The following is a 144,179-nucleotide window of genomic DNA, read 5'->3' as shown; positions in this document are numbered from 1 at the left end:
CAGCCCATCGGAGTACCAGAGTACCTGTCACCAGCCCATCGGAGTACCAGAGTACCTGTCACCAGCCCATCGGAGTACCCAAGTACCTGTCACCAGCCCATCGGAGTAACCGAGTACCTATTTGCAGCCCATGCCTCATAGAATACAAGTTGGGGTGTTTGCTTTCCAAAATGGGGTCATTTTGTGGGTAATTCCATTGTCCTGGTGCTCCAGGACCTTCAAAAGTGTGATAGGTAGTAATGAAATGAGATGTGTAATTTATGCTCCTAGAACGCCTGAAGGTACTACTTCAATGTTGGGCCTCTGTATATGGCAAGGCTGTGTAAAAGTCTCACACATGTGGTATCGCCATACTCCGGAGGAGTAGCAGAATGTGTTTTGGGTGTAATTTTTGCTATATACATGCTATGTGTTAGAAATATCTTATAAATTGACAACATTGTGTAAAAAAAAAAGATTTTCATGTTCTTTCCACATTTTATGAAGACTTGTGTAAAAAAATGAACCGTTCAAAAGACTCATAATGCTTCATAGAATATACTTTGGGGTGTTTGTTTTCCAAAATGGGGTCATTTTGTGGGTAATTCCATTGTCCTGGTGCTCCAGGGCCTTCAAAAGTGTGATAGGTCGTTAGGAAATTAGAGGTGTAATTTATGCTCCTAGAACGCCTGACGGTGCTCCCTGCATGTTGGGCCTTTGTATGTGGCCAGGCTGTGTAAAAGTCACACATGTGGTATCGCCATACTCAGGATGAGTAGCAGAATGTATTTTGGGGTGTCATTTTTGCTATGTACATGCTTTGAGTTAGAAATATCTTATAAACTGACCACTTTGTGTAAAAAAAAAAAAAAAAAACGTTTTCATTTTCTTTCCACGTTTTCCGAAGACTTGTGGAAAAAAATTAACTGTTCAAAAGACTCATTATGCCTCATAGAATAGGCATTGGGGTGTTTGCTTTCCAAAATGGGGTCATTTTGTGGGTAATTCCACTGTCCTGGTGCTCTAGGGCCTTCACAAATGTAATAGGTCGTTAGGAAATTAGAGGTGTAATTTATGCTCCTAGAACCCCTGACGGTGCTCCCTGCATGTTGGACCTCTCTGTGTGGCCAGGCTGTGTAAAAGTCCAACACATGTGGTATTGCCATACTCGGGAGGAGTAGCAGAATGTATTTTGGGGTGTAATTGGAAGTATGCATATGCTGTGTGTGAGAAATAACTTGTTATTATGACAATTTTGTGAAAAAAAAAAATTCTTAATTTTCCCAAGAATTGTGGGAAAAAATTACAACTTCAAAAAACTCACCATGCCTCTTACTAAATACCGTGGACTGTTTACTTTTCAAAAAGGGGTCGTTTGGGGGGCATTCGTACTTTCCTGACATTTCAGAGCCTCAAGAAATGAGATAGGCCATCAGTGCATCAGGTGTGATGAGATGTGATCAGTTTTCAATGATTTGCACCATAGCTTGCAGACTCTATAACTTTCAAAGAGACTAAATAATATCCACTAATTTGGGTTATTTTTACCAAAGAGATGTAGCAGTATAAATTTTGGCCCAAATTTATGAACAAAAATGACTTATTTGCTAAATTTTATCATAGAAACTAAAAAAAAAGTGTTTTTTTTTTTTACAAAATTTTCGCTAATTTTTTCACTTATGTCGCAAAAAATAAAAAACCCAGTGGTGATTAAATGCCACCAAAAGAAAGCATCTTAGTGAGACTAAAGGAGTAGAGAATTAAAATAAATCATACACATCATACAAATGTATATTTCAAAACAATTTTTTTTTTGCAGTAACAAATTGTAGATGGAGTTTAAGTTGACTGATAATAGCTTTCCGTTTGTTCACACTGTAAAGAGATCTGGAGGAGGTTCTGCCAATCACTGGCTGTGTTGCGTCATGCCTCCCAACCTATGTCTATTGTTTGTATGTGCTGGGACTAACAGGCAGGTGAAGGCTCCACCAATCACCATCTTATATCTCGCCCACATAGTAATTATGAGAATTATGAGACAATATGAGAACATGGAGGAGGAGGAGGGCGGGAGAAGGAGTGTCTTTTTTAAAATAACAAACATGTTATACTTACCGCCACTGTGCAGCTCGTTTTGCACAGAGTGGCCCGGAACCTGGTCTTCTGGGGTCCCTCGGCGGCTGTCTCGGCTCCCCCCCGCAAGGACTCAACACCTTCATGCGAGCTCCCTCACATGGTGTTGAGTGCTTGCGGGCACGCTCCCATGATACAGCCAGCGGCCATAGCCACTCACTGTATCACTCGGCCCCGCCCCCAGCGCACCGCATCATTAGATGTGATTGACAGCAGCGCGAGCCAATGGCTGCGCTGCTTTCAATCCATCCACTGTAACCAATCAACGGCCAGGCGAAGAGGATGTCGGGGGCGAGCGCGGGACTTTTGAGGGGTCAGGTAAGTAAAACGGGGGGGGGGCTGGGGGGCCGGTATTGTCGGATGTTTTTTTCACCTTAATGCACAGAATGCATTAAGGTGAAAAAACTTTTACCTTTACAACCCCTTTAACTCAATTGTCACATGGGCTGCACAGATAAGAAATAGAAGCAAATGAACAACTTAGAAGGGAACTGAAACTGGAGTATGCTCAGTAGATGTCAACAGCTAATCTAAACAATCTCAGGATGCGATGGGGACACAGACAAGGAGGGAGAAACAGTGAACAGCAGGATCAGCCAGGATTTTTGCAGTCTACAAAAAACAAATGCTCTAGTGGATGAGTATTAACACAATGTAGTATGGCATGTTTTGAAAGTTTTTAAAGATTTTGATTTAATGACACTTTGAGGACAAGGCTTCCAAAGAGCTTTTCAAAAGATACATTTTGTATTGATAGGGAGGATTTGACCCAGTAATGTGTCACGCATTAGGATGTTGTGATACTTTTTTATAATATTCTGTATATCTGTGAATTGTTGTTAAGAAAAATACTAATGTCACTATTGCTATTCTCCATACCCTTCTTTATCCTTTTATTATTCATCCTTCCTTGCCACAGTTCTTCCCTGTCAATTGTACACACTTTCTATGAAATTTCAAGATATACCTTTTCTTTAACCACTTAAGCCCCGGACCATTTGGCTGCCCAAAGACCAGAGAACTTTTTGCGATTCGGCACTGCGTCGCTTTAACTGACAATTGCGCGGTAGTGCGACGTGGCTCCCAAACAAAATTTATGTCCTTTTTTTCCCACAAATAGAGCTTTCTTTTGGTGGTATTTGATCACCTCTTCGGTTTTTATGTTTTGCGCTATAAACAAAAAAATAGCGACAGTTTTGAAAAAAAACACATTATTTTTTACTTTTTGCTCTAATAAATATCCCCAAAAAATATATAAAAAAAATTTTTTTCCTCAGTTTAGGCCAATACGTATTCTACATATTTTTAGTACAAAAAAAAAAAAAAAAAAAAAATTCGCAATAATCGTTTATCGATTGGTTTGCGCAAAAGTTATAGCGTCCACAAAATAGGGGATATTTTTATGGCATTTTTATTAATTTTTTTTTTTAACTAGTAATGACGGCGATCAGCGATTTTTATCGTGACTGCGGACACATCAGACACTTTTGGCGTGATTTTGGGACCATTCACAATTATACAGAGATCAATGCAATTAAAAATGCATTGATTACTGTGTAAATGTGACTGGCAGTGAAGGGGTTAACCACTAGGGTGCAGTGAAGGGGTTAAGTGTGTCCTAGGGAGTGATTCTAACTGTGGGGGGGCGTGGCTATGGGTGACACGACTTTGATCACAGCTCCCGATTACAGGGAGCTGTGATCAGTGTCGTGTCACTAGGCAGAACGGGGAAATGCTTGTTTACATAAGCATTTCCCCGTTCTTCCTCTCCGTGAGACGATCGCGGGTACCCCCGCGGACATCGGCTCACAGAGGTCGCGGCGGGCGCGCGCAAACCGCTTCTTAAAGGGCAACGTACAGGTACGTTAATCTGCCTGCACGTGCCCTTCTGCCAACGTATATCGGCATGAGTTTTTCGCTTTCACCTTGTAGTCACTCGCCTTGCTTAATTCCTTTTTAAATGCCTATTCTGGTTCTTAGGTCCTTTTTATACTTATGGTTGGGGGTGGTAAAAACACGTGGATGAGCTGCAATTTTACTGCCCCCAGCCTGTCCCACTTAAGCTGCGAGGCAGTGGACGGGGGTATTCATATTTCTAGGCAAAGGAAAATGTATCCCTGCTTTCACACTTCAACTGAAAGTGGCTGTGTTGCAACCGTGTGCAATGCACACAGTTGTGGTGTGGATAATTAGGAGTTAAAACAGAAGGTGAAGAGGTAACCTAAAGCCTCCTCAATGCCTGTTAAATGCCCCCTGAAGAATGATGCAAAAGTGGATTGCTTTTCAGAGGGTAACATACGTGTAAATGAGCCCTCCCTTAGGAACACTGAATAGCCATCTCTTCATGTGGTACCTATCTGAGAGGATGAATCTGTCAATGTCTACTGGTTTTTGATATGCCTTTGTTAGAATGTTTTTGACTTCAAATGAAGATTGTAAGATCCAAGAAAAGCATTGAGATTTTACTGCTGGCGACTACAAATGAATATGATGTCACCAATGAACCTTTTCCAGAGAATGAGGTCTGCACCAAGTTGGCCTTCGGTCTAGATGAATTTGGACTCCCAATGGGCTATGAATAAATTGGCAGCAGAGGGAAGACACACTAAGGAGAGTGCTGCTCACCCCATTATAGACAGAAGCTCATAGCTGTTCTAACATTTTGTAAATAGAATATTTCCTCTTCTATTAAACTGTCACTAAACCCACAACAGTAAAATCTGTTTGTATATGCAGTTAATCATGCTTGTTATACTCACTGTGGAACCTAAGGGTTTAATCCTCTGCATTGTGTATAAAGGCTGTGTGATCCTGTCTTCTATGATCCTCCTCTTTAATGGACTCCAACCGTCTCCTGATAGAACAGAGCATTAGGAGTCAGGCTGCACATGCTCAGTTTGGCGTGTATTGCTAGAGTTTTTTTTTTCTTTATAAAGTGTATGTGATCAGCACAGGGGCAATTAGCACTGTCCAGACAGGATCGGGGGAGCACAGCACTGCAAATCACATGCGAGGTCTGTGCAATGGGAACTCAGCCATGCAGATTGTATGGCTGAATTTGCATGGCATTCGGACCAAATTCGCACAGGACCCTTTTTTGGTCTGCACCAGAATCGGATTCATGTACGAATTGACAGTTCGCACTGCGATATAAGAACTGATTTGGGGGGGGGGGGGTCATTAACTTTCTATTGACACTCCCAGCAGTTCGTATATGGCAGTGTGAACTGCCTGGGAGTCGGGTGCGATGCGGGAGCCAGCAGTGGATTCACATGGTTTTTGCATTGCACCAATGTGAACTGAGCCTTATTAGGAATTCCAGTTCCCACTCTCTGAAGTTAACAATCAGTTATACTGCAAATTTGTCTGTTGGATAATGTTTTTAGTTTCTGTGTCGCTCAACAGTCTTAGTACCTCCTGTTTGTAATCCAAGCTTTCAAGTGGCTCGATGCCTCCACCTTCATCGGTTGAGCATTATCAAATTATCATTCATAGACAATCACCTTTTAGCTCTATTTAAATTGTGTTTTCTAATTTTATTTGTGTCTTATCCCTGAGGTCTCGAAGGCTTAATTCCTGAAATGTTGTCATAGTATCTCCCATTTCTCCCACAGAGAAAAGGAGGAATTTTGGGTTTAAATTGGTTGTAAAGCCTCATACACACAATCGGATTTTCCGACGGGAAATGTGTGATCTACAAAATGAGAGGCCTATATTACCATAAGGATTTCAATAAGTACCAGTACCATCATCCCAAAATATCAAGATCCTTAGGTGGACAGCAACACCTACCGATACGCTTTTGTTTTTAGAGCCTCTATATGATTTCCCTTTATTGTGTTTACCTGTTTGTAATTTCCATACCCCCTGTAACCACAACATAATCTAGGGGTTGTCTGTCACAGTTAGTCACAACATGGACGTTTTAGGCACGGATTGGATGGGCTTTATGTCCAACCTTAAAACCGCATGCTTGAATGAATACAAACCTGAAGATGACATCCAAATGTTCTTTGCCCGAATGTCGAAACTTCTTAAACGTAAGTCCCACTTACATTGGCATATTGAATACTTCAAACTTTATGTCAGTGAGAAAATCTGCCCCCTTGGTTTAAGGGGCCTGATATTTCCCACTCTAAAAGATCCTTCAGTTGACTTCAAGAAAGCATGGGAAGACATACTGACGAAGAATAGCCTTAACCTAATAGGACTTCTTATTACTCAGTATACTCACGATATGACCCTCCTTGATAGCGACATTGAGCGACTCAATACAGAGTACTCTCATTTGACGGACAATACGACTTTTAAAAATAAGTGGAAAGAGCTCAAAGAACGCTTGGAAAGTATGAATAAGGACATTATTGTTAAGAAACAAATCAAGTTTGGGAAGAACAAATCAGCCTTCGCTGAGGGCCTTGCCTACCATTGGCCCGGTAGGAGGCCTAATAATAACAGAAATTTCACTACGGACATTGAATCGGACTCTTCTCTCTCTTCTACCATATCTTCCTTAAGCACCATTCAACCGAATGCTTCATCTGCACTTAATTCTTCACGTAAGAGACTTCGTTTTGGAGGTAACACTCCACCAACGAACTCCAAAAAAGATAAGAAATGCCTGAAAGGCCCTAGATCCACACATGCACCCCCAACACAAACCCCACATGATACCAACGCCCCCCTAGAAGGGGCAGTTGGTCACTCTACATTACATGGCACGATTCCCAAAATCTTAAACTCAGCTTTAATGACAAATAAATATACTAAAATTAATGAGGATGCTATTTTTTTAGATCTTAAGAAGCAACAGAGCAATCTAGACGCTTACGTCTTGAAACCCTCACTACCCCAACAGAACCCTCCCCCTCACGCCACACCAACCTCAATGTCATAAACCTCACCCCTTATACACTCAATAACGAGGAAATCTCGTTATTGCAACTAGGACTTGGTTTTTGTCCTCTTGATGCGCTTAAGGTTACTGAGACAATTAAGGACTTATACTTGTTTGCACGCAACTTAACTTTCAGATATATCTATGATAAGGATCGCGTTAACCTCGGCCTGGAGCGTGAGTTCGCGGAGCGGACCAAAGGCTTCTCTATGGAGGAGTTTAGGGCGCTCCACGACCTCATGCTCCTGTTCGATGAGGGTGATACCGGGGACCCTGTGCTGTCGCAAGACCATGGACCACCTGGTGATATCCCCTTATTGGAGCCCTTAACAGGGATGCTCCCCGCTGCACCTTCCTTACCCAATACGTCTGGCCCAATCGTGGCTCCCAAACAAACAGCATTGCCCAAGTCTTTCCCTTTACGATCACGTAGGTTTCCTGATCTTAATACCTGCCCGGAGATATGGGCCTTCCTCTGAGCAACAATCAGTGACCTTAAGAAACAGAAATGGCCTGATTTCCCTTCGAATCTCGATCCAAGCCAAACTAGAGCTCTCCGATCTTTACAGCGACGCTCAGATGTCGTTATAAAACAATCAGACAAGGGTGGGAATATTGTCCTCATGACAAACCACCAATATCAACTAATGTGCCTCGCCATCCTCAACAGGAATTGGTATAAACCCATTACTCAAGCCCATGTATCCTCCTTTGCACAGGAACTCCAGGCTCTTTGCACTGAGGCCTATATTACAGGCCTCATTGACAAAGACACCTTGGAGTTCCTGGTCCCCAAATTTCCCTGCATCCCCACCTTTTATTCTTTACCCAAGACCCACAAGAATATGCAAACCCCTCCAGGAAGACCTATAGTTTCGGGGATAGGTTCGCTAACTGATAATGCCAGTAAATTTGTTGACGCATTTTTGATGCCTCATGTTCGCAGTCTCCCGTCCTACATTAGAGACACCACGGACCTATTGCAACGCCTTGAGGGAATCCAGATCCCTCCGGACGCCCTGCTTGTGGCTGTTGATATTGAGGCCCTGTACTCCAGTATCCCCCACGAGCAGGGCGTACGGACGGCTGGTTCCTTCTTGTTTGAACAGGACACAACTACATGGCCCTTAAACCAGTTTGTACTTGCATTGTTGTATTTCATACTAACGAAAAATTACTTTACATTTAATAAATCAATTGTTTTTGCAAATACAGGGAATTGCAATGGGGATGTCGTGTGCCCCGCTTTTGCAAACCTATACCTAGGCGGCTGGGAGAGACACATTCATGCTCATGACCGATACTCAGAATTTTTAAACGATATCCTTTTATGGTATCGTTTTATTGATGACCTATTACTGGTGTGGATGGGTCCCAGAGATAAATTACTACAATTCCTCCGTTGAACTTGACATTAACGATTTAAACTTAAAATTTACGTTTAAGATCGATGCAGAGCAGATCTCCTTTTTAGATTTGAAGATTATTAAGCAACCGGATGGAACATTGGGTACCGACCTCTACAGAAAGCCAACTGTTGGCAACACTCTTCTGTTTGCTACTAGCGCACACCCGAGCTCTTTGGTGCGGAGCATACCATATGCTCAGTACCTGCGTTTACGTAGAAATTGTACACGAGACAGCGACTTTAAACTTTAGGCCAGGGCACTACGTGAACGCCTATTACTACGTGGTTATTCCCCTACAAACTTACGCAAAGCATACAATAAGGCCATGTCATGCTCTCGGACCTCCTTACTCTTTAAATGTAGGGAACCTTCCCCTTTAAAAGATACCGTAAGATTCATCACGACCTACTCTGCACATCATAGCTTACTCCGTAACATCCTAACCAAAAATTGGCACCTTTTGGCTGAGCATCACACGCTGGCCAAATATATTCGACCCACCCCGGAAGTTGTCTTTTGTAGGGCTCGGTCGTTACGGGATCAATTGACTTCTAGTCATTACACTCCTACTAAACCTTCAAGGACTGGACCCAACGGCACATTCAAATGCAGGGATTGTCCCCGGTGCCCTTGGGTCCACGAAGCTAGATACTTCGTCCTACCCAATGGGGAGACCCTGGTCCCACGTACCTTTGCCAATTGCGGCACAAAAGGGGTGATTTACCTAATGAATTGCATATGTAAAGCATTTTATGTAGGCAAAACGATCCGGGAATTTAGACAAAGAATCGGTGACCATCTGTATGATTCGGAAAATGGGAAATTAACCACTATCGGCCAACACATTGGCCTGTACCACAGATTTGACAACTCCGTCGTCACGTTTCTGGTACTGGAGGTAGTTCAACCCAACCCTAGGGGTGGCGATTGGGATCGCTCGATACTCCAAAGGGAATCCCTTTGGATCGAGCGACTCAACGCCACTATCCCCCCTCGCCTCAATGAGTCAGTTTCATATAAGGCATTTCTGTGAGGTTTCTGCGCCTCTTTCCCCTGGTTCCTTCCCCTTCTCCCTTGCTCTTTCTCTCCTTGTTCCCCCCCCTGTTCCCCCTCCCCTCCCTTACTTTCCTCCACCTTCCCTTTTCCCTTTTGTTTCCCCCCCTCCCCCTTTCCACCCCCCCTCTCCTTCCCCCCCCTTGTTTTCCCCTTTCTTATGGTTGTGTTACTGATTTGATTTTATTTTAGGATGCTTTAATACGTAACATGTTTATCTACTCGTGACCACCCTTGATGCGGTTAGGCTTAGTGACATGGGTAATTATTATGTATTGCAATTATATGCTTTTGTTTTTTGTGTGTTATTAGTTGTCATCATGATTGTTTAAAAATATTGCTGTAAAAGGACAATCTCTCCCTGTCCAATCAGGATCTGTTGGCAATTGTCGGGTCTCAGTTCTCCTCCTTGCGGCGGACGCATGTTTGCCCTGGCAGCCCTTGTGCTGCTTGTGTCTCTGTGTCCGGGAACTTGCTTCCCTTTTACAGGAGCGCGCGCTTGCGCAGCAGCACATGTCTGTGCACCTGCGCAGTGCGGGCGAACAGACCCGGTGACGTCAGGGACCGCCCACTTTGCCGTCCCTGACTTCCGGGTTGGAGAGATCTTATAGCGGCCAGCAATGGCTGCTGTACGAGCCTGATAGCCTCTTGACGCTGAGCCAGCCCTGGATCGCTCCACACAAAGTCAGTTTCCTCTCTCCCTCTGTCTGCTAGCTGGCTGTTTGCCACTTTGTGTCCCTCGGTTCTGTATGATTGTGGCGCTGCCTGGCGCCCACTGCACAACCTTGCATACTCAGAGTTTGTTAGAAACTCTACTTATTCCTACATCTATGGCTATGTAACCTTTAATCTCTGATGGAAGCGCCTTCCCAGCTCTGAGAGGGTTTCACTACACTTAGTTAATGTAATTCATTATTTCTTTCCTCATCTATTTCAGTACCTTTTGTTTACATGAGATTGATCTCTATAGCATCTATCCGTTCCACTACTGACATCTGTAGAACAACTCTATCCATTGCAATGTGTATGGTAATCCTTATTTACTAATTTTCCCCTCAGCCATAGTGACCTCTTTGTGACGTACTTACGGCCCCAGTTATAGGGGTGCCTGAAATTATAACGTCCCTCATGGCTTCTTATGATTCCGTTGACCCACGGTCTCTTTAATGGGAATTTCTACATCCAACTCCAGCTCATGCGTCACACAATACTCCAATTTTTAGGTGGTGAGTGCCAGCCCTACTACTGTCAGTGTGCAGTTTTTCCATAATCTTTATAACCCTCTGCATGGATGGGATTTACTGGGTCTTCTCTTCCCCTTTCCCATAGCTCCCCCCTTTTTCCAACCCTTCCCCCCCCCCCCACCCTCCCTTCCCTCCTCTCCCCCCTCCCCCCTTTCCTCTCCCCCCTTTCCCATCCCTTTTCCCTGATAGGGTTAGGGATTTGATTCAGAGTTCTTACTTAAATCTAATGCCTACATGTAAAATCTGTTATGAAATATAGTCTGTTATGAAATGCCTACGTTGCTTTCTCTTATGAAATTAACCTTTGTCTGCTGACACATTATTCTCGATGAAACTGCTTTTATTGTAACCTTTGGCTGCTGATACGACATTATTTGTCAAAACTGCTTTTATTATCTGATATCTATGTTGCACTTTGATTCTTGTCATTGTATAACCAAATATATAAAGACCCAATAAAACAAGACAGTTAACTCACTGCGGGGCACTCACGGCTCGTGGAATGAGACACAGACACTCCTGGCTCCGTGTCTATTTCTTTAAAGGCTAAGATTTGACAAAGCAATATAAACTTAAAAGCAACTTAATTTAAGAGTTGAATCTAACATTTTGGCGCCCGAATAGCAGGGACCCACCAAGTTGCTACAAGAGGTGGCTGAGCTACGCTGACGGAACAAAAGGACAGGCATTCCGGGAACCACAGATCAAAAACCTGGCCAGGTAAGAAAAAGCTTTATTTTTCTTATATTCTGTGCTCCCCTGATTTGTGCCTATCCGTTCTGTCAGTTACGGTTCTCCTGGTTTTAGAACACCAGCCTCTGTAGTGGTGAGTCTAGAATTACTGCATATTGTGGTTTATATTGCTGGAATTATTTGTTGTTTGTTGTCTGTCTGTCTGTTGAGAAAGTGAATGAGCCTTGCCTAGGTTGGTATGAATTGAAAGAATATCATCCCAATGAGCAGTGGAATGCGCCCTTACCTCGCAAGAGGACTTTGGGGGTCTGCCGCTTAAGTTTGATATTCGATTTAATTCATAAACCATAGGCGGGTTGCGAGTATAAGCCCTGTCTGCTCCAAAAAGCAGGAATAAGAGTGTCTGAAGAGGGATCCCAGATACAGGGGGGGGGGAATGAGGTCTCCATAAAGTCCGGAGATCTAGTCGGATACCTGGTCACTTCAAGGAATGCTTGTATATGTTGTAGTCGTCAGTCTGGTCATAATATTTGTCAGTTGACTAGCATATAAAGTAATTCGGTTTCAAGAATCTCATTTAGGAGAGATTTTTAGTATTCTGGCATCCTAGGAGGAAAAGGCAACGAGGAACTAGTGTAACTTGGTTAAGTGTTTTATATTGTACACTAAGTGTCCCACACGCTACCTAGGCAGGACTGTCAGAATGGGCCAGAGGAACACAAAACCCCGTCAGGGAATTGTGGCACATTACACAGTGCCACAGATAATTAAAAACATCTGTGGGGAAGATGAAGCGCGGGACTTAAAGGCTGTCCTTCGTAATTTTAAGGTGAAAGGAGCAGCGGGTTTAGACCCGGATGTATGGAGTGAAATAAAAAGGGATAGACAAAGGGAGGTGTTAGAGAAGCAATGGATGCGTCAGGTTCAATGCTTAATTAAGGTTTCAAATAGAGCAAAAGAAGAGGGGTGGAAATATAATCCAGATTGTGATGGTTGGGATATGAAAGATAGAAGAACAAAAAATGTTGAAACCTTAAATAATATTACTTCAACCATCCCACCCCCATACACTGATATAGAGAAAAATTCACATAAATCAGGGTTATATCCTGTACTTGAGGGTAGAGGATGGGTTTGCCAGATTTGTGGATCACAAAATCCCGAGTGGGCACAAGAATGCGTACATTGTGGAGCACAAAAACCTCACCCGGAACCAGTAGCCCCAGTGCACATTAGTACACGCATCGTAACAATACCCAATCCTGAACACGGGCATCCAGACCATCCAAATGCACCGACCACGGTTACTCGTAACATGGCCATACATACCTGGAAACCATGGTCGGCGGACACACTTATGGCTCTAATTCAGAACGCCCCAGATCCAGTAGCCAAGCCGGCTGCTTTTAGTAGATTTGTGACCCAGTTAATGAATACACATAGAGCGGCTTGGCAGGACGGGGAAGATTTGTGTTGACATAAAATGACTTTGACTATGTTCAATCAGTTTATGACAGAGATAGGTCCGCATAGACCTGTAGAAGTAGCCGATGAACACGGCAATCTGACAGACGGACATGTTAGGCATATAGGCTCAAGGGCCCCCTTTCTTGCTTTGTTAAACGCTTTTTGTCAGGCAAAACAGCAAGAGAGAGGATCCACGTCACCCATGAAACAACTGCCAGGGCAGACGGTATCAGACTTTTACTTATCAATGGAAAGTATGATGGCAGACGAGGGAATGGATTTAGCACTGCCACTTACGATCCGAACCTTCAACAGACAGTTTATGGAAGGATTAATTCCACAGATAAGTGAAAGACTGAAAGCCTGCACACCAGAGTGGAGGGCAATTAGAGATAGAGGGTCGTTGTTACAGAAGGCACAAGGTATAGAAGCAGACTTAGCAGAAAACAGAAGTCGAAAACATCCGGCAATCAATACGGTTGTAGATCCCCAAGTACCAAGCAGAGGTTCCTATCGCAAACCCCTTACTTGTTATTACTGTAACAAGACTGGCCACATCAGATGCCACTGCAGAAAGAGAATAAGAGATGAGGGAAAGGAGGGCGTTGATTACCCAGTTAATCAGAGGAGGAACTGGTCTAGGGACAACAATAATGGTGATGTTAGGCGGCAGGGAGATGGTCCACGAGCATGACTCGCCCCAGTTTTGGAAAGATCTAAAACTAAGATGCTTAAGACTACTATAACGGTTGGTAATAAGAAAATCTCTTGTCTAGTTGATACAGGCGCTTCACGCTCGTTACTTTCTGATTCTGAACTACTCCCTGAACAAGAATCACCTGACACTTTATTAATAACTGGATATGATGGCATTTTAGCAGACGCCCCGCTCACAAAACCCTTAAAAGTTAAAGTAGGGAACCATATGTTCCTTTCACGTTTTCTGGTATCTAGAGGAGCCCCCACTAATTTGCTAGGAGCTGACATTTTACAGAAAATAGGAGCTAACATTACCTATCACCCCGATGGCACTGTCACCTTAGCTATAAGGGATGATCAAGAACACATGGAGATGTGTAACCTGATACAATACCTGGAGGAGGAATCTGAACTGTTCGGTCCATCTCCTCCAGATTTGGATCAGATTTTGTCATCCCTTCTGGAAGAACTATGGGAAAAGCATCCAGCTGATGTTGGACTTTTGCCTATACCTCCGGTTACCCTACAGCTGATTCCAGGAGCAGTGCTACCCCAACAAAAACAGTATCCACTCAGTGCACCCCAAGAGGCGACCATTGAAATGCAGGTCCAATCCTTCTTAAAAAGTGGAGTTTTAAAAGAAGTAAAATCGCCGGCAAATACTCCTTTGTACCCGGTTAAAAAGAAAACGATAGCCGGTAGTCCGGTTAAGTATAGGATGGTCCAAGACCTCAGGGCAATCAACAAAATACTAGCCCCGATGACACCTTTAGTACCCAATCCACATACGTTACTGTCACAAATACCCTCAACTAGTATGTACTTTACGGTTATAGATTTAGCGAATGCTTTCTTCTCTGTCGCACTTGCTGAAGAATGTCAACTATGGTTCGCATTTTCAATAAAAAATCGACAACTAACCTGGACACGCCTACCGCAGGGTATGGCGCATTCACCTACCTTATATTCGCAAGCATTGCAAACGGTGTTGGGAGAATGGGTACCACCAGATTCCTGTGTATTGCTACAATATGTGGATGATTTATTGTTATGCTGCCCTGACAAAGAAACTTGTTTGGCCACCACCCTTAATTTGTTGCGATTTTTAGCAGAAAAGGGTTGCAAGGTTAATAGGAACAAATTACAAATGTGTCAGGACAAAGTTATCTTTCAGGGTACAAGACATCTCACTGAGGAGAGGGTTCAAGTGATAAAGGGAATGTTACCCCCACGGAATTTCAAACAATTGCGTATGTTTTTAGGTATTGTGTCATATTGTAGACAATGGATACCACATGCTAGCGCTTTGATGCAGCCATTATACGATTGTTTGAAAATTGTACCGTATGTGCTTACAGAAGTAGCTTATGAGTCGTTTATCACTTTGAAAAAGCTATTGATTTCTGCCCCGGCCATTGGTATTCCTGATTACACTAAGAAATTCAATCTATACGTTGCTGAGATCGCTGGACACGCCACAGGTGTTCTGACACAGGCACATGTAAAACAAAGACCAGTCGCTTACTTTTCAGCAGCACTAGATCCAGTGTCCAGAGGTTCACCGTCCTGTGTACGGGCGGTAGCTGCAGTGTCAATTATCATAGATAAGTCATCAGAGATTGTTCTAGACAATCCAGTTGTAGTGCATACCACACATGACATACATGCAATCTTGTCTCAGGTACAGCCCAAACACATTTCCATGGCTAGGCAATTAAGGTTACAGTGTACTTTGCTCTTACCTCCAAATGTCACTTTTCAGCGCTGTACAACTTTAAATTTGGCCACCTTTTTGCCTCTTCAGTCACCAGATTTGGCAAGGGGGAATGATAGTACTAATAGTACTAGTGAGAGAGGAAATGAGGTACCTGACACTCTTTTGTTTAAAGAAGTAGATGAACACAATTGTTTTCAGCTCATGGAACAGGAGACAATGGGATTCCCACATGTTACAGATACACCGATTTTAAACGCTGAGCACACTTTGTACATAGATGGCAGCAGGTTTGCTGATAAGGGTAAATATCACACAGGGTATGCCGTAGTGACTGATACACAGGTGATTGACGCACAGCCCTTACCAGCCCATATGTCAGCACAAGAAGCAGAATTAAAAGCTTTAGAACAAGCCCTAGAATACTTAAAAGGACGAGAAGGGAATATTTACACTGACTCCGCCTACGCTTATGGTGTAGCGCATGATTATGGCCACATATGGAAGGCTAGAGGTTATCTGACAGCAGCAGGTACACCTGTAAAACATGGAGAAGGGATTAAGAGAGTCCTGAACAATCTTCAAAAGGTTAAACGAGTGGCCATCATGAAGATAGCGGCACACACGAGCGCAAAAACAATTGAGGCAAAAGGAAATGCATTTGCAGATTTGACTGCAAAACAGGCAGCTCTAGGGGGAGGAAGCCCTGAGACCTTAGCAGCGGTAGAGGTGAGTATCCCAGAACCAACATGGCAGCAGCTGAGTAAATTACAGGAGCAAGCAGGGGAGAGCGAGAAAGATAAGTGGGTCAGGATGGGAGCAGCACCAGACCATGACAATGTATGGAGGGAAGGAGGCAAAATATGCCTGCCTGCCTCTCTGTACCCAGCAATGGCAGCAGCAGTTCACCAACCCACACATGTTAGTTCGAATTCCATGTATAGGATTGTGAACCAAGGATGGCTTGCCCCTGGATTCAGTAGTACTGCGAGAAACTACTGTGCAGCCTGCCAAATCTGTCTCTTGAATAACCCAGGACAGAGAGTAAAAACCCCAAGAAAACACCAGGTCCGGGCCCAATACCCCTTCCAGAGACTGCAAATTGACTACATACAAATGCCCAAGAGCGGCCCCTTTGAGTTTGTCCTCGTGTGTATCGATTTATTCTCAGGTTGGCCTGAAAGTTATCCAGTAAAATCAGCTACAGCAAAAGCCACAGCTAAGAAACTGATCACTGAGTTAATACCTAGGTTTGGTCTTCCTGAAACCATAGAATCAGATAGGGGAACACACTTTACAGGAGAAATCATGCAGAATGTAATGACCATGTTAGGGGTTCAACAAAGTTTTCACACCCCTTACCACCCACAGAGTTCGGGATCAGTGGAGAGAGTAAATGGGACAATAAAGTTAAAAATACAAAAAGCCATGCAAGAGTTAAACAAGCCATGGCCTGAATGTCTGCCTTTGGCTTTATTCTCTATAAGGTACACTCCAACAGGAAAAACAGGATTGTCCCCATATGAGATACTTTTTGGTAGTGCACCTAGATTAGGTCTATACTTTCCACAGAGTATGCAATTGCAATGTGATAGTTTGACTGCATATGTAATACAATTACAACAACGTCTAACTAAGATCCACAAAAGTGTGTATTCTTCTCTTCCAGACCCTAATTCAATAGCAGGTACACATACTCTGCTACCAGGAGATTATGTATATGTAAAGAAACACACCAGAAAGACTTTGGAGCCAAGGTTTGAAGGTCCTTATCAAGTGCTTCTGACCACGGCCACTTCAGTAAAGCTGGAAGGAAAACCTACCTGGATACACGCATCACACTGCAAGAAACAACCCGAGAAAACAACATGATGAAATATTTACTCACATATTTTCTGTTGAAGATTGTTGTTTTACAAATACATGCATGGACTCCTGGTATTAATGTAATAGAGGTAGAGGAAACAGCAAATTTTAAATGGGTTATAGATGATCCTAAAGTAGCAAATGATTCAGGATATGAGATGAATAAGTATTATGATGTAGGTAATTACACTGTTAAAGGACACAGGCGACCATTTCATATAGATGTAGGTATTGCATGGATACAGGCAGACCCACTCTCAGAAGTAACTATAACCTTCCAGTGGAATGAAAATATGCGCTTTCCTTTCAATAACAGTAAAAATCATAGGTGCCATAAAATATCCCTTTCACAGACATGGAAACAAGCACGGGAACGGGTGGTAGGACAAATGTACCAAATATTAGTCCATAAAGCAGGGGGAGAAAATATATCAGAAGGGATGTTTAATCTAGCAGATATTACCGTTAATCAATCAAGTACTTTCCTCTGTGCCTCTTGGTGGAGGGAAGAGAGAAATGATGGGTGGTATTGGAATGCAGAGGCCTATGGATTTCACATACAAATGGAGGAAGAAGTAACGCCAATAATTGAATCTTCCATATTAACACCCATACCAAACACTTGCATAAATGTATCAACATCACAACAGAAAACAAAAATAAAATTCAATATCACCTTTCCCTCTATACCGGAGTGTAGGTATAAGCGGGAATGGTATGATACTCTATTAGGATTAACAGGTACAGGAATGGGAGTTTTAAACTCGGTCGAAATAGAAGAAATGAACAACAGATGGAAGCATGCAGGGGGACACATAGCTGACAGCTTGACTATCACAAGCAAATGGTTACCCACCGCTTTTGAAACCCAACTGCAAGAAATACCCATATTACAATTTTTGGGAGGGTTAATAAATCACACTATAGGAGCAGAGCTCCAGCTGTGGAATCAAAGTCAACAGTTTGTAAATTTCACACAGTGCTCTTTTAACCTCTTATCCTATCATATACAAATAAATAGGGCCAGGACTGAACTACAGTTGGGAAATTATCATACCTGGATGAAATATTTTAAAGGTCTAACTGACGATGGTGTATGGTTCCAAGTAAAAGGGGATAAGGTAGAATGTGAGGATAAATGGTGTGTAGGAAGGTTTGAAGCTTACCGGGTAGCAGATGTAATGGAGATGTGTAAAATAGTGGTCATGCCACTAGTAATTAAAGACGAGTTTTGGTATCCAGAAATATATGGGAAATATGTAGATAAAGGAAACAGAACCCATGATTTAAATCTATGTGAAGGAACTAATAAGGGAATGGTATGTGGCAGAAGCTCCCCAGTATATGAACCTTGCTTGTTAAAATACCAAACTAGCATATGCAAAATGCAAAGAACACCAATAAATGTGAACAATAGATTCATAGAAATAGGACCCCAGCATATCTGTATCATTACTAATGACAACCGCACCATGTTAGCGTTAAATAAATCGGCGCCGTTTGTGGGATGTATAAAAAAGATTAAAATATTACAATGGGGTAACGACACCTATCTTTTTGAACCAGACGCCGATAAGGTATTCTCTTCAGTTTATGAGGTACATAATCTCACTGACACTACACCCTTTATAATTTCTTTAGACCCACTAAAACAGGTTTTGGAACAATCAGAGTTGTTAAGACGACACATAGAAACACTAGAACATAACCTACAGAATAACCTCGTATCTGCAATAATTGACAAAGGTAGACTAGTGCATCTTTCCTCACAGATACAACAGGATACTGCACCACATTGGTGGGATATATTTAGTGGAATGTCTTCTACAGCAACCAATACCTTTCACTGGTTGTTAAGTCCAATGGTTATTATTATTTTAATATTAATTTCACTTACAATCACAAATATATGTGTATACAGGAAAATAAATAGGAAAATTAGGAGAATACACAGGGCATACTGATAAATGTGTATTGACATCACCCTACTCCTACAAAACTCCTCTTCTTGAATTTAAGATGTTGGTAATACCTAGGGGGATTGGTTTTACCCCTCTGACAACTCGCGGTCAGGGAAAGGACTCTGGGGAAAAACTGACTAGAACTTATTCATGAGGACCCAGGGGGAAGGAGAGGATGATGTCAAAGGGGGAAATTGATAGGGTTAGGGATTTGATTCAGAGTTCTTACTTAAATCTAATGCCTACATGTAAAATCTGTTATGAAATATAGTCTGTTATGAAATGCCTACGTTGCTTTCTCTTATGAAATTAACCTTTGTCTGCTGACACATTATTCTCGATGAAACTGCTTTTATTGTAACCTTTGGCTGCTGATACGACATTATTTGTCAAAACTGCTTTTATTATCTGATATCTATGTTGCACTTTGATTCTTGTGATTGTATAACCAAATATATAAAGACCCAATAAAACAAGACAGTTAACTTACTGCGGGGCACTCACGGCTCGTGGAATGAGACACACACTCCTGGCTCCGTGTCTATTTCTTTAAAGGCTAAGATTTGACAAAGCAATATAAACTTAAAAGCAACTTAATTTAAGAGTTGAATCTAACATCCCTTTCCCCCTCCCTCCTCCCCCCTCCCCCCCTTCCGTTCCTCCCTTCTTTTCCCCTTCCGTCACTCCCTTTCTCTACTGCCTTATCCCTCTTCCCTATTCTCTGGTTCACTTTTTCCTTGACTCTGGTCCCCCTTCCCAACCCTCCATTCCCTTCCCCCTGTTTCTTCACCCCTTCACTTCCCCACGGAATTCCACATAATTTCCCTCCCTGCACCATTACCTTGGGTTATTTCAATTACTTGGCATTGGCACACCCCCCTTTGATATCACAGTATGGTGATATTTATAATCGATTAATCAAATATTTATTTATCAGAGGCTGTCTGTCATCCCCTGTGTCCGCCACAGGGGGATTTATATGGGGTCCTGCATGCCCACAGAAATCTCCTGAATGGGTGAGCTTGTCCTTATTATTTTTTATGTTTTGTATGGAGTGTTTTGATATTTTGTTAACAATCCTGCTGCAATAATCCTATATGCACATATTTATATGCTTGTATATGTTAAAACTACTTTATGTCATATTGTAGATATGGTTCTCCTGAAGAAGCGGTGCTAACCGCGAAACCGGTCGAGAAATAAAGTTGTACACATATTTGCCATCTAAAACTGTGCGGAATCCACTGGCTCAGACTATGTGGTATCTCCCTTTTTTATGGTTATACGTAGTGTTGTTGTTTATAATCGCAATTGTATGCGGTATTGCATTTTTATGAAAGTTTTTTCTATTAAAAGTGAACTTTTATTAAAATATTTTATATTTCTTTCTGTTCCATACCCTCATTGTATACCTACACTGAGTACCGTAATAGTCCCCCCTTGTCCTCCTATGGGGGGTGGAGACGCTGGCTGACAGTAGCAGCAACTGCGGCTACCGCCCTACCCTCCTTTTTTTTTTTTTTTGATGACCTGTGTGATGACAGGCTGTTGGCGGAAATTCCGCTTGTACGCTCCATCCGACAATTGTTGTCGGATTTTCCACGGGCAAATGTTTGCAGGTTTTAAAATTTTCTGCAGACAAATGTCTGTTGTCGGATTTTCCGAGCATGTGTACACAAGTCCGTCGGACAAAAGTCCACAGTACAAACATGCATGCTCGGAAGCAAGGACAAGCCAGAAGCGGTCGGTCTTGTAAACTAGCGTTTGCAATGCAGAATTAACATTCGTGACATGGCAAATTATGAAATCTCGAAATGCAGCACACAATTCTCTTCTTTTTAATGGGATAATAATGAAGCTGCTTTGCTGGGGGTAATACTGATGTACTGATGGAGTTATTGCAAAAAAATTTTCCAAGGCTTGAAACCTCAACACCATTATCCCATAGTTTTTAAGATCAAAGATACAACTATGTTGGTGTCCCTTGTCAATTTTACATTGTATTTTTTTAAATGTAACTGCCTACTCCCAAACTGTCATTTGAAGTAAAATACATAGCCAAGTATTATTCTCCACAATTTTTTTTATTGTGCATTAAAAAAAGAAAACAAATACATTTAGGCCCCTTTCACACTGGGGCGGTGGGGGCGTCGGCGGTACAACAGCGCTATTTTTAGCGCTGCTGTACCGTCGTTCTTGCAGCGGTATTCGGCCGCTAGCGGTGCTGCTTTAACCCCCGCTGGCGGGCGAAAAAGGGTTAAAATCCCTCGTACAGCGCGGCTATAGCCGCGGTATTGCCGCGCTGTCCCATTGATTTCAATGGGCAGGAGCGGTGAAGGAGCGGTGAATACACCGCTCCTTCACCGCTCCAAAAAAAGCGGTTTGCAGGACTTTTTTCACTGCCCTGCCTGCGCACCGCTTCAGTGTGAAAGCCTTCGGGCTTTCACACTGAACAAACAGCGGAGGCTGTTTAGGGGCGGTTTGCAGGCGGTATTTTTAGCGCAATACCGCCTGCAAACCGCCCCAGTGTGAAAGGGGTCTTAGACATGCTATCTGCCAATAGAATGCACTTTTTGGTTAAGTTCTATGTGTAGCACTAACTCACTGTGGAGCTGCTGGTTTAAGCGAGTCTGTTACCTTCACTCTGCTTCCCTCTGTTTCACCAGCACCGGGTCTAGGGTTCCGTTGAGTTTACTCCTGGACAACACACGCACCAACACTGGAGTACATTTTCAATGCTTTATTAAAACAAACGACTTAGGAAGCAGCAGGAAAGAGGTAGAAAGGAAACTTGCAGAAGAAACTTAAATATTCTCTGGTAGGGTTCTCTTGACAAAAATGTCCTGGTAGAATTCAAATACTATTTGAAATGCACTCCCCTCGTGGGACACACTCCTTGCTCGTCTGGATAGGACTCTCTCACCGGTCTAGCAGCCAGCACGAATCAAAGTCTCTGCCACAGACTTGTTTGGGAACAAAATCCTTACAATCCTCTGTCACAGGATGTATAGGTTTTTCTGTAGTGAAAGTCAGTCACAGTGCTTGAAACTTTAAGCCGAGCCGGCAACACTATGCTGTATGGTTACTTTTGGATACGTCCTCCAACCGAGTCACCAGGCCCCTCTATAGACCAGCATGCTGCGTGATCTCTCCAAGACGGGTCCTCCCCTGGGATCTCCTCGGTTGTCCAGCTTCGTCACACAGGACCGACAGCTCAGGACCATTCCTCGGCCGCGGTGGTAGGCTCCAGACAAGCCTCTGGACCCACCCCTGCGCCGCTGTATCGTGGGTCTCCCGAACGGAGGACCGCGAGGTAGCTCCTTAACGCATACCTGTCGGCCAGGAGGGCCAGCAGGTGGCTGTAAAACGAACCCCAAAATATGGCGTCTGTCCCATGAATACCCTCGCCCAGAATGCAACTCGGAGGACCACCTCCACCGAGCGTGCCTCCGGGACACAGGAGCATCCATACGCTTCAACCCGTTGCCTTTCCAACCCTGGCCAGTTGCGACAGCGACACCCACCGGTCAGCATGGAAACACACACAACGTCAGCCAAGCTGGAACAGAGGCAAACTTTAACCTTCCTAATGCACAATTTACTAAATTTACCTAACATGCGGTAGATTGCAAATCTACCAGCGCTACATATGCATCCAAAAATATAGAAAATATAACAAATCAAATCATTAATATTCAACCAAGAAATAAAATAAAAGCCTCATCATGTGTCCTGCTTCTTAATATAGGGGTCAATAATGCCAAGAGTTGGTGAAAGCAGGGGTCCGTCATCCGGAGATAATTCAGAAAATCATCTGGATTATTCTCCTGGAGCTCCCGCAGCAAAGGCATATAACATAATTGGTCACAATTAATGAAGCAACCAATTTTTGGTCCAAGACCTCCTCCTCCTGTTCCTGGACTTGGGTCAAAAACAATAATTCCACGGCCGCCAATAATAAATAACACGTTATCTCCTCCTATCCTGCAACATGTCTGGTTGACGAACGGCTGTTCAGAAACTGAAAAGCACGAACTGAAAAGCTCAAAATGAAAAGCGCGAATCAACACTCACCAAACTTCTACCAACACAAAATTAGCAGAAGGAGCCCAAAGGGTGGCGCTAAAGAGCTGAAAAACCACGTAATACGTCCGTGTTTGTTGGCCGACAATTCCTTGCCATTTGTATGCAAGACAAGTTTGGGACCAACGCCCATCGGACAAAAGTCTGAGGTTTTGTCTGCGGAAAATCCGATCAGGTGTACGAGGCTAAATTGGTTGTAAAGATATTCACACAGCGACACAGAAACTAAAAAAAATATCCAACAGATGAATTTGCAGTAGAACTGAATATGTTAACTTCAGAGAGTGGGAACTGGAATTCCTAATGAGGCTCAGTTCACATTGGTGCGATGCAAGAACTCTGCGAATCCACTGTGGGTTCCCGCATCGCACCCGACTCGCAGGCAGAGTGCGAACTGCTGGGAGTGTCAATATAAAGTTAATGACACCCCCAAATCAGTTCACATATTGCAGTGCTGCGAACTGTCAATTCAGACAGCAATCGGATCGCATGGGTGTGAACACCCATGCGATCCGATTCTGGTGCAGACCAAAAAAAGGGTCCTGTGTGAGTTTGGTCCAAATGCGATGCAAATTCAGCCAAACTGTATGGCCGAGTTCGCATCGCACAGACATCGCATGCAATTTGCACTGCAGTGTGGTGCGAATCACATCTGATGTCGAACAGCGCACCAATGTGTGGAAGTGGTAGTGTGGCGCTAAAAGAAATAGAACTAATGTGTACTCCAATCAAGGAATAGCTATGGCCTACCAATATACAATTGTATGCTGGGGCAGTTGAAGACCTCCTAGTGTCGAAACGCGTTGGACCAGCATTACCTTTACCCCCACATTGCTTTTACCTTTTAGTTTATTTGTTCTGTGATCACTTTTAATGTACTGCGATTTGCATCTGTGATGTCACCGCCTGCATCATGTGCTCTGAAGGTCTGGCATACCGTGGCGGACCCTCAGAGCACCATGCTGGAACTGAGGCCAACGTCATTGTGGCTCCGGCCACTCACACAGCCGGGGCCAATGAAACAGGAAGAAAGAGTGGGGGAGATGGAAGCCCTATCAGCGGTGACTGCGCGCCGCTGGAGGGCTTCGATCTAAAGATTTCATAATTTGCTACTATGTGATGCATACTAGCATATTATGCAATTGTCTTACAGGGGAAAGGTTTTTTTTTGTTTGTTTTTTACTGCAGCAGTTTACAACCACTTATAATATATCAATTTAAGTTAGTATGTTTGTCATTATCATTGGTGGTGTTTAATTTGGTTTCTACATAAAGATAGATCTTTCTTATGAATTGTTTGATTTGTACAAATGTCTAAAATTTGTCCAGTTTATACAAAAGTGCACATTTTATACCCTTGTTTAGTAGTTTTATTTCAGCAACATTCAAATTATGAGTACTTAAATTAAAGTGTCATTAAACCCACATCATTAAACGCTATCAATAAATGGTGTATTACATGCTGTTCATACTCACTCATGGGATACATTTTCTTCATTCTGCCAAAAAGAAAAACCAGTTGATCCAGATGTTCTGTCCCTCCCTCCTGTCCTTGTCCCCACTGCAGCTGCAGTTTTCAGTGAGTTTCTATGCTGAGCATTTACTCCCTGATCACATCGGTGCAGTCCATGTGACTATAGAGTCACACATATGGATGTAAATGATAGACCACTCTCTCCCTCCTCCTCCATGCTCACTAATCAGCTAAATATAATGGGGGGGGGGGGGTAGTATATTACATCTTGGAGGCGTCACCCCCATTAATCTATGCACATACATACAGTAGTTACATAGTCAGGTTGAAAAAAGACACACATCCATCTAGTTAAATAAATAAAAAAAAAAATACAATCCTTCACCCACAGTTGATCCAGAGAAAGGCGAAAAACCCCACCAAAGCATGCTCCAATTTGCTACAGCAGGGGAAAAAAATCCTTCCTGATCCCCAGAGAGGAAATCGGCTTTTCCCTGGATCAACTTTACCTATAAAGGTTAGTACCCGGTTATATTATGTACATTTAGGAAAGAATCCATGCCTTTTTTTTTAAATATTTAAAACAAAAGTTTTAATTACACAAATTATACATACCACAACAGACTGGCGTGTTATGTGTACAATACATCCAGTACATGAGGAACAACATATGAAGTACGGATAAAATATGAGTTTGAAGCTGCACTATAGTAGTAAACATTCTTTCAGGGTATAGGTATTAAGCTCTTCTTAATGGAGGATACATAACATAATCATACTTCATAGGGTACTTTTCTGGAGAATCAGACTATTATCATGTGCAGGTTTCTGAGTCGTGTAGCCAATGGTCCCAAATTTTATTGTACTTCGTTGGGCATCCTCTGTTACTATATAAGAATTTTTAATAGGGTAGGGTAGTGTTTACGTCTCCCTTCCAATCAGTAAAGCTGGGAGGTAGAGGTCTCATCCATTGGCTAGCGATGGTCTTCCTGGCCGAGAATAGTGTTTCATGTAGGAATATCTTTGTGCATTTGTCAACGGAATTGGGAAATCCCAAGCAGGCACCTTTCGGGTCCAGGGAAAGAGGTGATCCCATAGTGTCATGTAGAAAGCCACAATCTGTGTCCATAGGCCCTTTATTTTGGGGCAGGCCCAATTAGATGGAAGAACGTACCCATCTCCTGGTTGCACATCAGGCAAGAAGTAGGTTGTCCACGCTTATATCTAGTTACTCTCAGGGGGGTGAGATATGCTCGTGTAATATATAGATTTGCGATAGTCTGTCTGAGAGCTTAGAGGATACAGCTTTGCAGGAATCCAATCCCTTGCTCCATTCCTCATCCTCCATTGGTCCCACCTCCCTCTCCCAGCGGGGTTTGAGATCATAGTTTGGTGGAAAAAGGGGTAGAAAGCATACTATAGAAGGCCGATATCCGTGCCTTTAACTACTGCCATAATGGCATTAGGGTTGGGTTGTGGAAGGTATTGTGGAAACTGTGAGTGGATAGCATGTCGGACCTGTAGGAATCTAAAAAAACAAGTGATTTGGGAGCATGAATTAGTTGCGAAGAGCGTCAAATGTCTTTTGATTTCCAGCTGAGAACAGGTAGTGTAAATAGTATATCCCCTGGTTACCCCAGGTCTCTATATTAAGTATTTGAAGGAATTCAGAAAAGAGTTTGTTATGCCACAATGGGGTGTAGTCATTATGCAGTGGTATCTCCAATTTGTTAGTAGCGAGGTCCCATATAGGTCTATAGTGGTATAGTAAGGTATTTTTGTCTCCCTCTGAGTCTGAACTCCCGGAACCTACTGCTATTGCGCAAAGTGGATCATGGGTCCGCTGTGCCCAAAGTCTCTGTCAGTTTTATCTATGTGGTATAGCTGGGATAACTGAGATGCTATGTAGCAGAGGTTAAAATCAGGTAGGGCTGTGCCACCTAGGTCAGTGGGGTTCTTGAGGGTTTGCCAGGCTAGTTTTTGTCTGCCAGTCCCTCAGACAAAAGTCTTGAGCAGAGCTTCCAGAGATTTGAAGTATTTCAGAGGTAGGTAGACCGGGGTATGTCAGAGTATATAATATTTTAGGCAACAGGACCATTTTTATTAGGTTAAGAATCCAGGCCTTTTTTAAAGCAACTACTACTACTGAGCTGGCCAGAACCACCTCTGGAGGGAGTCTATTCCACATTTTCACAGCTCTTACTGTGAAGAAACCTTTCCGTATTTGAAGATGAAATCTTTTTTCCTATAGACGTAAAGAGTGCACCCTTGCCCTCTGTGATGACCTTAAAGCAAAGTTCCATCTAAAAAATAAAATTAAAAGTCAGCAGCTACAAATACTGCAGCTACTGACTTTTAAAATAAAGACACTTACCTGTCCAGGGTGCCCCGAGATCTCCTCATCTAAAGCCGACCTGTCCCTCAGCTCTGGGTGGAGGTGCCGGCATTGCTAGTAAGGGAATCAGGAAGTGAAGTCTTGCAGCTTCACAGCCTGGTTCCCTTTCACGCTGCGTGTTCTGAGTGGTCCCTGCTGTCTTCTTGGACCTGCGTGTCTCCCAGAAGACAGCGGGAGGGACGGAGGAGGGGCCAGATGTGGCGTATATCGCCACGGATACTGCGGCAATCTTTTAGCCGGAAGTAGGAAAAAATACCTGTATTAGACAGGTATCTGCTCCCCCCTGAAAGGTACCAAATGTGACACCGGAGGGGGGAGGAATCCGGACAGCGGCAGTTCCATTTTTGGGTGGAACTCGCTTTAAAGTGAATAACTCAGCACCAAGTTCACTATATGGGCCATTTATGTATTTGTACATGTTGATCATACCCCCTTTAATTCTCAAGAGGGAATAGATTCAGTTCCTCTAATCTTTCCTCATAGCTGAGCTCCTCCATGCCTCTTATTAGTTTGGTTGCCCTTCTCTGCACTTTCTCCAGTTCCTCGATATCCTTTTTGAGAACTGGTGCCCAAAACTGAACTGCACATTCCAGATGAGGTCTTACTAATGATTTGTACAGAGGCAAAATGATATCTCTCTGGAGTCCATACCTCTCTTAATACAAGAAAGGACTTTGCTCGCTTTGGAAACCGCAGCTTGGCAATGCATGCTATTATTAAGCTTATGGTCTACCAAAACCCCCAGATCCTTCTCCACTATGGATTCCCCCAGTTGTAATCCCCCTAGTATGTATGATGCATGCATATTCTTAGCCTCCAATTGCATAACTTTACATTTATCAACATCAAACCTGATTTGCCTTTTAGTTGCCTAATTAGATTGTAAATTGGAGACATCCTGTAAGGACGTTATTCCACTGCATAGCTTAGTGTCATCTGCAAAGACAGAAATTTTACTTTTAATATCAGACCCTATATTATTTATAAAGTTATTAAGAAGTAAGGGTCCCAACATTGAACCTTGGGGTACACCACTGATAACCTTGGGCCATTCAGAGTAGGAATCATTAACCACTACTCTCTGAATTCTGTCTTTTCTATCCATTTACAAATTGATCTTTCCAAGCCTGTAGACATTACCTTACACATGAGCCATGTGTGGGGAACTGTGTCAAAACGCTTTTACAAAATCCAGGTATAACACGTCCAAGACTTTATTTACCTCCTCATAAAAAGAAATCAGGTTTGTTTGACAACTTCTGTCTTTTATGAAACACACAATAGAAACAGGCTGGAGGGGTGTATCCATCCATACCATGTTATTGCCCAAAATAATAAAGATTTGCTTTCAAATGTACAGATTTACTTGTAAGAGGATTCAAAACAGTTTATTGATGTTATTTCATTTTGCTCTGTATGCCAAAGGCTGATTTTTTTTTTCTTTTAACATGTGAAAAGCAGAGGACTAGAAGCTACTTAGATATTTTTTAATTAAAATAATTACAGTGTCATCATTTATATACAGAAGGAGAAGGGATAATGCAAATTAAACAGTGTGTGTTTAGTGTCAATTTAAATACTACTGTGAGCACTATTGACCTGGTTTTTTACTAAGTTTTAAACAATCTTCTTGGCCTTTTTTGTTTAGTGTGGTTATGGGTATTGTATTTAGTATTTTTTTTTCTTCCCCACAAAGTAGTGGTAAATGCCACTTTTTGTGGTATTATTGACTAAATTAGTGCTGGGTGTATTTCCTGCACTAGGTGGGTTGTTATAGCTGTCGTTGTCTATAGTGTTAGTTACCTTCCTCAATTTGGATGGATCATTTCACCTTCATCCTTAAGTTTACAATTTTTTTTTTTTCCCCATTGTGGACATCTAGGTCTTTTGAACTATGATTTCCTATTGAATCTATGATTCATGACTCTAGTTTATTCAGTCTATACTGTATACTCCTCTCTATATTCTGGTACTCCTCCTTGTAAGGTTCTAGGTTGTGGATTAGAGCTTTTATCAAAGCAAGAAAGACACTTTTAATGGACACTGTGGAAAATATAAATTTAGTTACTTGTTTTGAAAAATCATGTAACATACCATCCAATTTATCCTCAAGTTCTTCACATGCCAGAACATAAGAGAGTGTTTTGTTAATAGTAAACTCTTTGGGAATAATGTTGCACTTTTAGAATTTTTGCAGATTATCTCTAAATTCCTTGAGGGGGGGAGTTATCAAAACTTGGACTGCAGTGTATGGCAACCAATAAGCATCATTTTCAAAATTTAACTGAAAAGCTGAAGATAGAAGCTAATTGGTTACCATGCACAGCAGTTCCAGATTTTGTCTGCCAGTACAGGAGGACTGGCTGTACTGCCTTATCAGTGGCCCTGCCAACACCTATAACAGCCGTCACTAAATGGCGAATCATGGTCCGAACACAGACCGAGCAACGCTCCTGTCCGGACCGTCAGGCCGCCAGTGAACAGCGGCACATCCCACTCCTCCGCTCAGCAGTCATTAGCTGCTGGGACCGCTAGCGTCCCTGCAACCAATGACATCACATGTGCGCTACGCCCCCTGCTGCTTACTATCTTGCGGCTTTCGGCCGGGCCACAAGATACGCCGTGATGTCATGCCCCCACCCCATGCTGTTTGTCATCTCGCAGCTCCTACTCGGCCTACTAGGTCTTACTGAAGAAGCCTATCATGTGGTTTCCTACTGAAGAAAAATATCACGTGGTGACACTCTTTTAGAGGAGTAGAGCTTTGCAACGTTTTACCGGAGTCGCAACTAGCGAAGTGGTTGTCTGGATGTGTTATCACATATGTGTTTTTTATATTTATCTCTTGTAAGTGTAATTTAAGCGGGGTTTAATAAATATTGCATGCGGAAGTACACTGTGTCTGTCCTTTCTACTTTAATCTATACATAATCCGAGGAGACCTGTGAGAATGGGATCCCATAAACCATTGAGGAAGAGAGGAGGAGTGAAGCCATTTACCTGGGTTGTGAGGAGACCAAGCTGATTTTTATATACATGGCGGTGAACAGGCACTTTGCTTGGTGAAGGATTATCACAGTGTTTTAAGATCAAGCACAGGGTATATGCAAGGAGAACATTACTGATTCACGGAGGACTTTTTACATTTATTTATATTCATTTTGTGTATCAAACATTCACATTGTATTATTTGCATGTGATCACATAATAATTTTGCTGCGCTACACTGAATTTTATTTCCATTTATCATTTGAGGTGTTGTGAAATCACTTACACAATGGTTGGCGGGTCAGCATTATATTTTATAACATTTATTCTTATTTTTGTGCTAATTGTTGCACTCTATTTCAGGGGTAGGCAACCTGGGGCCCTTCAGCTGTGTGAAACTACATTTCCCATGAGGCATTTCAAGCCTGGCAGTTACAATTACTCCCAGAGGCATGATGGAACTTGTAGTTCTTCAACAGCTGGAGGGCCCCAGGTTGCCTACCCCTGCTCTATTTTATAGTTCTAATCATATGTTTTGCTCAATATTTCCAAAAATTATGGATTTTATGTGGCTTCTTCTGTACTCATAGCTACTGCACCTGGTAAATTACACTTCCCTCCCTCCTTCTCTATGTCCTCCTATTGCTAAACATTAAGGGGGCGGGATATAGCATGCTGATTACATTCACTAAGAAACTCACAAAAAAAATCTTAATTTTCATATAAATTAGTATAAAATATATCAAATGTAGTTGCTAATACCTGCAAAGTTAAAAAAAAATAAAGTAAAAGCTAGTGTCAATAATCTGACTCTGCCTACATCATAATAATACACAAAAATACACAATTAATATTCAATAAAGATTTACTGGGTGCTATAAAAAAGTTTTTTGATATTTATAATTTAATCTGAAATGCCCTTCTGAAACTGGGTGTTTAAAATCATGTGACTGGCACAGCACCAATCAGGGCTGTGCAGACAGACTCATACTGTCGTAGCAGAAGCCCCTCCGAAGGATCGTTCCCTGTAAATACTAGAGCTGCACAATTAATCCTTAAAAAAAATTGTGATCTCGATTCAACCCCCCTCACGATCTCTATTGCAGAGTTTCCCAATTCTTTCATGTAACAAGTGTAGAGACTTCTCTGCTCACTCAGCTGTCAAAAGAAAAAAAAAAAAACAGGCAGTCTGTCAAGTTTTTAACAACATTTGTGCTAGTAGATAAATAGAAACATTGCAACTCTTCCTTCTTAGATCAAAGGGATAAACTTGCAAAATGCAGAAAGTTTAACCACTAAACCTTTTTTCTGAAACTTGTTTCTTACAAAGTTAAAATCAGTATTTTTTGCTAGAAAATTACTTGGAACCCCCAAACATTTATATATTTATTTTAGCAGAGACCCTAGGGAGTAAAATGGCGATTGTTGCAATATTTTATGCCACACTGTATTTGCACAGTGGTCTTTCAAACGCAATTTTTGGGAAAAAAATACACTTCAATGATTTAAAAAAAAAAAAAATGAAACGGTAAAGTTAGCCCAATTTTTTTGTTTAATGTGAAAGATGATGTTACGCCGTGAAAATTGTGAGAGAATCGTGATCTATCTTCTAAGCAAAAAAAATCATGATTCTCATTTTAGCCAGAATCGTGCAGCTCTAGTAAATACTCAAGAAAAGGGAAAGATCGTGTGACCACACAACAGCACTGCAGGAATATGGTGTTCACTTTGCAGGTGTGTCTGCCAAACGGGTACGCTGCAGTCAATCATACTTGCAAAGGAGATTTATTCACTTTGGCCTCATGCACCCTTGTTGTTTCTACTAAACGGCTTTTCTCCTGGCAGGAGAAAATCTGCGTTAAAAACACACCTGAAGTAGCGCTTTTGTGAACACATTTAGGTGCATTAAGTGCTTGGGCTTTTATTCATTTATTTGGCCAGAATATTAATTTATTCTGACCATTGAAATGAATGAACGCTCAAGTGCCAAAACGCACCTTGCATGTTTGAGCTTTTTTTAATGCTCAAAAGCTCCTTTGCTAAACGTGACTTTGATGGGTTTTTTTCTGCCTCTAAACTCTTGTAAACCCCTGTGTGTGTGCATGGACCCATAGGCTAAAATGGAGGGGTGGTTAGAGGCAGAAGTAAAAAAAAAAAAAAAAAGCCAAAGCTCCTGTCATCAGGTGTTTTTGAGCTGCACTGTGCATGAGCCCCAAAGATCCAGCAGTGCTATATCTTGGTAAAGTGTAAATCCAGGGTTGGGATCAGGGGGGCACCCAGGTGTTGAATACAGTACATAGGACACTTGCTTCCATGTGGCTAGTGGCACAATGTGCAGGAACATACAGCACATACAAGTGTGTTTTGTTAACTGTCAGTTTTCTCTTACATCGACCAGTTTCGGGACTCCCCAAGATGTGGCTCATCTTTCATGCACACTTATGGATTCCAATGTAAACCCTTTCAGCACCATGGTATAGAGATGTGAAGTGGACTCAAGATCTATAAAAGATGACGTTTTGCTTTATTCATTTCATAAAACCCCTACTTGCATTAAAAAAAAACTAAAAAAAAAAAAAACCATGTTAAGAACCTTTAAAGGAATGCTTAACGTACAGTGGAGACGGAAAGTATTCAGACCCCCTTAAATTTTTCACTCTTTGTTATATTGCAGCCATTTGCTAAAATCATTTAAGTTCATTTTTTTCCTCATTAATGTACACACAGCACCCCATATTTACAGAAAAACACAGTTGTTGACATTTTTGCAGATTTATTAAAAAAGAAAAACTGAAATATCACATGGTCTTAAGTATTCAGACCCTTTGCTGTGACACTCATATATTTAACTCAGGTGCAGTCCATTTCTTCTGATCATCCTTGAGATGGTTCTACACCTTCATTTGAGTCCAGTTGTGTTTGTTTATACTGATTGGACTTGATTAGGAAAGCCACACAACACCTGTCTATACAAGACCTTACAGCTCACAGTGCATGTCAGAGCAAATGAGAATCATGAGGTCAAAGGAACTGCCTGAACACTCATGGCGGCATGTTGATGTGAGCCGCACGCGTTAGGGGAGGGGCCTGACAGCGGCGTCTGTGAGGGTGCATGGAGGGGGCTCCGCTTAAACCAGCCGGTGCTGAGCATGGTGGGATGCAGCTGAGCTTCGGTTGATGAAAGCCCGTTACCCGGAGAGCAGATGCGACGGACCGGAGCGGGCTGGTGGGAGAAGTAGTGCACGAGAGCAGAGTGGAGGAGTGCATCCTGAGCCCGGCCGGACCGGAGTGAGCTTGTGCCCGATACCCCTCCTCCCCCCCTACTGTCCTTGGAAGTCCTCGGCACAGCATAGAGACTGGATGGGAGACAGTAACATACTGCCAGATACCTGAGAGGAAGGGGGATCGATGATCGAGCGGAGCAGGACGTGGTTGGAACCACACATTTGGAACCAGATACATCCGGTGTAGGAGTGAGAGTCCTCCCGGAGGGTTGGCGGTAAGAGACTGTCTGGCGCAATGGTGAAACATCTCCCCCAGAGTTCAAAGTCTTTTGAACTGTTAATTGTGGATAGTGGTTAAGTCCAAGGACCACAAAATACATGCACTTTAATAAGCATATAAGGAAGGAATCTGATACTAGGCTGAATGCCACACAATGAACTATTTTCTTTGAAGCATTTTTAAAGAGAAGACAAAGTGCTGGAACTTCAGTGTTCTTTTATTCATTTCCTGTGTCTCCCTGGCACCTTGCTCATCTGGGAGTATATGATATGATATAATTATACTCCATAGACATAAGTAAAGAGCCAAAAGGATTGTGTAATGGGGCATACCTGCCATCTAGATATGCCTCTACTGTCTACCCTTGTTCTCCATTTGGAAATCTGACCTTGTGATTGCATGGAGACGCAGGTGGTCGCATAGTAGATGTAAACCTCTAAGTTTTTTCCTCTTTGATAGCCGAAAAGTTAGGAGGAAGAGGTTTAAGGACTGTGCTTTAGAGAATATATCCCCTTCATAAATACTTTGTAAAGCTACACTCCTATAAGGGGTCTCATTTTGTGGTGAACATTTGGGGGAGAAATAAAGTAAATATAAGTGAAATATGAGAGGCCGGTCTCAATGAGCGATGGAACCTAAAACCCCAAAAGAGAGTTTAAATTCAAGTACGATCCAGAAATATTTAACAACAAAAGAGGTGAGCCCTAAAAGCCCCGGAGTGGAAAAAAAGCAACAAGAGAAGAAAGAGTCGGTGAAGCAGAAGGAGGACCAGGGGGATACTGGAATGGAAAGAGAACCTGAAGTATGTAAAAATGAAGAACTAAGGAATACTTGAATGCCAACGAAAATGGAAATGATGGAAATGTTTGCGAAACTGGAAAACTCGATTAAAAATGAGATTGCTAACGTAAGGACAGATATGGGCCATTTACTGAGGAGAATAGAAGAAGCAGAGGAAAGAACAGGAAAACAAGCCCAAGAAACATCAGAATTAAAAACACAGGTGAGAAAACTGCAAACAGTCCATCGGGATATTCTATATAAGTCGGAAGACCAAGAAAATCAAAATAGACGTCAAAACCTGAGAGTTAGAGCATTACCTGAACAGAACGAAGAAAATTTAGAGAAAAAAAAAATGAAAAAAATATTTAACCCAGTGCTTGGCAGAGGTGAAGAAGATGAGATAAAAATGGACCGAATGCAGAGGGTCAGAAAACCCCCGGGACTAAGAGAAGACGCACATCGAGATGTAATTATCAAGTTCCACCAGTATGAGGACAAAGCTAAAATTTGGAGTAAACTCAGAGGAATGCCCCCACTGCAGTATGAGAAGGTGGAATTACAAGTGTTTACCGACTTATCGGCAGGAACTTTGGCACAAAGACGACAATTGAGACCTCTATTGGAACAGCTGCGAGAGTCTAACATCAAATATAGCTGGGGGTTCCCAGCAGCATTAATAGTCCACAAAGAAGGAAGGACAGTGAGACTAAAGTTCATGGAAGACATGCAAGATTTTTGTAAAAAATTAGATATTCCAGTCCCAAATATTCCCAGTTGGCAAGAAAAAAGATCGACAGGAGAGGAAGAACAGTGTCAGAGATCATAAAAGAACGATAAATGGTTCAAAAGGAAACCAAGGAACTTAATGAGACCGAGGGGACAGGGAGGTTGGGGGGGAGAAGGTCCTTAAATTTAAAATAAGTTCAGAAGAAGCAGGGGGGGGGGGGGGCTGAGGTTCATGGGGAGATTGGGGCCTGCTCCGGTACCTGTTCCGGCCTCTCCTTCCCCTCAGAGTGGCGGGGGGGGGATTGGACATGGGAGGCCGTGGTTGGAGCTACACCCTAAGAAGCCAGGAACGCAGGATGGGATCAGAATGGGTCCCAGACTGCGGCACGGAGGCCGAAAGGTGGCCGGAGGGAGGGGGTGGAGTGGAGGGGGGCTGGCGAGAAATTCGGATGGGGGCGGGGGAGACCTTGCAGAGTATGGCCTCAAATATGGGTTCTAAGTCCATCTACAGGAAAACAGGGGGCTCTCTTTAACCCTATATAACAACAATACATTTTTTGACGTATAATGTCAGAGGGCTGAACACGCCTGCTAAGAGACACAAAATTCTGAAAGAGATTGAGCACTATGGGGCAGGAGTGGTCTTTCTTCAGGAGACCCACCTGTCACATGAAACAAAAGTAAAACTGTACTCCCCACGGTACCCAGTGTGGTACTATGGTGACTCGATGTCAAATAAATCAAAGGGGATAGCTATTGGGATAGATAGAGGGGTCCGTTTCTCTCTGGAGGACAGATTATGTGACCCTGAGGGAAGGTTCCTCTTTTTTAAGGGGAAGTTATGGGGAATGGAGTGCACCCTGGTAAATATATATTGCCCAAATAGAGGCCCAACAATATTCCTAGGTGAAATTTTGAGAAAATTATGGGAGTTTAAAGAAGGAAGGGTGATAATTACAGGCGATTTGAACTTTTGTATGGACCCTGAACAGGATAGTACATCCCATGCACAGGGTATAAGGAATATTCAATTAAAAGCGATAAAGCACCATCTACATCAACTTCAGCTGGTAGATGTTTGGAGAATAAAACACCCTAATGCAGCTTACACACGGTCGGACTTTGACCGGACTGGTCCGGCGGACAATCCGATCGTGTGTGGGCTTCGCCGGACCTTCACCGGACCTTCACCGGACTTTTCCAGTCGCGAATCTGACAGACTTTAAATTTGGAACATGCTTCAAATCTTTACATCGTAACTCCGCCGGACCCAGAAATCAGCTCTTCTGTATGCTAGTCCAACCGGCAAAAACCGACGCTAGGGCAGCTATTGGCTACTGGCTATCAACTTCCATATTTTTGTCCGGTGTACGTCATCACGTACGATTGCGTCGGACTTTGGTGCGATCGTGTGTAGGCAAGTCCGTTCGTTAAAAAAGTCTGTCACAAGTCCGTCACAAGTCCGTCACAAGTCCGTCACAAGTCCGTCACAAGTCCGTCAAAAGTCCGTCACAAGTCCGTCACAAGTCCGTCACAAGTCCGTCAAAAGTCCGTCAAAAGTCCGCCGGAAAGTCTGTCAGACCAGTCTGGTCAAAAAGTCAGCTTGTGTGTACGTGGCATAAGTCACGTGATTTCACGTTCTATTCCCCTGTGCATGGGACATACACAAGGATCGATTATTGGTTGATTGAACACAGGATGTTGGATTTGGTGATATCTACAAATATAGAAATAACATCATTATCGGATCACGCTCCTGTGACTATGAAAATTAGAATCCCGGAAGTACAGAAGCAATTATACTCATGGAAGTTCAATAAAGATTGAAGGGGAGGGGAGGGCACATTGAAAAGGGAGTAAGAACAATTTTTCCTTTTAAATGATACAGGTGAGATCGCAGAGAATACCTTGTGGGAGGCCCATAAAGCCTACATTAGGGGGATCTGAATATCAATGGGAGAAAGGGAAAAGAAGGAGAGTAGTAAGAAGAGGCAGGAATTAATTTAGGAAATATTTAAATTAGAACAAGGCCAAAAAAGAATAACTACAATAAAAGGCATGACAGGGAGTTGCAGCATGAATTGGTATTGAAAAGGGATGAGTTAAAAGACCTCTTATGCCCTGTACACACAATAGGATTTTCCGATGGAAAATATGTGATAGGACCTTGTTGTCGGAAATTCCGACCGTGTGTGGGCTCCATCACACATTTTCCATAGGAATACCCGACACACAAAGTTCAAGAGCTCGCTATAAAATTTCTCCAACAACAAAATCCGTTGTCGGAAATTCCGATCGTGTGTACACAAATCCGATGCGCAAAGTGCCACGCATGCTCAGAATAAATTAAGAGACGAAAGCTATTGGCTACTGCCCTGTTTATAGTCCCGGCGTACGTGTTTTACGTCACCGCGTTCAGAATGATCGGATTTTCCTACAACTTTGTGTGACCGTGTGTATGCAAGACAAGTTTGAGCCAACATCCGTCGGAAAAAATCCATGGATTTTGTTGTTGGAATGTCCGATCAATGTCCGACCGTGTGTACAGGGCATTAGAGTTGGAAATGAAGAGAACCTTCAACAGAGTAGCGAAAGATAGATACCTATGGGGGAATAAAAACAGTAAGACTTTAGCAAGGTTGTTGAGGAAAACAAGATCAATAAACTTTATAGAGAAAATACAAAATAAAAGAGGGGAAATGGTACACAATACAAAAGATATTGCAAGCGTGTTCCGAGATTTTTATGAGCATTTATATTCGGTCAGGAAGGGGGACAAGGACAACAGGAGGCTTGTAAAAATGAAAAAATTTAAGAATATGTTCAAAGAGCTAATTTTCCCGGGTTATCCCGGGAAGCTGCACTAACACTTGAGAGCCCAATTACAACAGAGGAGATAAACAAGGTATTAATAGAGTCATCAACTGGGAAAAGTCCAGGGCCAGACGGCTTTACGATGGAGTACCTTAAAAAAATTCAGGGAAATATCTCCAAGGCTCTGTACATACTTCAATTGGTTGGGATTGAGGTATGGACTGAGTAAAGAAGCTTCAATGGCCACAATAACAACCATTTTGAAAGAGGGTAAAGAGAACACACTATGCTTAAGCTATAGGCCAATATCGCTATTGAACACCGATACTAAGGTGTTTTCAAAAGTGTTGGCAACAAAGATGAGAGACTTAATGCTGGAACTGGTCCACCCCGACCAGGTGGGTTTCATCCCGGGAAGGGAGGGTAAGGACAATGGGGTAAGAACCCTACTGCTGCTTCAGAAAATAAGAGAAGGGATTGATGCTGAAAAAGCTTTCGACAGGGTAGACTGGGGGTTCATGATGGGAGTGTTGGAGGGCATGGCGGTGGGCCTAAGGATGATGGAATGGATACAAGTGCTCTATAAGAGCCCTAGGGCGGCCATAAAGGTAAATGGAATATTGTCAACCCACTTTAGGATGTACAACGGTATGAGACAGGGTTGTCCCCTATCTCCACTGTTGTTCGTACTTGCGTTGGAACCGCTCTTGGCGACGGTGAGGGGAAACGTTGATATAGGGGGTGTGGAGATAGGAGAGGAGACACACAAGTTAGCTGCATTTGCAGATGATGTGTTCTATATCTCTAACCCCTGTATCTTTCTCCCTAATCTGTTGAAGGTTCTAAAGGAATATGGTGAGTTATTCAACTTTAAAATTAACTCAAGTAAATCAGAGATTTTAAATATAAACATAAACTTAAAAGAAGAATCTAGCCTCCAACAGGAATTTCAGTTTCCTTGGAGGAAACGGGAATAAAATATTTGGGGATAAAATTAACAGCATCCTTGCTAACTATATACCTTTATTGGAGGAATTAAAAGTAGAAATAAGGAGAATAGCATTATGACTCGTCTTGGATTGGCCGGATAAATGCTCTAAAAATGATTATTTTACCCAAAATTTTGTATAAATTTCAGATGCCCCCCATTTACATACCCCCCAGCGTATTTTAGGGCGATTAAAGGTTTAATATTAAAACTAATTTGGCAGAATAAAAAACCCAGGATTTCCCTCTCAATTTTACAGAGAGGGAAAGACCAGGGTGGATTAAGTGTACCAGACCTCAAAAAGTACTATGAAGCAGTGGTGTTAACACGTATGGTAGAATGGACTAAATTAAGGAGTGAGAAAAGATGGATAAAAATAGAGTACACTATGGTGGACACAAATTTAGGGAGAAACATTTGGACACCCCCACAACACAGGGCACTTGGACTAAATACACTCATATTAACTAAAAATGTTATGAGGATATGGGATTTATTGCACAAACAGAATAAATGGGATTATAATTCCCCATTAATGGCACTAAAAGAGAATAATTACTTTGCACCAGGTTAAAGTTCGATAGGGGGAAACTGGATTAAAAAAGATAACATACAACTACGACATATAACACAAAGAGGGAAAATATGCTCACTACATGATATAAAAATGAAAAAAGATTGGTTTGTAATGAATGAATGGCGGTATCTTCAGCTTAAACATTTCGTAACAGCACTGCCACACCCGTTGAGGGGAGGGGAGGATCTGACAGTAATAGACCGATTATGCGATACTGAAACAGCGCGGGGTGGCATTTCGCAGATCTATAAAATCTTTGCGGAGGGAAGGGAGTTTGAAGTCCCAACGTTTATAGAAAAGTGGGAGAGGGAAATTGGACAATGGGGGGAAAATCAAGAATTAGGAAAAATTTTGAGATTGGTAAACGGATTCTCAGTAAACATCAGAATGATAGAAATGAACTATAAATGTTTAACTAGGTGGTGTAGGACCCCAGACATTGTAGGAAAATACCAAAAGGGGGCAAACAACGGAATGTTGGAGGGGATGCAAAGAGATAGGATCTATGGCCCATATCTAGTGGAGTTGCCCCAAGATCAAAACATATTGGAGGGAAATACTGAGGTATAGCAGGGAGATTACCAGTGTTGAGTTGCTGAGGATCCTTGGATACGTTTATTCCATGGGGTAGATACTCCAATGAAAGAATACAGAAACTCAATGCTGATACATCTGATAGATGCAGTCAAGAGCCTGATCCCGAAAAAATGGAAGGTAGTGGATAGCCCAAAAATGAGTTAATGGTTCGATAAAATAGATGAAAGGGGAGGGAAGAGAGAGTGTTATATTGTAATGAATTATGCATTATTACCCCTGCTGTGAATGTAGGGGTAAAAGGATGTTTTTTACTCTTTTGTATATGAAAAATTTTGATATAAATTTTTTAAAAAAAGGAACTGCCTGAAGAGCTCAGAATTGTGGCAAGGCACAGATCTGGCTAAGGTTACAAAACATTTCTGCTGCACTTAAGGTTCCTAAGAGCACAGTGGCCTCCATAATCCTTAAATGGAAGACGTTTGGGACAACCAGAACCCTTCCTAGAGCTGGCCGTCCGGCCAAACTGAGCTATCGGGCGAGAAGAGCCTTGGTGAGAGAGGTAAAGAAGAACCCAAAGATCACTGTGGCTGAGCTCCAGAGATGCAGTCGGGAGATGGGAGAAAGTTGTAAAAAGTCCACCATCACTGCAGCCCTCCACTAGTCGGGGCTTTATGGCAGAGTGGCCCGACAGAAGCCTCTCCTCAAGAGACACTGCAAGACACATAAAAGCCTACATGGAGTTTGCTAAAAAAAACACCTGAAGGACTCCAAGATGGTGAGATAAAAGATTCTCTGGTCTGATGAGACCAAGATAGAACTTTTTGGCCTCAATTCTAAGTGGTATGTGTGGAGAAAACCAGGCACTGCTCATCACCTGTCCATTACAGTCCCAACAGTGAAGCATGGTGGTGGCAGCATCATTCTGTTGGGGATGTTTTTCAGCTGCAGGGACAGGACGACTGGTTGCAATCGAGGGAAAGATTAATGCGGCCAAGTACAGGGATATCCTGGACGAAAACATTCTCCAGAGTGCTCAGGACCTCAGACTGGGCCGAAGGTTTACGTTCCAACAAGACAATGACCCTAAGTACACAGCTAAAATAACGAAGGAGTGGCTTCACAACAACTCAGTGACTGTTCTTAAATGGCCCAGCCAGAGCCCTGACTTAAACCCAATTGAGCATCTCTGGAGAGACCTAAAAATGGCTGTCCATCAATGTTTACCATCCAACCTGACAGAACAGGAGAGGATCTGCAAGGAGGAATGGCAGAGGATCCCCAAATCCAGGTGTGAAAAACTTGTTGCATCTTTCCCAAAAAGACTCATGGCTGTATTAGATCAAAAGGGTGCTTCTACTAAATACTGAGCAAGGGGTCTGAATACTTAGGACCATGTGATATTTCAGTTTTTCTTTTTTAATAAATCTGCAAAAATGTCAACAATTCTGTATTTTTCTGTCAATATGGGGTGCTGTGTGTACTTTGAGGGAAAAAAATGAACTTAAATGATTTTAGCAAATGGCTGCAAGAGTGAAAAATTTAAGGGGGTCTGAATACTTTCTGTCTCCACTGTACCTCTTTAAAAGCACTTTTATTCAAGAATTAAACATTTTGCTGTATAAAAACAATAAAAAAAATAGGGATATGCAAGTAAGAACAAGTATAGTCTGGTGGACAAACCTGGATCTACCACTAGATTACACGTGGAGGAAAAAAGGGGAACAACACATAAAAGTTAAAGTAGAACTAACCACCCTGTGTAATGCCCCGTACACACGGTCGGACTTTGTTCGGACATTCCGACAACAAAATCCTAGGCTTTTTTCCGACGGATGTTGGCTCAAACTTGTCTTGCATACACACGGTCACACAAAGTTGTCAGAAAATCCGATCGTTCTAAACGTGGTGACGTAAAACACGTACGTCGGGACTATAAACGTGGCAGTGGCCAATACCTTACATCTCTTTATTTATTCTGAGCATGCGTGGCACTTTGTCCGTCAGATTTGTGTACACACGATCGGAATTTCCGACAACGGATTTTGTTGTCGGAAAATTTTATATCCTGCTCTCAAACTTTGTGTGTCGGAAAATCCGATGGAAAATGTGTGATGGAGCCTACACACGGTCGGAATTTCCGACAACAAGGTCCTATCACACATTTTCCGTCGGAAAATCCGCTACTGTATATAAAACAGTGTTTTTTTCCTTTTGGGAAAAATGAATAAAAGCTGACCCCTGTCAGTTTTAAACAGTTTGTCTCAACCCTCTGTTATTTTTGCTGGACAACATGAACTGTTAAACAAAGTATAAAAGTAAATATAAAAGATCTACTGGCCCAGATCTTCAGGTAATACCACAATGGTACAGTGGGCTCAGAAAAAGACTGTTGTGTTAATGTTAGTGACAAACTGCATTGTATATGTCATTTTTGATTTTGTCATGATCACAGCATACAATTATATAACATAAGCATTGCAATAGCAATAAAACAATACTTATATTTGACAATCCGATATAAACTTACTTTTATATTGTGAGTTCTGCCTATCTGCTGGTCATCTCTTTCCACAACTTCCTGGATTCCCTGCATGCTTTGCAGCTTCTCTGCTCAATGTCTAAGGACTAAATATCCCATGGTACCTTGCTACCTGCAAGCAGTGATTCCTGTACTGACCCTGCCTACTGAAGCTCCTCCTCAGCACCTCTGTAGTTCAGAAGGCCAGCTCTGTGAAAGAGGCTCCTTTACTTGGGACAGAAATAATTATTAACAATATCCCTCGAGAATGTATGAAAATAACTTAATTCCACTTTTTCAGACTGCTGGAGCATTGTAGAAGTTCTCTCAGACTGTTGTAGACACCTAGGCATGTATGAAACTGACAAAAAAAACCCTTTACTTCTTTTTTAAGTCACCTATTGTTTCTGCCTATTGGTGAATTTGGCTAACTCTTAGAGGTTCCTACATGATGGGATAAGCTTTGTATCAACTCTGCCTCACTATCTAACCATTGTGTGATGTTTTGGATAATACTTTTGAAGTGTATAAAAAAACCTGTAGTTCTGTTCAATAAACAGTCATTCCTTTGGTTTTACTTCAAAATCTTGTCTGTGTACCATGCTTTGGGTTAAAGGGCTGGTATTAGCTTCTCGGTCTGCTAGAAGGGTTTGGAGGGCAGGAGACACTGTTCGGCAGAAGCACCCAAGCTGGGTGCCAGGCGTTTGGTCACAGCCATTTAAAGTGGTTAACACAAAAATGTGTGTCACAGCCCCTCTATCATAACTAGGCATAACACACAGGGTAAAGGTTTTAATAAAACTAAGCTTCTAAATACATGATTACAGCTATCTTCAGGCCGGTCATGAGACTCCCGCCCGGTCTCCTACTCTGATCCAGGGATACTGTGGGAGAGGCCTGAGATCTCCCCCTGACGTCAGCCAGGAAGGTCATGTGGCCACCAAGCCCCTCCCACAGTAGCTCTGGATTGGAGTGGGAGATCAGCTGGGAGTCATGTGACCGGCCTGAAGATAGCTGTAATAAGGTATTTAGAAGCTTTGTTTTATAAAAACATTTACCCTGTGTGTAATGCCCAGTTATGATAGAGGGGCTGGCAGCGACAATTTCTAATCTATTATTTTCTAATAATAGCGGCAGGAGGGGGGACGGAGACAGAGACACAGACAGGAGCTGACAAGCAGGGAGGGAGGGGGTGAGGATTACAGATGAGAGCTGCAGATGACGGAGGCATGCAAACTGACTAGAGGGTTAGCAGCCATGATTATCGTGGTCAGTACAGAGAGTACAAAGACTACAAAGTGGCAGGATCAGCCAGGTTTTTTACAGTTTAGAGAGGGGCAGATTAGACAGCACAAGCACTGTGCTGTTTAGTCTGCTATAAGTGAACAGGATCTATTTTTTTTATTTTTATTTTTGTAGGGTTACACTTTCATAAATTTCCCGTACCACTGATTGCGACCTTGCAAAAATTTACAGAGAACACATCCTCTACTTAGTGTGCATGTGGGCCATGGCCCCATTCACTCCTATAGATAATCTATTCTCTGCTTGACCACTGGAGCCTACACGAGTAAAGCTTACCTATGGCATAAGGTGTACCTATGCCATAACAAATATACACACTAAGAGGAAGACCCATTAGGGACATATTCGCTGGAATGACTGTGGGGCACTAAGCAGGACCCCACAGTGAAGATGGCTAAACTGAGGAGGAAGGTATTTTAGCAATTGGGCATGCATCGGGGGTGGGGGAATTGATTACCGCCTTTACTCCCAGCCTATAGCAGATTGACGCACAGGCGGGCCTTTCGTCCTGAGTGGACATCATATGATGTACCCCCAGAAGGGGCTGCGCATCGGCACGATCGGTCACTGATTAGTATACTGGCTCGCTGTGACCAATCATAGCAGATCGCACAATTGTAAACAATGGATGCCTTCTTTTCATGCCATCCGTTGTGTTGCTAGCTGTGATTGGTCAATGTGATCACATGGTTCAGACAGGGCCAATCACAGCCCATCATAACAAAAAAACTTAATGAATAGATTTAATTCAGTAAAATGCTTGCCTAGAGCAATGAAATTCACTGCTATAAGCAATCATAATGGGGGGTGGGGTGAAATATAACACAACATTATATTGCTCTGGTAATAGTGTGTTAAAAATAAATGTAATAAAGAAAAAAATATTTTTTTTTGTTGTACTGTCACCAGTCAGTGTCCCTGATCACTGCCACGCCAGTTATATGATGAAGCTGTACTTCACTGATGACAGTATGCAAGAAAAACAATTGTGGCATGTGTTTTTTAATTTCATAATTTTCCAAAAAATTAAAATTTCAAAAAGCTTGCCATGCCTCTTACTAAATACTTTGGACAGTCTGCTTTCCAAAATTGGGTCATTTGGGGAATATTTGTACTGTCCTGACATTGTTGGGCCTCAAGAAATGATAGGCCATCAATTCATCAGGATTGATTAATTTTCAAATATATACAATAGTTTGTGGACTCCTACAGACTAAAAAATAAACACTGTTTAGGGTTATTTTCACCAAGGAAAGGTAGTAGAATACATTTTGGCCTAAATTTATGAAGAACAATTATTTGTAAATTTGTATAACATGCAAAGAAACGCGCATTTTTTCCCCCAAAAATTCTGTCTTTTTTTCATTTATGTAGCAAAAAAAACCCCAGTGGTGATTAAATACCACCAAAAGAAAGCTCTAGTTGTGTGAACAAAATGATAAAAATGTAGTTTGAGTACAGTGTTGCTTGACCATGCAATTGTCATTCCAGGTGTAACAATGCTGAAAGCTGAAAATTGGCCTGGCAGGAAGGGAGCATTGAAGTAGTTAAAGGACAAAACGTCCTTTTTTGGCATTTTATGAACCACTTGAAAAAAAAAAAAAAAATCAAGTGTTAGAGTTGCTATAATATCCCGCATTTTATGAACGACTTTTTTTTTTCTCTTATACTGGTAATAAGTTGTGTATTCAGCTGTGATTGATAATTTTTCCTTGCTTGTGTGGGAAGAAAAAATAAAAATACACCTTGCAAGATATGTAACAGAAACAGTTTGTACTCATTTGTAAGAACATGTAGTAACTGGCTTTAAAATCTCACATGACTACAAGTATCTCATGGATCGTTTTCAGAGTCTGTTTGCCTCACTTAGCTGAAAAAAAACTTCATAAGGATTCTCAAGCTGAATTCTTGGCTCTTATTTACATAATCACTCTTTTCATACTTCTTGAAACTATACCAAAATGCAAAACTTTTCCCTTTAGATCTGAATAGAGCAGTGAGAGGCTAGAACCCTCATCAGATTTTTATTACCATCTGTATCCGTTTTTTACAAACATTTTGACTCACCACCAAAACAGAAATAGAGGTAAAATCTTCCAACGGGGACATTTGTTCCTGCATTAACTGTCTATGAAAGGATTTCCTTCAAGTTGGAAAAATATTCTCACACTTCCTGTTGAGCCTACAGGACAGGAAGCAAAGAGGAATCGCACTGAGACTCAGATGGCAAAGAAAAAAAATTATGCGTTGTGGTATGCTGCATTACTAAAAATAGTGCATGGAGCTTTTTTGGTGCATTGGGGCCCTTTCACACATGCTGTCCGACCAGGTCCACCTGTCTGTTTTTCAGGCGGAACCTGGTCGGACGCTCCATGCACCTCTATGGAGCAACGGATGTTAGCTGTGACATGTCCGCTGACATCCGGAGCTATCTAATTCAGACAGATGGAAACCCTATTTTCCAGCGGATCGGATTGGATGGAATCGGATGAAAATGGACAGGCGGATTCATTTTTATCTGATCTCCCACAGAGGACAGCGGGGCTCTGACAGGTCTGTCCCAGCACAGTAAGCGGAGACGGACCTGTCAGCGGAGATCAACAGATCGATCCCTGCTGAGCAAGCGGGGTCCGTCAAAATGGACAGCCCCGTGTGAAAGGGGCCTTAGGAAGTCCCTGCATTTTGGGCTGCTTTAACACAATGAGGCTGATTTAATAAAACTGGAGGAGTTCAAAATCTGGTGCAGCTCTGCATAGAAACCAATCAGCTTCCAGGTTTTTCTTTTTGTCAAAGCTTAATTGAACAAACTGAAATTAGAAGCAGTTTGGCTACTATGCACGGCTGCACCCGACTTTGCACTCTCCAGTTTTAGTAAATCAACCCCAATGCATGTTAACACGCATCATAACCTTAACATGCATGTAGTAATGTACTACAAAGATGTAAATTGGCCCTGGAAGATGAATTGTTTTATTTATGGCAACCTTATTCAATCTTTACACCATACTGGTTGCTATAGGGTTACACAGACCATATTTTTCTGATACACTGGCAAATGGAGCCATTTTTCTACCAATACATTTTGATATAATGAAGGTGCTTCACAATTCTGTAGCAAATTTTAGCTCTGTAAGCCACATAATCAGTGTTTTGGAGGTTTTCCTGTATTTAATCTTATGAGGATTCTGCTGGGGGTCCGGTAGCAGTTAAAATAAAGAAAACAGCATTTCTCTGGCGCATAAAGCTAAGTTTGGCATTTTTGTAGCTTCACAGCATATTTGTTGGATAGCATACACATATACATTTTAAACAAATTTAAAGGCATATTACATTTTAATTGCAAAGCTCTTATTTAAGGCATGTGCAACCCAAAAAGTGCTCATCTGTAATCAGCAACCTAGGTGCTGTAAGGTGGAGTTATTTTTATACCGGTTCTCTCTCAAAAAGTGCATCTAAATATTATGTGAAATTTATACTACAGCTATACAGTATATGTACAAAGTAGCTGGCAGGTAATTGTGTAAATTCAAAATAAGTATTCAAATAAGTGCAACGTGTCCTCCTTACCCACCATAACCAGCAAAATATTTTATAGAAATAAATTCACTCTAAATTAGATACAACAAATTATTCTGCATAGCAAATCTTTGAAGTCCATGGCTCAAAAGTTCTTTGAAGGGCAGGTTAGTTAAAAAAATCTTAATTTACTTATAGTGCAGCACTGTGTCTTTAAATCATTATATAAAAAATGATTATACGATCCCTATTATTACGTACAATAATAAATATCACAGTGCAACCAATCTGTGTGAAAAATCAAAAATTATAAAAAAAACTCCTATTCTTGGTGAGAAAACAGTTCATATATCATGGTGTGTGAGACACAATCACTGCTGTGTATATCCATCCTCTCTGGGATCAAAACCAAGTGCACACCATCACCAGCCAAATTACCTGCTCACCTCACAGATGAGTTAAAAACTCAGGAAATTATCTCTCTTTAATTCCTCCATGTCTCAATAGCAGGAACTCCTATATTCCCCAGGCTGCAATTTTGTACTGGTAACTTCACTTAGGTAACATCCAGGAAACACCCTCCTTCTCTCCCTCCTTACAGCTCAGCTTCGCTTTTCTCAATACGATTATTGACATGTAATAACAAACACAAATACCATAATGCTCTCCGTTTGTACTTTTATTAAAAAAGCCACCAATAAAAAGGCACACTTACAAGATCCAATGGTTAAAACCGCATATATAAAAAACGTCCACTTGTTCACCGCGGGCACGGACTCCCGGTGACTGCGTGATGTCACGGGCTCGGCTCCTCCCCTCTGAAAGCGTGTCGTCCTCTCATTGGGCTTCATCAGTAGATGAGCGGGCTGCTTCCCCTGAGCCTTTATATACTTTAATGTTGCCTAGGCAACCCTTCAGGCGTCACCATGGCCGTCAGCAGTGTCTGTGGACACTCCCACGCGTTCGACAAACAGCTGCTGACCCCTGCGGCGACCTCCCGTTACAATATAAAAACGGAGTTTGCTTTATTTATAATGGTTAAAATAGGTGCATACATAATATATAAATGGGGCAAATAATCAGTATAAAATTGGAAATATAATTAATAAATTTTTTTTTTATAAAAAGGGTTTTTTAAACACTTTTCAGTTTCGCTCTCATTGAGGGAGTGTTAAATGAGAACTGTTTATAAGAGTTTATATAATTGGTATTGTATAGGAGTTATAAACAGGTTTATATTGTAATTTAAGGCATATGCATTAATTCCTGTTTTAGATTGTAATGGGAGGTCGCCGGGGGGGGTCAGCCGCTCAGTTTGTCAAGAAAGCTTGAAAGCTTTGGAGTTACATAAAATGGTTATCCTACAAGAATTTATGTTCCGTAGTCTACAGGAAGTGGGAGTGTCCACAGACACTGCTGATGGCCATGGTGACGCCTGAAGGGTTGCCTAGGCAACATTAAAGTATATAAAGGCTCAGGGGAAGTGGCCCACCCATCTACTGATAAAGCCCAATGAGAGGACAACAAGCGTTTTGAGGTGAGGAGCCAGTGGCGTCACCGCGAGTCCATGCCCGTGGTGAACGAGTGGATGTTTTTTTAAATATCCCGTTTTAACCTTTGGATCTTGTAAGTGTGCTTTTTATTGGGGGCTTTTGTTTAATACAAAAGTACAAAAGTGTTTTAAAGTACAAACAGAGAGCACTATGTTATCTGTGTTTGTTATTACATGTCAATAATCGTATTGAGAAAAGCGGAGCTGAGCTGTAAGGAGGGAGAGAAGGAGGGTGTTTCCTGGAAGTTACGAGTACAAATGTGCAGCCTGGGGAATATAGGAGTTCTTGCTATTGAGACGCGGAGGAATTAAAGAGAGACCATTTCCTTTTTAACTCGTCCATGAGGTGAGCAGGCAATTTGGCTGGTGATGGTGTGCACTTGGTTTTGATCCCAGAGCGGACTGATATACACAGCGGTGATTGTGTCTCACACACCATGATATATGAACTTTTTCTCACCAAGAATAGGAGTTTTTTCATCATTTTTATTTAATTTTTCACATAGACTGGTTGCACTGTGATATGTATTATTCTATGCAATAGGGGTTGTATAATCATTTTTTATATAATAATTTAATTATTAAATTATAGCGCTGCACTATAGGAAAATTGTTTTATTAAGTGTGGTGAATCACTGTGAGTGTTACAGCAGCTGTGGGGATAGTTATATTGTATTTACACTGGTATTTATGATTAATTTTATTTTGGCGCTGATTGTCTTCACATTATAGTTATATATACACATACACACACAGTAAATCTATGAATCTTTCTAAATATCTATCGATAGCTCAAAAAGCTCCCCCCACACGTCCCACTCATCATAATACTATATCCACTTGCCGACCGCAATACCTATAAATATGTTGCAGTTTGCCGTTTGCAGTATGCCCATCTGCAGCCTGATTAATGTCCTCAATGCAGCCTGATCAATGTCCATCTGCAGCCCATCAATGCATCCTGATTAATGCCGTTTTTTTTAAATTTGCAGCCTCACCATCTCACATAAATGCAGCCTGAACATCAGGAGATCACAGAGCTCACTCTCGGCTCTCATGTCACACACACACAGTCCCGCCTCCGCCATTGGACCAGCTCCTGTGATAGGCAGAACACTGGTCCAATGCCAGTGGCGGAGGCGGGACTGTGTGTGTGTGGGATGTGAGAGCTGAGTGAAAGCCGCGTGAGAGCCAAGTGGAGAGGAGACGACGGCTCAGTGAATTCCGGCGGCACTCGTGCCCCTCCGAGGTACACTGTCGGCGTATAACATGCACCCCTGATTTGCCCCCTATTTTCAGGGGAAAAAAGTGCGTGTTATACGCCGATAAATACAGTAGCAATCTGAGGGGCTCATTAACCACTTTCTGAAATGGTGGGAGGGGACGTCCCCCTCCCCTCCCGCCGGTGTTTCTCAGGCTTGCAGTTTCCACCAGCGGGCCCAAGAAACGATCCAATGGTGCTGCCAGCTGGTCACAGAGTCATTGAGAGACTAGACCGTCTCTGATTGCCTCTATGGCCTTGGAGGATCGGAGCAACATAATGACGTCACTTCCGGTCCAGAGTGAAAGTAAACTATTTTTTTTTTAAAATCAAAAGTTTACCTTTTAAAAGCAAAAGATCAAAAAAAAAATTAAAGGAGAGATTTGGGGTCTTTTTTGACCCTAGATCTCTCAATAAAGATGACTGGTCATCCTTATTTACATTACAAGGGATGTTTACGTTCCTTGTAATAGGAATAAAAGTGAAAAAAAGGGGGGCGTAGAAATGAAAGCATACGTAAGTTGTGCACATATATGTAAACGGGGGTCGCACCACACGTGAAGTATGTCCATGAATGTTACAGCAAGAGTAATAATTCTAGTGCTAGACCTCCTCTAACTCTAAACAGGTAACCTGAAAAAAAAATTTAAAGTATCAGCTATGGAAATTTTCCAAGTACCGTAGTTTGTCGCCATTCCACGAGCGTGCGCCTCACATGTTAGGCATCTATTTACTCAGTGTAGCATCTTTCATATTTCACAAAAAATTGGGCTATATATAGAGTTTTTCTATTAAATTCATTAAAGTGTATAAAAAAATTGCGTTTGAAAAAACGATGCACAAATACCATGACGTAAAAAATTGCAACGATTGCCAGTAATGTCGCTTTTCAGATGGCAGTAAAGTCTGCCCCCGTATGAAAGGAGCTTTGACCCTTATTTTAACAAGAGAAAAGAACTCTTGTTCTAGAGAAGTATCACTTTGGCACAGTTGGCTTAGGCTGGCTTTACATATATGCGTTTCCGGAACCAGTGCGATTCCAGCGCTGGTTTCGGCACAGCATGTCACTTGCAGGCAGTTCACACTGCTCTCTGCGAACCGCTGCGGGTGTCAATAGAAAGTTAAAGTAGAACTATAGGCAAATATGTTTTATTCATTTTGGATAGAGTAAGGGAGGTTTATAACCTGTCATATTTTTTGTTCCCCATCTGTGTCCCATTGGGGAGACTTCACTTCCCTTCCCTTTCTGTCCCATAGCCAAACAGGAAGTGAGAGGAAATCCCTGCAAATTAAGGGAATTCCTTGGGGACCCCTAGGTCACCAGAACTAATGTCCCCATTGGAAGATTTCCCCTCTATTACTTTTCCCAAAATTTGGGATTTTCCTTTATGCCGCGTACACACGAGCGGACTTTCTATCCTACTTGGTCCGGCACACTTTCCGACGGACTTTGTCCGCCAGGTGCGCCGGACTTTAAAACGGACGGACTTGCCCACACACGCCGGGACTTTCCGGCGGGCTAAGTCCGCCCGTCTTTCCGACGGACTTTCGCCGGAGTTCCGGCGGACTTTCAGAATGAACGGACTTGCCCACACACGGACAAGTCCGTTCATTTTGAACGTGACTCAGGTGCGACGGGACTAGAAAAGGATGTCAATCTTGCCGCTTTTATCGGCGAGATTGACACCTTACTAGCCCCGTCGCGGGGCATACCAGGCCCTTAGGTCTGGTATGGATTATAAAGGGGAACCCCGCTACGCCGAAAAAACGACGTGGGGTCCCCCTAAAATCCATACCAGACCCCGATCCGAGCACGCAGCCTGGCCGGTCAGGAAAGGGGGTGGGGACGAGCGAGCGCCCCCCCCCCTCCTGAACCGTACCAGGCCGCATGCCCTCAACATGGGGGGTGGGTGCTTTGGGGGAGGGGGGCGCCCTGCGCCCCCCCCCCCCAAAGCACCTTGTCCCCATGTTGATGAGGACAAGGGCCTCTTCCCGACAACCCTGGCCGTTGGTTGTCGGGGTCTGCGGGCGGGGGCTTATCGGAATCTGGGAGCCCCCTTTAATAAGGGGGCCCCCAGATCCCGGCCCCCCACCCTATGTAAATGAGTATGGGGTACATGGTACCCCTACCCATTTACCTAGGAAAAAAGTGTAAGTAATAAAACACACTACACAGGTTTTTAAAATATTTTATTAAACAGCTCCGGGGGGGGGATCTTCCTCCGGCTTCGGGGGTCTTCTTCCGGCTTCGGGGGTCCCTCCGCTTCATCTTCTCCCGGCGTCCGGTTGGTTCTTCTCCGCTCTCTTCTCCCGGTGTTCCTGTTCTTCGGCCGGCTCCTCTGCTGTCTTCAAGTAGCTCTCTTGCCAGCAGAGGTCCGGACTTCTGGGCTTCTGGGCTTCTCTTCCCCAGATGTTGACACGACGCTCTCTCCTGCTGGACTGCTCTCCGAGGGCTGCGTTGTGACTTATATAGGTGGAGACCCCGCCCCCTTTTGATGTCACAGTCCCTGGGCATGCTGGGACTGTGACGTTTTAGGGGGCGTGGTCACTGGGTGATGTTGACCACGCCCCCTAAAACGTCACAGTCCCAGCATGCCCAGGGACTGTGACATCAAAAGGGGGCGGGGTCTCCGCCTATATAAGTCACAACGCAGCCCTCGGAGAGCAGTCCAGCCGGAGAGAGCGTCGTGTCAACATCTGGAGAAGAGAAGAGAAGAAGCCCAGAAGCCCAGAAGTCCGGACCTCTGCTGGCAAGAGAGCTACCTGAAGACAGCAGAGGAGCCGGCCGAAGAACTGGAACACCGGGAGAAGAACCAACCGGACGCCGGGAGAAGATGAAGCGGAGGGACCCCCGAAGCCGGAAGAAGACCCCCGAAGCCGGAGGAAGATCCCCCCCCCGGAGCTGTTTAATAAAATATTTTAAAAACCTGTGTAGTGTGTTTTATTACTTACACTTTTTTCCTAGGTAAATGGGTAGGGGTACCATGTACCCCATACTCATTTACATAGGGTGGGGGGCCGGGATCTGGGGGCCCCCTTATTAAGGGGGGCTCCCAGATTCCGATAAGCCCCCGCCCGCAGACCCCGACAACCAACGGCCAGGGTTGTCGGGAAGAGGCCCTTGTCCTCATCAACATGGGGACAAGGTGCTTGGGGGGGGGGCGCAGGGCGCCCCCCTCCCCCAAAGCACCCACCCCCATGTTGAGGGCATTCGGCCTGGTACGGTTCAGGAGGGGGGGGGCGCTCGCTCGTCCCCACCCCCTATCCTGACCGGCCAGGCTGCGTGCTCGGATCGGGGTCTGGTATGGATTTTAGGGGGGACCCCACGCCGTTTTTTTCGGCGTAGGGGCTTCCCTTTATAATCCATACCAGACCTAAGGGCCTGGTATGCCCCGCGCTCGCCGCAATAGGAAAATGTGTTTTTCCTTTTGCAGCGAGCGTGAGATGCAATACCCTGCCCTCGTGTTGTATCTGGTCCGTCGGACCAGCCTACACACGAGCGGGCTTTCCGTCGGACCAGCACACACACGAGCGGACTTTCCGCCCGAAACTGAGTCCGGCGGAAAGATTTAGAACTTTCTTCAAATCTAGGTCCGGCGGGCTTTTGGGAAAAAGTCCGCCGGAAAAGTCCGCCGGTGCCTACACACGGGCGGATTGTCCGGCACACTCTGGTCCGCCGGACCAAGTATGCCGGAAAGTCCGACCGTGTGTACGCGGCATTACTTTCACCTTCAGTGGTAACGGTAAACAGGACAAATGGGCACAGACAGCAATAAAAACTTTATAGGTGTTCTAATCCCTCTCCACTCTACCAAAAAAAAATTAATTTGCCTTTAACCACGTACCCACTGGGCACTTTCCTAACCACACCAATATTCAGCTTTTGGTGCTCTCACATTTTGAATGACAATTACTCGGTCATGCAACACTGTACCCATATGAAATTTTTGCCTTTTTTTCACACAAATAGAGCTTTCTTTTAGTGGTATTTAATCACCACTGGGTTTTTTTATTTTTTGCGCTATAAAAGAAAAAATGATTGAAAATTCTTTAAAAAAATGCATTTTTTTTTGTTTCGGTTATAAAATATTGCAAGTTAATAATTCTTCTTCATGAATTTCGGCCAAAATTTATACTGCTACATATCTTTGGTAAAAAAATAACCCAAAATTGGTGTATATTATTTGGTCTTTGTGAAAGTTAGAGAGTCCACAAGCTATGGTGCCAATCACTGAAAATTGATCACACCTGAAGTACTGATGGCCTATCTAATTTCTTGAGACCCTAAGGCCTCTTTCACACGGACGATCCGTATGTCCGTTTTTCATCCTTCCGTTTTCCTATGAAAAACGGACATACATTCATCCCTATGGAGCGTCGGATGTCAGCGGTGACATGTCCGCTGACATCCGACCCCGCTCCGATCCGAAAAGTGTAACGGAGGAAAAACCTACTTTTCCATCCGTTTTCGGATCGGATCGGGTGACGACGGACACTACGGTCCGTCGTCATCCGATCCCCCCATAGGGGAGAGCGGCGCTCTGACAGGTCCGTCGCTGCACAGTGTGCAGCGATGCACCTGTCATCTTCCTGCTCAGCGGGGATCGGCGGAGCGATCCCCGCTGAGCCAGCGGATGTTCACGGGGCGGATCATCACTGATCTGCCCCGTGTGAAAGAGGCCTAACAAGCCAGGAAAGTACAAATACCCCAAAATGACCCCTTTTTGGAAAGTAGACATTCCAATGTATTTAGTAAGAGGCATAGTGAGTTTTTTGAAGTTGTAATTTTTTACCACAATTTGCAAAATCAAGATTTTTTTTTTTTCTTTTTTTTTTCACAAAATTGTCATATTAGCGGGTTATTTCTCTCACACAGCATATGCATACCACAAATTACACCCGAAACACATTCTGCTACTCCTGAGTACGGAGATACCACATGTGAGACTTTTACACAGCGTGGCCACATACAGAGGCCCAACATTGAGGGAGCACCATCAGGCATTCTAGGAGCATAAATTACACATATAATTTCTTGACTACCTCAGACTTTTGAACGCTCCAAAAATGACCCCATTTTGGAAAGCAAACACCCCAATGTATAATCAATGAGGCATAATGTGTCTTTTGAACATGTCATTTTTTTTCTACAAGTTTTTTGGATAATGTGGAAAGAAAATTAAAACACTTTTTTTTTTTTTTTTTTTACACAAAGTTGTCCATTTATACAATATTTCTAACACATAGCATGTACATACCAAAAATGACACGCCAAAATAGATTCTCCTACTCCTGAGTACGGCAATACCACATGTGTGAGACTTTTCTATAGCCAAGCCACATACAGAGGCCCAACATGCAGGGAGCACAGTCAGGTGTTCTAGGGTCATACATTTCAAATATAATTTGACTACCTATTACACTTTTGTGAGGCATTGTAGTGGCATGGATGAGAACTAGTGTGGCATGGATGAGCATGAATGGGGATGGATGAGCTGGGGATTGGGATGGCTGAGTATGGTTGAGCCATAAATGTGGATGGCTGGGTATGGTTGAGTATGGCTAGGTATGGTTGAGTACGGCTGGGAACGGGCGAGTACGGCTGGGAACGGGCGAGTACGGCTGGGAACGGGCGAGTACGGCTGGGAACGGGCGAGTACGGCTGGGAACGGGCGAGTACGGCTGGGAACGGGCGAGTACGGCTGGGAACGGGCGAGTACAGCTGGGTATGGCTGTGGGTGGATGGATGAGTATTGCTGAGTATGGATGGCTGAGCATGGATGGATCAATGGATGAGTATTGCCGAATATGTATGGCTGAGCATGGATGGATGAGTATTGCTGAGTATGGATGGCTGGATGAGTATGACAGAGGGATGGCTGAGCATGGCTGGATGAGGCTGCAATGGGCACAGATCAGCGCTGTGGGCACTACAGATCCAGCGCACAGCGCTGCTGCACCCGATCTCTCCCCTCTCCGCTCACACTGTACCAATCTGTACAGAGAGGAGAGAGAGGAATCGGACATGACGCTGGTTTGTTTACAAGTGACAGCGGCCATTTATCGTGATCCGCCGGGTTCGGAGGACTCGGTGACGAATACTCCCGTGTGCGCGATTGTGAGAGGACATCAATATACGCCCTCCCAGAGTTATCGAGCCGCACTGTAGCCGTCATTCAGCTATGGCGCAGTTGTTAAGTGGCTAATTATACTTTAATGACACCCCCTGATCGGTTCGCAGAACGCAGTCAAATGGAACAGGAATCAGATCAGATTCCAGTGCGGACCAAAAAAAAGGTTCCTGCTTCATTTTGGTGTGAATGCAATGCAATTTTAGCCATACAATTTAGCCAGTTTGTATGGCTGAATTTGCAATACGCAGACATTGCATGCGATCTGCACAGCAATGCGGTGTGAATCATATGCGATGTCTGTGCTCGCACCAGTGTGACTGTGAACCCAGCCTTAAATCTGTATTGCAAAATACAGTATGTGAACCAAGGATCCCTGTTTTTATAAGTTTGTATACATCTTTATAATATGTGATTGTGCATTTTCCCTTCATTTACACGCTATAGGGGTAAATGCATTCAATAATCAGTATTTGTATGGTTCAGATGTACTAGAACACACTGGGGTTGATCTACTAAAACTGGAGAGAGCAAAATCTGCTGCAGCTCTGCATAGAAATCAATCAGCATCCAGGCTTTTTTTTTGTCAAAGCTTATTTGAAAAAGATGGAGTTAAAATCTGACTGGCAACCATACACAGCTGCACCAGATTTTGCACTCTCCAGTTTTAGTAAATCAACCCCACGGTTACTTTTTCTGTTCCACATCTGTTTTTCTGATACTGGCTACATAATACACATTTTCAGATTCATTCTTTGTAGTATTTGTAAAATGTGCTATTCTGTACAGCATTAATGTAAACAGATTTACAGGAAAGTATTTCCTACAATAAAATGCAAACAGTTCTAAGAATGTACACCATAGGGGTGCACACGGGGTGTGCCGGATGTGCCTGGGCACACCCTAATCCCCCCTGTGACAGCCAGGGCTTTTTTCTAGATAAAATGCTGGGTTTGCTAATGGACACTCACTGGCAGTGACAGTGCTGCCAGCGAGACAGTTTTGATTGGTAAGTATACCCCCTAGACTTCCCTTATGAGAACTGCAGTCGCGGAGTAAGCTGACAGCTGGCCGCATTTAGGTGTAGGTGGCGGAGTGATACAGCTGTACTCCGCCTGCCCTCCAGTGTCTCTTCTGCTGCCATTGGATAGGAGGTAAGCAGCATCTAGTGGGGAGCCAGGGCCGAATCTAGGGAGGGTAGATTTCACTAAATTTAGAATGTTCTGCCAGCAGAAATCCCCCCTTCCCCCCCCCTCCACACCACCTGAACAGGAGAGGAGAAAGGGTTTGATCCTCTCTGGCTCCTCCAGCCCCACCCCCTGTGTCTGCCCCACCCACACTGCAATCCTTGTGTGCAGCCTGTGTCTGAGAAAGGAGATGTGTGGGGGGTGGGAGAGTTTATGTACAGCAGTTGGAAGATCTGTGGGGGCTGCTCCACTAATTGTCCTCTGTGTGATCCCTCCATCTGCCCCCCCCCCCCTCCAGGAGCTGCCAAGTTGCTTTCTTGTCAACCTAGCACATAGGGATGACTTAACTGTTAAGTCAGGGGGCACTGTGCCATGCTCTAATGTCAGGGGGCACTGTGCCATGCTCTTAGGTCAGGGGGCACTGTGCCATGCTCTTAGGTCAGGGGGCACTGTGCCATGCTCTTAGGTCAGGGGGCACTGTGCCATGCTCTTAGGTCAGGGGGCACTGTGCCATGCTCTTAGGTCAGGGGGCACTGTGCCATGCTCTTAGGTCAGGGGGCACTGTGCCATGCTCTTAGGTCAGGGGGCACTGTGCCATGCTCTTAGGTCAGGGGGCACTGTGCCATGCTCTTAGGTCAGGGGGCACTGTGCCATGCTCTTAGGTCAGGGGGCACTGTGCCATGCTCTTAGGTCAGGGGGCACTGTGCCATGCTCTTAGGTCAGGGGGCACTGTGCCATGCTCTTAGGTCAGGGGGCACTGTACCATGCTCTGATGTGATGTAAGGGGCACTGTGCCATCCTCTGATGTGATGTCAGGGGACACTGTGCCATGCTGTGGTGTAAAGGGGCACTGTGCAATGCTCTGATGTCAGGGGGAACTACTGTGCCATTCCTAGATGTAAGGAGGCACTGTGCCATGCTCTGATGTCAGGGGGCACTGTGCCCCTCTGCGGGCAATCTGGTACTGACACTGGCTGCCAGGGTCACGAAATGACACTGATGTCACTAGTGCAGTGATAATACTGTATACTGTACTAATGACACTGGCTGGGAAAGGGTTAACATCAAGGGGTTAACTGTGAGTCTAACTGAAAAAGTGTGCTGATTTTACTTACTAGTCTGGCTGTTTTTTCTACCTGCTCTTCAGGGACAAGAAAGGACCAGATCACTATTCATATGTACACAGAGTTCTGTGTGTTTGGTTTGTGTGAAATTATATATATATATATATATATATATATATATATATATTTATATATATATTTTCACGTGTGTTTGAGCTTCTGTTTGGGGTGCACACCCTAACGCAAATGCAATAGGCTGCGCACACCTATGATGTACGCATAGGCGTGCGCACAAGGTGTGTCAGATATGCCTGGGCACACCTAATCCCCCCATGTGCATTAACATTGTGACTGTGTGCCAGCAGGAAGATGGGAAAGATCTCACTCTTACCAGCTCTGCCATAAGACAAGTGTTTACGCATTTCTCTTTCACTGTCCCGGCAGGGAGATCAATGTGCCTTGGGCCATATATATGTAGACACACACGTGTAATGCAATAGTCTGTGCACACCTATGAAGCAGTGGCGGTGCATCCATAATGGCGCAGCCCCCTCTCTCACCAATAGATAAATTCACACAATGCATTAATCTATCTATGGCCGCCGCTGCTACCCCCCTATTCAGGCACCTTGCCCCTTTTCGGGTGCAGGGCGCCTGAATTACAGCGGCGGGGGGTGTTTTTGAAGCACCTGATTAGGCTCTAATAAATGTCAAAAAAGGTGACCTGCGAGCGCCATGCTGGTCGCTCGCAGGTCACTCAGCTGTGTTAGAAAAGTGAATGAATATTCACTTTCCTAATGCTAAAACGCCTCTCCGCCAATCAGGTGCTCGGGTCTGTTACTGGTCTCCTGATTGGCTGAAACGACAGGCGCCGCTATTGGACGCCCAGCAGAAGGAGAGGACGGGAGATGAGGACGGCAGGAGAAGCATGGAGGACCCCGCTCATCGTCGTCACCCACTGCCCCACCAAGACAGGTTAAGTGCCCGGCAGACGGCGAGTGAGTGGGGGTCACACTGGGGGCTTCAAGGGCACACTGGCAGCATTTAATGGCACAGTGGCAGCATATGATGGGCACACTGGCAGTGTTTGATGGGCACACTGGCTGCAATTGATTTTTTCTCAAAATTTTTTTGCGCCCCCCCAAAAAATTTTGAGCACCAGCCACCACTGCTATGAAGGTACGTATAACTTTAGAAAAGCTCATTCCAAGTGTAGGCATGTGTTCTGTTTTTGTGATCTGTCAGTGATCTTAATTGTGTTCTTTAAAATGTTCTCTAAGCATAGAATACACTAACTGACTTAACATTCTATGCTAAAGTGGTTCTAAAGGCAGAAGTTTTTTTACCTTAATGTGTTAACAAACACACAACAGTAAAATCAGACTATATATGCAGTAAAGCATACTTGTTATACTCACTGTGGAACCTAAGGGGTTATTCCTACACATTGTGTAAAAAGTCTATTTGAGCCTGTCTTCTCTGATCCTCCCCTTCTTCCACGGTCCCCAATCTATCTGCTGATAGAACAGAGCCTTGGGGGAACTCTGCACATGCTCAGTTTGGTGTGTATTGCTAGGGTTAGGGCCAATCAGCACTGTCCAGACAGAGGGTCAGGAGTCATGCAGCCTCATAGGACTATCAGAGAATGAAAACTCCTGCTAAAAGCTTTAAAGGGTAACTCCACTTTCATGGAGAAAAAAAAATTGCAAATAAAAGCAAAAATAATATAGCGTGTACAATTGCGATACAAGTCATATTGTAATTGACTCATTAAAAATTACCTTTCTTTTTCAATCTGCAGGTACTGTAATTTTCTATAAATGCAAAGCAATATGGCTACATGGAGTTGTTCTGTACACAGAATGTGTACTGACCACTCCTCAGAAACATTTCCTGCATGTGTGATTGGCTCACTTTCCCACAAGTCTACCTAAAATACAAGTCAGATTTTAGGCATCCCCTGCAACAAAAATGTTTTTGGTGAGACATTTCCAATAGGAACATGTCTAAAGGGATGCAGGTCCAGCAGATTTCCTCATTAGTGCTCTTCAGCTGCCAGAGCTGACAGATAATTATGAAACCACTCCCATTAGACCAACTCAGCCCAGAGGCACAGACAAACACACAGGGATTTCTTCAGAATAACAAAAGGTAGGAATCTGCAACAAAGGTTGTTATAATCCTTGCAATGTACATCGATCACCCAGAGGGGAATGTTTTTTTTCTCAACAAAAGTGGAGTTACGCTTTAACCACTTGCTGACCAGCCGCCACCGATATACAGCCAGACGCTGATAGAATATGGACACTGTTATATACTGCTGATAAGAAAAGGTATTTATCAGTTTATATTTACAATTTCATTAAAATAATTGAATTACCATGTTCTGTGTACTGTGGGAGACCATATATAGGGAATGCAGGCTCCTGGGTTTAGTAACACCTTAATGCATTCTATGCATAAAAGGTAAAAAAAAAACCTTCTGTGTGCAGCAGCCCCCCCAAATACTTACCTGAGCCCCATCGCGATCCAGCAATGTGCACAAGTGTCTTGGCTCTCTGGGAACCCCCCCCCTCCTCATTGTCTGAGACAGCAGCAGGAGCCGTTGCCTCCCGCTGCCGTCAATCAAAGCCAATGGGAAGAGAGTGGGGGGGGGGGGCAGGGCCAAGCCACAGTTGTGTGGGCGTGAATGGACACACAAAGCAGCGGCAGGGGAACAAGCCTGCTTGGGTGCCCCCATTGCAAGCTGCTTGCTCTGGGAGCACTCAGCAGAATGGAGGGTCCAGGCGCACCGTTAGGGGACCCGGGAAGAGGAGGATCGTGGCTGCTCTGCAAAATCAATGCACAGGAGCAGGTAAGTAGAACATGTTTGTTATTTAACCACTTGACTTCCGGAAGAGAATTATTTTAACTGACAATTGCGTGGTCGACACTGTACCTAAATAAAACTTTTGCTATGTCCTTTTCTCCCCCCACAAATAGAGCTTTTATTTGGTGGTATTTCATCACCTCTGCGGTTTATTTTTATTGCTACAAAAAAAAAAAAAAAGATAGATAGATAGATAGATAGATAGATAGATAGATAGATATATCTTTCAGCTATAAAACATACCCAATTAAAAAAATTAAATAAATCAAAATGACTTAATCAATTTAGGCTAATAGGTATTCTGCGTATATTAACTGGTTTGCACAAAAATGATAGCGTCTACAAACAATGGGATTTTTTATTTTTTTTTACTAGTAATGGTGGCAATCAGTGACTTATAGCAGGACTGCAATACTTTTTGGGGACCAGTGACACGAATACAGTGCTAAAAAAAATATGCACTGTAACTGTGCTATGACACATGCTGTGAAGGGATTAACATCGGGGCGACCGAAGGGTAAACTGTGTGCCTAGCCTGTGGTTACTGTGTGGGAGGTGCTTTGACTAGGGGAAGGCAAAGATCCCTGTTCCTTCTCAGAACAACAACCTTGTTTACATAGACAGATTGTTGTTCTGCTGGTGTAATCGGCGGGTGCCGGCGGACATTGAGTCTACGGTATCCGCCAATGGTATCCCGCTGTGTGTAATCACAGTGGGTTGCTAGTGGCACTCACCCCAGACCTGGAAGTGTCAGATCACTTACTGGGTCACCTTGGTGCAGTAGATGTACAGTGGGCGGTCCGCAAGTAGTTAAAAAAAAAAACAAAAAAAATAATTGCCTTTAATATCACTTTAACCACTTGCTTACTGGGCACTTAAATTCCCCTCCTATCCAGACCAATTTTCAGTTTTCAGCGCTGTCGCACTTAGATTGACAATTGTGCGGTCATATAACACTGTACCCAAATGAAATTTTTATCATTTTTTCCCCACAAATAGAGCTTTCTTTTGGTGGTATTTGATCACCTCTGCGGTTTTTATTTTTTGTTAAAAAAAATGTAAAAAGACCAAATTAAAAAAAAAAAAATTTAATTTTTATATTTTGTTATAAAAATTTTAAAACAGTTAATTTTTCTCCTTCATTGATATATGCTGATGAGGCGGCACTGATCGGTTACACTGATAGGCAGCACTGCTAGGTGGCACTGATTGGCACCACTGGTGGGCATTAATAGGTGGCACTCGTGGGCACTGTCAGGTGGCAATGGCAGGGGGTACTGGTGGCATATATGAGGCAGAATTGCCTCGTCCTCTTTGGAATCAATGTCCCTTGCAGATAAGCCAGTGATCAGCTTTTTCTTCTCCTCGCGCTGTCAGCGTGTGGAGAAAAAAAAAAAAAAACGATCACAGAGCTTTTGTTTTGATCATGTGATCAGCTGTCATTGGCTGATAGCTGATCACATGGTAAAAGGCTGGGACCGGCCCCTTACTCGGATCGGTGATCACCCGAGTCTCAGTGACTTGGTGATAACAGCGAGATCCGCGTGCGCAGGGCGTGTGCACAGGGGAGGCCGTCATATGACGGCTTCCCGGAAATTCAGGTCATTTGGCTATAGCGTGGATGTCAAGCGGTTAAGGATGTTTAATGTTCCTGTGCATGCTGGAAGAAGTGAGGCACTTCCTGGCACATGGTCTTACATCCATTTGTTTACCCTGAAAACCAGAGTTAGACTTACCTATAACTATCTCTGTTTCTGGGAGTCGTCCAGGATAGCACTAGAAAGAAAAGGCTCCACCTCCGGAGGCAGGAAGCACAAAAATTAAATCCATAAAGGGTGGCTCCCGTCCCTAGGGTTGCCACCTTTTCTTCAAGCCAAACCCGAACACTTTAGCAGTCTGAGACACCTTTGGGTGCCCCAAAGATAGTAATGCAGTGCGCATACCGTGCCATGGAAAAATGTGGGCGTGTCCAAATTGCTCTTGCTGACATAATTACCTTGCCCCTTAGTGATGCCGAACCTGCCCCCAGACAGCCGCCCACAGCTCCCGGACGGCAACAAATATGTGTGCGACTATCTTGGTTACTTAGGGAGCCACAGCCAACCTGAAACCCGGACACATGATTCTAAATCCAGACTGTCCGGGTGAATCCTGGACAGGTGGTAACCCTAGCCCAGGCTGGAAAAAAAAAATTTTAAGCGAAAGATCAAAACTTTTTTTTTTGATCTTTTGCTTTTTAAAGGTAAAGAGAAGATTTAGGGTCTTTTTGACCCCAGATCTCTTCATAAAGAGGACCTGTCATCCTTATGACTATCTTGGTTACTTGAGAAGCCACAGCCCAATCTGAATGATGTGTCCGGGTTTCAGTGCGCCTGAAACCCGGACACATGATTCAAAACCCGGACTGTCCAGGTGAATCTTGGACAGGTGGCAACCCTACCCGTCCCTCATCCCCAAGTCAACCACCCCAGCTCTTCCAAAAAAGGCAATGGCCACCCACAGATCTCACTGTAATTGGAGCGCAGAGGGTGCAAAATATAAAAGGTCATCCAAGTATAGGATGATTGAGATTCCTTTTAGTCTCAGGGGGGCCAGTACCTGCGCCAGGACTTTCATAAAAATCCTGGGGGATAAGGACAGGCCGAATGGCAGGGCCTTGAATTGAAGATGTCGGACCTTCTCACCCCGATTGATCACCACCCTCAAAAATACTTTTGAGATTCCTCGTGGATCGGGATGTGAAAATAAGCGTCCCTGAGATCGAGGGAAGCCATGAAGCAATCTGGGGGAAGAATTGACTTCACCATACAGATTGTTTCCATCCGAAATTTGTTGTAGGTCACCCATTTGTTCAGTGACTTCAAGTTCAATATTAAGCGGAATTTGCCCGGCTGTTTACGTACCACGAAAAACGTGCAAATAGAAACCCTGCTTTCTTTTTCACTGTGGCACTGGAATAAGGACCTGCTGGTCTATCAACTCGCCAGTTTGTGACAACAGGGTCGTCTTCTGAGGATTCCTGGGAGGGGTGGTTACAAACATCCTTGAGGGTGGCGTGCCCTTGAACTGAATTTGGTAGCCTTCCCCGATTATCCCCAGTATAAATTCATTTGGGGTAGTCTTTTCCCACTGTGGGAGGAACTGCCCCAATCTCCCTCCCATGGGGACTAAGTCATTGGGATATTGTTGTTTTCTTAGGAGAGGAAAAACTGGATACCTTTCTGCTTCCCCATTCCCCACTGTTTCTTAGTGGCTGACCCTTTAGGGGTCTGCCCCCTGCGACCCCCCTTGTCTTTGGGGCGAAAAAAAAAATTTTCACGAGGCTCTTTTTTTAATGGGAAAAGCCTTCTTCTTGTCGGCTCCTTCTAGAACTTTTTCTAGATCTTGCTCAAACAAGGCCGACCAGGATTTTAACCATAGAGCCCTGCAAGAGGAATTTACTAGGGCTGCGGGCTTTGCCGATAGCTTGAACAACTCTACAGAAGCATCTGCCATATAACCTGCTGCCTTGTGTAGCATAGGCAAGGAATCTAGAGTTTCCTTCCGGGGGGTCCCAGAGGTCCGTTGATTTTGCGCACTGGGAAAAGGCTGCATCCAGTTTGGGCACTTTGTTCCATATAAAAGTGTAATCCTCGCTGAAGGGAAATCTCCTCTTCAGGCTTTTATGAAAAAATTTTTTCTCCGGGTCCAACCACTCCTCCTTGATAGAGTCGGCCACTGCGCTGTGTACCGGAAATACCCTGCCCTTCTTTCAGGGTCTGACTCCTCACGACTGCCGCTATATGATTTTTATGCTGTTTCCCATCTTCTGAAATGTGAGTTTGTTTTTAATTATTTTAATAAATCCAAGTTTAAACGTTATCACGCTGTGTGAGTATTTCTACCCCTCGCATGAAATACGAACTATCCGTTTGGCTTAAGTTGGAGTGTCTATGGATGTGGAAGCCGTGCTGATATTCCTTTCTGACGTATGGTGATGACATCTGACCAGACATACTGCCTAGACCTGTTGGTCATCAAGCTTTTTTGACCTGTATGGCGTATGCCATTTCAGGCCATTAAATTCCGGTAAGCCTCCATATTTTCTGGTGATAGTCCCGGCACTGATTTCAATCTTCCGTGCACCTATGGTCCTTCTACCGTCTACTTACCTACCAGATTGGGTCTAACAATCCACCTGTGCGCCTGGGAGGCATTTGTCCATCATTGCCTATGCATTACCCCCATAGACTTTTGGTTCTTTTCACAATTATTTCACATATTTTATAGGGACTATTATGTTTTGAGATATCCACGTATTTTGAGGCGTTGAACGCATAGATACTTTTTCATATCAGTCAGTGTTATATTTGCTTATTAAGTGTACTATGGTTTCACTTAGTAGTTGTTTAGATTAACTGCATATGGATATTTATTCATCATATTATTGTGATATATTTTTTCACTGTTTATATTCATTGAGCTTATAGCACTACACTTCTTAATTTTTTATGGTTATTACTTTTACCCTGAGTCTACGGCTGTGTTAGCTGCTATTCTAGTATTTTCCCATCTTGTAGCGCAGCGCTGTACTTATCCCTTCTATCTGTTTTTAAAAGGGCAAATGTACCCAATAAAATGGCCACTGCATATTTGCATTTCTGAGAAGCATCACTGCCCCCAATAAGGAGTTGATGGGAAAATATAAAAGGATGGGAAAATCCAATTAACTGCTTACATAAAACTTGTCTGTAGAAAGTAAAAAGAATTAACGGAAATACAAACTTATGTAAAAATACCATCTGCAGTCTTAGAGCACTTTCACACTGAGGCGCTTTACAGGCGCTACAGCGCTAAAAATAACACCTGTAAAGAGCCTCTCCTATGTCTCCAGTGTGAAAGCCCGAGGGCTTTCACACTGGAGCGGTGCACTTGCAGGACAGTAAAAAAAACAAAAAAAACAAAAAACAAAAAAAAAAAGGTCCTGCAAGCCGCATCTTTGCAGCGCTATAGGAGTGGTGAATACACCGCTCCTAAAGCACCCCTTCCCATTGAAAACAATGGGGCAGCACCACAAACCTGTCGGGTTTTTCGGCCGATAGCAGGGGTTAAAACCGCCCCGCTAGCGGCCGAATAGCGCCACTAAATAGCCGCTTTACCGCCGACGCCCACAACACCCTAGTCTGAAAGTAGCCTTAAAATCTTAAGGCCCCACCCCCCAGCAAAAAAAAAAAACCCCTGCCCTCTCGTTTTTTCAACAGGATGGAAATGATAAATAAATAGGACACATATGAATACATAAAAATAAAGAACTGTTTCTTTTCCTTATAACCCTGACTGCATTATCTGTTCTTGTCCATGGTTAAAAGGAAACCTGTCCTCATCTGGCTTTTTAAGAGACATTAACTGAAAATCCCGAGTCATGTGAAAAAGCAACTTTGGGATTTAGATAGATAGAATGTCACTCCCTGGGTTGGGTCCAGAATAGTCTATGCCACCTCTATAGGCACCACAGCCAAACAGCAGATGCAGGCCATTATTCTCTGCTGGCTGTCAGTGACATTCAAATAGTTTGAGGTTTTATGGGATAGACTGGCATAAAACCTCAATCAGGAGGAACAGTTTAAAACCCCACTTGCAGCAAGTTTTGCCTTGTAATTAAGGTCTTAATAGAAATCATTGTTTTATACTCTAGTTCAGGGGTCTCAAACTGGCGGCCCTGCAGCTGTTGCGAAACTATAAGTCCCATGAGGCATTTGCAAGGCTGACAGTTACAAGCCAGGCTGAGGCATGATGGGACTTGTAGTTCTGCAACAGCTGGAGGGCCGCCGGTTTGAGACTCCTGCTCTAGTTACAGTTCCTCAACTCCAGTCGCCCCAAACAAGTCGTGTTTTCAGGATTTCCCTCAGATGAAACAGCTGTGGTAATTACTAAGGCAGTGAAACTGATCAAATCACCTGTGCAAAGTAATGGAAAGCCTGAAAACATGACCTGTTGGGGCGCCTTGAGGACTGGAGAAACACTGCTCTAGTAAGTATGTGCACTGTGTACCAAGGCTGTACCACCACAGGCTTTTTAGTTTGTTTTGGAACACTGAAGGCAGATAATAAAAGCTATTAAAACAAAGATTAGCAATGTAGTATTACTTACAAAAGCTTGGACTAGTGACAGATTTACTTTAAATAAGGAATAGGATTATGTTCATAATTGAATCTTGCATAAATGTTTTGGCAATACATGCAAATGAAGCTGGGTGTGCAATTATTGTTTTCTGAAGGTTGCAAGCATATTTTGGGACAACCTAAAAGCTTTTACATACTGTAGACAGTTGGTTCTCTGCCCAGGAGACTAAATTACATGGTTTACCCACACACTATTACTTTCTTAGATATCACTTTAGACTTGGTGTCTTTTTCCCCAGTGTGTACCATTTGGTAATTATGGTGAATTTTGCTGCTTTAAACAGTTCACTTTAACCCCCTTCCTGACCAAGCCATTTTTGCGATACGGCACTGCGTTGCATTAACTGACAATTGTGCAGTCGTGCGACGCTGTACCCACATAAAATTGATGCTCTATTTTTCCCCACAAATAGAGCTTTCTTTCGGTGCCATTTGATCACCTCTGCATTTTTTTTTTTTTGCGCTATAAAAACAAAGCGACAATTTTGAAAGGAAAAAAAAAAAAAAAAATAGTATCTTATTTTCTGCTATGTAATGTAAAAATCTAATTTCTTCATCAATTTAGACCAATATGTATTCTGCTACATATATTGGTAAAAGCATATATTGATTATGAAGTTTTTGAAGTTATAGCGTCTACAAACTATGGAATAGATGTAAAGCCTTTTTATTTTTTTTACTAGTAACGGTGGCGATCAGCAATTTTTAGCAGGACTCCAACATTGCGGCGGACAAATTTATTTTTTTTTAGCACTGAACTGTCACTGTACTAATGACACTGACAAGGAAGGGGGTAACATCAGGGGCAATCAAAGGGTTAAAATGTGTTTCCTGGGTGTGCTTTCTAATTGTGGGGGGGGTGCTTTGACTGGGTGAAGACAGGTCTGTTTTCCTGCTTTGCAGAAACACAAGATCTCCATCTTCCCCTCCGACAGAACAGCGATCTGCCTTGTTTATATAGACAGACCACCGTCGTCTGCTTTGGGAACGATCGGTGGGTTCTGGCGGACCCCCACTGATTGGCTTCTGCCGTGTCCAATCACAGCGGGAGCAGGCCTCTGGCGGCACACACGTCCAAGACTCCAAGAAAGAAATAGTGTACAGGTACGCGATTTTGCATTTAGGGGGCGCCCTGCTGCAGTATATAAACGTGAGGCAGTCCTTAAGTGGTTAAAGTGGTGGTAAAGTCCCCCCGGACACATCTACCTACAGGTAAGCTTATAATAAAGCTTACTTGTGGGTACAAAGAATATCTCTGTTGCACACTAGCACATTGTGACTTTACCTTGCGGGGAAAAGTTTTTTTTCCCAACTTTACTTTTGCTTTAAGCATCCATGTGAGTTAAAGGGAACCAGTCAAACTTGGAGCTACCATTGCTAACTGGCTTTAACTGCTTGCCGCCCACTGTCAAATGGGGACGGTGCGGCTCTCGTTCTGGGATGACGCCACAACAGTGTCCCAGAACGGCTGCTCCCGTGGGGGGGCGCACGGCGGAGGCGCTGTGTTGCTAGGACACGATGCAACCCCGATCTCTGTAAAGAGCCGCATCCGCCGCTCTTTAACCATGCGATTGACTGTTTCCAATCACAGCGAATCACATGCAAACACGAAGATGCTGGTAATCAGCACTCCTCGCCTCACACAGAGTGTGTACGAGGAGAGCCGATCAGCGGCATCTCTTCACAGGGGACATCTAGGAATGTAATCAGGGCACTGATCATCAGTGCCCTGATTAAAATATAGCACCAACTGTGTCACCAGTCAGTGCCCATTAGCGATGCCAGTCAGTGCTGGCTATCAGTGCTGCCCATCACTGCTGTCGATCAATGCCCAGTGTCGCCCAGTGTCACCTATCAGTGCCCATAAGTGCGGTATATTAGTGCAGCCTCATCAGCGAAGAAGAAAAATTACTTAGTAACAAAATTTACTGACAGAAACTAATTAAAAAAAAAAAAAATTTTTCCAAAGTTTTTGGTCTTTTTTTTAAATTAAAAAAAACAAAACAGCAGTGATTAAATACCACCAAAAGAAAGCGCGATTTGTGTGAAGAAAATGATAAAAAAATTTGTTTGGGTACAGTGTAGCACGACCGCGCAATTGTCAAAGTGCGACATCGCTGAAAGTTGAAAAATTAAAGTTACGTACCGGTAACGTCTTTTCCTGTAGTCTTTCAGGACAGCCACTATTGAGAGATAGTCTCCTCCTCTTCCTGTAGGAAACACTGCGCCAGCCCATAAAACTCTCACTTCCCCTGCCATACCTCAGTTTTTACAAGATCACCTCCGGTCAGCTGGGGAGACACAAGAACACATTAATAACATACCATTCAATATCATTATTATATTGCGTTCTGGTCTTAAATAAGACCCCCCCAAGCTTAGGGTGGGTAACTAGGGCTGTCCTGAAAGACTACAGGAAAAGACGTTACCGGTACGTAACTTTAATTTTCCCTTTACGTCATTCAGGACAGCCACTATTGAGAGGATAATCGAGCACTTACCAATTAGGGTGGGACTACAGCTTGCAGAACTTTTCGCCCAAAAGCCTGCTCACCTGCCGCCACCAGGTCCACTCTGTAATGTTTAACGAAAGTGGAGTAGCTGGACCATGTCGCTGCCTTGCATATTTGCTCTGGCGTTGCTCCAGCCTTCTCTGCCTGGGAAGTTGCCACGGCTCTGGTAGAGTGTGCCTTTATGCCCATAGGAATCTCTTTCCCTGCTAGAGAATATGCTTGCCCAATAGCTAACCTAAGCCATCTGGCAATCGTGCGTCGAGACGCTCTGAATCCTTTTCTGGACCCGGAAAATAAAATAAATAGAGAATCAGACTTTCTTATTGTTTTAGTCATTTCTAAGTATTGTAGGATACACCTCCTTACATCTAAGAAATGAAATTTCAGTTCCCCTTCTCCAGCAGGATTGGGACAAAATGAAGGTAGGACTATTTCCTGGCTTCTGTGAAAGCCTGATGCCACTTTAGGCAAAAATGCTGGATCAGTCTTAAGGACTATTCTATCTGGAAAAATAACGCAAAAAGGAGGTCTAATTGATAACGCCTCAATTTCACTGACTCTCCTGGCAGTTGTCACTGCCACTAAAAATGCTGTTTTTAAGGTTAACTCTTTTAACAAACATTTGTCCAAGGGCTCAAAGGGAATTCCTGTTAGGCTTTGCAACACTAAAGATAGATCCCACCCGGGAAAGGGGGGACCTCGGACAGGTCTCTGCCTAGACAGTGCCCTAAAGAACCTGACCACCCATGGATTGGTGGCCAAAGATTTCTCTAAATAAGCACTAAGTGCTGACACCTGGCTTTTAAGGGTACCTACGGATAACCCTTTGTCTGCTCCACACTGTAGGAACTCCAAAACAGCTATGGGGCTCTGCGCCGAGGAGTTTTCAGTGCACCACTTGTTGAAAAGGAGCCAGACCTTTTTATAAATATGACGCGTCTCCTTTTTTCTACTGTTGAGACGGGTGGATATTAATTTCTGAGAAAATCCCTTAGATTTTAATATACTCTCTTCAGTAGCCAGGCCGCTAATTTCCACTGGTGTACCTGTGGACAGAGGATTGGACCCTGTGAGAGAAGATCCTCCTGAGGTGGAAGGAATAGGGGCGGTTCCACCGCTAACTGACTGAGAATTGAAAACCATTTCGGCCAATGTGGAGCTACTAGAATGAGGGAGGTGTTCTCTAGTTGGAACTTCCGCAGAACCGCCGGTAATAACACCGGAGGGGGGAAGGCATAGCATGTCCTGAAATGCCAATTCTGAGTCAATGCGTCCACCCCCAATGATCCTTCTCCTGCGTTTAGGGAGAAAAAACAGGGGATTTTCGCATTGTCTCTTGAAGCGAAAAGATCCACTTCCGGGGGTCCCCATTTCTCGGATACGAGATTGAAAACCTCCTGGTTGAGGGCCCAATCTCCCTCTCTCAGCCTCCTCCGGCTGAGAAAGTCCGCTATAACGTTCCTTTCTCCTCTCAGAAACACCGCTGAGAGTGAGAGAGTGTTGGTCTCGGCCCAATTTAGGATGTCTGTTGCTAAGGCCAGGAGACTTCCGCTTCTGGTGCCACCCTGTTTGTTTATATAGGCTACGGTAGAAGAATTGTCTGACCGTACCTGTATATGGTGGCCCTGAAGCTCTTTTTTGAAAAACCTGAGGGCCAGGCCAACCGCCTTCAGCTCCTTCCAATTGGACGATCTTTTTAGTTCGTCTCCCCTCCATACGCCCTGCGCTAGAAGGGATCCCAGATGCGCCCCCCAGCCCTTGCCGCTTGCGTCCGTGGTTACTATCCGTGAAACTGGAATAAGCCACAGACGTCCCTGCGACAAGTTCGCTTCCTTCCTCCACCACCAAAGAGATCTCTTTAATCGATGGGGAATTTGTACTAAGGTGTCTAGATCCTTCTGACTGTGGTCCCATACCCTTAGTACGTATGACTGTAGGGGACGAAAGTGTAATCCTGCCCACTGCACTGCTGGGAGAGTAGAGGTCAGCAGACCTAGAGTTGACATTAAGGACCTTTTGGACACCCGATGGTTGCATTGGAGAGATAAAACTGCTCTGTCCAGTTTTAGAATTTTTTCTCTTGGAAGAAAAACCTTCAAGAGTGTTGAGTCTAGCAGGTATCCTAGGTACATAATGCGTTGTGAAGGAATGAGACTGGACTTGTCTAAGTTCAGGAGCCATCCCAATCCTGTCAGTACCCTTTTTGTCAGGTCGAGGTCCCTGAGCAATTTCTCTGGGGATACTGCAAAAAGGAGCAGGTCGTCCAGATAGGCTATAACTGACACACCCTGCAGTCGCAGGAAGGCCATGGCCTCTGCTAGGATTTTGGTAAATATTCGGGGCGAGGAGGATAGCCCGAAGGGCAGAGCCTGGAATTGTAGGTGCAGTATTGCGTCGCCCAGGTTTATTGCTAAACGGAGAAACCTCTGAGAGGTTTCTGCAATAGGGACGTGCAAATACGCGTCTCTGAGGTCCAGAGACACCATGAAACAATTCTGCGGTAACAGAGCCCTGACCGTAAAAATTGACTCCATACGGAATCTTTTGTAACAAATTGATTTGTTTAAGGGCTTTAAATTCAGAATCAATCTGAATTTTCCTGAGGGTTTTTTTACCATAAATACATGGGAATAAACCCCCTCTCCTTCCTCCCCCTTGGGTACTCTGCAAACTACATTTTGTAGTTCTAGCTCTTTTAGAGCGTCTAACAAGGCCTGGGTTTTTGTCGTGCAGCTGGAAAGCTGCGTGACAAGGAACCTTTGTGAGGGGGGCCTTGTAAATTCCAAGAGATGCCCCCTTCTTATGATCCCTAGAATGAACCGATTGGGGGAAATGATCTCCCACTGTGGAAGGAAGGCCCCCAGTCTTCCTCCCACTGTTTTTAGAGAGTCATTGATCTTTCTGGGCTTTTTCAGGAGGGCGAAAAATCGCCCCTCCTCTGCCCTTACCTCTTTGGCCCCAGGTTTTCTTCTGTCCCCCTTGTTTAGGGGCTTCCCTGCACTTTTGCGGACGAAACCCCCTCTTTCTCTGTGTAGGGGTCTTTCGTTTGAGTGGGAAGGACTTCTTTTTGTCTGCTGTCCGGTCTAGGACTGTATCTAACCCAGGACCAAATAGTAGGTCACCTGTCAGGGGTATCCCACATAACTTGACCTTAGAGGCGGCGTCACCCGGCCACGTCTTCAGCCAGAGGGCCCTCCTGGCCGAGTTAGCCAGGGCCGCTGATCTGGCTGACATACGGACTGACTCCGCCGAGGCATCTGCTATGTATGCGATGCCTCGCAGAATCGTGGGGAAAGATGCTAGGATAGTCTCTTTAGCTGTGCCAGCCTCAATATGCTCCTGAATCTGGAAAAGCCAATGTTCTAAATTGCGGGCTACCACAGTAACAGCCATTTCTGGTTTTAAGTTACCGACTGTTGAGTCCCAGGTCTTTTTCAGTAATGAGTCTATCCTCTTATCCATGACGTCTGATAAGGCCCCCCATGTCCTCAAAGGCCAGGTCTGTGTGCCTAGAGACCTGAGAGAAAGCTGCATCCAGTTTGGGATTTTTATTCCAAATGGACGCTGGATCCTCTGAAAACGGAAATCTTCTCTTAAGGGAACTCGAGAAGAAGGGCTTTCTTTCCGGATCCTGCCACTCTTTTTTAATCGTCTCCACCAGAACCTCGTGTACTGGAAAAACTTTTCTCTTTTGATCTCCTAAGCCCTTGTACATAAGGTCATGGAGTGAGAGGGGTTTTTTATCCTCGTGTATACCGAGGGTTGTATATATTGCCCCTAGGAGATCTTCCACCTCCTCTAGGGACAACTTATACCTGGAGATTTTCCTGGACTCCCCGTCCTGGTCCTCTCCCTCTGATTCCTCATGGGAGTCAGAAGTGCCACTGTCTGGTTGCCTAAGCTCCACCCCGGAAGGGCCTGCAGCCTCCTCTGCCGTAGCCATACTAGTGGATCTGGCAGGAGCCGAGCCCTGAGCATGAGGCGGGGTTGAATCCTGCTGAATGGGATTAAGGGGAAGCTGAAACTTCTCAAAAAGCGTTTTAAAGGATGAAAAAGTGGATGACAGCTCCTTTACAGAGGCTGCCAAGCCAGACTGCTGTTCAGAGTCCCTTTCCTTGACCAAGGAATCTATGCATTCCTTACACAGAACCTTGGTCCAAGCTTCCCCTAAACTGTCCCTACAAGAGGCACATTTCTTTTTAGAGACATGAGTGGACTTTGTCTTTTCAGTGGATTTCTGAAATTACATACAGAAAGCACATTACATTCAGCAATTTTTTAACAGAAACAACCCTGGGGGTGTACCCAACCCACCTGTAGGGATCCGAGTCACCCCCACCCCCTGACCACCCAGGGGGTCTGTCCCCCCCTAAGTAAGGAACCGTACATGGGGGGGGACAATCCTAGGTAGAGAGGACCCCTCCCCAGGGAACTCTTACCTTCGGAAGGCTGGAGCTAGTGTCCGTATGAGCTGCAGCATCTGCCTCAGACATGACTGCAGGTGGTTGCCTGTGTAGAGTCTCACACTGTCTGCACGTGTAAACCGACTCCTCCAGCCTGAGCCCGGCCCCCTATCAGCACCGCGACCCGGAACCGGAAGTCGCGGGTTAAAGGTAGACATCCGCCCTCCGCCGGAAATGACGTCGCCCGTCGTCCGGCCCGTTCGTTCCATTAACAAAAAATGCGGCCTGCACAGTGTGCAGGGAGAGCGGAGTGTCCTCCTTGCTGCGGCCCTGTGAACGCGATAGGGGGCCCCCACAGCCTGATGCCACGCTTGACAAGGAAGGGGTGGCTGCTGTTTTGCGGGTATGTACCGCCTATCCACTGCTTGGAAGCCCCTGCTCCCCTGGGGATGTTCTGAAAGAGGCCACAATCTCCCTGATTGTATCAGCCTGGTTCCCTGCACAGTGTCTCCCCTCCGGAGGAAACACTATTAACTGAGGTATGGCAGGGGAAGTGAGAGTTTTATGGGCTGGCGCAGTGTTTCCTACAGGAAGAGGAGGAGACTATCTCTCAATAGTGGCTGTCCTGAATGACGTAAAGGGAAAATTGGCTTGGGCAGGAAGGGGTGTAAGTGCCCGGTAGGCAAGCGGTTAAAAGTGCACACTTTATTATGATCATCTTCATCAGGTTTTTCTATATAAAGATACACAGACATGGAAGTATGTATCAATGCAAGCTGGAGCTATCTACTTGCATGCCTGTTACAGATCAAAGACTAGAAGGTGTAAAGCAGTATTTTCAAAATACATAGCTGAAAAAACATGTTTTACCTGCCAAAGGATTTGTAATGCGTTAGTCTTGTGAGTTAGATATCTTTGTTATACTGCACAGCCATTGAGGTCACTATTGCTTCCTGGATCACCTCTCAGCTATTTGGACATAAGTTGATCATTTTGATTCGCTGTCCATTAAGCAAGCTAGAGCTGGAGAGGTGACATGGGAAATAAATATGTCAAATTTTTGGCTATGCAATTTGGTAGATGTGAACACACAGAAAGACTGTCCAAACAGTACTACAAACCCTTTAATATGTAAAACAGTAGGTTAGCTCGAGTTAGATTTAATACGTAAAAATAACCGATCAAAAGAAATTTAGAAACCACTTCTGACTAAGTATGCAGGTTGCTGGCTCCCAACTTCACTGACCGCACACTTGTGGCAACTCCATGCCCCACTAGGTAGTGAAACAAGAATCCGCATATTGGGCTTGCATCTGCAACAACAGCTTCCCTGTTTCCATTCTTGACAGGTGCCCCAATATCCTGTGTGCCATTTTTGAAAGACCACCCCACAGGGGGAACATGCAAAATCACCAGTTCAAACAGGATTGTGTAGTTCACTTAGCAGCAGCATCGGATACACTCATGTAGTATATTGCTCATTGTTTCAATAAGGAAAACCTACCATAGTGTATATCCTTTTCAAGCATCTAAACTGAGTTCAACAACTTTAGCACCAGGCACAATCGGGAATATACACTTAGGCCTTGTTCACACCATGTGCATACATCTGTTCTTCTGCATGCGTTCTGCAAGGAAGTTGTTACAATGAGACAGAAACCCATAGTAGGAAGCAAGTTAATGAAAAAATTGGTTACAGGCCAGCCATTAATAGTGGATGTGGATTATTTTTGGAGTATAAGGATATAATTTAGTGACAACTTTAAAACAGACTGCACCTGCATTTATTGTTGTTACCACAAGCATATGGCCAGTACGATGGCTCAAACTATACCTATAACAGGAGGCTACTTCTGCTCTGTAACCACTGAGACCTGTGACCAGCATCTAAGCAGACTGTTCTGTAGGTGCAAAGTAACTGAGCCTGGGACCTGTTTGGGGAAATCTTACATAAAACTACATCTTATTTGTGCAGTCCCAAATATAAGAGGGTATAGTATACATTAACACATGCTTGAAGATCAGCACAAAGTCTGTACAAAATATTTTTATTAGCAGTAAACAAACAGCTCATAAAAAAAAAAAATAAAAATGTACTTTTCATGCTTAAGTATTGTCCAGAAAAAAGGGTTGTATAAATAATGTTTCTGTCAAGAAATGTCTCAATGACTTTGTACATAAGGCCTCATTCACACAGGCGTAGAGACCTGTGGCTTTTGCACTCAGGAAATGACAATGTTCCATGCAGCCTGTCTATACAGTCACTGCATTTCTGAGCATGTCACAGTCAATCTTCATACATTCATGTTTGAATCCAGAGCTGTACACCAGTTACTTTCTGCATGTAGATAATCTGTGTCCAGAGCTGTGCTTCCATTTCTGGATGGATGGAAACACTGGCATGTGTGAGGATCTGCACAGACGTTGCGTTTCTCAGCATGCCATAGATTTTCACAGGCAGGCTGCAGCGAGTACGGTCATTCACCGAGAGCACAAACAACCCTCTGAATGGAGGTACAGGTTTAAGCACCTGTGTAAATTGCTTTTTTTTTTTTTTTTTTTTTAAACTCCGGTCGCACAAAAAGGAAAAAAAAAAAAAAAAAAAAAAAAAAAAAAAAAAAAAACTTGACTGCAGTCAGCATACCTTTGGTGTGCTTGTTGGTGAATACAGACATGCAGAGGTGGTCACTAGGCAGTAAAAGAAGTATGGGAATATATATATTTTTTAATCATACTTGCTTAGGTGAATGCAGCATTGGTCCGATGCTGCATCTGTCCCCCGCCGGCTCTAACACTGCCTATCACTCGGTTATCACAGCTCTCTGCTCTGCACCCCTGTGCTCATTGGAGAACTGGGCTGTGGAGGGTGCAGAAGCGGCTCGCTAAGAGGCTGAGCCAGGTGCAGGTCTAGGCATGTGGGCAAATCGACTTCACTGATCTTGCCCGAGCCTGGACCTGCTCTGATGTCAACAGGCTTCAGCCTGCTGTCTGCTGAAAATGGGTCACAGGAGTGCAGGGCAAACTGCACTCTTGTGATCCACAGGAGAAGTACAGCTAAACAAGCTTTGGCTGTACTTTTCCTTTAAAACTAACTTATAGCAATGCCTAAGTATATGATATGTGTTTGGGCAGCTGGTGAATATTCTCCAGCTGTTTTGTCTTGAACCACCTGACTAAGAAAAGTGCAGTTCCTAATCACTTTGTGGGTGGTGCACTGGCTTTCAGTTTAAAAAAACGAGTACAGCTGCATTACATGGCAGTTTTAACTCTACTTTAAATTTATCTTTAAAATTATAAGTAAATTGGTACATCTACACTGTAGAATAAGCTTAGTAAAACAAAATAAAAATTGTGGTGCCAATAAGCTTAAAGCAAAACTAAAAGGTTAAATACTTACCTGTCCAACCGTCACACTCACTGCTCACGGGTTGCACCATCCCTTATCCCTCACCAATTTTACCTTTTCCTTATCGCTCCACTACTTGATAAGGACACTCCCCCTTTTTGATACAATTTAGTCCTGATTGTTCCCATTTTTTCTGTACTTCACCCCACCCACACTCCAGCCGATTGATTTGACAGGTCTCCCCCAGTCGCCGCCGTGGGAGGCTTCACCGGGCACGCCTTATGCCCCAGTAGCAACGTGACTTTGGTAAGCAAGCAGCCATATATCTACATTACCTTTCCTTCTCCGCCTTTATTTAATTGCATATTTTCAACTAATGTTGTTTATATTTTTGATGTTATCGCCACTGACCACATGTCTATTTTCAGATGTACTTCCTGATGAAGCGGGTCCTCCCGCGAAACTAGTTGAAGTAACATTTATAAAGCAACATTGCTGACCAAGTCACCTGTATTTTAATCTATTGTTATGCATTTTGTACAAATACATTTTTCGTAATTTTTTACGTTTGTCTTTATAGTTTATTCTGTATGTTCTCACATTGTACTGAGAAAGTCCCCCTGCTCTAGCCCCTTGTGAACCCTGGTTTGGGACCAGGTTCCCAACTTCTATTGTTAGTTCCACTTTAAATCAGATATGTTTTAGTTTCCACTGTGCATGCACGCATGCATTTAATATGATGGAGAATTCTTTCAACTATAAAATCTGAGTGGGCTGGTTCAAGACTAATAGCAGTGCTCATCTACAGCACTATAAGGCAGTCAATGGGGGAGGGAGGTAAGTGAATAACACATAAAACCACATTCCTACTTGAACACACTGAAAAATAGTTATTGTGCAAGTCTGTTTCCCTTTCAAAGAAGCTGCCAGCAGCATATTTGGACTTTAAAATATAATATAAGGTACAACACTAGACTATTCTATTCTGGTACTTCCTGTCCAGGAAAGATCAGATTTTTTTTTCCACCCAATATGTGTATTCATTTGCCAAATCTTCACAAGTGGCACTAACTGAACAATTTTCTGGGGAAAAAAATGGCAAACATAAAAAGGAATTTATTGAGATACTACAAGATTTTTCCATTCTGCAGTTAAAGGCTATGTTTGGTCAATTAAAGACAGAACATCAGCACGGGGGGGCTGTACTTACAATTAATGCAAAGCGTCCCATGTTCTGCAGGCTGCGGTTTTAGTTGAAATCCTCTGCCCTCATCTCCTCGCAGTGGTAATCTTCCATTGTTGTATGGGTTAATAGGAACCAATGGACCTGTTACATGCGCACTTGTCAAGAGTGCCAATTATGCCTGCCCTTCCCACCCCCCTTCCTCCATTCACGGAAGCCATACTATAGTTTCCAGCAATGAGATATGCTCTATGAATGGAGGCACAATCCGATACTCTTGATGAGAGCAGGACAGGTTCCCTTGGCTTGTATTAACCTGCGGTACCGGAAGATTATGGTTGCGGGGGTGGGGGGGACCAGTGAACTGCTGTCTGCAGTACAAGGGATACTTCTCTTCAATTGTAAATATAGTGCCTCATGTCTATTTTTTTTAAAACATTTTTGACCAAACTTAGGCTTTATATTTAAATCCGATTATTACATCTAAGAAAAAAAATTCAAAAAAAAAAAAAAAAAAAAAAAAAAAAAAAAGCTTGCACTTGCATTGCATTGTAAACAATATGAAAATTTCAATTACATATTAATATTGAAATACTTCCTATCACCAGAATTCTTTTGTGTGTTATGTGAAAAGTTTTTTTGTACATATATGGCAATGCATGATTTAAATTAACCAGCCCTTTGAGGGAGGAGTTGCAGGATGATTCCTACGTAATAAACAACGAAGACCTGTTTCCTAACATCTCAGTACTGGACCAGTAAGCAGTTTGAGAGCACAGCCAATGTGACATTTCAGGCACTCACAAAGCCCAAGTTCCATGTTATTTTATAGTCTTGCTAAGATTGGAAAATCCAACGCCGACACAGGTCAACAGCACTTTCTCTGCTCCTTTACGCTCTTCATAGGTCTTGCTCTCAATTTTAAACATGATCTGGAAAAAGCTCCTCAAATGCCGCAGAAACTCAATCCTGCCAAACACACAGGAAAACAGAGTGAAAAAAAATGAATTCCCCATTTCAGCAAATTAGGAACACTCCCTCCTTCAGTTACTTGGCAACACTATGCAGCTTTCAGACAGCTTTATGGATTTAGTCACTTATCAAAAGCTACATTTTAGAATTTTAGGAAACACCATGGAATGGAATACAAACTAGCATTTGTTAACAGGAAAGATAAAGCGATAAGTATGCGGCAACATTATGCTTCCTATGAGGTTTGTATTCTGTCCAGTGAGACAAAGTGCACAGTCAGTCTTTCGATGGCACCACCATTCTTCAGTTATCACAGTACTGTACCAATTACATATACAGTACCGGTACCATGATAACCGAAAAAGGACAGTTCACATTCTCAGACTCCGCCAGGGAAATGCTGTTCTACAGTATAAAAAAAAACACAAGTGATCACTAGAAATTCCCACTGCCCCCAGCTAAACATAAAATCTAGGGCTATAAAGGAATTAGCTAGATCAGCAGTCAATACATCAAAAAAGCAAACTTACGTATAAGGAGACAAAGGTCCAAGCAAGACTTTGGAAACATCTTGCTGCCCCAGGGTCATAAGCAGCGTCACCAAGCTCTGATTCACTGAATCCACACATCCTCCCTGAAAAACACAAACACGTGAGTCTTTAGATTGTGGTCAAGGGAGAGCAGGCCCCAGGGCTGGGTACAAGAACAGCAGACAATGAATTGTAAACACAGGGATTTCTTACACAAATCTTTAAGCTTCAACAATCAGCGCACAAACATCTTGTGGCAAAGACTAGTATCTAAGGGCATTTGGTTGTTAACCAAAAAAAACGTTAAGGAAAATCAAATCAATAAAACTAGCAGCAATATTTATTTTAGATATTCTGGCTCAGTGATTATGGTGTGTTGTAGCTTCACTGCCCCTTAGTGGTCAAAACTGAGAACTGCATTCTTTTGAAAGAACAGAAGTTTTACACTACACAGTCTCTGTGTAATCCTCAGAGCTCGTTCACACAGGCACATAGCCGAGTTTGACAGGCTGCATGGACTGATGCATGGTTCTAGGCACACAGACTCTGCGTATTCAGCTGTGCGGGTGAGTCTGTACAGCTAATGGGCATCCATTCACTTTTATATAGGCTGTCTGCACACAGCTCATTGTTAATAAAAAAAAAAAAAGTGAACAAATGGCTCTTCACGCTGACAGAACTTGAACGAGCATCTTTGCAAAAAACAGGTGAAGGCAGTTTATTAGAATTTATAAGCAGAGACCATAATACTGATGACATATAGGTACAGCATGCAGTTAAATGTTGACTGAAGAATATGTGCAGCAGCCAAAAACCAAGCAGGTTATAGGCAAGCCTAATTAAAAAGGAAAAAAGACAAAACATACTTTCATTTTATTGCTACAATATGCTAGCCACTGCTGAAAACCGACTTAAAGTTACTAAACCCAGGCCACTGCATTCACTATATCTGGTCTTCCACAGTAAACACACAACATGGATATGCAATTATTTTAGTAGATATAAACTGCTAAATACTTTTCTCATCAGCAGTATATAGCAGTCTTGTGATTTCCATCAGTTACTTATGAAGCTTGTAGGAGGAGTTTTCAAATTGCACTGAGCTGTCCTATGAGGCTGCAGGGCTCCTGACCACCTGGCTGGACAGTGCTAATTGGCAATACACACCAAACTGAGCGTGTGCAGCCTGACTTCAAAGGTTCAGTCTTATCCATACTTTTCCAGGGGGCCGGTGCAGGAGGGGGAGAATATGTGCATACAGGATCAAGCAGCCTTTTTAGACAATGCAGAGGATTAGGTTCCACAGTGAGTATAACGAGCATGCTTTACTGCATCTACAGACTGATTTTATTGTTGTGGGTTTAGTAACACTTTAAATGTCTGCAAATCCTAAAAAAAAATAAAATAAAAAAATAAGAATTATTTCAGAAAAAAAATAAAAAGTTTTAGCTCAGAATGAGTAACATAGTTGGCGAGGTTGAAAAAAAAAAAAGGACACAAATCCAACCTGTGTGTGTGCGCGCTTTTATGTCAGTATTACATTGTATATCCCTGTTTGTTAAGGTCTTTTAGGTGCTTATCTAATAGTTTTTGAAATCATCTATACACCCTGCTGAAACCACTGCTTGTGGAAGAGAATTCCAAATTCTTACCACTCTTACAGTAAAGAACCCTCTACGTAGTTTAAAGTTTAACAGCTTCTCTTCTAATTGTAGTGAATGATCGCGTGTGTTTAACTGCTTCCCGACCAGCGCACGCCGATATAAGTCGGCAGAATGGCACTGGTGGGCAAAAGGGCGTACAGGTACGTCCCCTTTAAGAATCGGCTCCGTAACCATGTGCCCACCGCGTTCTCCGTGACATCGAGTCCGGGTCTGATCGTGTCACGGAGAGGTAGAACGGGGAGATGCTTTTGTAAACAAAGCATTTCCCTGTTCTGCCTAGTGACAGGACAGAGATCACTGCCCCCCCCCACAGAATCACCCCCTAGGACACTTAACCCCTTCATCGCCCCCTAGTGGTTAACCCCTTCACTGCCAATGTCATTTACACAGTAATCAATGCATTTTTATAGCACTGATCGCTGTATAAATGACAATGGTCCCAAAATAGTGTCAAAAACGTCCAATGTGTCCGCCATAATGTCGCAGTCCCGATAAAAATCGCAAATCGCCGACATTACTAATAAAAAAAAATTAATAAAATGCCATAAAACTATCCCCTATTTTGTAGACACCATAACTTGCGCAAACCAATCAATATAAGCTTATTGCAAAAATATTTAGAATACATATCGGCCTAAACTGAGGAAAAATTTTTTTTTTTATATATATTTTTGGAGGAGATTATAGCAAAAAGCAAAAAATAATGCGCTTTTCTTCAAAATTGTCGCTTTTTTTTTCTATTTGTGGGAAATGGACGTCAATTTTGTTTCGGTATACGACTGCGCAATTGTCAGTTAAAGCAACGCAGTGCCAAATCGCAAAAAGTGCTCTGGCCAGGAAGGGGGTAAATTCTTCCGGGGCTGAAGTGGTTAATATCCCTTTCGCTGAAGTTTTATCCCTATTGTGGGGTCACCAGTATGGTATTTGTACATCATATCCCCTCTCAAGCATCTCATCTCCAGGGAGAATAAGTTCAATGCTTGTAATCTTTCCTCATAACCAAGGTCCTTCAGTCCCTTTATTAGCTTTGTTGCCCTTCTCTGGACTCTCCAGTTCCACCACATCCTTCCTGAGGACTGGTGCCCAGAACCGGATGGCATACTCCAGGTGCGGCCAGACCAGAGTCTTGTAGAGTGGCAGAATTATCACTTTATCCCTGGAGTTAATCTACTTTTTAAATGCATGCCAATATTCTGTTGGCTTTGCTTGCAGCAGCCTGGCATTGCATGCCATTGCTGAGCCTTTCATCTACTAGGACCCCCAGGTCTTTTTCCATCCTAGATTTCCCCCAGAGGTTCTCCCCCTAATGAGTAGATTGCATTCATATAATTTTTGCCACCCATAAGCATTATTTTACCTTTTTTCTACATTAAACCCCATTTGTCATGTACTATAGTTGCCCATCCTATTAATTTGTTCAGATCTTTCCACAGGTTTCCACATCCTACGGAGAAATGATTGCCCTGCTTAGCTTAGTATCATCCACAAATACAGAGATTGAGCTGTTTATCCCATCCTCCAGGTCGTTTATGAATAAATTAAATAGGATTGAATAAATTAAATAGGATTGAATAAATTAAATAGGATTGGTCCCAGGACAGAACACCAGGGGACCCACTTTCCACACCAGACCATTCTGAGTAATCCCCATTTATCACTACCCTCTGAACTCGTTCCTGAAGCAAGTTTTCAATCCATGTACTCACCTATTGGTCCATGCTGACAGACCTTAGTTTGTACAGTAAATGTTTATGGGGAACTGTATTGAATGCCTTTGCAAAATCCAGATGCACCACATCTACGGGCTTTCCTTTATCTAGATGGCAGCTCACCTCCTCATAGAAGGTTAATAGATTGGTTTGGCAAGAACAATTCTTCACAAATCCATGCTGATTACTGCTAATGAAACCTTTTTCATTAATAAAATCTTGTATATAGTCCCTTAACATTCCCTCCAAGAGCTTGCAAACTATTGACGTTAGGCTAACTGGTCTGTAGTTCCCAGGAATATATTTTGGGTCCTTTCTTAAATATTGGTGCTACATTGGCTTTTCTCCAATCAGCTGGTACCATTCCAGTAAACATTAGGAACAATGGTCAGGCAATTACTTGACCGAGTTCCTTAAGTACCCTCGAGTGCAAGCCATCTGGTCCTGGTGACTTATTAATGTTAAGTTTTTCAAGTCTATTCCTAATTCTATCCTCTGTTAGCCATGAGGGTGCACCTGTGATGTGTCATGAGGATAAACACTGCAGTTTTGGTTACTGAAGACCCCCCCCCCCCCATTTCCCTTGTGAAGACTGAGAAGAATACATTCAATACCTTCGCCATCTCTCCATCTGTTTTAACCAGATTCCCTTCATTATTCTTCATGGGGCCAATATGATCTGACCTCCCTCTTTTATCATTTATATACTTAAAGCATTTCTTGGGATTTTTTTTACTCTCTGTACCTTTCGTGTTCTATCGTAGCTGCCCTGACATTTATTGAGGTTTTATTTGTAAACTTTTCTCCACTCTTTTGTGGCTGCCACCATCCTCCCACCTCTACAGGAGGACCTTGAATAAATCTGCCTAGTTAATGTGCCGCATTACCACTCGCGGCAGTTTCCTACTCCGCAGGAAGCTTAAAGTGGAAGTAAAGGCATAACCTAACTAAACCTACTCTCAGCCACATTCAAAGGCTAATTTATCCAGCCCTGCAAAGAAGGCAGCTTCAGTGTGTGGGAGTATATAGGAGAGGCAGCGGACAAAGGAAGCCCCATAGTAAGCCTATGGGTTATGTTATTTCCTGCTCACAGAGGCGCTGCTGGAGACCAGACCAGAGCAGCTTCAGAATAGTAAGTATAGAGTTTTTTTTCTTTACAGGGGTAGAGAGTAGGTCTAGAGAGTCAATTAGGTTTAGCCTTTACTTCTACTTCAACCCCTTCGCGCTGACCGCCCCCTGGCACTTTAAATGTTCTAAAAGCCAGGAGGCAGGCATTCGGGTCATGCAATTGACTGTCACATGATCGGAAAGCTCCCAATCGCAAGTATGCATTGGAGGCTTACCGATCCTCGCCAGCTGCCGTGCATCTCCATCTATTGTCCACCGGATGTTACAGGACCTTATACTTTGCTTATCTTTTAGTTTGTTTTTTTTTAGTATCATGTATATTTTTTTATTTATTTATTTTTACTAAGGCCCCTTTCACACTGGGGCGGTGGGGGCGTCGGCGGTACAACAGCGCTATTTTTAGCGCTGCTGTACCGTCGTTCTTGTAGCTGTATTCGGCCGCTAGCGGTGCGGTTTTAACCCCCGCTGGCGGCCGAAAAAGGGTTAAAATCCCTCGTACAGCGCGGCTATAGCCGCGGTATTGCCGCGGTGTCCCATTGATTTCAATGGGCAGGAGCGGTTTAGGAGCGGTGAATACACCGCTCCTTCACCGCTCCAAAAAAGCGGTTTGCAGGACTTTTTTCACCGCCCTGCCTGCGCACTGCTTCAGTGTGAAAGCCCTCGGGCTTTCACACTGAACAAACAGCGGAGGCTGTTTAGGGGCGGTTTGCAGGCGGTATTTTTAGCGCAATACCGCCTGCAAACCGCCCCAGTGTGAAAGGGGTCTTAGTGATTCTGCAATTTATACATTTCTTGTCCTAGAATGGCAACACTCACCCTTTGTACTGTATCTATGGAGAAGCAGCATAGTCACCCTAAATTGCTTTCCTGATAAGGCTACAAAACACCTCCCATTCTCTAACACATAGGGAGAGGAGAGGTGTGATAACACTTTTAGGACACCAGATTTCTGGCAGGCTCAACAGGTATTTTTCTGTACTTTTAGTAATGTACTTTGCTTGAAAAGAGAGAACTAATGCAGTCACCACATCTAAGGACTGGTGAGTTGCAATACACAAAGATTCTACAAAATTAAGGCACAGTAAAAATTCCAGACTGACTTATCAGATTTCAAATGTAAACCCATTACACAAAGTTAATATAAGAATTAAAAAAAATCCTGAGAACAACTCTGCATACATATTAGTATTAGGCCCCCATGTACACTGGATGTTAAGCCATGGTGCATGGAGCGCTGGCATATAGCTGTTGGTGGAGGGAACAGGTGTCCTATCCAGCCCTGCACCTAACAGCTGCTGTAGCTGGATGGTGCACCAAGTAGCATGAACGTTTAGAGCATGTACCCAGAGATAAATGCCGGAACGCAAGAAGTTCCATGTATTAGTTCCTGGGAGCATACTGCGCTAAACATGCACTTGCAAAAGGAGAACGCGGGAAGTAAATGGCTTCAGCCAGGAGAACAACAACTGGGGCATGACTGTTACAAATGCAGTACCATGCAGTTTGGTGCTGCGCAAATTTTATAAATTGTGCCCGAGGTACTTTTTCCGTGTTCCGGCCCCAAGAGGTTTTCCTCAGTGAGCAGATTATACAGGCATATGAAAGTTTTTTTACAGACTCAAAACGTAAAACACAAACACACACACACACACACACACACACACACACACACACACACACACACACACACACACACACACACACACCGGTTGAACTGGGTGATCTTTTTCCTTTTTTGATCCCCCATTACCTTTGCAACAATTATCAGCTATGAGACTAATGATGAAGGGAATTGCACAGCAACAAAAAACACATTTTTTAAAGGTGGCAAAAAACCATTAACACTAAAAATGAGCCACATAAAACTGAGCATAGTTAATGCAGGGCACTTGTCTACACCCTTGTTACATAGACTGTTTATATCTATGAAACAAGGGTGTAGACAAGTGCCCTGCATTAACTAGTTTGGAGGCAATTCTTTTTTATGTAAGAGTTATGAACGATATGTTTCCAACAGCCAGAACCCTCTGCCAATTAATAAAATTCAGCAGAACGCAGACATAAATGTCATAGCGAGTACACGTGGTGCAGGATTTAACAATAAGCGAAGTTTAAATTCTAAACTGAAATAAGTGCCAGATTCTTTTGCATTCAACTGTAAAACCTGTCCATTAACCTAAGACACAAGTATTTGAGGTACCACATAATGACACATAGAACCCTAAAAAAAAAAAAAAACTTTAATTTTGGATACAGCAAGGGAGGGTTATAATCAGTGTTTTTTTTTTTTTGTTTGCCATCTGTGTCCAGTTGGGGAGATTTGCCTTCACTTCCTGTCCTAGAGACAAAACATGAAGAGAGGAAATCTTTGCAATTTAAGGGAAGCTCCCTAGGTCACCAGAACTAGTATCCATTGGATAAGATTGGGAATCACCCGAATGAGGGCACAGAGAGCAAAAAAAAAAAAAAAAAAAAAGGGGAAGAAGTTTTGCCTTTAGTTATACTCTATTCCATAAGCGACCCTTTCCAGCATTTCCTACAGGAGGTATAGTTATTTCTCTGCGGCTTGCCCCTGCACTTTAACCACTTGCTTACCAAGCGCTTACACCCCCTTCCTGCCCAAGCCATTTTTCAGCTTTTAGCGCTGTCGCACTTTGAATGACAATTGCGCAGTCATGCTACACTGTACCCAAACACATTTTTTAAATATTTTCTTCACACAAATAGAGCTTTCTTTTGGTGGTATTTAATCACCCCTGGGTTTTTTTTTTTTTTAATAAAAAAACGAAAATTTTGAAAAAAGGTTTACTTTTATCCGCCAGTAAAAATTTTTCACCTTCACGGATGTGCGCTGATGAGGCGGCACTGATGGGCACCAATAGGTTGAACTGGTGGGCACTGATGAGGCGGCATTGAAGAGGAGGCACTAATATGCCTCACTTATGGGCACTGATAGGTGGCACGGATAGGAGTTACCGATGGGCAGCACTGATTGCCAGCACTGACTGGCATCGCTAATGGGCACTGATTGGTGGCACTTGTGGGCACCGATTGGTGGGCACTGTATGTTGACACTTTTACTATATTGTAATCAGGGCACTGATTACATTCCTACATGTCCTCCTGCATGGAGATGCCGCTGATCGGTTCTCCTCACCACACACTCTGCCAGTGTGAGGCGAGGAGCGCCGATTACCGGCACTTCCTTGTTTACTTCCTTCCTTCCTTGTGATTGGACACAGCTGATCACATGGTTAAAGTCGCTGACGCGGACAGAACAGGGACATGTGTGTGTGTGTGTGTATAAACACACAAATTTCTGTTCTGTGAGGAGTGACAGATCATGAGTTCCTATTAGCTAGGAACCACGATCTGTCATTTCCTCTAGGTCAGTCCCCTCCCCCTACAGTTAGAAACACACACAGGGAATGCAGTTAACCCCTTGATCGCCCCCTAATGTTAACCCCTTCCCCGCCAGTGACATTTTTACATTAATCAGTGCATTTTTTATAGCACTGACTGCTGTATAAATCACAATGGTTCCAGAAATGTGTCAAAAAAGTGTCCGCCATAATGTCACAGTCCCGATAAAAATCACAGATCGCCATTACTAGTAAAAAAAAATTTAAAAAAATAATAAAAATGCTACAAATCTATCCCCTATTTTGTAGACGCTATAACTTTTGCGCAAACCAATCAATATATGCTTATTGTGATTTTTTTTTTTACCGAAAATATGTATAAGAATACATATCGGCCTAAACTGAGAAAAAAAAAAACAGCTTTTTTTTTTACAAAAAAAAAAAGGGGATATTTATTATAGCCAAAAGTACAAAATAGTGTTTTTTTTTAAATTGTTGCTTTTTGCTTATAGCGCAAAAAATAAAAAAAAATAAAAAACGCAGAGGCGATCAAATACCACCAAAAGAAAGCTATATTTGTGGGAAAAAAAAAGGACGTCAATTTTGCTTGGGTGCAGCGTCGCACTACTGCGCAAATGTCGGTTAACGCGACGCAGTGCCGAATCGCAAAAAAAAATGGCTCGGTCATTCAGCAGCCAAATCTTCCGGGGGTGAGGTGGTTAAATAAAACCGAAAATTTGAATGAAGGTGCCTCCTACAGAGTAATGTTACCTTGAAATTTAATGTCTTCTTGGACAAATGGCAGTGGTCTTCATACAACACAGTTTTAGACACAAAGGGAGAAGCAGCACAAAAGTGACATTGATGGAATATTTTCTTGGTTTAAATTTGCATCTGGTTGTGACATTCTCGAGCCAGGGAAGATTTCCACCAGCACAGAGACCTTGGGCAGTTGTCCTGGGCACAATGACAGAGCAGATCATACTGTGCAGTCTATGCTGCATAAGAACCAGCATAAATATGTTTGTATACTTAACTCTTCATTACATACTGCAGATACCAGCAGTAATAAATATATTTAAAAAAAAAAAAACAAAAAAAAAACAATTGACATTTCTGAGAAACCTGAACACCAACAACCTGATTAAAATAACATTATATGGTTTCAATATGTTTATTATGAACTATATTTAGAGATACTTTTTTGTGAGGATAGCACATTTAAGGAGTTATTAAATCTACAACAGTAAAAATCAGTCTGTATATGCAGTAAATCACGCTTGTTATACTCACTGTGGAAGCTAAGGGGTTAATCCTGCACATTGTGTAAAAAGGCTGTTTGATCGGGTCTTCTCTGATCTTCCCCTTCTTTCACAGTACCCAATGGCAGTACAGGGCCTTAGGGGCAATCTGCACATGTTCAGTTTGCTTGACAGTTTTTTTTTTTTTTTTTCTTGGGTGGGTGTATGCAAAGGGGCAATCAGCACTGTCCAGACAGTCAGGGGTTCTGCAGCCTCATAGGACAGTCAGAAGAATAAAGCTTGTAGGAGGAGTTTTCAAACAGACATAAAAAGACTGCTATATACTGCTGATGAGAAAAGGTATTTAGTAGTTTATATTTACTAAAAGGATTACATTTCCATGTACTATGGGAGACCAGATATAGTGAATACAGGGTCCTGGGTTTAGTAACACCTTAACTTGATATAGGTGCACATAAACACTATATGATCTACTTGGATGCCTTTATCTTAAAAGGGTTAATACCTGAAAAACATTTTAGTTCCTGGCATATGCTGGGGAGTTAAAGCAATTGTAAAAAGTTCACACTATCATTTTCCAGCAATGCACGTGATAACGCAATACATTTTGCACAGGCTGGCTCGATTTGGATGCACACTGTCACAGAAGAACAGAGAACAGGAAACTATCAGCTTACAAAAAGTTCTGGTAGGATTAACTTTTGGACTTGTAACAAAAAACACTTTCAATACTATATTTAACTACTTGCCGCCCGCGCTATAGTCGAAAGATGGCTACAGCGTGGGCCTTAATTGCGCGGGTCGAGTGTGGCGCTCCGTGATAGAGTCTGAAACTCGGTTGAACAGAGTCAGGGGTCGATCCCAGCCCCTTACCACGTGATCAGCTGTCAGCCAATGACGACTGATCAACTGATGTAAACAGAAGCTCGGTAATCTGTATATTTTTTCCCTCATGCTGTCAGCGTGAGGGATTAGAAAAAAAAAAAAAAAAGCCGATCACTGGCTTCTGTCAGAAGGACATCGCTCCCCCACACAAAACCGCGGCAGCATTTTCTGTGCCCACCAGTGTCAGCTGCCAGTGCCCACTGTGCTACCACCAGTGCCACCTATCAGTACCCACCAGTGCCTCCCATTAATGCCCACCAGTGTCTCGTAATCAGTGTCACAGAGTAGTGCTGCCCATCAGTGTCACCTACCAGTGTTGCCTACCAGTGCCCATCAGCGCCGCAGAAAAAAAAATTACCCATTTTCAAAATTTTGAAACAGGTTTTTTTTCCTTCGGTTCCTTTTTTTGTTTTATTTAGCAGGAAAAAAAATAAAAAAAAACAGCAGCAATTAAATACCACCAAAAGAAAGCTTTATCTGTGTGAAAAAAAAAAAAAAATTATAAAAATTTAATTTGGGTACACTGTAGCGCAATTGTCATTCAAAGAGTGACAGCGCTGAAAGCTGAAAATTGGTGTGGGCAGGAAGTGGGTTTAAGTGCCCAGTAAGCAAGTAGTTAATAATAACGCAGTAAGACCCCTTTCACACTAGCGGACCAATAGGACCCTCCATTCTCCTCTATGGAGCAGAGGTGGTTAACAGACGTGTCCGCTGACACTTGCCGACATCCGATCTGATGCGCTAAAACCAAACAGATCCGTTCCCCATCCATCCGGCAAATCGAATGGCAATCGGGTATAAATGCAGTCCATTTAGATTCAAGGAAAGAAGAGAACCCACTGGAAGTCGCACATCTATGATGTCCTACAGAGATGAATAGAGTGGCAACCTCAGGCTGGACTGCGACCAGGCTACACCTCCAACACGTTTCACTCTGCCCCCCCAAGCTTAGTCATGAGGATCATAGATGTGCAACTTCCAGAGGTTTCTCTTCTTTCTTTGAACTCTTGCAGGAGCCAGAACAGGCACCATCCCATCAGTACCCTAGCAGCAGCTGTGGATGCACTATCTATATACCCCCCCCTCCCTATCGAGCCTCAGCGGCACACATACATTTTCCAGGTCACGGTCCATCTGCCTGCTCACTGGGTATCAGCGGACAGATTCTCAGATGAGGTGGACTCCAAGGGGCCTAAAAGTGTGCAAATAAGAGAAGTCCGTTGCTAGAGTTAAATACACGCTAATCTTTGCATGACTTAATGACAAATTCCTACAAATCTACCCTATGGGGCTGCAAAAGGGCAGCAATGTTTCTAGTGCAGGCTAGAGAATTAATGTAAACGCCAAACTGTCTGGGCAAGACTTTTTTTTTCTAATATCACATTTAATATTGCATCCAATTATTACACCTCCATATTCAAGCACGTCTATATTGTAAATTATTTTTAAGAGCTGTGGTAATAAGAGAACTAAAACCAACCAACCAAATGCTGGACTAAAAACCATGGCAAACTTACAGGAATAAAGCCGGATAAACAAAGCCTTGCAATTGACACTAGTATAGAAAGCCAAGCAAACGTTGACATTTGGAAAGTAATACAGGGAGCGTTTCCAAGATCAGTCAGTACACATCTAGTTTAGCATTACTCTGCTAGCTCCTCCCCTCTGCACAAGGCTGAAAAACACAACCATTGCCCAGATCTGCTAAAAAGCAATCCTGGTATGATCTGCACAGGCAAACGTAGCATTTAGATCAGCGATTTTTTTTTTTTTTTTAATTCTTACATAAATAGGGCAAACTATAAAATCACATGGACTTAAAACCTAAACATACTACTTTCATGTAAGAAAAGAAAAAGAATGGTTTGTGTGTGAGAGAGTTTTATGATCATTGAAGTGTCACAGCTACTGTGCTTTCTTGAGACTGAAATAATACAAAAAAAATGCTCTAAATGCAAAGTGTACCTACAAACTAAAAACTGCTTTTAGGTGTGGTTTTAAATCAGTCAGAAGGGTACAAAAATATTTTCACGGCATTAGACATACTATAGAACATAGTGAAGACAGTCATCAACAAGTGGCGAAAATATGGCACAACAGTGAATTGGCATTACCAAGAATTGGACTTTCCTCCAAAATTGATGGAAAAAAAAAAACGCAAGAAGAAAAACTAGATCAGGCTGCCAGGAGGCCTGCAGGAAGTTCTGGCAAGTACTGGTTATGTACTACGTGTCACAACAATCTCCTGTATTCTTCATACACTACTGTTCAAAAGTTTTAGGCAGGTGTGAAAAAATGCTGTAAATTAAGAATGCTTTCAGAATTAGAAGGGTTAATAGTTTACTTTTATCAATTAACAAAATGGAAAGTAAAATGGATAGAAGAAAAATCCAAATCAAATTTGGTGTGAGCACCCTTTGCCTTCAAAAACAACATCAATTCTTCTAGGTACACTTTTACACAGTTTTTGAAGGAACTCTGCAGGTATATTGTTCCAAACATCTTGAGAATAAACAGATCTTCTATGGATACAGGCTGTCTCAAATCCTGTCTCTTCATGTAATCCCAGACTCGATATTGAGATCAGGGGTCTGTGGGAGCCAACCATCACTTCTAGGACTTCTTGTTCTTCTTCCTTACTGACATTAGCTGAATGTTTGGGATCATTATTCTGCTGCAGAAAAAATTTGGGGCCAATTACACTCCTCCCTGATGGTATGGCATGATGGATAAGCATCTGCCTGTATTTCCCAGCATTGAGGAGCCCATTATTTCAGACCAAATCTCCAACTGCATTTGCAGAAATGCAGCCCCAAACTTGCAAGGAACCGCCACCATGCTTCACTGTTGCCTGCAGACACTCATTACTGTACTGCTCTCCAGCCCTTCGAGAACCAACTGCCCCGTGCTACAGCCAAATATGTAAAATTTTGACCCATCAGTCCAGAGAACCTGCTGCCATTTTTTCTGCACCCCAGTTTCTGTGCATAGTTGAGTCACTTAGCCTTGTTTCCAGGTTGGAGGTATGGCTGCATTTCATTCCACGAAGACCACTTCTGGCCAGACTTCTCCGGGCAGTAGATGAGCGTACCTGGGTCCCACTGGTTTCCTCCAGTTCTTTGATGATGGCGCTGCTGGACATCTTCCGATGTCAAAGGTAAGTAAGCATGATGCATCTTTCATCTGCTGCATTGCACTTCCTTGCCTGACCACTGCGTCTATGGTTCTCAACGTTGCCATTTTCTTTGTGCTTCTTCAAAAGAGCTGGAGCAGCACATCTTGAAACCTTCGCCTAGGAGAGACCTTGCTGATGCAGTATAACTACCTTGTGTCTTATTGGTGTGCTCTGTCTTGCCATGGTGTATGACCTGTGACATGAAACTATCTTCCACAACCTCACCTTAGTAACAGTTTGGCTGTTCCTCACCCATTTTTACGTCCTACACAGGCATTTGTTTTAGTTAATGATAGTTTAAACCTACATATGAAATTAATCATTAGCACCTACTTGGTATGATTGGTTGGTTATTCGTACAGCTGTCTAATCCTACAAAATCTCAGACTTTGTGCAAGTGTAAAAAGTGAGCAAGTGTAAGAACTGATGCTTGTTTGAAGCCAAAAGGATCGTCACCCCAAATATTAAAAATTTGATTTCGATTTTCCTTCTGTTTGGTCACTTTTTGTAAATTAATTATTTCATCAATTAAAATGGGATTTTTTCGTCATACTTATCTGTAAAATCCTTTTCTTTGAGTACATCATGGGACACAGAGTTAGGCTAATATTCATTACCTGCTGGGTTGTACTTCATATCCAGGTGAATGGACACTGGTAGATCAAAGGTCTTTAGACAGGAAGTGATCCCTATATAATCCCTCCCATACAGGAAGTACTTTAGTTTTGTAGCAAGCACTGAATCCTCAAAAAGAGGGGAGGGACCTCTGTGTCCCATGATGTACTCAAACAAAAGGATTTACCAGGTAAGTATGTGAAAATATCCCATTTCTTTTTCATACATCATGGGACACAGAGTTAGGCTAATATTTATTACCCGCTGGGACGTCCCAGAGCAATACCCTTGAGGGGAGGGAGACACCCTGCCAAACAATAGACATCAGCCCACAGTACACTGCGGCTGAAAGCCAAATCCTCGGCTGCTTGAGCATCCACTTGATAACATTTTGTGAACGTATGCACTGAAGACCAGGTAGCAGCCTTACAAATCTGAGCCACAGATACCTGATGGCGAAAAACCCAGGAGGTGCCTACACCCCTGGTATAATGAATTCTTACCCTAAAGAGAGGAGCTTTACGTTTCTGACCATAGACCTGAACGACCAATTGACTGACCCAATTGGCAATGGAAGCTTTGGAAGCTGCCTACCCCTTAGGTCCTTTTGGTAAAACAAAAAAAAAGGAGTCTGATCATCGGATCTCTGGAGATCTAGACAAATAAACCCTGACTGCCCGGACAACGTCCAAAGAATGCAGCCGTCTCTCTTCCGCTGAAGGAGGCTGAGACAAAAAAGGCAAAATAATGTTCTGATTTAAATGAAAGGCCAACACCACTTTTGACAAAAAGGATGGAACAGGTCGCAGCACGACCCTGTCCTGATGAAGGATCAAGTACGGTTCCCTGCATGAAAGGGCCGCCAACTCCGACACCCTTCTAGCCGAGGTAATCACGTATTTCCGAGGATGCCATTTTTTTGGCTTCACACTAAGCAATACAAGTCTTCCATACCTTATGATAGATCTTCCTAGTGACAGCTTTTCTAGCATTCATTCACTAGGGTAGACATCACTGGTCCCAGGATGCCACGGTTCCTTAACACCCTGGCTTCAATAGCCATGCCGTGAGACTGTAAATTGGGATGGAATATAGGACCTTGAGACAGGAGATCGGGGCGCAGTGGAATCGTCCATGGCCCATCTATTTTCAGTCTCGCAATCTCTGGAACCAGGGCCTTCTGGGCCAGGCTGGTGCCACCAGAATTACGAACTCCCTCTCGCTCTGAATCCTGCGCAACAAATGTGGAAGGAGAGGGAATCTGAGGGAGAGCATAAACCAGAGAGTACTGGCTCCATGGAACTACCAGAGCATCTGCTCCAATTGCCAGAGGATCTCTTGTTCGGGACAAACTGCCATAGCTTGTTGTTGAAACCTGGATGCCAGTAGGTCAACCCCTGGCCATCCACAATGTTGGCAAATTTCCTGGAACACCCCTGGGTGTGGGGATCCTTCCCCTGGGCAGATCTGCTGGCGGCTGAGATAATCTGCCTTCCAGAATTCGGACTGCCGATAGAATCGGCACATGTCCCTCTGCCCAGACTAGTATGTGGTTCAACTCCTTCAGAGCTGAACAACTCCTGGTACTGCCTAGGTGGTTTATGTAAACCACTGCAGTGGCATTGTCGGACTGAACCCTGATAGGGTAGTCCTGAAGCTCCACCGTCCAAGACCGTAGGGCCAATCTTACTGCCCGTAATTCCAGGAAGTTGATGGGCAGGATCTATTCTGTCCTTGACCATTTCCATTGAGCTGTGAACCCTTCTAGGGTCGCTCCCCAGCCTGAGACTGGCATCTGTAGTCAGTACTTTCCAAGTTACTGGGAGGAAGGATCTTCCCTTTCGCAGGTTCTGATCCTGGAACCAACAATTTAGGCTCAAGTGTGCCTGAGGAGATAAGAACATTGGATAATCCAGGGCTTGTCCTCTCCTGTTCCAAGCCAACAAGATGTCTTGTTGTAGAGGCCTGGAATGGAACTGGGCATGAGGCACCCCCTCGAAGGAGGATACGATCCTCCCTAGAAGACTCCCACAGAGCCAAACGGAGGGTTGTCTGGTGTCCCTTATCTCATGCACCTGATTCTTCAGGGCATAGATCCTTGAGGATGGCAAGAATACTCTTGCTTGGACCATATCTAAGATCAGACCTAAATACTTTAGACCTTGAGCTGGTTTCAGGGTTGACTTTTCGGTATTTCTGATCCAGCCTAAGATTTTCAAATAGCACACTGTGCATGTTATGCTCTGTTCTAGAGCCTGCAATGAGTGATCTCTGAGCAGGAGGTCATCTAGATATCCAAGCACAAGGATCCCTTGGGACCTTAAAAGACCCAGTACTGGTGCTAGGGCCTTTGTGAACACCCGGGGAGCTGTAGCAAGCCCGAAGGGTAGAGCCACAAACAGAAAATAGCGTTCCTCTACTGCAAATCGTAGGAACCTCTGATGAGGCTGAAAGATAGGTACGTGTAAATACGCATCCTTTATATCGATGGAGGCTAAAAAGTCTTCCATCTAGAGGGAGACTACAGCTGAGCAGCCAGACTATCCGAAAGGACTGGATTAGTAGATACTGGTTCAGGGATCTTGGGTCCAAAAATGGGCCATGTGACCCCGTTTGGTTTTTAAACCGTAAAACAGGTTCGCTCTTTCGGATACAGGAACCTGTACAAGCACTCCTTGATGCACTAAATGATGTAGTGCCTGAAGCAAGAAGTCTCTTTTTGGAGGATCCAAGGGAACGCTGGATCTTAAAAATCTGGAGGGAGAATCCCCTGCAACTCCAGCCTGTAACCGCGGGATATAATTGAGGTGACCCACTCGTCCTGAATTATTGTTCTCCAAATGTCCGCAAAGTGCAGCAGCCTTCCCCCCACCCGATAGAGTGGGGGCGCCCCCTCAAAAGGAGGGCTTGGTGCTGGGTTTAGAAAAAGTTTGGACCCAGGGCTTTTTCTGGCCCTGGCCTTGCAGCTTGCCCCTAGGCCTAGCGCCCTGTTGGCGGCAGAACTGCCTTGGTGCTGAGACATTTGAGGAAGCAGTCCCTAAAGTTTTAAACGAGGGATGCCTGGTGCTTTTCATCACAGGAAGTAAAGAGTTCTTCCCTCTGGAAATCTTTTGGATATATTTGTCCAAACGATCACCAAATAAACGGTCTCCGTGAAAGGGGAAACCTGCCAATAACTTTTCACAAGGAAGCTCGGCTGACCAGTTCTTAAGCCACAAAAGTGCGCATATGTACAGGCAAGAGAGCCAAATGAGAAACCTGCTATATTGAATCTTTTTAAAAGGCGTCAATAGCAAAACACCGCGCTTGAGGAATATCTTTTTTATTTTCAGGCAGATCATCCTCCTGGATAGGCCTATCAGGCCATTTGACCTGATCCTTTACGGACTGGCAGATACCAATTGCTGCAACAGCTGGCTGAATAGCTGAACTGGCTAAATAAAAGGAAGCCCTTAATGACTCCAATTTCTTATCAACAGGGTCTTTCAAGCCCTGTGCGTTATCTACAGGACAAGTTAAGTTCTTGTTTAAGGAAGAGACTGCTGCATCTACAGCTGGCATGCTCCCTTTAACAAACTTTTCATCCATGGGATATAAATAGGGAAAACCTCTTAAGAGGAACAAAGTCCTGTTAGGATTTTCCCAATCAGCATACACTGCCTGTCCCAGCAGGTGTAGGGGGAAAGCCTGTGCGGTCTGAAGAGGCCTCAGGGATCCCAAGAGGACCAGGGGGCTCAGTCACCTCTGCAAGAGGCAACTTAAAGGCAGAACGAACCATTTCAGTCAGAGTCCGGATGAAAAGCCTCTGTGACTGAGAGGCAGACATCAACTAGATATCTTGTCCAGATTGCTTGGAAGCAGACTCATCCGCCAGGCCCTCCACAGAATCCCGAGCTTTTAGCTCTTCCCCATTCTTGCCCCAAACTAGGAGGGAGGGGGATCTGTCATGCTTCTTGTCACCCTATGGGGTGGAGGCAATTCTGCCAGAAATCCGGTACACTAACCCGGCTAGGGCCGATGACAGTTCATCCTTCGTGATAAAGCAAAAACATAATCCCCATTAAATAAAAATAGTGTCTTCAAAGTGTTGAGTAAACTTGTAAAGGGAATTCACCACCGATGTATAAGGGGTAGCTGCTTACCAGAAGCCCACGACCCCCCACTACAGAGGGTCAGGGAAAGCCTGTGTAAAAGGAATCCTTACGGGGCACAGAAAATGGACCTGGATTAGAGATGATAGATTAGAGATGATACTGCAATCTCCAAGAACTCCTTGGGCCTCTCAATATTCCAGACTCTCACAGAAAAACAGATTAGCAAGCCTTGTTTGTCTGGTGCGCCGGCCGGTAGCACACAGACCAACCCGTGCTGCTGAACGATCAGTAGCGACACGAGGTGACGTCAGCACGTCGCTTCGCCCTACGCGGCGTTTCGTGATAGGTCACGTCGTCCAGGGGCACGGGCGGCACGCTGAGTCACCTCCCTATATAGAAGAAGACGACTTCGTGGGACATTACTATTTTTTTTTAATAAAGGACTTGTCCCAAGCCGTGTCTTGTCATTTTTACCACTTTGACACTTTTTGTGAAATGGTAGGGGTACATTTGTAACCTGTTACCATTTCACACAGGGGGGGAGGCCGGGATCTGGGGGTCCCCTTGTTAAAGGGGGCTTCCAGATTCCGATAAGCCCCCCGCTGGCAGACCCCCACAACCACCGGGCAAGAGTTGTGGGGATGAGGCCCTTGTCCCAAGGTGCTTTGGGGGGGGCTACCCCAAAGCACCCTCCCCATGTTGAGGGCATGTGGCCTGGTATGGTTGCGGGGGTGCTCTCTCATCCCCCCTCTTTTCCTGTGGCCTGCCAGGTTAGGTGCTCGGATAAGGGTCTGGTATGGATTTTTGGGGGGTCCCCCATGCCATTTTTTTTTCATTTTGGCGTGGGGTTCCCCTTAATATCCATACCAGACCTGAAGGGCCTGGTAATAGGCTATAGTGGAATCCCATGTCGGTTTTTTCATTATAGCCGCGAGTACTTTTAAATGACTTTTTCCTTTAGAAATGTCATTTTGTGCAGGGATTGTTGTAAACACGGGAAACATGCGCCACTTTACAGGCATACTATAGACACCCCCCAGGTACGAAATTTAAAGGAATATTTCACTTTTGTTTCACTTTAAGCATTATTAAAATCACTGCTCCCGAAAAAAACGTCCGTTTTTAAAACTTTTTTTGCATTGATACATGTCCCCTGGGGCAGGACCCGGGTCCCCAAACACTTTTTATGACAATAACTTGCATATAAGCCTTTAAAATTAGCACTTTTGATTATTCATGTTCGTGTCCCATAGACTTTAACTGTGTTCGCACAAACTTTTTGCCTGTTCACATGTTCTGCTGTGAACCGAACCGGGGGTGTTCGGCTCATCCCTACTTGGGTGTAGTATTAAAAACACACCTCAGAAGGGAGACTCTAACCACTTGCCTACCAGGCACTTACACCCCCTTCCTGCCCAAGCCATTTTTCAGCTATTAGCTTTCGCATTTTAAATGACAAGTGCACGGTCGTGCTACACTGTACCCAAACAATTTTTTTATCATGTTCTTCACACAAATAGAGCTTTCTTTTGGTGGTATTTAAAGGGGTTGTAAAGGTATTTTTTTTTTTTTTTTTAAATAACAAACATGTTATACTTACCTTCACTGTGCAGCTCGTTCTGCACAGAGTGGCCCCGAACCTGGTCTTCTGGGGTCCCTCGACGGCTGTTTCAGCTCCTCCCCGCAAGCATTTACCACCTTAATGCAAGCTCCCTCGCATGGTGGCGAGTGCTTGCGGGCGCGCTCCCGTGATACAGCCAGCGGCTATAGCCGCTGGCTGTATCACTCGGCCCTGACCCCCGGCGCGGCATCGGATGTGATTGACAGCAGCGCGAGCCAATGGCTGCGCTGCTTTCAATCCATCCACTGCAGCCAATCAGCAACCAGGCTGAGCTGCAATGAAGATGACGAGGACGAGCAGCGAAGATTCGAGGCGTCAGGTAAGTAAAACGGGGGGGCTGGGGGCGGCGGTACTGTCAAAAGTTTTTTCACCTTAATGCATAGAATGCATTAAGGTGAAAAAATGTTTACCTTTACAACCCCTTTAATCACTGCTGGGGTTATTTAAAAAAATAAATAAAAATTGAAAAAAAAAAAAAAAAAAAAAGTTAACTTTTTTTCTGTCAGTAAATTTTGTAAGTAAATTTTCGCCTTCACTGATGTGCGCTGATGAGGCGGCACTGATAGGCTGAACTGGTGGGCATTGATGAGGTGGCACTGATATGCCGCACTTATGGGCACTGATATTGATGGATATTAGCAGCATTGATGAGCACTAATAGGCGGCATGGATAAGCGGTACTGATGGGCATTGATTGACAGCAGTGATGGGCAGCAATGATAGGTGGCACTGACTGGCATCGCTAATGGGCACTGATTGGTGGCACTTGTGGGCAGTGATTGCTGCCACTAATAGCTGGCATTGGTGGGCACTGATTGGTGACACTGTGTTGCACTATTGGAATCAGGGCAGTGATGATCAGTGCCTTAATTACAATCCTGCATGTCCCCCTGTGAGGAGATGCCGCTGATCAGCTCTCCTCTCCTCAAACTCTGTCAGTGTGAGGCGAGGAGAGCCGATTACTGGCACTTCCTTGTTTACACGTGACCGGCTGTGATTGGACACAGCTGATCACATGGTTAAAGAGCCGCAGACGCCGTGTCCTAGCAACATGGCACAGGCGCGCAAGAGCGGCCGTTCTGGGGCACCGACGTATGACATCGTCCCAGAACGAGAGCCGCACTGTCCCGCCGTCATTTGATGGTGTGCGGGCAGCAAGCAGTTAATAGGGCTCACCAAGCCCCTATGCAACAATCCTGCTAAGCACCTTCAGCCTGCCAAGCAACACTTGGTGACTCACGTAACCCGGGTAAGGAGAAATGAACCACTGCAAGTGCCTGTTCAGAGAAAGCACTGCATGCTTGGCATATACAGCTTGAATAAGTTGGCTATACACCGGAACGTTCTGTGCACGCGTGCGCATGCACGTGTGCTTTCCCGGCAAACAGGCATGGCTATATTCGTACAAGACGCAAATTTTCGTACGCCCAGATAAAGGCTACTGCGAATGTGCAGCGAAGCAGTGTGTGCCATGGCCAAACAAACTGCTGAGCACAGCGCCACTCTTGCGAACGCACGTGCGCCATGGTGAACCGAGGCGAAATGGCGCACCGTCGTGCGCCATCATACAGGTAAAAAGCAGCCAGACACAAGCAAAAAAAGGTACACTTTGCAAACACCCACAGCTAGCCCAAAACTCCCCCGTATGGTCACTGCACACAGGTGTCCAGCCTCTAGCTAGCTTGACTGATTATTATTATTGTGGGGTGTCCCAGTGATTCTAACAAAGGGGTTTCACTTACCCATCCTGGCACAGGGCAACTTAGAAACTAAGAGCCCAATCTTGACCCTTCATGGCGGGTTCCTGTTACTTGAGGACCTTCAAGGACTGGGTACCCTTTTCGTGTTTAGGGTCCACTCCCTTGGACCTGTACAGCACCCTGCAGGAATGCCTTAGCGCTGTAGTGTCCAGGATTCCACTTCGCAGGGTCCAGTGCCCGGAGGCCGCATTACAGGCAAAACCTTGCAGGATCTTGAGTCTTCTTTGCGAGGCTCGGGTACCCTTTATCTAAGCATATAAAGTCTGTGTCAAATGGATATGATCGGTCAATGTCTTGATTCATTTAAACGCTTCAGCCCCGGAAGCTTTTACCCCCTTCCCGACCAGAGCATTTTTTGCGATTCGGCACTGCGTCGTTCTAACTGACAATTGCGCGGTCGTGCGACGTGGCTCCCAAACAAAATTGACGTCCTTTTTTCCCACAAATAGAGCTTTCCTTTGGTGGTATTTGATCGCCTCAGCGATTTTTAGCGCTATAAACAAAAGAGCGTCAATTTTGAAAAAAACGCATTATTTTTTACATTTTGCTATAATGAATAACCCCCAAAAATATATTAAAAAAAACATTTTTTTCCCTCAATTTAGGCCGATCGTATTCTTTTACATATATTTTTGGTAAAAAAAAAAAAAAAAATTCGCAATAAAGCGTTTATTGATTGGTTTGCGCAAAAGTTACAGTGTTTACTAAATAGGGGGTAGTTTTATGGCATTGTTATTAATAATTTTTTTTTTTACTAGTAATGGCGGAGATCGGCGATTTTTATTGTGACTGCGACGTTATGGCGGACATGTCGGACATTTTTGGGACCATTGTCATTTATACAGCGATCAGTGCGATTAAAAATGCACTGATTACTGTGTAAATGACACTGGCAGTGAAGGGGTTAACCGCTAGGGGGCGGGGAGGGGTTAAGTGTGTCCTAGGGGAGTGATTCTAACTGTCAGGGGGATGGGCTGTGTGTGTCATTACTCTGATCACAGCTTCCGCTGACAGGGAGCTGTGATCAGTGACACTTGTCAATAGGCAGAACGTTCGTCCTCTCTGTGAGGCGATCGCAGGTATCCCGGCGGCGATCGAGTCCGCGGGACCCGCGACCCGACTCACGAAGCTCCCGGCCGGCGCGCACGCAATGGCATGGTGGGGAATTTAAATGGACGTAAAAGGTACGCCCATTTGCCCAGCCATGCCATTCTGCCGACGTACGCCGACGTACATCGGCGTGTGCGCAGGTCGGGAACCGGTTAAGAACTGCTTGTGGGACTAGAGACCTGAATGAAGCTCAGAGAGCTCAAACAACCGTGCCATCCGCCTTATATCCAGCTCCACTAAACTTGATTTACTGGTGTTTATTTTTTTTTAATTTTTTTTAGAGCTTCAATCCTATTGCTAGACACCTTGCAAGAAACATCAAGTAAATATGTGTCAGTTATCCCTAAGACTTACCCTCATACAAACCTTCCATACAAATATTTCTCTGCCTTTTATTGGAAAACTGTTACTACGAATACCCTATGTTAAAAACGGGGTGCTCAACCCTTTGAAGAGTGAGGGCCACTTAAGTGATTTGATAACTGGTCACAGGCCATAATGAACTATGGTGTTTTACTACCCTCCCCAAAAGCACAAATGTAAACAAGTCCTTACTGTCCCGAGTCCCCTATCAGGCTGCTTTCACACTGATGAGCTGTGGTTTACCCACACTATGGGTACAGTGCCATGCACCTGCGGCTTTCCTGTTGATTACTGCACTGAACCATAGACTATTACATCTTGCAGGTGCGGTGCACTTTCTGAAAACGCACCAAAACTCCATTCAGGAATTTTTACTGCGCTTTTGAAAATTGCACCAAAGGGGCAGTATATAACAGAAGTCTATGGCTCAGTGCAGCTAATCCACAGAAAAGCTGTAGGTGCCCTGCATCCATGGTGCATGTAAACACAAGCTTATCAGTGCAATGCACCTGTGGATCAGTGTGAAAGCAGCCTATAAACTTAAAGTGTGAATATGCCCATTGCAAAAATGCAGCGTATGTGACCTTAATTACACCAACCCTTTCCTCCTTCAGCTTTTGCTAGCATCGCTCTCCAGGCTGCTATATGGGTCCTAGGAGAAGTGCACTTGGTGTTACTCCTCCTGGGACAGGAGCTATAGAGGAAGCTTCTGCTTATATGGTTCCTGCTCCTTCCAAGGCTGGCACCAGCTGCAGGCATTCTGATGCTCTGAGATGGCGAGTCGTCAACTCGTTGATCGCAATCTGGGCTTGCCAACCTGCCATCCCAGAGCATGGGCTTCCCTGGTTTGAGATCACGGGCCACATCAGAGGGCTCTGTGGACCACAGATTGAGCATCCCTGGTTTAAAGGCCAAGTTCACCGTTTTTTTTTTTTTTTCTAAATTCCAGCTCCCCTATGTACCAATGTACTTTTTGAAAAAATATCAACGCTTTCCATAAAATTTACAGACACGTACCTTACTGTCCTCCATGTTTCCAAACGGATCTACTGCTTTGGTCTTACTTACAGACTCTAGGTCATGACACAGGAAGGAGTTGACCAGCTGACCTCATTTAGCACACACCCTGCATCATCCACCCTCCCACTCCCAGCTGCACTTTTTTTTAAATGAAATGCAATCAGTGATCTCCCTTCTCAAAAAATACACAATATACAGTCAGATTGCATAGTGTATGGCCAAGTACATAAGAGGGAGTGAACAGAAACACTCAGCTGTTAAGCCCCGTTCACACCTCTGCATAGCGGGAACTTGCGTTCCCACATTTTGGAGCATTTTCACTAATCAGAAATAGGGCAGCCCTACATACAGCAATCGCCCCAAAGAAGCTTCAGAATTTTTTTTTTTTTAGAGCTGAGCTTGGTGCACTTTTTGACTGCGATTTTTGGTGCCGCACATTTCTGAAATGCAAGGAAGCGCACAGATGTGAATAAAGCCCCATTATAAAACAAAATATGTGGCGCTCACTAACCTGAGGGAAGTACCTAGTGTAGAAAACAATACAGCCGAGTGCAATAATAAAGCATATCATAAAATATATTACAATAATGAAGTAATAATTAGTAAAGTGTAATAGTGCAAAACACTAAGGTGCAATGTGGAATAAATAAGCAATCTAGAGCTGTGCAATATATGAACAATGTGCTAGAAAGTGGAATAAAAACGATGTGCATAGACAAAATATATGATGACGCGACACACCAATGTGTGTGAAAAAATGTCCAAAAAAAACGCAAGCAAAAATTCATAAAAAAGTGATGAGTGCAATCCAATAAACCGTGTAATGCGACCCACAATGCAGACAGGATGAGATCTTCTGGAGCCCCATTGTTCTTGTGTTAACACGCCAATTTCACTTTCAGGCCCCATTCACATCTAGCATAGTATGAGTGCACATTTTGTGGCTCGTTTTTTCCTTTGACATGCATAGGGTAGCCTGCTGATTTAAATGGGTTGTGCTATATATGGCTTATGGGACATTTTGGTGTTTTGTGGGTTGCGTTTTTTTTTTTTTTACTGTGTTTTTTGCAGCATTTGCCACTCGTTTTTTCACATGGCAACATATGGGTTTGCTTCTGTGTTTGGTGTGCCGTTAATGGCACTGAAAGCGCAACTAGTAATTTTAGGTGTAAAAAGGTGGCCATACACTATACAATCTGATTGTACAATCTTCTTTAGATTTACCAAATTTATATAATTGGAGGAAACGCCTATCTAGGCAATCACTCTATATCCAATCAGGCAGGCCCTTGCACTACATAATTGATGGCAGATCTAAAAGGAGATTGTACAATGAGGTTGTATAGCATATGGTCATGTTTATAAACATAAAAATGACTCCCACTGAAATTGGTGCGTTAACACAAGAACAATGAGGCTGAAGTCACATCTGTGCGTTTCCTTGCATTTCAGAAATGCGCTGCACTAATTGCAGTAAAAAAACAACCCCCCCCCCGTCGCTAAACAAAAAAGCATGTGGGAACGCAAGTTCCCGATATGCAGAGGTGTGAACAGGGCTTAACAGCTGAGAGTTTCTGTTCACTCCCTCCTATGTACTTGGCCATACACTATGCAATCTGACTGTATATTGTGTATTTTTTGAGAAGGGTGATCACTGATTGCATTTCATTTAAAAAAAACCTGCAGCTGGGAATGGGAGGGTGGATGATGCAGGGTGTGTGCTAATGAGGTCAGCTGGTCAACTACTTCCTGTGTCATGACCTAAGGTCTGTAGGGAAGTAAGACCAAAGCAATAGATACCTTACTGTCCTCCATCCATGTTTCCAAACGTAAGTGTCTGTAAATTTTATGGAAAGCTTTGATATTTTTGCAAAAAAAAAAGCACATGAATGCTATATTGGTACATATGGGCGCTGGAATTTAGAAGAAAAATAAAAGGTGAACTTATCCTTCAAAACATGGCAGGCCAAATCTCAAAAGTTTTCGGCGTGAAAGAACATGGAATCCTAGGAGACAACCAAATCTACTTACTCTGTATACTTCTTCCAAGAGAAGCTTAGCGCAGTTCTTCCCCAGATCTTCAGGTAGCACAACAGAACCCTGCCCCTGAGGGTTTGACGCAAGTTCAGCACTTAGGAAGTATCCTTCAGTTGTTTCTGCCACTAGTGATAAACCAAAGCCAGGAGACCTGGAAATGAAAGACAACTTTGACAGGTATCTTTAGATATTTACTAAGCTTACAGCTTAGAAATGGTACAGCATTTTTTTTTTAATAAAAAAACCACAACCACCACATAATACAAGAGGCACATTGAAAATCTCTCACCATTTTGGGATTTATTGTGTAAAATCCCCAGTTATGCCATATACTGCAGTGTGAATGTGTTTCTCATAACAAAAAACATGGTTTCTATTGAAAAGTATCTTTTGACCCTGATGTTAACAAGAATATATTCTTTAATTCTTACTTCCCAGAATGAGTCCCTTTGAGATGATCTGTGTGTATATAAATATCTGGAAGAAATTTATTTAGAATACTTCTAGCCGATTCCACAATTCGGTTGCCAATTTGTGGAGAGACTCGAACTGAATATCTGTTGGTCAAGGGTTAAGGAGCCAGCAACAGCACAAAAAAATAAATGAAAAAAAAAAAAAACACAATACAAAAAAGAAGGCTCCTCATCACCACACACAACTAAGGTCTCCAAAACACACAGCTGCTCACATAACCAGACAATGCTTTAATGCGTCATTATTACTTCAAGCATGAGAATAAATCTGAGATGTCCATCCCCACCCAAGAGGGAGTTTAAATTATAGAAGTTATTGGTTGTAGGAAAGAAAGCTTTATTCATCGCTCGCATATTTGTAGACTATGCAATGAACAGTATTTAACCCACAAGCTTTGAAATTATAAAACACATCTTTATAAAAAGTTTGATTCTCTATACATTAACTCAAGAACAAAAATAAATTAGTTTGCTGGTTACTAGTGAGTCAGACATAGTGGCTGCACAAATTTACCCCCTCCCCCAACCTTACTTTTTATCCTCACCTGGTCGTCCTGCCAGTATCATTAATGTGGCAGCACTCATTCACCAAACTATATCTATGGAGGAGCCACACTGTCACTCTAAGGCCCCTTTCACACTGGGGCGTTGGGGGCATCGGCGGCACAACAGCGCTATTTTTAGCGCTGCTGTACCGTCGTTCTTGCAGCTGTATTCGGCCGCTAGCGGTGCGGTTTTAACCCCCGGTGGCGGCCGAAAAAGGGTTAAAATCACTCGTACAGCGCGGCTATAGCCGCGGTATAGCCACGCTGTCCCATTGATTTCAATGGGCAGGAGCGGTTTAGGAGCGGTGAATACACCGCTCCTTCACCGCTCCAAAGAAGCGGTTTGCAGGACTTTTTTCACCGTCCTGCCAGCGCACCGCTTCAGTGTGAAAGCCCTCGGGCTTTCACACTGAACAAACAGCGGAGGCTGTTTAGGGGCGGTTTGCAGGGGGTATTTTTAGCGCAATACCGCCTGCAAACCGCCCCAGTGTGAAAGGGGTCTAAGACAGGATGCCTTTTAGGACTACAGAACACCCTCTCTAACATATGGGGAGGAGTCCTGTAGCCCATAGAGAACCAGGAAGGCAGATAACTATTGCAGAGTTCATTCTTTGCAAAGGAGTTAAAAAGGACATTGGCTTTCTGGTAGGATCAACTTTTTATTGTACTTACCCTGAAAAAAGAATGCTAATGTAGCCATCACATCTAAATGCTGGTAAGCTATAATATACATGTTTTGATCTTCAGTTTAGATATACTGCCACTTCACTTAGTGAACCTGTATAACTTGGATATGCAATTAGCGGACCTCCAGCTGTTGCAGAACTACAAGTCCCATGAGGCATAGCAAGACTCTGACAGCCACAAGCATGACACCCAGAGGCAGAGCATGATGAGACTTGTAGTTTTGCAACAGCTGGAGGTCCGCTAATTGCATATCCCTGCTGTATAGTAAGGACTTATTGGAAGCAAAACACATTTTAGATTGGGCCAGTCTGTATACTTACAAGTGGTATATTCCTCTCTCACACCACACTGGAATCCACCATATGATTAAAACTGTGCTGCAACGACTCCTAACTGGCTATAGTGTACAACATGGATGAAAGAGGTCGTCAGCACATCGACAAGCTTGTTTCAAAGTACTCTTACTTTTGTATGATCACAACATTTCAGGACCCTTCCTAAGGCATATCAAATTGTGCAAACACAGAAGAAATCATCCACTAACAGCAAAGAGGATCTCCCCAGTGCCCCTGACTCAACTTTCCCTCTCAAATGGTCAAGTATTTACAGCTATAATAATAGCAGAACACTGAGAAGACTGGACAGAGAAGCAAGGAAGGAAGGAAGGAAGGAAGGAAGGAAGGAAGGGAGAGAGGACCATGCATGTTAACTCGAAGATAGTGTAGTGTGTGCATCAATGTATTGCATGAAACCCATATACTCTGTGCATGCTTCCAAAGGGAAGAGCCCATAGGCAGAGTTTAGAGGTCGACCGATATGGGTTTTTCTCTGGCCGATGCCGATAATTAGAAATCGCGGTGGCCGATGGCCGATATGTGATGCCGATTTTTTTGGGCCGATATATTTGGCCGATTTTTTTTTTTCCCTTTCTTTTTTCCCTTCATCTCATAAAATCTAACAGTTAGACCCCTTTCACACTGGGGCGTTTTTCAGGCGCTTTTGGGCTAAAAATAGCACCTGTAAAACGGCTCCCCTGCAGTCTCAGTGTGATATCCCGAGTGCTTTCACACTGAGGCGATGCGCTGGCAGGATGTAAAAAAAAGTCCTGCAAACGGCATCTTTGGAGCGGTGTATACCGCTCCACCACTCCTGCCCATTGAAATGAATGCGCACCGCTGCCGAAGCGCCTGCAAAGTGTTTTGGCAGCGGCGCTTCAGGGGCGCATTTAACCCCTTCCTCGGCCGCTAGCTGGGTTATAAGCGCCCCGCTAGCAGCCGAATAGCGCCTCTAAAATGACGGTAAAGCGCCGCTAAAACTAACAGCGTTTTACCGTCAACGCATGGCTGCTCCAGTGTGAAAGCAGCCTTAAGTAATACAGACATTTTTTTTCATTTAAACATTAAACAAAACAAACCTTCAATCAGTTCACTTGTATGTATAATTTAGAAAAAAAAACAAAAAAAAAAAAAATATCTTAAATAATAAATACACAAAAACGGGTAATCAAAACTTTTGGACGAAAAAAAATGGGCTAACTTTACTGCTTAGGTTTTTTTTTTATTTCATTAATGTATTTTTTTTTTTTAAATTGCGTTTGAAAGACCGCTGCGCAAATACCGTGTGACATAAAATATTGCAACAATCACCATTTTATTCCCTAGGGTCTCTGCTAAAAAAATATATATAATGTTTGGGGGTTCTAAGTGATTTTCTAGCAGAAAATACAGGATTTTTACTTGTAAGCAACAAGTGTCAGAAAAGATTTAGTCTTTAAATGGTTAAACTGAGAGCTTCTACACACGGAGTTCAGTCCATTGATAAAAAGAACCTGAAAGATACAATGTATCTTCTTATCAGACTTGGCAGGCTGCCCAGAGGAGGAGAGAATCCTCTCCACAGATAACTTAAGGAAACTTGCATTAACTTCTATTACAGAAGTCATTTGCAAGTCACGGCTGAAGTTATAATCGGCCTTTTTTAATCAGCACAATCGGCCGATGCCGATTAAGTAAAAAACGCCAAATATCGGCCGATATATCGGCCGGCCGATATATCGGTCGACCTCTAGCAGAGTTAGTAAACAATGCATCGAGAGACATCATAGGGAACTAGAAATGAAAAGAAAAATGTTAGGGGGAAAAAAAAAAAAAAGAAAAAAAAGGGGGCTGGTCAGATCAGTAAGCAGTGTTAGACTCTAATGTTCAGCCAAGAACTGTCAAGGAAAGGTTTGCATTTAAAGCCCCAATGCACTTTTTTTTTCTTCTCTAAATTACAGCTTCCCTATGTACCAATAAACCATAGATGTACCGCTGCTGCAGAAAAGAAAATCGCTATCTTCTAGAGCAGGCGTTAGCTCATCCTTCAGTGTCTATTGAAAACATCTCCATTAATTCATGCTATTCGTCCTGGTATTTGGGACGTGTAAACTGTTTGTGAACTAAGGAAGTAGTTCAGCAGCTGACTTCATTAACACGCACCATGCACCTGCCCTTCCCCTCCAGTCAATTTACGCCGCGCTTTACATATACATTGTACATTCACATCAGTCCCTACCTTCAAGGAGCTTACAATCTAAGGTCCCTAACTCACATTTATACATACTAGGGACAATTTAGACAGGATCCAATTAACCTACCAGCATGTCTTTGGAGTGTGGGAGGAAACCGGAGTACCCGGAGGAAACCCACGCAGGCACAGGGAGAACATGCAAACTCCAGGCAGGTAGTGTCGTGGTTGGGATTCAGCAACCTTCTTACTGCTAGGCGAAAGTGCTATCCACTACACCACTGTGCCGCCCACTCCAATAACCAATCATTTTGTATGTCATCTTCATCTTGTATAGATAATTCATCTGGCAGAGTGTCCGGGAGCTGAACGATTACATAACCCATGTGGAGCAGAGCTGCAGTATGAAAACAGGAGAAGTGTCCCTAGAAATCTGTAAGGCTTGCCATACACTACACAATCTGATTGTACAATCCCCTTTAGATCTACCAGAAACTATGTAATAATTCAAAAAAAGGGATTGTACAATGATTATACAATTGAATTGCATTGCATATGGCCGCCTTTATACACCTAGAAGGAACTAGTAGCACTTTGAGTGCCATTAATGGTTAATAGCACCTCAAAACGCAGATGCAAGCAATTTGTTGAGTGCAAAAATGCACAAGTGTGCAGTAAAAAATGTGCAAACCCCAATGTGCCAAAATTGCCCCATGAACTACTTTGCTGTGTTTTCCGCATGTAGGGCAGCCCATTGAAATCAAGAATGCATTTTTTTTTAACATTCTGAACGGAGAGGTGAAGATTTAAAGCATCCATGGACAAGGTAAGTGAGAGATAAGCACATTGGCATGACTTGGGCAGAAAAAAAAACAAAAAACAAATAAAAAAAAAAACCATAGGCTTCTATTAATTATGAAAAGTGAAATTCTGCCAGAAAAGGTGAACTTAGCCTTTAACTCCCCAGGACTGCAACATACCGCTGTTGCATGTCTCTCCAAGATAGATGTCGATGTGGTCTAAAAGACACGCAGCGTCTGATGTAAATACTGTGGAGCCATACAGAAGACTCTGTCTTTCAATATAGTATAGGAATGCAGAGAAATTCTGAAGTTGCTGAAGTAAAAAGGATACGCTACTCCTCGGATACGCTTTATTTTGCCAGGATCTGTTAAAAGAACTGGTCTCAGAACCTTTCTTATTGGACAGGAAAAGATTACCTCCCCTCCTCCTCCAGGAGGCATGCCTCTCTTCACAATCTAGAAGACAAAAAAAAAAAAAAAACACAGGAATTTTGTACTCACCATACTCAGGAAGTCTTTAATCTATGAGTTCTATTGCCACCTACAGGAGGTTTGGACACCGGCAAACAAAAAGTTTGGGCCAGTCGGGTATAACCCTTTAACTATCAGCATGTCTCCATGGAGCATAAAACAATAACATATAACCAATGTCTGCTATTATATCCTCAAACAGCAATTAAACATAGAAAATACTATAGAAAATAGCCTCACAAAAATAGTGATGCATAAAAAAAAAAAAAAAAAAAAAAAAAAAGTCCCAGAAATCCTGAAAAAAAGTCCAAGAAAAAAGAATCCAGTGGAATGTAAATCCTTCAGCAATCACACAATGTACAAATCGGTTCCAATACACCCATAAGTAGAAGAGAAATCAGCTGTTTACCAGATGACTTTTTTTTTTTTTTAAACAACAAACATATCATACTTACCTCCACTGTTCAGCTCGTTTTGCAGAGTGGCCCCAAACCTGCTCTTCTGGGGTCCCTTGGCGGCTCTTGTGGCTCCTCCCCAAATCTGATAACCCCCTGGGAGAAGCGCTTCCCCAAGGGGGTTACCTTGCGGGCATGCTCCTGAGTCCAGCATTCGGCGACCATTAGAGGTCGACTGCAGAACTCGGCCCCGCCCCTCGCATCATTGAATTTGATTGACAGTAGCGGGAGCCAATGGCTGCGCTGCCATCAATTTATCCAATTAAGAGCCGAGAACCCCAGGCAGAGACACAGCGCGTCCCCGTGGGTCAAGTTCGAGGGCTCAGGTAAGTAAAACGGGGGGGGGGGGGGGGGCGGCGGTCACTGCCAGGTGTTTTTTCACCTTAATGCATAGGATACATTAAAGGGAAAAAACACAAAGGTTTACAACTCCTTTAATTCCCGCTCGTCCAATTGTTTGCAGTGCATGACAACGTCACTCCCGAGGGCCCCACCCAAATGTGTTTCATCAGATGACTTTGTTAGGGGGGAAAGTGCTGTTTGACAATTTACTGAGATAAAATAGTATCTTTTTTGGGCTTCGTATCGTAAGCTGATGCTAGCAGCTACACTGAAGAGGATATACCTAAGCGCAGAGATTTTTTTATTCATATGCAGCATAAAACAGAGGGGTAGGACTTATGCTCTTAACGTTCTTTAAGAAAAGGATTTCACAAGTACCTTGCAAAGTCCAAGGTCTAACAGAATCAGAGACTAGCACTCTAAAAGCACAGCTGAGGCCAGCTGCACTGGATAGCTACGATTAAAGGAGGAAAGCTCTAGCAGAGGTGTAGAGAAGAGTCTTGATTTAAGAAAAAAAGTCAGAAAAGAAGAAGATGTCCACATCCTCCTCCTCCATCCACTAGCAGACAGCAGTATAACCTGAAGGTCAAAGATTTACTGTGTAAAGCGGTATTAAACCCAAAACCAAAAATTTCATATATTACAGCTTACCAATCATGTGGTGGCTGCATTGGTTTTCTTTTTTCACCCTGGTGATCTAGCCAGTAAAAAAAACTGTATTAGAGTGCCTCAACTATGGATGGATGAGCACAAGGGGCGAATATTTAGACACATTTTCAGACTGTCAGTACAAGTGTTAGAAGCACTAACAAATTTAAATATACTAACAAATCAAAGCCAAAATTCGAGCTAACATTTTATAAGCATTTTTCCTTTTTGCATAAAGGATTTACATCATTTTGTTAATTTATAAAAAAAAAAAACTTTTTGTAAGCACCCATGTCAGCAGTAAATGATTTGTTTCATCTCTGTAACTGATATATCTGCAAGACAGCTTGTTCTTTTGAAAAAGAACACTTAGTGACTGGATCACCAGAAGAAAATAGAAGAAAGCCTAAAAAAGAAGGACTAATGCAGCCATACAAGCATAATTGCAATCTTTAAAGCCCAAACCCCAGGAACAAATAATTTTCTTCTGTTCTCTGAACATACTTAATACAAAAAGTAAAATGCATTGGATTTGTGGTTTGAAAAAAGTACTATATCAATCGATGTTAGTCATCCCAGATTTGCACTTTAATTAAATGTAGAATACAAGACACTAGCATACTTTCCCATATAAGGCAGAAGCTAGGTCAGGTAAGCTGCTAAATATACCATTTGAAGTTGCCAAAATACCATTGCTAAGGCATCTTAAAGTGGATGTAGACCTCTGATATAATAAAGCACATCCACCTTTAGTGTGTACTTGTCTCAATCCAAAAGTGTAAATTCTGTCTGGCTAGTTTCTCTGCTACCTGCATGAATCACTTCTAACAGGTTTTCCCAACTCCAAGAGATAGAGGGGAATGGGTGAGGAAGCTCCAGCATACAGCCTGTGATTGACATTCTTAGCACTGCATGTTTCCTTTGTGCTGTGTGGAGGGGGATGTGTCCCTTCTCTCCAATCAGCTATCAGTGCTCTCTTTTCTGAGCTGTTCACTGTGTGACTTGAGATCTCCACCCTCTGCTTTATGAAAGCTCAGACAAGCTGTGTAAATTCTGGACTTCAAACTGATGTAGAGAACAGGGTTTCAGATAAACAGGTATAACTTATGTAGGAGGATTTGTTTAATCTCTATTACTTGAGGCTAGTTACTTCGCTGGGTATATGTACAGTGCCTTGAAAAAGTATTGATACCCCTTGCAATTTCCACATTTTTGTCAGGTTACAACCAAAAACAAATGTATTTTATGTGATAGACCAACACAAAGTGGCACATAATTGTGAAGTGGAAGGAAAATGATAAATGGTTTTCAACATTCTTTACAAATAAATATCTGAAAAGTGTGGTGTACATTTGTATTCAGCCCCCCGGAGTCAATACTTTGTAGAACCACCTTTCTCTGCAATTACAAATGCAAGTTTTTTTGGCGATGTCTCTACCAGCTTTGCACATCTAGAGAGTGACATTTTGTCCATTCTTTGCAAAATTGCGCAAGCTCTGTCAGATTGGATGGAGAGCGTCTGAACAGCAATTTAAGTCAAGTCAGATTCTCGATTAGATTTAGGTCTGGACTTTGACTGGGCCATTCTAACACATGCATATGCTTTGATCTAAACCATTCCCTTGTAGCTCTGGCTGTATGCTTAGGGTCATTGTCGTGCTGGAAGGCGAACCTCGGCCCCAGTCTCAAGTCTTTTGCAGACTAACAGGCTTTCTTCCAAGATTGCCCTGTATTTGGCTCCATCCATCTTCCCATCAACTCTGACCAGCTTCACTGTCCCTGCTGAAGAAATGCATCCCCACAACAGGATACTGCCATCACCATGTTTCATGGTGGGGGGGGTGTGTTCAGGGTCATAAGCAATGTTTGTTTTCCACCACACACAGCATTTTGCTTTAAGGCAAAAAAGTTTAATTTTGGTCTCACCTGACCAGAGCACCTTCTTCCACAGGTTTGCTGCATACTGCAAACGGGACTTCTTATGGCTTTCTTTTAACAATGACTTTCTTCTTGCCACTCTTTCATAAAGGCCAGATTTGTGGAGTGCATGACAGGAGTGCATATTTGTCCTGTGGACAGATTCTCCCACCTGAGTTGTGGATCTCTGCAGCTCCTCCAGATACCATGGGCCTCTTGGCCGCTTCTCTGATGAATGCTCTCCTTGCCTGGCTTGTCAGTGTAGGTGGAGGCCATGATTTGGTAGGTTTGCAGTTGTGCCATACTCTTTCCAATTTCGGATGATGGATTGAATAGTGCTCCGTGAGATGTTCAAAGCTTGGGATCTTTTTTTATAACCTAACCCTGCTTTAAACTTCTCCACAACTTTATCCCTGACCTTGGCCTGCATGATGCGGTTTGTTCACTAAAGGCTCTCTAACAAACCTCTGAGGGCTTCAAAGAACAGCTGTATCTATACTGAGATTAAATTACACACAGGTGGACTCTATTTACTAATTAGGTGACTTCAGAAGGCAATTGGTTCCACTAGATTTTAGTTATGGGTATCAGGGTAAAGAAGGCTGAATACAAATGCACGCCACACTTTTTACATATTTGTAAAAAAAAAAAAAAAAAAAATAATGAAATACATTTAATGTTTTTGGTTGTAACATGAAAAAAATGTGGAAAATGTCAAGGAGTACGAATAATATTTCAAGGCACTGTAAGTTTACAACCACTTTAATACTTCATGCCCTTTGGACATATCTATACGATATGTCCTAAGGGCAGTTGGCCACGGGGGAAAGGCAGGTACATTTGTACCCTCCCCTCTGTGGCGAATGGAACTGGAAGCGACAAGGATTTTGCTACTTTCAGTTACTGGCTTGTAAAGCATCTGATCAAACCGATCTTGGTTTGATCAGATGCTTTTGAGGGCTGCACAAGCAGCCGTGATCTTGTTATAACCACTTGCTTACAGGACATTTTTCTACGTTTGGTGGTCACCAAGGGGTTAACAGAGACTGCCACCACCCTATGCCTTTATTTTGGATTATGTGCACATCATACAAGGCGTAACCTTACCTTCAGTTCAAAATGTTCACCATCTATGCCAAACTTTTTCAGCAAAGGAATAGTTGTGGCTTTAAGGGTATCTACCTTTGAAAGTAAAAAAAAATAAAAGTATAAATATTTCATGTAATTAGGATTTTATTTTAAAAATAAACTTTATGGTTAATCCTATTTATTTTTTTAGATTTACAACACAAAAAAATACTTAATGTGGTAGTATATCACCTGAAAAAGCTTAAAGAAAACCTAAAAAAAAAAATAACGTGCTGGGGTGTCTGATGAGTGAAGGGAAGAGAAATGGTCCTATTTTTTAACATTACAGCAACAGGTGCCAAGCCTTACTCTATTAGCAAGTTACCTCACAATATCAGCTGGCTGAAATGGAGCTAAAAGAAATGTGTTTTGGATTGCAGAGTTTAAATGGCAGGAAGAGCACTCTGATGGTCTTCTATAGTGTTTAAACTATCTAAAGCCAAGCCAGACGCAAGCTTTTGGGTTCACTTTATTTTAGCATTTAAAAACCAATGAAACTGCTTTATATAGGTTTTGTGTTCTACATGGTATACAATCTTCGTTTCAAAGATAAAATGACAAGTCAGCTAAAGAAGCTTGAGCTGCAACTCCCTTTGATTAAAACCTTCTACTGAGCACTCTGATGAGGAATAAATCACTGGAAAAAAAACAGAGCTCTCACTTGTTCACTGTGTAATTTGGGTGGTCAGTCAACATGATGTAGCAGAGAAGAGGGCACAGACAGACAATGAGGGCATTAAGTCTCAGACTGTAAACTAGCTTGATAAAAAAAAAAATAAATATCTTTCACTTTGGGTTAAGATCTTACCGAGGGATCGACTTGATCATTAGTGACCCCACGAAGTGTAATCCTTAATGGATGTTTCATAAAAGGGGCTAGGCAAATGAGAGTTTCCAAATAGTAGCCAATTGAACGCTGGCTGTTGCAGTCATGTTCTAAAGTGCCACCGAAGAGGAGACCTGGCTGATAGTACAATGATGTTCCTAAAAAAAGAGATAATCAAAATTAATAACAAACTAGTGGCATTCATTAATAGGGTCGTGTGATAGTAGCAGCATGGCGATACATCATAGATATGTCAAATCTGTGTGTGAAAAAAAATGTTTTTGATCAGCTTTTTCTCGACTACATTTAATGACCGGTAAGAAAAGTCACAAACATTCATGGAAAATTATGTAAAGCACATTTATCAAAACGAATTAGGCATGCAACTAAAATAGGACAAATCCTAAATTAATTTGACTTGGGTTAAGTATACACAAGTTCTAGAAACATGTCAAGGATCCAAAGTTATTTGAGTAACGTATGAAGAGATCCAATAAATCTATCCGCGCAATTCACTAGTGAACAGATAAATACAATATAAAAGGTGATAAATATACAGCTAGTTCAACATATAAACTACAAAATGTGCAAAGGTACACAGTATGTGCAAAAACGCAATGAAGTTAAATTGCACCTCCACCTAGTTGCTGCTGACACTGAAAAACGTGTTCACTTCCCATTGATCCAAAATAATTTCCAAAACAGTGCTGCGCTACCAATACTACAATAATAATAATGTGCAACATCAAGGAAAAAAAAAAAAAAAAAAAAAAAAAATCAAACTTCGTGATCCTCAAAATAGTGATGATTTCCAGTAATGAAAAAAAATGTCTAAAATTTCTTCCAGAGTGAAACCTTCACCCGAAACTGTGCACTGAGAATCAAAAAGTGCTGGTGCTCTCCTCCACCACTGTGCTCTAGCCGCTCACCTTAAGATCTGACCCCTGTTTTACCAGCAGGTCAGATAAAGCAGATCCCCTATGGGGGTAATCAATGTTTCCACCCGGTGTGAAGCTGATAATCCCCTTCCTCCTCACTGGCTTCACTTGTCTCAGGTTTCCCTTGGGTGTTTCTGGTATATCATCGGGATAAAAACACCAAATCTAGTGTTCTCTGTTTGCAAATAATTTATTTCTCCGATAGAAACAGCATATATGGTACTCACAAGTGAAGCACTTCAGCAGTGCGGGCTACGGACACATGAAGAGACAAGATGATCGCGGGATGATGTCAGTCACCAACAGACTCCTCCCCTATACACGTATATATATATATATATATATATATATATATATATATATATACACACACACATACATATACACACACACACATACATACAAGCTCTGCAGTTAAAGCGATGTTACTTATAAGTAAATTGTACAGATCATAAAAGTGTATATAAATACACATGCAACATAGAGCCACTTCACACTTCAATATGCATGCAAAAAAATAAAACCCATTTCATTCTTTAATTCAAGAAACTGGTATCAAAAGATTTCTGCTGTCACAGTTTGTGTAAATAGGCTCATGCTTAGCTAGTCAGAACAGGGAATTTCTGATCCAGGGTATTTTAAAGTTTTAGTTTGTTTAAAACGGATAGATAACTGACAATACATAAGCTGGATTGTGCAACATTTCACTACAAAACAAAATCCATTTTAGTCTTGCAGAAACTTGTCTGAACACTACCATAAATGCAAGAATGAGGAAAAGATGACATTACAAATGCAAGAAAAAAAGTTTAACAGTTGCAAAAGACACAACAATCTTAAATAACTAGGGGCCAAACCTGTGCTGCACATTGGCAGGTACAGCATTTGCTGAGTCTCTCTTCCTTTTATCCAGAACACTGTAAACTCATCCCGTGTGCCGCTCTCATGCACAAGTGGCGTGATAAACATGTTTTTTGCTTTTAATAGTCCCACAAAAAATGTTAGTGCGATTGTACTTTGCTCCCTAGTGCTGCCAAAACAGTTTAACCACTAGAGATACATTTTAGTGTCAACACTTTACAGGGCTCTCTACTTTTTTAAGGCAAATCTATAAACCAACTTCACAGGGTAAGTGAATATATTTTAATATTTTCTTTGCTGGAGCATCACCAATAAACAGGCTCTAAACTATACATGGAAATAACTGGCAGCTTAATCAAATGTCATCTGATTTTCAGAGTCAACATTGGTTTATATTGCTACGTGTTTCTTCCCCATTACACAGTCACACCTCTGCCGACACTATTTAAATAGGATGCCTACAAAACAAATATGGACAAAGAATACTTGAAATTGGAATATTCTTACTAAACAGGACTATGAGCTGCCAAAGTTCTTTGTTCAAGGGAATGGATTGCCACCCAGAAACAGCTGATGGAACTGGTAGCCACCACTGGTACAGTGCTCAGAGTCCAAAAACTAGGCTCACTATGTAGAGGGGAGAGGACTATGCACATAACACTGATGACTGAACCATACATGTGTGACGTGATACCACCAGCAAATAAGTGTGGACTGCCCAAATTTCCATGTCCCTCAGATTTTTTACAGGATGCTTGCCAATTCGCATACCAAAAACTGCTGAACTAAATGTAAGCAAGACAATAAAGGGAAAGCCTGCTGAAACTAAATGGAAACAAAAGACTTTAATACAATTCCTGAAAAACAAACAAACAAACAAAAAAAAAAAAAAAAAAAAAACTTTTTTTTTTTTATTCAGAAATAACTGTCATTACGTAAAGTAAAACTACAGGCAAAACTTTTTTTTTTTCCATTTTGGATTGAGTATATAAGGGTTGTTATAACCCCCAGTTAATTTATTTTTTGGAATCTGTGTTCCATTGGGGAGATTTACTTTAATTTCCTGTCCCATAGTCAAAACAGGAAGTGAGAAGAAATCCCTGCAAACTAAGGGAATCCCTTGGGGACCCCCAGATCACCAGAACTAGTGTCCCCATTGAACGTTTTTGCCTTTAGTTGTAAATTAAGATAACAAATATTGTTTTTGTTAAAACCTAACTCAGCCTCTCTCTCTCAACCAGGTTTGCCATGGCATCCTGGTTGAGAGAGGCTGTAGATCAGGCTCCCCCTGTGCCAGTGTACAGTTTGAAACTCTGCTGGTCTCAGCCCTGTAGAGATACAAGACCGAGACCGGCAGAGCTCTGAACTGTACACTGGCACAGGGGGAGCCTGATCTACAGCCTCTCTCAACCAGGATGCCATGGCACCTTGGAGCTCAAGAAGAAGCTTAATCAGGGGGAACAAATGACAGGGCCGTGGAAGGCGGAGTCTTCTTCCTGAGGCCTGACTGACTCTCCCTACAAAGCAGTACTAAATATATAGCTAATCTGCCAGTTAGCCATGAGCTCTCAAACATTGAGCTCCCACCTACTGCATCAGGGGAGAGAAAGCATGTGTTGGTGGCGTTGAATCACAGAAGGAGCTCACTCCTGTGATGGTGAGGGTGAACAGTAACAGCCTAGTCTCTCTTAGCAACATCCTGGGAGTTTTCCCAGCTAGGCTTCATAAAAAGGTATGTATATGGCCTACACTTGCAGCAAGACAATCATTCAACTTTGGTCAAAGCTGCATAGCTTGTGTTATCTACAAACATCCCTTATCAGCACAGGCAGTTTTCTGGTAAAGGTGAACCATGCCTTTAAAACTGAACATCAAGCAGGGCAAGACACATTCTGTAGGATTACTCCATGGTTGGTTCATCAATCCACATGAAAATCAAATGAAAAAAATGGTTTAATTTGGGTTACTTCCTGCCATACTCTGTGCTCTGCCACTTTATTGCATCGGGAAACCTCAGTTTCCATACAAACACAAAATGACCTTTAGTTTTCTGGGCTTTTTTTTTTTCTATTTTTAGAGTTTGTGCAGACTTTTCCTTTCGGATTCTGTTTTTATTTTCTTGCAGCATCATGAACTGGTCTTATACTATGACTGCCTTAATCAGTTTGTATTTAAAGATATGTATGAGGCAACTGCAAATAGTGCACAATGCATGAAGGCGGCCCATAGTGGTTTTATTTACAGTTTGACCTCCTATCTCCGTACACACACTTAACCCTGGCTCTCAAAGATAACATATAAACGTATACCAAAACAGGGCTGCGCAGCACTGTTTTGGTATATATTCAACTAAAGAAGTGGAGACGTTTTCTGTGTTAGCAGCACCAAGTTTAAGTTTATTTGCGCTGATAGAAAATATAACAGGCTTGGAAAGCAGTTGCTGGTTGAAGGAGCCTGTGAGAACTATTCCTAAGTGTACAGACGTATAAATGTTTTGAATATACAACATGGGAAAACAAAAAAAAAACAAACAAAAAAAAAAAAAAAACAGTAAATTTGAATAATCAAATATGTGAGCACAACTAACAAACATTAATCGCTTTAATACTGGGCACTTTTACCTCCTTCCTGACCAGGCCAATGTTCAGAGCTGTCGCACTTTGAATGACAATTGTGCTGTCATGCAATGCTGTACCCAAATTACATTTTTATCTTTTTTTTGCGACAGATAGAGTTTTCTTTTGGTGGTATTTAATCACCACTGGGTTTTTTTTTTTCCTTTTGCTAAAGAAAAAAAAAAAAAAAAAGTTTTAGTTTTCTTAAATTTTGTAAATCAGTAATTTTTCTCCTTCACTGATGTGCGCTGATGAGGCATCACTGATTGGGCCGCTGATCGTCTCTCCTCTCGGTGTGAGGTGGGGAAAGCCGATAACTCGCATTTCCTTGTTTACATGTGATCAGCTGTGATTGGACACAGCTGAGCACATGGGTAAAGAGCTGCATTATAGGCTCTTTACCAAGATCGGAGAGACGCTGCATCCCAAGGACAAATGAACGTTTTTTGCAGGTCAAAAATGTGCATTTATTATTTTTTTTGTAAAGCATTGCACCAGCGAGAATGGGAAGACATCATAGGACGTTGTCCTAGAACGAGAGAGCCACCTGCGCCCATCAATTATCTATACGGTGGCCGGAGGTGGTTAAAGCATGCCAGTCTAGAGAGGGATAGTACAGGCTCACGCTATGTTTAATCTAAGAAACACTCCCAGCCAGTCACCCGGAGCAAAATATTATGTGGGTTGTTTTTGTACAGTGACTCCTTTCAGTTTTCATTCAGTGGGACAACACTATCCTTGAGAAAAATGGAAATACACATACAAAGCACCATTGGCAAGCCCTACCTGATCTAACTATGTTGATGTGTGTAGGTTACTGTCAATTGGGGAGTAACTGCAGTGGCTGGCCCCTGTAATTGGAAGATATGGCAGAGAAAACTATTTTAACCCCTGAAATTAAAGGATAAGTTCACCTTTGGGAACATGTTACATGTTCCACACATTTCTAGGGTGGAACATGCAACCTGCTCCCAAAGCTGCAACCACTGCCTGATTTCCCCCCCCCCCCACGGCAGCATAGGGAGAAGTTGCCTGTGCTGTCACATTTTGGAATCAGCACAGCTGTGTCATTCATTCACTTTGTTTGTGAATGAACCCCAAGCCCGGACTTTCTTTGGGGCTGTTTGTAGTTCTCAATGAAATACCACAGAGCTGTGGAGCACCGTGGTAGTTCATAGATTCTTCCTGTCAGTGTATCTGCTTGCCTGTACAGGATGTATGGGCACACAGATAGACTTGTAGAGCTGCAGGAGACCTGCATGGCATCAGCGATCTGCTGCTCGCTGGTGCAATGCTTTACACGTTCCCAAAAAAAAATAATAAATGCACATTTTTTACCTGCAACAAAAATTTGCATTTATAAAATTTTTTAAAAAAAAGTTAACTTATCCTTTAAGCCTTTTAGCAATATAAGTAGGGTTGTCCCGATACCGATACTAGTATCGGTATCGGCACCGATACCGAGCATTTGCCCAAGTACTTGTACTCAGGCAAATGCTCCCGATGCTTCCTCCGATACCTAGAAGACAGCTGTGATCGGCGCGTGGGGGAGTTACAAGATTCTCCCCCAGCGGCTTTCAGCTGCTTTAGTGACATACAGCGGTGATCGCTCACCGCTGACTGTCACTGCATCCTCCTCCATGCCCCCTCTGTTTCTCTCTCCTCTTCTGTCCCCCTCCGCTGTCCCCTCCGTTCCTCTTTCATTCTCTGTGTCCCTCCGCTGTCCCCTCTGTTCCTCTTTCATTCTCTGTGCCCCTCCGCTGTCCCCTCCGTTCTTCTTTCATTCTCTGTGCCCCTCCGCTGTCCCCTCCGTTCCTCTTTCATTCTCTGTGCCCCTCCGCTGTCCCCTCTGTTCCTCTTTCATTCTCTGTGCCCCTCCGCTGTCCCCTCCGTTCCTCTTTCATTCTCTGTGCCCCTCCGCTGTCCCCTCCGTTCCTCTTTCATTCTCAGTACCTCTCCGCTGTCCCCCTCCGTTCCTCTCTCCTTTTCTGTCCCCCTCCGCTGTGCCTCTCCGCTGTCCCCTCCGTTGTCCCCTCCATTCCCCTCTCCTCCTCTCCCCCTCCGTTCCGCCGTCCTCCTCCTCCTTCCTTTGTGAATAGACAGAGTCAGCTGACTCTGTCTATTCACATAACTGAAACATTGTAATCTCCTGTGATTATGATGTCTCAGTTTATGAATGGAGAGAAGCCGCTGTCTTCTCTCCATTCATTCTCAGTGCAGCTGAGGCTGCAGAGAAAGGGACTGGGGAATCTCTATCCTCTGTCTCTTTCTCTGTCTCAAGGGGGAGATATCAGAGGTCTGTTAAGACCCCTGATATCTCACCAAAGCCCCCCAACAGGGATGATTAAAACAAAAAAAAACACATATTGCAATAAAGAAAAAAAAAAAAAAAATGGATTGTAAAAAATAAAAAGTGTAAATATAAAAAAAAAAAAACACACACACACACATACAACGTTCACCCCCCCCCCCCCCCCACAAAAAAAAAAAACACTTAAAAAATAATGAAAAAAAAAAAAAAAACACTGTCACATGACATTAAAAAAAAAAGTATCGGTAATCGGTATCGGCGAGTACTTGAAAAAAGTATCAGTACTTGTACTCGGTCCTAAAAAAGTGGTATCGGGACAACCCTAAATATAAGGCACATTTATTGGCAGTTATACACAACATTCCAGGTGTGGTTCCTGATGTACTGAAAGGCTTCTTTTTTTCCTTCTGTGTATGTATGGAGTAGCCCAACTCCAGCCAGATCTCTGCATATAGAGTCGGAAAGGATTAGAACCCCTATCAAGTTATTAATGCTGTCTAACTCTATTGCAAATACTTCCCCTCAACATGTATCTCAGTGACACCTCTAAAAGAACTGAGGCAAATGGCGGTCACCAGTACAGAAAGGCAGCGAGGAATAAAAACGTAACCAAGGTTCTAACCCTTCCCTCTGTACTGCAAACCATTTTTCTGATGGTATCTAGTATCCCCAGAGTTTACTATCACATCATATGTCAGTCTCTCTCTCAATGAGACAAAGTGAAAAGACCTGATTGAGGTTGTAACCCTTCTCAATTTAAAGCCAGAAAAAGGTGCAGCTGGACAACTACTTCACAAATCTGCACAATTATTCAATCTCAGTGTCATTTTATGTCATTACATAGTATGCCTATCACATGGAAACAAAACAAACAAAACAAAGAGAAAAACAAAGACTGTTAAGATCTGTAAAGGGAATACTAGGGCTTCTGCTGGCTCAATAACAAGCACCGAGAAATAGGAATTCTGGGTGTGGTTACCAACTCCTGCATAAGCCATTTGGAAGGACAAATTGGGGCGGGATCAGAATGTAGAATACAAACTGGTCTCAGAAATAACAGAAATTAAATGTCACTTACACCAAACAGGCACTTACCAGTTTCATTGATCTCGATCCTTGTACCATTGGTTACCTTGTCCATTAGTCTAATAAAGCTTGCTTCAAAATCTACAACAACAAAAAATTACATTAATATATAAAGCTGCACGAAAGTTTATATCACATTTACCATTACGCAAAACTGGATTCCGACCAGGAAGATTTAGTGGAAATTGAGTTACCATTGTGAGGTGAAGAATGTGAAAATCTTTAAACTGACCCCCACCATTTTTGTAAACAAAATGTGATATTGTTAGCCAGGAACTGTATATATAGTACAACATACTGGTGGGGATTCAATAACGCATTTGTGTCACTTTTCTGGAGGCATGGGCCTTTAAAAAAGCCCGTGCCACATTCACAAAACCCGTGCCGCCAGTTTTGGTACCTTTACCCAAACATGTAACAGATTCAGGTAGTTCTCAATATTGCCATTTTTACATATGGCAGTATGGATGAACCATATTAAAAAGTGGTAGTAAAGCCACTTTTTCATCTTTTACCTACAGGTAAGACTGTAATAAGGCTTACCTGTAGGTACTGTGAATATCTCCTAAACATGCACGGTTTAGGAGATATTCAGAGAGCATGCTACCGATGATTTCACTGGCACATGCGATCTGAAGGTCTGGCATACAATGCCAGACCTTCAAAGCCCATGCCGTAAATGGTGGCTCCCGCACGCAAGCGTGAGAGCGACGTCATCGCACCCCCAGCCACTCCTGTAGCCAGAGGCCATGAACCCGGGCAGCAGCTCTCTCAGTGGTGACAGCGTGACGCTGTGATGCATACTAGCACATTATGACATTGCCTTGCAGGGTTTTTTTTATTTCCCTTTACCTGCAGTTTACTGCTGCTTAAAAAAAAAAAAAATTAGACCAACTCTAGCTTGGCATACAGAGACGAGTGCTTGTCAGCACACACTATGTAGCACAGTGGCATGTTTTCTGCCACTACCCCCTTCCTCACCCGTCAATGGTCGTTGCGGACACCGTCGGCTTCACAGATACCAGGCTCCTGGAAACCAGTGCCACTAACAGTGGGTGGAGCCTGATGAGGAAACTGAGGGACTAGTCCCCCATCAGGATCACGCTCATCTTGTGATTACTAGCAGACAGTGGGCAGAATCTACAGCTGATAGCAAAAAATATATAAACCTCAGTTTAGCCCACAGCTAACCTGGCAAGAACTGGTCCTATCACCAGCTAATATCACCAGGTCCCCAAAGTTCTGTCCTTCCCCCACGCTTAGTAGTCCTGCCTTATCCAAGGCAATTACCTCAGAAACCCCTTCCTGGAACCAGTGCCAGCTCCCTGAGGGCCAAAACCAGAAAGAGGTTTTAGCTGACACTATTGGGTTGATTTTTTTTTTTTTTTTTTTTAAACAGATTCTTTTTATTGGTAAGAAAAGAAAAAACATTTTCATTTAACAATAAACATATCTTAAGATGTTGGAGAGGACACAGAATTATCCAGTCGTATAGCCAGCCGGTCACACGATTTTTGCATTATTACTGTATTTAAAGCAACAGTCCATACAAAATAAAAAGACATTATAAAAACCATACATACAACTGACTCTGTCATTTTTAAGTTACTATATATTGAGCGTGCCCTCTTTGTATCCTATTCACCAGCTTCGCTTCAAGTCCTCAACTGGACCACCAGCTACCCACCCTGCCTGTCTGGCTATTGACCCTTGTGAGTAAACAGATGGGCGGCACAGTGGTGTAGTGGTTAGCACTCTCACCTAGCAGTAAAAAGGGTCACTGGTTCGAATCCCAACCAGGACACTACCTGCCTGGTGTTTGCATGTTCTCCCTGTGCCTGTGTGGGTTTCCTCCGGGTACTCCAGTTTCCTCCCACACTCCAAAGACATGCTGGTAGGTTAATTGGCTTCTGTCCAAAAATTGGCCTTGGTATATGGGTGTGAGTTGGGGACCTTGGATTGTGGGCTCCTTGAGGGTAGGGACCAATGTGAGTGTGTGATGTATGTGTGGAGCGCTGTGTAAATTGACGGCGCTATATGGGTACCTTAAATAAAAAAAAAAATAATACCAGATGGGCATCTTGGTGAGACACAGTGTACAGGGATAGGGACAATTGTAGACACACACGCACTCACACTCGCTCAGGTTGAACTGGATGGACTGGTGTCTTTATTCAACCTTACTGACTATGTAACTATGGCTAAGTCCTACCACCAAGGATTCTAGTTTGGACTAATTGCAGGGGGGCCAAATTAGGAACTTCCAGCCAGGCCTCCCAGATTCCTTCAGAGTGTCATTTATGGCAGTAACCATTCTGTATGTGTAGGTGTTGAGGGTAATTTCTATTATTCCAAATACAGGACCAGTTAGCGTACCCTGTGAATTTGAAGTGCTGTTTGGCATTATTCCATATTCTATCCATGAGTACCAATGGGATAGTCAGACAATGTTCCAAGTTCTCCTGCTTCTATGCATTCCACAAGGCCATCACCAGAAAGTTGTGTGTGTACAATATTTCTTATAGGGTCAGAGGACCTATTAGCCATCCCGTCAAATGCTGCAATTGAACCGCTATATAAATAATAATAATTTGGAACTGCCAATCCACCCGAGTCCTTTGCTTCCTGTAGTGTTTCCAGCTTGATACAAGGTACCCGTTTCCTCCATATCACGGAGCGGAATATGGTATTACACTTTTTAAACACATGGATAGGAATCCAGATGGGTGCATTGTGAAGCACGGAGAGTTGTGGACTCCAAATCATTTTTATCAAGTTACAACGGCTACCAAGAGAGGTAATTTAATCCAACTGGTTGTTTTTTCTTGACATTTTTGCAGTAGTGGGTTTATATTGAGTTTACTGTTGGGTTGATTTACTAAAATTGGAGATAGCGAAATCCGGCGCATCTCTGCATAGGTTGAAGCTGAAGTTAGGTCCAAGCTGAAGTTAGAAACTGATTGGCTACCATGTAGAGCTGCATCAGATTTTGCACTCTCCAGTTTCAGTAAATCAAGCCCTCTCTCTGCCCCTCCCAGAATTTGTCTAAATGCAAAAGAAAAACATGGGTTGAAGGGATTTTAAGGCAACCAAAATAGGCAACCATTTTAACCACTTAAAGACCTCCCACATACTGTGGCAGGGCGGCTCTATTGCACGAAACAACGTACCTGTATGTCGTTTCACGTAATGGAGTGTGTGGGCGTGCACGCGGCACGGAGGAGGAGCCGATGCGTGCGCCCGGCGGACCCGATGTCCACCGGCCACCCACTTCGCAGAGAGGCAGAACAAGAAGAAGAAGCGCCGATCACCCTCATTACTAGTATAAAAATAAATAAAAGTCCTTAAGTCTATCCCCGTAGTTTGCAGATACTATAAACTTTTGCATCAATATATGATTATTGGGATTTTTTTTACTAAAAATAATGTAGAAGAATACATACTGGCCTAAACTGATGAAGGCTTTTTTTTTTTTTTGGATATATATTATAGCATAAAGTAAAAAATTGTTTGTTTTCGAAATTGTCTGCTTTTTTTGTTTATAGTGCAAAAAATAAAAATCAGAGGTTTTACCACCAAAAGAAAGCTCTATATGTGGGGGAAAAAAGAGGTCATCGTTTTTATTTGGGTACAGCATCGCACCTCCACGCAATTGTCAGTTAAAATAAAGCAGTGCCGTATCACAAAAAATGGTAATATGGCATTATGGGGGTTAATCCTTCCATGACTTAAGTAGTTAAAAAGTATATTGGAACATAACTGTTTAAAAGAATAGAGATAAATTCAATTAGCATAGGCAAAAAGTTTCATACACCACAAAAAGAAAAGAAGCAAAGCTTAGATAGATGGAGACTAAATCTATCTCTATCTCTCTATCCACACTGCTCAAAAAATATTAGAAGGAACACTTTGAAAACACATCAGATCTCAATGGGGAAAAATATCATGCTGGACATCTATACTGATATGGACTGGGTAATGTGCTAGTAACAAAAGTATGCCACATCGTTTGATGGACATATCGGGGCATGCTCCTAATGAGATGAAGGATGGTGTCCTGGGGCATTTCCTCCCAGATCTGGACCAGGGCATCACTGAGCTCCTGAACAGTCTGAGGTGCAACCTGGCGGTGTCGGATGAACAGAAACATAATGCCCCAGAGGTGTTCTATTGGATTTAGGTTAGGCGAGCGCAGGGGCCATTTTATGGTATCAATTCCTTCATCCTCCAAAAACTGGCTGCATAATCGCGCCACAAAAGGACGGGTATTGTCGTGCACCGGGAGGAACCCAGGACCCAATGCACCCGCATAGTCTGACAATGGGTCTAAGGATTTCATCCCAATACCTAAGGAAGGCAGGGTGCCATTGTCTAGCCTGTAGAGGTCTGTGCGTCCCTCCATGGATATGTCTCACCAAACCAGTCATGCTGAACAATGTTACAGGCAGCATAACATTCTCCACGGCTTCTCCAGACCTTTTCATGTCTGTCACGTTCTCAGGGTAAACCTGCTCTCAACTGTGAAGATCACAGGGCGCCAGTGGCGGACTTGCCAATTCTGGTGTTCAATGGCAAATGCCAATCGAGCTCCACGATGCTGGGCAGTGAGCACAGGGCCCACAGGCCACCTTCATGAAGTAGGTTTCTGATTGTCTGGTCAGTGCTGATCCTGTTCCTCTTTGCACAAAGGAGCAGATACCGGTCCTGCTGATGGGTTAAGGACCTTCTACGGCCCTGTCCAGCTCTCCAAGAGTAACTGCCTGTCTCCTGGAATCTCCTCCATGTTCTTGAGATGGTGCTGGGAGACACAGCACACCTTCTGGCAATGGCACATATTGATGCGCCATCCTGGAGGAGTTGGACTGCCTGTGCAACCTCTATAGGGTCCAGATATTGCCTCATGCTACCAGTATTGACACTGACCCTAGCCAAATGCAAAACTAGTGAAAAAACAGTCAGAAAAGAGTAGGGAAAAAAAAAAAATGCCAGTGGCCTCCACCTGTAAAATCATTGTCTCATTGTTGCCCAACTAGTGCACCTGTTAATTTCATTAACCCCAAACCAGCTGAAACTGATTAACAACCCCCTCTTTTTTTGAGGGGTTTATCTTACCGCTGTCAGTCTGCAATCGTGACCGGAAAGACTACCTTGCAGTAAAGCGATCTGAAAGAGAGGCTTGAACCGCTCAGGGAGCACAGAGTTGAAGGGAGGGCATCGATGGTGGTGAGGATGGCCTATGTGGACAGCTTTCCCACAGATGCATGCATACTTAGATGTGCCTCTTAATCATCAACCACGTGAGTTTGCTAAATGCTGTACCTTCATTAAATGTAACCATATTGCTACACTTAGAGGCGCTTCTCTTTTATACTGTTGTGACATGACGCTATTATTATAGCAAGACATTGCTTGTAAATCAAGTCAAAATTTAATTTAAAAAATTAGCTTTTTTTGCAAAACACTCTCAAACCAAGGGTTTTACTGTAATATATAGATGAGCTCAGGCGTGTTCGCAACCGCAGTTGCAGAGCCCCCTAGGAAGTCGGCACTGCACATCGCTAATCACAGGCAGCGAGACATTTCCCGATCTCTGCAACCGCATGTGTGGTTGCTAATAGGGCTGAAACAACTAATCGATTAATCAACTAATCGATTATGAAATTAATCGATTACTATTTTCATAATCGATTAATCGGCCAGTAACATAATGGGGTTAAAAAAAACTAAAATGAGCACTTTATAGTACAAAAAGAGCAACAAATGGCTACTGTAAATATTACTTTCACAGTTCTACAGTAAAAAATTAACCCCTTACAGTAGCGATCTGCTTTTTTTGTACTATAAAGGGGTAATTTTATTTTTTTTAACCCCATTATGTTACTAAACGTCTTAGACCTGGTTCACGTCTATGTGTTTTTTGCAGAAACGCACTACAGTTCATTTACATGGTTTCCTATGGGACACGTTCACATCCATGCTTTTTTCAGCCGCTGTGTATTTGGAAAGGGTCAGGGACTTTTTTTTTTTTTAAAACACAAAACGGTGCTTTTTTGGTTCAATATACTTCAATGGAGAAGCTGCAGAAAAGCATGTAATGTGTTTTTGCAGCAATTTGTGTTTTTAAATCTGCCCAACAAATTGGCCCAAAAAAATGCAAAAAAAGCAAATTGCAGCAAAATCACATGCGCAAAAAGCACTGCAGAAACAGATCAAAAGCAAACTGCATAGGTGTGCACCGAGCTTTATGCTGGCCACATGCATAAAATTTCAGACAAGAATATTCAGAAGAAAAATCTTTGAACATTCGCTGAATGAAAGAATGTTGTTTGAAATTTTCACTTGTTTTTAACATTCCGTTTTTAAAATGAATGTAATTTCTGAACGAAAACCACACACTGTCTGAAAATTCCTTTCACCAGGAAGTTTTCTATTTCCAAATTTTCCCATCACTGTGGTTGAAAATGAACATAAATTTAAGCCCACTAACGATTAGAAAATCGAACGAACGTTCTTAAAATGCCTTTATGTTTGAAGGAAGATATTGTTTGTTTTTTTAATAAAAAAAAAAAATTTGATCTCCGAGTCTGATGATATTTACCAGATTTACTCTTTAATAGTATATACAGTATATCTCTCCTCTAATAGTATATACAGTATATCTCTCCTCTAATAGTATATACAGTATATATCTCCTCTAATAGTATATACAGTATATATCTCCTCTAATAGTATATACAGTATATATCTCCTCTAATAGTATATACAGTATATATCTCCTCTAATAGTATATACAGTATATATCTCCTCTAATAGTATATACAGTATATCTCTTCTGTCTGTTATTCTCAGAGTGGATTCGATATTTTCCTCCCTAACCATATAGTTGGTTATTTATATTTACCACTGCATAGAGATATTTAAAAATAAATTGCCTTTTTTTTAAACTTTACATATTTAACTAAATTATACACCACACTTTTTTTTTTTTTTTTTAAGGTTAATAACCGATTAATCGAAACAATAATCGGCCAACTAATCGATTATGAAAATAATCGTTAGTTGCAGCCCTAGTTGCTAACACGCCTGAACTCATGCATACACACACTATAAAAATTTATTATATATCTCACAATTTTGTAAATATTTTATTCTATCTTTTTATTTGACAACACTGAAGAAATGACACTTTGCTACAATGTAAAGTAGTGAGTGTACAACTTGTATAACAGTGTAAATTTGCTGTTCCCTTAAAATAACTCAACACACAGACATTAACCACTTCAGCCCCAGAAAATGTTCCTGCTTAATGACCGGGCCATTGGTCATGATACGGCACTGCGTCACTTTAACTGACAATTGCGCAGTCCTGCGACGTTGTACCCAAACAAAATTGATGTCCTTTTACCCCACAAATAGAGCTTTCTTTTGGTGGTATTTGATCACCTCTGCGGTTTTTATTTTTTGAGCTATAAACAAAAAAAAGCGTCAATTTTGAGAAAAAAAAAATAATACTTTTTGCTATAACAAATATCCCCAAAAATGTTTTTAAAAAACATTTTTTTTTCATCAGTTTATGCCAATATGTATTCAACATATTTCTGAAGAAAAAAAAAAAAAAAAATCGCAATTAGCCATTTTCCCTCCCCGGTGTCATGTGACTCGTTAGTGTTACAAGGTCTCAGGTGTGAATGGGGAGGAGCAGGTGTGTTAAATTTGGTGTTATTGCTCTCATTCTCTTATACTGATTACTGGAAGTTCAACATGGCACCTCATGGCAAAGAACTGAGGATCTACAAAAAAATTTTTTTGTTCTACACAAAATGGCGAACCTTGGCACTCCAGATGTTTTAGAACTACATTTCCCATGATGCTTAACTACACTGCAGAGTGCATGAGCATCATGGGAAATGTAGTTCCAAAACATCTGGGGTGCCAAGGTTCACCATCGCTGGCCTAGGCTATAAGGTTGCCAAGACTCTGAAACTGAACTGCAGCACAGTGGCCAAGCCCATAGAGCGGTTTAACAGGACAGGTTCCAGTCAGAACAGGCCTCGCCGTGGTCAACCAAAGAAGTTGAGTGCACATGCTCAGCGTAATATCCAGAGGTTGTCTTTGGGAAATAGACGTATGAGTGCTGCCAGCATTGCTGCAGAGATTGAAAGGGTGGGGGGAGTCAGCCTGTCAGTGCTCATATCATACGCTAGAGGTGCGCATCTTCACTAGTCTCACGATTCGATTAAGACTATCTGGTTAACGATTCGATATGATGCGGCAATGCATCACGATTACCGACGAGCCACCACTTCCGCTTGGACCGCATAGACGGCCCTTTCTCCCTGCAATATTCTGGGACACATAACAGTAGGGCTGGGGAAAAAAATCGATTTGAATCTTGAATCGAGTTGAGAGGTCAAATCGATTCAAAATTTCAGCAAATCGATTTTTTTTTTTTTTCCCACCAGGACCGGCGCTGACACCGCACCGGTCCTGAGGAGCTGCGGGCAGGCTTCTTTAGGCGAAGCCACAGCTTCGGTCTAGTCCGCGAGGCCGGACGCCTTGGACTAGGCCGAAGCCGCGGCCTCGCCTAAAAACTCCTGCCCGCAGCTCCTCAGGACCGGCGCGGTGTCCAAAAAAAGAAAAAAAAAACCCTTCAATCGAATCGTGAATCGCGGTGTCAAAAAAAAATAAAAGCAGATTTTTTTTTTTTTGGAGAAAAATCGCCCAGCTCTACATCACAGGTCCCAAAATATTGCCCGGCTATGCAGGACAGCACAGTGAGACATGCGCACTTGGCTGTGAGGCTGCAAGCTGTCACAGCCGGATGCCCACAGTAGTATTGCTAGCGCTGTGGACAAGCGGGGGAGAGAAGGGAGGGTTTGGATGGCCACGTCACTGGATTGTGGGACAGGTGAGTGTCTTTATTAAAAGTCAGAGGATACACTTTTTTGCAGCTGCTGCTGACTTTTAATAAGCAAAAAGTTGACTGGAACTCCGCTTTGAATTAAAAATAACCTCACTCCCTTAAAAAGTGCACTAATCTGGTGCACTACAGGGTACAGGCATTCACACACACTGCTGCTGGGAGGTCAGGAGGGATTACAGTCCACAGCTAACAAACAGCCCTGTGAAGTTCCCTGTACTGTCTCTGTGCTGACCAGGGGCGGTTGGTGCTCAAACTTTTTGGGAGGGCGCAAAGAGAACTGAAAAATACTGAACCTCCCCCATCAATGGCAGCCCCACTTGTGCCATAAAATGCAGCCATCACTTCACTAACCACCCCCCCACAATGCATGGGCCGCCACTGGTGCTGACAGTTCCCTGGCATTCCTGTTTGTACCTCCCAGCACATTAGGAGTTAAGACAATGGAATGTGCAAAGGGGAAGCCAGGGAACTGTCAGCATGGAGCATGTACAAGGTGTAAGTAGAGTACAAACACATTTGTACTCTACTTACGGTGGTTAAAATTACTGTGGCTTACTAAATCCTGTCACCAAATGTACTATGTTCTTTTTTCCCATCTCTGTCCATTGTGTCCTTTTTTCCCCCCTGTGAAATTCCTTGCTGTAACTTTACCCTCTTCGCATACATCTAAGACGGCCTACTTGTCTACACTTTTATTGGCAGTCATTTCTGTTGAGGAAACCGATCACCCTAGCCAGATACCTGTGCATTAGGAGGCTGGTCCCCTTATCCACCCCTTTAGAGCGCATCTATCTCACAGTGGGTGCCCTGCATCCGAAGCCTTCCTACTCTGCTGGAAGGTAAGACTCAGGAAGCTATTACCTTGAGTTCAGCAAAGGATTTCTACACACACAGGGTAAATAAGAAAGCAAAAAGAAGGTCTGCTGATCCCATGAAGTAAAGAATTACAGGCCTGAACTACTGAGGTGAGCTCCCTCCACAGCTTCTCCAAAACTTCAGTACTTGGAAGAGGACAGATTCTGTGATGGAGATGAACCCACTGGTTGCCTCTGTATGGGTGGACAACCATGCCTTTGTATCAAACCTTACCCTCCCTTGGCCACAGTGAAGAGGTCCAAGAGTGATAATCAGAGGCTGCTGAGATCTGGAAGGAAGCTGCACCATTGAACTGGTAATTATTTCAGGGTTATACCAGTAATTTACACAGAAGTTTGAGTTATACAAAATTAATAATCAATGCCTGACTACATTCATATGTATAGAATTAGACTGCTAATTACATGCTGAACAGTTGTGGAGAGGCTCCCACAATCAACACAAACCTGAAGACCTGGGTTTGTAAAGACAGATATCCAGTAATTATCTTGTGAGTCATTACTGAACATTGCAGAATATACTAAATATGACCCATATATTCTCTTGGCTCTGACAAAAAAAATCTGCTATTAGCCAAGGCTGTGCTCACAAGCTTTTGATTGCTTCAAATGGGTTTTGCATTCCTATACAAGTCTATGGGAATGCAGAACCTGCAGGTTAAAAACTCTTAATTCAGGATTTAGTAAAGTTTAAAATAGTTTGTTTCAATCAAAATGCTCCAATCTTCACTAAGAGATGCAGCGGTTTGTTGAGCTGTATAAACTGTATATACCCTTAGCTACATACAGAATACAGAGCTGTGTTCCGGCAGCAAGATGGGAACTTTCCATCCCGCTCCCAGAACCAAATCAAGTCGGGCTGAGCGCTGCCCAGCCATTCACAGAGAGCTTTGTATTTTCAGAATACAAAGCTTCCTAGATTGGCTGAGGAGGGAAGGCAAGCAATAGATCAGCTTGGTCCAAACAAACTAAACTTCTCTAAAAGATGTTAGGCATTTAATGCACCTGTCATGAAGTTCTCAGTGATCCCAGAGGCTCCTCAAACCAATGCCATTGAGACTGGCCCTTGGGCAAGATAACTCTGTTTGGTTAGACCTTGAAGATGTTTGCAGAAAAGACATGGTATAAACATGCATATTAGCATTAGTTCATGTCCTGTGAAGGCACTCCTAGCATTAGGCAGGCCATGGATTATGCAATTTTCTTCCCTTCAAACACAAGTGGAAAGAAAATTGCTTGATTCCCCTAATAACACAGTCGGCGTTTATGGGGGGAATCCTTCCTACAGCAATATTGTATTCTGCCAGTGGGGAGCGTGGAAAGTCTTCCCTGCCAGCAGAACACAATTAGGCCCCTTTCACACGGACGGATAGAATTGTGCTTTTAGCTGCGGACAGATGAAGTTATCTACCGCAGCTAAATGCACACAATGCTTTCCTATGGCCCCATTCACACACTGCGTTTAGTGACGGTTTTGTTACATGCGGTTTTGTGCAGATAGAAAAAATAAAGTTGACTGCGTCCAGGAACAATTTAGCGCAGCTATCTGCACATAACTTCAGGTAATCTCAGTGTACTATTTCTCCTGCAGATAGCAGCGGTAACAAGGAAAGAAAAACAGGAAGCACATCAGAAATGGCAAGAATGTTCCAAACGCAGCTAAACACAGCTGCATGTAAATGCAGCTAATTGCAATGTACAACTGCAAGTGAATGCTGTGCCAGGATTCTCTGAATTTCAAAATAACAAAACATGCTTTTAACAGCCACCTAAGTGTTGCTGGCTATAGCCGGAGGCACTTATTTGGAAAAACCCCACCAGACCGGTTGTACATAAGTCGATCGACTTGAGTGGGTGCCCATAAATGGATCAAAATTTGGCCAGTCCCTGCTTAACCGGCTGAATTTTGATACATGTATGGCCGACTTTAGCTCTTATTTATTTCTGTGAAGAAACCAATACCAAGAAATGAAGAATCTGAACTGTAAACTGCTGCTGGAATGTTTACATTGTTAGAAGCCTGCAAAGACCACTTTCATCTGTCAGAAAAATCTATGAGCTAATATACACACATAAAGAAGACCTCCTTATGAGCAACATTGGTACCAACAAAACCAGGCTTCAGTATACAAATAAAATTCCTTTAAAGAGGATGAGGCCTTTCTGATGGAACTACTATGGGAAACAAGAACAGGAGTATATCACCAGCTAAAATAGCAGTCTGTATTTATTTCAGTGATGTCCAATTTAAAGTACATTAAGTATTGCCCAAAACAGAAGCGTATTGTATTTATCATGTATGCTGTGGAGAACCCAGCAGAAGATACAGTGAGAAATAAAACAGGTCATGCACACCTGCTGTGTGTAAGTTTTCCTCCTCTTCCCAGGTCCCCTGCTGGCACTTCTGGCTGCTCCCCCAGCAAGCCCCTTGCTATGAGGGCACCGATGCATGCTCGCTCTCAAATCCCACTGTGTGTGTCCATAAGACACACACACGCCCCCTTCTTTGCTGTCATTGACAGCAGCAAAACAGAGAGCAGAGAGCCAAGACTCACGTATCTGCAGTCTTCTCGCTATGCGTTCAAAGTCAAGGATTTATAAAGCTTGTCTGGGCTATCAGAAAAAAGGGGGCAGAGAGCTGAGGTTACACTCTGCAGATCTCAGTGAGGAGAGCGCTGAGAACCGATTGGTGGTAAGACACACAACCCCCCTCACACAGTACACAGGAACAGAGCTGAGGCTGTCAATTAACCGGAGATCCCTCCTCAGTCACCTTTTTTCTCTTGGTGTCAGGAGAACTTGTCAGAAGTGACTCATGCTGATAAAAGGAGGAAGCAGCAGACAGAAATGACACTTGGTGCTCTGAATTCAGACAAGTACACACTATAGAGGAATGTGCTTTGCTCATATTTCATGTCTGAGGTTTACAACCACTTTGAGGTAGTGGTGGGCAAACTGCAGCCCTCCAGCTGTTGAGGAACTACATTTGCCATGAGGCATCGCAAGACTGATGGTTGCAAACACGACTCCCAGAGGCATGATGGGACTTGTAGTTCTGCAACAAGTGGAGGGCTGCAGTTTGCCCACCCTTGCTTTAAAGCGTTTGTAAAGTAGGGGTGCACCGAATGGGTTTTTTGGTGCGGAAACCGATACCGAAAATGAAAAATACACTAGGCCGAAAACCGATACCGAAAATGAAAAATACACTAGGCCGAAAACCGATACCGAAAATGAAAAATACACTAGGCCGAAAACCGAAACAGATACCGAAAATGACTATATATATTTTAAATAAAATGTATACATTTTTATAAAACAAATTGCTAACAGTATTAGCAAAATTTCCATGCAGTGCACCTTTACCAGATATGATGCAGGAGATGGTCAGAGACTGCAGACCTGGTACAGGAGATGATCAGAGACTGCAGACGTGGTACAGAAGATCAATGCAGCCTCACCAGTGTCCATCAAATACAGCTTCACCAGTGCCTGTCAGATGCAGCCAGCCTGCCTGTGCCCATCATGCAGCCTCACCAGTGTCTGTGCCCATCAGATGCAGTAGCCTGCCGATGCCTGTCATGCAGCCTCACCAGTGCCGATATGTAGCAGCCCGCCAGTGCCTATGCCATGCAGCCTCACCAGTGCCCGTGCCCATCAGATGCAGCAGCCCGCCAGTGCCTATTTAGAGACGGCGCTGCGGCCCGACACCCTCACTCCTTTCATTGGCTCACTGTCTAACAGCAGCAGGGGCCAATAACGCTTTGCAACGGTCTCAGCCAATAGGGAGGGAGAGTCCCAGCCAACCAAGTCTCTCGTGCAACATCACTGGATTGAGATGGGCTCAGGTAGCTATTAGGTGGGCTGCTGCACACAGGCTTTAACCACTTGAGGTCCGGGCCATAGCCGAATGACGGCTACAGCGCGGACCTCAATCTCCGGGAGGACGTCATATGACGTCCACCCCTATGCACGCGCACCGCGCGCACCCTGCAGGGCGCGCGGTGTGCGCGCTGTGATCACCGAGTCACGGAGACTCGGATGATCACAGATCCGAGTAAGGGGCCGGTCCCGGCCCCTTACCATGTGATCAGCTGTCAGCCAATGACAGCTGGTCACATGATGTAAACAAAAGCTCGGTGATCGGTTTCGTTTTCTCCTCACGCTGACAGCGTGAGGAGGAAAAAAAAGCCGATCACCGGCTTATGTCAAAGGGACATCGGTCCCGAAGAGGAAGGAGGCACAGATGCCTAAAACACTGCCACCCATCAGTGCCCATAACCGCCACCCATCAGTGCCCATCACTGCCACCTATCGGTGCCCATCACTGCCACCTATCGGTGCCTATCAGTGCCGCCTCATCAGCGTACATCAACGAAGGAGAAATATTAACTGTTTGCAAAAATTGATAACAAAATACAAAAAAAATATAATTTTTTTTTTAAATTCTGTCTTTTTCAAATTTTTTTAACAAAAAATAAAAACCGTAGAGGTGATCAAATACCATCAAAAGAAAGCTCTATTTGTGGGAAAAAAATGATAAAAATTTCATTTGGGTACCGTGTTGTATGACCGCGCAATTGTCATTCAAAGTGCGACAGCGCTGAAAGCTGAAAATTGGTCTGGACAGGAGGGGGGTTTAAGTGCCCAGTAAGCAAGTGGTTAAAGAGGAGCTCCAGGCTTCTTCAGAAAAAATTAAAAGTCAGCAGCTACAAAATACTGTAGTTGCTGACTATTAATATTAGGACACTTGCCTGTCCAGAGATCCTGCAATGTCGGCACCCCAACCAATTTTTTCGCTTGGCTCTCGGGTGCTGCCGCCATACCTTGTAAGGGAACCCGGCAGTGAAGCCTTGCGGCTTCACAGCCAACTCCCTACTGCGCATGCGTGAAGTGCCCTGCACTCAACGGCAGGGGAAGAAGGAGGGGGGCCGAAATTCCAAGAGAACTCAGCCACAGCAAAGTCATACGCAGGTGGGAGCGGGTACCTGTCAAAAAAACGGTATCTGCTCCCCCCCCCCAAAAGGTGCCAGATGTGGCAGCAGAGAGGGAGGAAGAAAGCGGAGCTTTACTTTAATGCATGAAGATAAAAAAAACCTTCTGCCCTTACAACCGCTTTAAGGTCTCACTCATACGTGTGCCAGCCATTGCTGCCTTCTGAAAAAGGATCCATGGTGGATTGCTTTCCAGAGGTGTTTGGCAGGCGATAAGATAGTAGTTATATGTCACCTTCCCACCACCTGTCGTAACCCTGAAAATATCGACGACCCACCGCAGTTGCGGCAAGGCCCCTTCCACTTGAATGGGTCACAATGGCATCACCCGTTGATTGCAACATAGCACCATGGCATGTGTACAGCCCTGAAGGGCAGTCCTGGTGGTAAAACAGCAGCTCTAGCACCGCCCTCTGGTCACCCCTATGAACAAGCCCTGACTGTAAATGGTATGACAGAGCTGTATAAATGTGAGGTATGGATGGCCATGTCTTTCATGATGTCAGGTATGAAGGTGAGAGCCATACACCAGCTAGTGACACTTAGAGATGCCTATGCTGTAATGTAGGACAGTCCAGAGAGAAGGGAAGCCGCCAGACATTTTGCAGCGCACATGAAAAGCAGCACAATGCTCGGTAATCATCGTCCTTACCCCTGAGCCCGGGACTCTCATCCTTCTCCCGGATCCTCTGGATCTTCACCGGCCTCCCGCTCAAGGTGGACAGCAACAAGCGCTGCCGGAAGAAATTGCAGCCCTCGAAGCGAAGGCAGTGCCCCTGGCTCGCCATGCCGCCCTCACACACCCTCCGCCTGGACAGACTGCCAGAGAGCACACAGCCAACACACGTGGTTTGGAACGGGAAGTCGTATGGAACGCTCAAAGCCTCGGGTCAGGGGTCATGTGAACAGGGTGGACGCAAAACACTGCAAACACACACGCCTTTTTTTTCTTCTTAAACAAACTTTATTAACAACCTTGGGAATCAGAGAAAAGGACGGATTGACTAGGCTACGGCTGGTTCTGGGAAGCTTGTCGGGCTGTGAAGATTTTGTCCGGCTTTCTGTTTTCAAACTTTCTTCTACTTGACCTCTATATAGAAAGTGCTTCACTAGTGACATCATCAAAAGTTGTCCTCGTGATCCTGCTCCTTTTTCCCTTATTTTCCCAACACATCATCAGAGTACCATCTGCTCCCCGTCCCACTCCCAACAGAACATTACTGTCGGCTCCCCGTCCCCACAGAACGGTACTGTCGGCTCCCCGTCCCCACAGAACATTACCGTCAGCTCCCCATCCCGTCCCCACAGAACAGTACCGTCGGCTCCCCGTCCCCACAGAACAGTACCGTCGGCTCCCCGTCCCCACAGAACAGTACCGTCGGCTCTCCGTCCCCACAGAACAGTACCGTCGGCTCCCCGTCCCCACAGAACAGTACCGTCGGCTCCCCGTCCCCAAGGAACATTACCATCGGCTCCCCGTCCCACTTCCAACATTACAGTACCGTCGGCTCCCCGTCCCCACAGAACAGTACCGTCGGCTCCCCGTCCCCACAGAACATTACCGTCGGCTCCCCATCCCACTCCCAACAGAACAGTACCGTCAGCTCCCCGTCCCCACAGAACAGTACCGTCAGCTCCCCGTCCCCACAGAACAGTACCGTCGACTCCCCGTTCCCCACAGAACAGTACCGTCGGCTCCCCGTCCCCAAAGAACAGTACCGTCGGCTCCCCGTCCCCACAGAACAGTACCGTCGGCTCCCCGTCCCCACAGAACAGTACCGTCGGCTCCCCGTCCCCAAAGAACAGTACCGTCGGCTCCCCGTCCCCACGGAACAGTACCGTCGGCTCCCCGTCCCCACGGAACAGTACCGTCGGCTCCCCGTCCCCACGGAACAGTACCGTCGGCTCCCCGTCCCCACGGAACAGTACCGTCGGCTCCCCGTCCCCACGGAACAGTACCATCGGCTCCCCGTCCCCACGGAACAGTACCGTCGGCTCCCCGTCCCCACGGAACAGTACCGTCGGCTCCCCGTCCCCACAGAACAGTACCGTCGGCTCCCCGTCCCCACAGAACAGTACCGTCGGCTCCCCGTCCCACTCCCAACAGAACAGTACCGTCAGCTCCCCGTCCCCACAGAACAGTACCGTCGGCTCCCCGTCCCCAAGGAACATTACCGTCGGCTCCCCATCCCACTCTCAACAGAACAGTACCGTCGGCTCCCCGTCCCCACAGAACAGTACCGTCGTCTCCCCGTCCCCAAGGAACATTACCGTCGGCTCCCCGTCCCCACAGAACATTACCGTCGGCTCCCCGTCCTCACAGAACAGTACCGTCGGCTCCCCGTCCCCACAGAACATTACCGTCGGCTCTCCGTCCCCACAGAACATTACCGTCGGCTCCCCGTCCCCACAGAACAGTACCGTTGGCTCCCCGTCCCCACAGAACATTACCGTCGGCTCCCCGTCCCCACAGAACATTACCGCCGGCTCCCCGTCCCCACAGAACATTACCGTCGGCTCCCCGTCCCCACAGAACATTACCGTCGGCTCCCCGTCCCCACAGAAAAGTACCGTCAGCTCCCCGTCCCCAAGGAACATTACCGTCGGCTCCCCGTCCCCAAGGAACATTACCGTCGGCTCCCCATCCCCACAGAACATTACCGTCGGCTCCCCGTCCCCACAGAACAGTACCGTCGGCTCCCCGTCCCCACAGAACATTACCGTCGGCTCCCCGTCCCACTCCCAACAGAACAGTACCGTCGGCTCCCCGTCCCCAAGGAACATTACCGTCGGCTCCCCGTCCCCACAGAACATTACCGTCGGCTCCCCGTCCCCACAGAACATTACCGTCGGCTCCCCGTCCCCACAGAACATTACCGTCGGCTCCCCGTCCCCACAGAACAGTACCGTCGGCTCCCCGTCCCCAAGGAACATTACCGTCGGCTCCCCGTCCCCAAGGAACATTACCGTCGGCTCCCCGTCCCACTCCCAACAGAACAGTGCCGTCGGCTCCCCCGTCCCCACAGAACAGTCCCGTCGGCTCCCCGTCCCCACAGAACATTACCGTCGGCTCCCCGTCCCACTCCCAACAGAACAGTACCGTCAGCTCCCCGTCCCCACAGAACAGTACCGTCGGCTCCCCGTCCCCACAGAACAGTACCGTCGGCTCCCCGTCCCCACAGAACAGTACCGTCGGCTCCCCGTCCCCACAGAACAGTACCGTCGGCTCCCCGTCCCACTCCCAACAGAACAGTACCGTCGGCTCCCTGTCCCCACAGAACAGTACTGTCGGCTCCCCGTCCCCACAGAACATTACCGTCGGCTCCCCATCCCACTCCCAACAGAACAGTACCGTCAGCTCCCCGTCCCCACAGAACAGTACCGTCGGCTCCCCGTTCCCCACAGAACAGTACCGTCGGCTCCCCGTCCCCACAGAACAGTACCGTCGGCTCCCCGTCCCCACAGAACAGTACCGTCGGCTCCCCGTCCCCACAGAACAGTACCGTCGGCTCCCCGTCCCCACAGAACAGTACCATCGGCTCCCCGTCCCCACAGAAAAGTACCGTCGGCTCCCCGTCCCCAAGGAACATTACCGTCGGCTCCCCGTCCCCAAGGAACATTACCGTCGGCTCCCCATCCCCACAGAACATTACCGTCGGCTCCCCGTCCCCACAGAACAGTACCGTCGGCTCCCCGTCCCCACAGAACATTACCGTCGGCTCCCCGTCCCACTCCCAACAGAACAGTACCGTCGGCTCCCCGTCCCCAAGGAACATTACCGTCGGCTCCCCGTCCCCACAGAACATTACCGTCGGCTCCCCGTCCCCACAGAACATTACCGTCGGCTCCCCGTCCCCACAGAACATTACCGTCGGCTCCCCGTCCCCACAGAACATTACCGTCGGCTCCCCGTCCCCACAGAACAGTACCGTCGGCTCCCCGTCCCCAAGGAACATTACCGTCGGCTCCCCGTCCCACTCCCAACAGAACAGTGCCGTCGGCTCCCCCGTCCCCACAGAACAGTACCGTCGGCTCCCCGTCCCCACAGAACATTACCGTCGGCTCCCCGTCCCACTCCCAACAGAACAGTACCGTCAGCTCCCCGTCCCCACAGAACAGTACCGTCGGCTCCCCGTCCCCACAGAACATTACCGTCGGCTCCCCGTCCCCACAGAACAGTACCGTCGGCTCCCCGTCCCCACAGAACAGTACCGTCGGCTCCCCGTCCCACTCCCAACAGAACAGTACCGTCGGCTCCCTGTCCCCACAGAACAGTACTGTCGGCTCCCCGTCCCCACAGAACATTACCGTCGGCTCCCCATCCCACTCCCAACAGAACAGTACCGTCAGCTCCCCGTCCCCACAGAACAGTACCGTCGGCTCCCCGTTCCCCACAGAACAGTACCGTCGGCTCCCCGTCCCCACAGAACAGTACCGTCGGCTCCCCGTCCCCACAGAACAGTACCGTCGGCTCCCCGT

At 43.7% G+C, this 144,179-nt stretch overlaps 1 protein-coding gene across 2 annotated transcripts; it reads right to left on the bottom strand.

The window, feature by feature from the left end:
- Positions 1-76,495: 76,495 nt before the first annotated feature.
- RCL1 (RNA terminal phosphate cyclase like 1) lies at positions 76,496-140,617 on the bottom strand. Of its 2 annotated transcripts, XM_073634990.1 has the most exons (9): positions 140,353-140,617; positions 124,921-124,992; positions 117,083-117,258; positions 116,254-116,328; positions 111,645-111,769; positions 106,732-106,857; positions 106,295-106,451; positions 80,496-80,599; positions 76,496-79,962 (listed from the first exon to the last, which is right to left on the bottom strand). In XM_073634990.1, exons 1-9 carry the CDS (start codon positions 140,486-140,488, stop codon positions 79,815-79,817), a joined length of 1,119 nt encoding a protein of 372 aa, XP_073491091.1. In that variant the 5' UTR covers positions 140,489-140,617; the 3' UTR covers positions 76,496-79,814. The 2 variants fall into 2 exon arrangements, with proteins under 2 accessions (XP_073491091.1, XP_073491096.1); XM_073634995.1 differs by lacking the exons at positions 124,921-124,992; positions 140,353-140,617 and adding an exon at positions 118,896-119,036.
- Positions 140,618-144,179: the final 3,562 nt, after the last annotated feature.

The sequence above is a fragment of the Aquarana catesbeiana genome, linkage group LG01 (assembly GCF_042186555.1).
Source record: "Aquarana catesbeiana isolate 2022-GZ linkage group LG01, ASM4218655v1, whole genome shotgun sequence".
Lineage (NCBI taxonomy): Eukaryota > Metazoa > Chordata > Amphibia > Anura > Ranidae > Aquarana > Aquarana catesbeiana.
This window is presented reverse-complemented; position numbering and strand designations above follow the sequence as displayed.

Excerpts from the sequence above, each read along its gene's own strand:
- RCL1 (XM_073634990.1), bottom strand. The coding sequence starts at position 140,488 with ATGGCGAGCCAGGGGCACTGCCTTCGCTTCGAGGGCTGCAATTTCTTC. Across the intron at positions 124,993-140,352 it reads TGAGAGTCCCGGGCTCAGGG|ATTTTGAAGCAAGCTTTATT; the intron begins GTAAGGACGATG and ends TTGTTGTTGTAG. Across the intron at positions 111,770-116,253 it reads GTGAACATTTTGAACTGAAG|ATTGTGAAGAGAGGCATGCC; the intron begins GTAAGGTTACGC and ends TTTGTCTTCTAG.